The sequence below is a fragment of the Pipistrellus hanaki genome, assembly GCF_964339955.1.
Source record: "Pipistrellus hanaki genome assembly, chromosome: X".
In the NCBI taxonomy this organism is placed as follows: domain Eukaryota; kingdom Metazoa; phylum Chordata; class Mammalia; order Chiroptera; family Vespertilionidae; genus Pipistrellus; species Pipistrellus hanaki.
Genome location: NC_140524.1, coordinates 73,182,804 through 73,326,982, shown reverse-complemented (window position 1 = coordinate 73,326,982; position 144,179 = coordinate 73,182,804). Strand labels below are relative to the sequence as shown.

The 144,179-nt window shown below is 39.5% G+C and overlaps 2 protein-coding genes across 2 annotated transcripts; both read left to right on the top strand.

The window, feature by feature from the left end:
* The first annotated feature begins 31,241 nt into the window (after positions 1 to 31,241).
* Positions 31,242 to 123,518, top strand: HEPH (hephaestin). The gene is made up of 21 exons (XM_084869810.1): positions 31,242 to 31,332; positions 37,403 to 37,605; positions 39,440 to 39,684; positions 40,968 to 41,180; positions 42,081 to 42,263; positions 43,590 to 43,844; positions 46,122 to 46,290; positions 47,472 to 47,608; positions 67,961 to 68,092; positions 80,161 to 80,372; positions 81,264 to 81,414; positions 83,925 to 84,137; positions 95,308 to 95,518; positions 97,042 to 97,181; positions 97,951 to 98,082; positions 103,578 to 103,684; positions 104,790 to 105,015; positions 107,693 to 107,832; positions 108,655 to 108,817; positions 117,407 to 117,451; positions 119,293 to 123,518. The coding sequence occupies exons 1-21, from the start codon at positions 31,318 to 31,320 to the stop codon at positions 119,523 to 119,525; spliced, it is 3,525 nt and encodes a 1,174-aa protein (XP_084725936.1). The 5' UTR covers positions 31,242 to 31,317; the 3' UTR covers positions 119,526 to 123,518.
* A 5,949-nt stretch (positions 123,519 to 129,467) lies between these two features.
* On the top strand, positions 129,468 to 138,142 carry LOC311615100 (G-protein coupled receptor 83-like). Its single transcript, XM_084870325.1, has 4 exons — positions 129,468 to 130,394; positions 131,012 to 131,137; positions 132,372 to 132,505; positions 132,817 to 138,142. The coding sequence occupies exons 1-4, from the start codon at positions 129,969 to 129,971 to the stop codon at positions 133,466 to 133,468; spliced, it is 1,338 nt and encodes a 445-aa protein (XP_084726451.1). The 5' UTR covers positions 129,468 to 129,968; the 3' UTR covers positions 133,469 to 138,142.
* Positions 138,143 to 144,179: the final 6,037 nt, after the last annotated feature.

Sequence of the window (144,179 nt, the reverse complement as noted above, 5' to 3'; positions counted from 1 at the left end):
ACATCAGGATCAGTGCTGTTTTGACTATCTTTTTTTTTTAATTGTTGAAGTATTACTGATGTTCCCCACTTTCCCCCACTTTTCCCCTTTCCAACCAGTCCCCACCCCACTGAAAATTAAATTTTCCATAAGAAATAAAAACTGTATATATAATAAAACTATGTTTAATTATAAAAACTAAAATAAATGTACTAATAATTTTAGAAAAAACTTTAGTCTTATCTTTTAAATATTAAAAAAACATATTCTTTTCAAAAACAGATCTAACTGTCCCAGAAAAACCTGGAATGATATAACTCATTTGCTATGAGTAGAATCAAGCTTCATGCTTTGGGATATTTAGCACAAATTTCTGTTCTAGATATTAATGAGGTATTAGAAGAATATTCAGAACTTTAAAAAAAAAACTTTTTATCCCCTCCCCCAACTGTGATGTATTCCCCATCTTTTCTGTGTGGTCTGAATTTCATCCTAGATATTAAATCTTGCTTAGGTAATAACAACTTTAACTACATTTTTTAATTATAGCATTTAAGAAACACTGTACACTGGAAATACATTGAATAGCCAAAGGTAATTTGATTCCTCTGTATTTTCCATCAGGAAGAAAGATTTGAGAGAAGGCGCTCAAAATATCTTCAAGTAGGAAGCTCAATTTTAGTGTACTCTTCAATAAAATAGGTAACAGGGTTGAGAAACATCTAAAGAAATAGCATGAGCCCACCACTGTTTTTTTGCTTATATCTAGGGTTTAAGTATTTCAAATGGATTTACAACATATTCGAGGGAGAAGACACATTCAGGAATATATAACCATGGTCGTGTAAATTTGGTAAGACATTACATAGATTGAACAGATTATCCAAAAGGAGGCAACTAAAATTTTGAAATCTTTCTCCAAAGTCACCAATGGCATCTCATCAAACAGGGAAAGCAGGGGATTTTTCATATTATATTGTGCCACCTGCTTGTCTGTAGAAAGACAACGCTTTGTTATACATAATGTAGTAGAAATGGCATTAAAACAAAATATAATTCACAAGTCTTATACTGCCAAGTGCATCACAGCACAAGATTTGGGTTATTCTTTCACTCTTCTGAGTCATACTTTCTAAACTGGCTATTGGAGTAACATATTAACCACCAATAATGTACTTTCATCTCCGATCTTAGAAGCTAACATGAGCTTTCTCTAGTGTATGCATTATTTCAATCCTGTTGATATTTCTACAGGAGAAGAATGAAGATCTTTCATGTAGTTTTTTCAATATCCAGTGGTTTCAGAATAGCACTAACCACTGAAATGTAGATCTCTGCAGGATCTACATTTCCCATAAAATCTAAGGCAGGCAGTAGAGGATTAGATTTAGTAAAGAACAAAAGAGGTACTTTCTAAGAAAGAACTTCTTTGGATGGCATGCGCAAAACTGAAACTCATTACAGAATATTCCTTTGGTAATTTTTTTCGTGATTTGCCTTAAATTCAGAAACACCATAATATATTTTTCTTAAGTTTACATAGTAGTTTTAAGGAACATTTAATATATATTCTCTCATTTGATATTCACACAAACTTACTAAGCAAAAGAAAAAGCAGTTATTATTGTACTTAACACAAGAATAAACTCAGATTCAAAGAGGTTAAATGACTCACCCAAAGTCATTTAGGTAGTAAGTGGTAGGGCTAGGACTAGGACATACATTTTTTGATCCCTCTTTCAAGTATTCTTTCATACCTTTTTTCCTCATTGACTTCAAGGGCACTTACCTCTCCAACAATTTTCATTAAACTTAGATTCTAAATAGAAAGAGAAAGTACTGGTATCTTTGTAAGTCAATAACTTTTAGAGATAAAGCTGAATAAAAGTACTTGGGTAAAAGTATTTAATCTATTGAGAGATTAAAAAACTGAAGAAAGAATATTTCCATTAGTTTTCTGTACTAACTGTTCTTTAGAATCAATTGATTATTTGCAGATTATATGATATTGTACATAGAAAACCTTAAAGACTCCATCAGAAACCTACTAGACTTAATAAATATAGCAGGATACAAAGTTAAAACTCAGAAGAGTATGGCTTTTTTATACACCAATAATCAAATCACAGAAAGAGAATCTAAAAAGTAATCCCATTTACCATTGAAACAAATAAATTAAGATACATAGGAACAAATTTAACAAAGGAGGTAAAGGACCTGTACTCAGAAAATTACAGGACACTGAAAAAAAGAGATAGGGGAAGACAGAGACAAATGGAAGAATATATCATATTAATGAATTGGTAGAATCAACATCATTAAAATGTCCATACTATCTAAAGCAATCTATAAATTAAATTCAATCCCCATTAAAATACCAGCAGCATACTTCAAAGACCTGGAACAAAGTCTCCAAAAATTCATCTGGAATAATAATTTTTTAAAAACACCCTGAATAACTGCAGCAATCTTGAGAAAGAAGAACAAAACTGGAGGGATCACAATACAAGATATCAAGCTATACTACAAAGCCACTGTTTTCCAAAACTACCGGGTACTGGCAGAAGAACAGATATATAAACCAATTGAACAGAATAGAGACCCCAGAGATTGAAACAAGCCATTATGCTCAATTAATATTTGACAAAGGAGGCAAAAGCATACAATGGAGTGAAGACAGTCTCTTCAATTAATGGTGTTGGGCCGAAACTGGTTTGGCTCAATGGATAAAGCGTCGGCTTGGGGACTGAAAGGTCCCAGGTTCGATTCCGGTCAAGGGCATGTACCTTGGTTGCAAGCATATTCCCAGTAGGGGGTGTGCAAGAGGCAGCTGATCGATGACTCTCTCTCATCGATGCTTCTAACTCTCTATCTCTCTCCCTTCCTCTCTGTACAAAATCAATAAAATATATTAAAAAATAATAATAAAATAAATGGTGTTGGGAAAATTGGACAGATACTTGCAAAAAAAAAAAAAAAAAAAAAAAAAACTAGACCATGATCTTACACCATACACAAAAACAAACTCTAAATGGATAAAGAATTTAAACATATGACAGGAAACCATAAAAATCTTAGAATAAGCCATAGGCAGCAAAATTTCAGACATTTGTCATAGAAATATCTTTACCAACACAACTCTTGGGGCAATGAAAAACAAGGAGAAAATAAACAAATGGGACTACATCAAAATAAAAAGCTTCTGCACAGCAGAAGATACTATCAACAAAACAAAAAGAAAGCCCATTGCATGGAAGACATGTTTGCCAATATTATCTCTGATATGGGTTTAATCTCCAATGTTTATAGGGAACTCATACAATTTAACAAAAAAAAAGATAAACAATCTAATAAAAAATGGGCAAAGGACCTAAATGAACACTTTTCAAAAGAGGACATAAGGAAGGCCAAGAGACATATGAAAACATGCTCAAAATCACTATTCATCTGAGACATGCAAATCAAATCAAAGCAAGATAGCATCTCACACCTGCCAGAATGGCTACCATCAACAAATCAGCAAATGACAAGTGCTGGATAGGATGAAGATAAAAAGGAACCTTCTTGCACTGCTAGTGTGAATGCAGACTGGTGCAGCCACTATATAAAACAGTATGATGTCTCCTCAAAAAATTTAAAATGAAACTGCCATTTGACCCAGTAATACCACTTCTAGGTATATACCCCAAGAAATCAGAAACACCAATCAGAAAGGGTATATATACCCCTATGCCCATAGCAGCACAATTTACAACAGCTAAAATTTGGAAATAGCCTACTACCATAATAAATGCCCATCAGCAGATGAGTGGATTAGAAAACTGTGGTACAACTACACAATGGAATACTACACTGCTGTAAAAAAGGAGTTCTTACCATTTGCAGCAGCATGGATGGAACTGGAGAGTATTATGGTAAGCGAAATAAGCCAGTCAGAGAAAGATAAATATCACATGATCTCACTCATTTGTGGTATATAATGAACAAAATAAACTGATGAATAAAAGTGATTCAGAGATAAAGAAGCATCCCTGTTTCCCCCAAAATAAGACAGTGTCTTATAATAATTTTTGATCCCAAGGATGCGCTAGGTCATATTTTCAGGGGATGTCTTATTTTTCCATGAAGAAGAATACGGTACACATTTATTGTTAAATGAAAATAAAGAAAACTTATTACCTGTATACGGTACGGTAGTACGGTTGTTGTCAACACAAACCAGACAAACTGTGAATCCTACAGTATCAAGAATTTACTCATTTATTCAATGACAATCATGCCATCATCTTCTGGAACATCATCATAACAATCCAATTCCTGAATTTCCTGGTGAATTTCTTGTGACTCCATTTCTTTCAGAATCAGTGGACCAAATCTCTCATGTTTAGCAATAGCACTGTCTTTAAAAGAGTACTTCTTGTCAAGGTAGCCTGCTCGCAGTGCATTTGCAATGCAACTGTCAGTGATTTTCTCCATGAATTCTTCACCCAAGTCACAACTTCTTGCAGTTTAGGTTTCACAAAGTTTCCACGCTGATCTCTCTCCATTCTATTTTCAATGTAGTCATTAATTTCCATGCGTAAATTATCTTTGAATGTCTTGTTTATTGCAATATCAAGAGTCTGGAGATAGGCCGTCATTCCTGCGGGAATTATTATCTGATCTATTTTTCTTTCGTGAAGAAATGTCTTCATGTCTTTAGCGCGGTGAGTGCTGGCTGCATCCCAGACTAGCATACCTCTTTGGCTCCCTCGCATAACAAGTGGCAGCATTAAATCAACCCACTTCCTTATAACTGCTTGTGTGGCCCAGGCTTTTTCAGTTTCAAGAATAAAAACACCCAAAACATGTTCAATCTTTTCCTTCTTGCCCTTAGAAATGATTAAAGGTGGGATTTTAGTGCCATCCAGACGAATTGCCAAAATACAGGAAACGTGTGCACTTTCGTAAGCAGTGGAGGGAATGTACACTGAGGAAGCACCCCGCTGTTCAATTGTTGTTTGAGATGATTGGCCCATAAACACTGCAGTTTCATCCATAGCAATCATGTTGGAAAGACTGTATTTAGAGAAGTCAGCATCATAAATAAAAGACTTGAATGCAAGTGCTCGCTTAATAACTTGAGTATCTTCCAACCTAAACAATGTTGTAGATCTTCTTAAAGACAGTTCACTTCTCTGAAGGAAATTATCCAGCCAGTGTTGTGATGCTTTGAAGTCTTCGGGGGCTATGTCAAACTGTGGTGCCATTGCAAGGGCAAATTCTTGAATCTGAGCCCTATTCACAACCAAAGACTTTGCTCTCCTGTCAACAACCCATTCACAGATCAGGTCTTCCAGCTCAGAAAATAATGGTTGCCGACCTGATCCACACTTGCGCTTTTTAGCATTTCCCTTGTCCACTTGTTCAATGAGGTTACCATACTCTGCTTGCCATTTTCGGACCAATTGGATACTCAACATCTTCTCTGCAGAAAGCAGTAAGATTTTGGCCCCAAGAGTCTTCCACGGTTCCTTTCTTGTACTCCATGGAGTAGCTTTTTCTTTTTGCGCTCATTTCTAGGGGTAAAAAAAAGAAATTGGGGTGTCAAGGTGGGGGGAGAGGGATCACTTAAAATGACACAGGGGGGATCCGAGGGGGAAATCAAAATGGCACAGGAGAATCAGAGGGGGATTACCATTTTAGTAACCCCCTTTGATCCTCCTGTGTCATTTTGATTGCCCCCTCTGATCCTCCTGTGTCATTTTAAGTGATCCCCCTCCCCCCACCCTTGTGCCACTGAACACCTTCACCAGACATCCCCCCTACCCCTTTATCAGACATTTACCCCCTGGGGCCTGCCTGGGGACTGTCACTGGGATTGCTGGGGCCTGGATCTGGGCTGGAGCAGGGTCTGCCACTGACTGAGAACCTTCAGTCATCATGAGGGTGGCCGCGAGCATCAGGTAGTGTCACCAGAGACAGACCAGCACTCACCACCTTGACTGCGTCCCATCCGCTCTAATCCTCCTGTTCTTCTACACGCATCTGCGAAAGTCTCCTCTTCTCCCCTGCCCACGCTCACTTCGACCTTCGCTTTGCCTCCACACAGCAGTGACATCAGGACTCTGTGTAACGTCACTGGTTGCTAGACGCCACTCGGGGTGGCCCTACTGACCAGTTTACGGTCAATTAATTTTCATTCTGAGACAGAGCCTGGGGGCCTTATTTTCGGAGGGATGCCTTATATTTCACTCAGAAGGAAACCTGTAAGTAGGTCTTATTTTCGGAGGATGTTTTATTTTCGGGGAAACACGGTAACTGTCAAACTACAGCGGGAAGGCAGGGAACAGTTAGGGTGGTAAGAGATCATCCAAAGGTCTTATATGCATGCTTATAAGGATAACAAATCGACACAGACACTGGGGATGGGGGTGTGGGCATGTGATGGGGGGATTAGGGGTGTCCTGGGGAAGTCAATGGTGGAAAAAGGAGACATATGTACTACTATTTGTAATACTTTAAAGAAAATAAATAATGCACACACACAAAATTCAATTACTTATATGCTAAACTTTTAGTTGCCATGGAGAAAAACTGACACAACAGTTTTGTGTAAAATAAAATAATGTGGAAAGAAGAGGAATTTTGGAAACACAGAAAACTGTTATTAAAGCATCACAATTATACACAGTAGCTGCTGTAATGGAGACTAATTTTAAGTTGTTAGAGCAATTAAAAACAACACACCACATAATAACAAATAAGTCATGGTGTTACTATGGGGCAGGGAAACTATAACAGCTTCCTCAATTTCAGTTCCTAAACCCAAGACAAAAACAACATTTACACTAAATTGATTTTTTTTAAAAAAAGTAAATATAATAATTAAAATATTTTTGAATTCCCAGGCCTAATATTATACTCAGTGTCAGTTGTCATATATCATTGTCTTTTTTGTTGTTGAACAACCCCCATAAATTCAGTAAAATCTCAAAAATAAATTAATAGACTTACTTACTGACATCACTGTAATAATTCACTTTATTCCTACACTAGAGGTATGGTGCATGAGATTTGTGCATGGAGGGAGGGGAGATGTGTCCTTCAGCCTAGCTTGTACCCTCTTCATCTGGGACTCCTTAAGGGATGTCCAACTTCCCATTTAGGCCTGAAACGGGAAGACAGACATCCCTCTCACAATCCAGGACTGCTAGCTCCCAATCGCTCACCTACCTACCTGCCTGAATGCTCCTAACCACTCCTGCCTGCCAGCCTGATCACCACCTAACCACTCCCCTGCCATCCTGCCATCCTGATTGATGCCTAACTGTTCCCCTGCCAATCCGATTGCTCCTAACTGCCCACCCCTGCCAGCTTAGTCACCCCTAACTGTCCTCTCCTCGGGCCTGGTTGCCCTCAACTGCCTTTCTCTGCTGGCCCAGTAACCCCTAACTTTCCCCCATTGCCAGGCTGGTCAACCCCAATTGCCATCCCTTGCAGACCTGGTCACTCCTAACTGTCCTCCCCTGCAGGCCTGGTCCCCCTCAACTGCCCTCCACTGAAGGCCTGGTCACCCCAAACTGTCTTACCCTGCAGGCCTGGTCACCCCTAATTTCCCTCCCCTGCTGGCCTGATCACCCCTAACTTCCCTCCCCTGCAGGCCTGGTTGCCCCTAATTGCCCTCCCTGCAGGCCTGGTTCCCCCAATTCCCTCCCCTACAGGCCTGGTCCACCCCAACTGTCCTCCCCTGCAGGCCTGGTCCCTCCCCCCCAAATGACCTTCCCTGTAGACCTGGTCTCCCCCAACTGTCCTCCTCTGCCTGCCTGGTCACCCCCAACTGCCCTCTTCTGGCCTGATTGCCCACAACTACCCTCCCCTGCTGGCCATCTTGTGATGGCCATCTTGTGTCCACATGGGGGCAGCCATCTTTGACTGCCGGAAACCAATCATTGTCTCACTAATAGAAAGAGGCTGGTCAACCTTGAAGCTCTGAAAGGTCAGAGCCAACCACTCCCTATCTAATTGAGACAATGGTAACTGAAGCAACTTTCCTATCTTGTAATCATGTAAATCCTTAACGATATGATAATCTGCTTATTACCTGCCTAAGGGCTATGGGTGTTTCCCAAAGCTGCTTAAGGGTAATGGGTGTATTCCATAGCCTCAATAAAAGGGATAGCAAGGCCAGAGCCTAGTGGTAGTCTTCCCGCTAGAGGTGGACTCCCGCCTGGCCCCCCCCATTGTCCCAAATTAACTCTTTTCCAGTCTCTCTCTTCATTTTAGTGTGCGGCCTTCTCCAGAAACCGGACCCTGAGTGGGCCCTGAACCATGCTTGTCGTGTTAAGGGATCCCATATTTGACCACATGGTGGCAGCCACATTTGTGTTGGAGTGGTGGTCAATTTCATATTACTCTTTTATTAGATAGGATAGCAATAATTTTTGCTCCACCAGCTTTGATTTCAAACATTGTATATGAAGCTCATCTCTAAAATGACAAATGAATGGGTGGGAAATTAATAAATTCTCCTTCCAAGAAGGATGGAAAAAATGGCAATGTCATTGCCAAGAGACACACAACCATGAGACTAATACCAGAGTCAATTTTTAAGAAAAAGATCCAAACATAATAACGTTCACAAATTGTGGCAGGTCTTAGACTAAGAAACCACAAACTATATGGTATTTCCAGTTACAGAGATTTCACTTCCAGACAATACTGTTATTTATAAGATTTCAGTTCATTATTCACTGGCTATAATTCAGCCAGAGTAGACATCTTCCAAGTAACATGCCAGAATTTGTAACCTGAAGAGGCCCAGAAAGGAAAGAGGGAACAAAATAAGTAGTCATATTTATAATTTATATTATATTAGATCCTAGAAATCCAGAGAATGAAGTACTCTTCAACTGAGGAAAGTGCTTAACCCAAGGAATGCATTTTTGTTCATGTGGTGCCAGGTAAAGATAATTAGTTACTTCACGGTCTCCAATCAGAACAGAGAGAGGTACAAGGTACTGCAACAATGTAGCTGCCTAATTCAAATACCTCACTGTCTATGATTCTCTATACATGCAATTTAGGCTTTGAGATGATTGTATTCCTACCAGTGAAGAGCATTCAATCTGAATACCATCAATAGATGAGATCCTCAGACTTGGGGTAGAGGGAAACATATCAATTGCCAGTGCATTAAAAAAGTTGCATATTTTTACTTTACCATATGGCACAATTATGGTGACATTCACTAGAAAAAGCAGGTATGCTTAAGACTATTAGTGGTATTACTATCAAACATTATAATTTAACTAGAGGCCTGGTGCGTGAAATTCGTGCATGTGGGGGGGGGCGGTCCCTCAGCCCAGCCTATACCCTCTCCAATCTGGGACCCTTCAAGGGATGTCTACTGGAATTGGGCCTAAACAGGTAGTTGGACTTCCCTCTCACAATTCAGGACTGCTCCCAACCACTCACCTGCCTGCCTGCCTTCCTGATTGCCCCTAACTGTTTCTGCCTGCCAGGCTGATCACTCCCTAACCACTCCCTTGCCAGGCTGATCAACTCCTAAATGCTCCCTGTCAGCTTAATTGCCCCCAACTGCCCTCCCCTGCTGGTCCAGTCACCCCTGTCCTCCCTTGCCAGCCTGCTTACCCCCAACTGCCCTCCCCTACCACCCTGGTTGCCCCTAACTACCCTCTCCTGCTGGCCTGACCAAATACAACTGTCCTCCCCTGCCAGCCATCTTGTGATGATCATCTTGTGTTCACATGGGGGTAGCCATCTTGTGTGTTGGAGTGATGGTCAATTTTCATATTATATCGTTATTATATAGGATTTGGTTTCAGAAGGCCCAGATGCCACTAGATGTTTATATCCTACTAAAACAGGGAGTGTTTGATCTTTTTCATAACATTCTCAATCTAGCAAAACTTGAACTCAGCTTTGGAGGACAACTCAGGCAGTAAGTGTTAAAGCTATTAGGATTAATCAACAACTGACAGAGCTGCTATAATCAGTTAAGGTTCTGATGAGCTCCAGTGCCCTGAAGGATGAAGAGCATTTCATTGTCTAGAGTTCCATTTATTACAAGTCTAAATTGTATGGTCTACAGTGAAGTTTGGAATAATGATGAAAAATATCACAGGATCAGTTTTTGGGTGTGTGTCTCAGCAAACTATTTTTGTGAAAAGAACTATCAAGGCCCACATTTGACCTTTTTCTTTTTGGGGTTGGACAGTAGCATGCAAAAGCATTAATATAAAGTGGTAAAGCATGCAAACAGAGAAATGTAAGTAAGCACTGCTGATGAAGGTGAAACTTAGGCAGACCACTCCTCCTCCGCATACCACTCAGGGTTTTCATGGGGAGAGATTTGCTGATGATAGTGTCTTTGTGGCTCCAACTTAGTAGTATTTCTGCTGAAGTACACACAACCTCCTAATTTCAGGAAATGAAGACATTTTTTCCACTGCAGTTCTGTGCCAAACAGGAAGTTTCACCATACTTAAAACAGCTAATTTCGGATATAAAATGTAGGGTGGAATTCGCACTATCAATATTTGGCTTCCATTTTAAGAAGAAAACAAAGGGTGAGGGAAGCAAAGAGTGAATATGTGGTATTATGGGAAACATGGATGATATTTGGGAGTGGAGATGCAAGGCAAATGTTTTCTTAATCATGTCTCACTATCCTAACCATAATGTTACCTTTTGGGCTAACAGGTAATTTTCTAATTTTAGAATAATGTGTGTCTAAAAATCAATATCCAGATTTCCTCAGAAGCATAAACCATCCATTAGTCCTGATGTGCATTGACCATAATTCAGTACCCTCCCCCCCAAAAAAGTCTTATTGGTAAAGGTTTCAAAGTTAGTATAGATTTAGTGTACAATCAGAAGTATAGCATAAAATTTGCTACATTTCAGATAGATTCAGGAGGTCATTAGCTATATACTTGGATTACCAAGTCTCCTTCACTATTCTAAATGACGTTCCTGGGCTTCTCAGAAAGAAAAGGAGGAAATAAAAGACAGAGTTAATCCTTAATGACTCTAGAAGCTATTGTTGAAATATCATTTTTTTTCTTCAATCCTATCCAAAGTACTTTTGGAACTATAAAAAATGAAAAAATATAATTAAAGCCGAAACCGGTTTGGCTCAACGGATAGAGCGTCAGCTTGGGGACTGAATGGGTCCCGGGTTAGATTCCGGTCAAGGGCATGTACCTTGGTTGTGGGCACATCTCCAGTAGGAGGTGTGCAAGAGGCAGCTGATCGATGACTCTCTCTCGTCGATGTTTCTAACTCGCTATCTCTCTCCCTTCCTCTCTGTACAAAATCAATAAAATATATTTTAAAATTATATATGTATATATATATATATATATATAATTAAAAACAAGTGGAGGGCCCCCTATGTTTGCATGTCCATCATAGTGTTGCATTGAGTGTCTGATTTGTCTTTAATGAAAATTGGATCACTGTAATGAGAAGAACATAATACTAGAGAAAGAGATCCAAGATGGCAGCAGAGAAGGTAGAAGTCACATTCACATCCTCCCAGGACCAAACCAGAATTAAAACTAAATTAAAGAACAACCAATCTGAATAACCAGTTGGAGACTAACTGAACACAGTGTTATAACCAAGAATTTATAGAAGTAGCCACATTGACACTGGAAGGAAGAGTGGAGACAAAAAAGGGACTGACCTTATGAAAAGGGTCAGCCTGTACTCACGTGTGGCAGCTGACAACCTGCAAGGATATCTCAGCTGCAAAGAACCAGAGCTGGAAAGAAGAGCTCACATAACATTTGGATATAAAAATTACTAGGGATTCTATCTGCCAGGGAGAGGTGGGAGTCTGCTAGAAACACAGGTTCTCCCTTAAAGGGCCAATGCACAAAGTCTCATTTGTGGCCACTCACCCTGGATTCTGGCAGAGGAATAGTGGCTCTCAGTTGACTGTAGTCATATAGGTAGATATTATATAGTGTGGCTCTAGAGAGAGGAACAGCCACCTAAGTCCTTGAACCATGTCCCTCTCCCATACTTTCTACAAGCCCCATCTTTCCTGGGCCCAGCATGCCTTTCCAAAATGCATCAACCTGGGAAATGCACCAGCCCCACCTTACCCCATCTTTGGCCCCACTCTACTTAATATGAGGAGTCAGCTAGCTGTGGCCATCTTGGGTCCACCATGGAGATTTTCTGGAAGGGTCTCAAACTCATGGGTAGCAGAAAAAAATGTGGAGAGAATGAGTTGTGTGACTGTAGGTTGGAGACCATTTTTTTTCCATCATACATCCAATAGGTGCCACCATTCTATGCAAAGCCCTCCCTCCACAAGGCCTAATCTTAGTTTGCTTTGGCCTGATGAACTCCACTGGCCTTAAACTGATGACTCCTTGTGACCATGATCCAACACAAATGTCCATAGGTCCCTAGCAGGAGGCAGCTGACTTGGTGTATCCTAAAAGTTTTACTGAATGGCCTCAAAACTAACATTGGTGCTGAGTTTCAATTGGTATCAACCTGGTGAACATCATTCACCACTACCTGGTTACTCACTGAAAACCTACCTCATGAAACTTGCATATAGCTAGGGGCTCTTTCAATGAATTAGCCTAACAGGCAGCCAGTAAGCAGAAGCAGATCTTGGGGTATCTTGGGCCTTTGCTGATCTTCCCCAAGGCTTTGTGCTGATAGAATATGGCCTTGGTATACAGCTGGTGCTCTCATACATGCACCCAGGGCCAGCAGAGGCAGTCACAAACTGTTGATCACTTTGTAGCTATATACCAGTAGTTCAGGGACAATCCTTGGCAACACCAGACATTGACCTGGACCAGAGTCCCTCCTAAGAGGCCCCAGAACTAACATACACAATGACAAGTTTCATACCATTTCAGAAAACAACCTGATAAATTCCATAAATATCACCCAAAAAGATATATTGGCAGGCACTAGACTCTGCTAGAGAAAATTCTGCTTCATGTGGTCAGCCCTCACAGAGAAGTTTATATACAGTGCTCAAGGTTTATTGTCATAGCCAGCCAGCCTGAAGGTCAACCACATCTATGGGTGGCCCAAGAGCAATCATAACTCAACTACAACAGGAAGGATCACATAACCCACACAAGAGACATTCTGAAGTACCTAGCTCAGGTAGACAGACTGTGCCACTGTGCCACTAAGACACACCTAATACATAAAGCCACCACACCAATAGTGGGAGACATAGTAGATCTACTTAATACACAGAAACAAATACGGATAAGCAGCTAAAATGGTGAGACAAAGAAACATGCTGCAAATGAAAGGATAGGAGAAATGCCCAGTGAAAGAATTAAATAAAATGGAGACAAGCAATCTACCAGAAACAGAGTTCAAAACAATGGTTATAATAATGTTCAAATAACTTAGTGAGAACTTAAAGAAATAGATAGTAAGCATAAAAAGACATAGAAACCATTAAAAAAAAAAGTCAGATGAAGAATACACTTTAAAAAATCAATAGCAGATTAGATGAAGCAAAGGATTGAATCAGTGATTTGGAGAAAAGGTAGACAAAAACATCCAACTAGAATAGCAAAAAAGAAAAACAGAAATTTTTAAAAATGAGAATAGTTTAAGGTACCTCTGGGACAACATGAAGCATAAAATCATGCTCATCATAGGCACACCATATGTATGAGATAGACCAAGATATTGAAAATTTACTTAAAGAAAAAATGATTGAAAACTTTCTTGACCTGATGAAGAGAAAACTCCAAATCTAGGAAGCTGAGAGTATCAAACAAGATGAACCCAAAGAGGCCCACAAAAAAAACACATCACAATTAAAAGTCAAAAGTTAAAGAGAAAGAGAAAATTATAAAAGCAGCAAAAGAAAAACAATTAGTTACATACAAAAAGCTCCCATGAAACTGTCAGATGACTTCTCAACAGAAACATTTACTAGTAAAGCCAGATGGAACACACAACAGTGTACAGGTGTTGTGTTGTAGAATCATGCATCTGATTAATTTCCTTAACCAGTGTTTCTTAATCTGTATAATTTTCTTAACCAGTGTCACCTGAATAAATTCAATAAAAAAGAATAAAAAATTAAGGCCAAAAGGGATTGACATTAAATATCCAAAGGGATAAAAACAAGAACGTACAATTAAGACTACTCTACTTGCAAAGATATCACTTAAAATAGAAGAAATAAAGAACTTCCCCAGACAATAGAAAGCTAAAGGAGTTCATTATCACCAACCTAGTATTACAAGCAATGTTAATGGGTCTTCTTTATGAAGAACAAAAAGAAAAAAGAACATACTTATAAAGAATAAAATGGCAATAAATATGTACCTATCAATAACCACTTTATGTATAAATTGATTAAATGCTCTAATCAAAAGTTTTAGGCTACCTAAGTAGATAATGAATCAAGTCCAATATATATTCTGTATATAAGAGCTCCACCTCATAAGGAAAGACACACTGAAAGTAAAGGGATGGATAAAGTCATTTTATGGAAATGTAAATGAACAAAAGCTGGCATAGCACAATACTTAAATCAGACAAAATAGACTTTAAAACAAACACTATAATTGGAGATAAAGAAGGGTACTACATAATGATAAAGGCAAAATCCAGCAAGAGGATACAAACTTTGTAAATATCAATGGCATATTTCACAGATCTAGAACAAACTCTCCAAAAATTCTTTTGGAATAAAAAAAGACCCTGAATAGCCACAGCAAGCCTGAGACCTTTCAGTGAGTGAAAGCCAGGGGGAACCCTGTGCCCCATCCACCCCAGACACCCTAGCCTGACCTGGAGCTACCTGGCACCTTCTCCACCCTGAGCCCTAGGAATGCTGATGGGGTGACTCAGAGCAACCCAGAGCATGCCCCCACTCTGGTCCAGAGGGGAGCTCTGACTGTGTGACCCAGAGCAACCCAAGCCACTCCACCCCAGTCCCTGGGGCAGTCCTGATAGGGCCATCTAGAGAAACCCAACATGCACCTCACTCAGGACTACAAGAGACCTTGGACTGAGTGACCCAGGGAAACACACTCTTGCTCCACACTGAGTAACCCAGTGCACAACCCAAACTGGGGTACAAGAAAGTGAGAATTATGCATCCCAGACCAACCTGTGCCCACTCCACCTGAAACCAGGGTCTTGCTGCCAGGGCAACCTGGAGTAACCCAGTGCACACTCCACTCTGGACACAGGAAAGCTCTGATTGTGCAAACCAGAGCAACCTTCACCTGCTTCACCCTGGCCCCTGGGACAGACCTTCAGAGGCTACCTGAAGTAACCCAGCACATGCCCCACTCTGGGCCACAGCAGAGTTCAATCGAGGTGACCTGGAGCAAGCCAGTGTGCCCATCCAGGGGCCACAGGACTGTATTGCAAGTGCGCTGTCAGAGGCACCTAGGGTACCACCCTGCCGTGGATACTGGGCCTGCACAGCAAATTGCATGGCAGAGGACTCTAGGTCCTCACAGGGAGTCCCACACCAGAGGAACTGTTCATGCTCTCCCACCACCCCGAGAATCTGAAGTAGACAACTGAAGGACCATATCCATGGGACAAGGGGATAAAACTCAGAAAAGAGACAACAAAGGTGTGAGACTCAAGGCAGATTCAGCCTCTGGGTTAACAATTTCTGGACTATTGCCCTGATAGGGTCTTCAACTTCTCAAACCCCAAACAGTGCCCAGGGCCAGAAAGAGAGAGTAAAATAGAGAGACAAAGAAACAGACCTTCAAATTACAGCGGGAAGGTTAGGGAGAGGTGGGGGAGATAAGAGATCAACTGAAGGACTTCTATGCATGTATATAAGCATAACCAATGGATACAAGAGATTGGGGGGTGATGGCATGTATGGGAGTGGGGTTGAGGGGGTAATGGGAAGATATGCACACATGTAATATTTTAATAAAAATGGGAAAATAAGAAATTTCAAAAAATAAAAAAGAAACACATCAGGCCAGAAGGAAATGGAATGAAGTATACAAAGTAATGCAAAGCAAGTTACTGAATCCAAGAATAATCTATCCAGCAAGGCTGTCATTAAAAACTGAAGGGGAAATTAGTAGTGACACAGACAAAAACAAAAACAAAAATTAACAAACAAACAAACAAAAAAACTAAGGTAGTTTTTCACTACCACACCAGCAATGCACAAAATGCTAAAGGGACTGTTGTAAAAAGAAGGGGAAAGGAAGAAGGAACACAGGCACAAAAAAAATAAAAATGACTACAAACAAGTGCCTATCAATAATAGCTTTATTTTGATGCCCCATTTGTTTATTTTCTCCTTAGCTTTCTTTGTCCTAGGAGCTGTATCAGTAAAGATATTGCCAGGATATATGCCTGTTATTTTGCTGCCTATGGAATATTCCAAGATTTTTATGGTTTCCCATCTTACAGTTAAGTCCTTTATTCATTTTGAGTTTATTTTTTTGTATGCTGTAAGTTGATGGTCTAATTTCATTTTTTTGCATGTATCTGCCAAATTTTCCAAGCGCCATTTATTGAAGACACTGTCTTGACTCCACTGTGTGCTCTTGCCTTCTTTGACAAATATTAATTGAGCATAATGGCTTGGGTGGATTTCAGCGTTCTCTGTTCTGTTCCATTGCTTTATATGTCTGTTCTTGTGCCAATACCAGGCAGTTTTGAGAACACTGGCTTTGTAATTTAGCTTGATATCTTGTACTGTGATCCCTAGAATTTTGTTCTTTCTCAGGCGTGCTGTGGCTATTCAGGGTCTTTTTTTATTCCAAAAGAATTTTTGGAGAGTTTGTTCTAGATCTGTGAAATATGCCATTGATATTTTAATGGAGATTACATTGAATCTATAAATTTCTTTGAGTAGTATGGACATTTTTATTATGTTGATTTTACCAATCCTTGAACGTGGTATGTTCTTCCATTTGTTTATGTCTTCCTCTCTCTTTTTTCAATGTCTTGTAGTTTTCTAAGTACAGGTCTTTTACCTCCTTAGTTAAATTTATTCCTGGGTATCTTAATTTTTTGGTGCAATGATAAATGGGATTGTTTGTTTGTTTTTACTTATTCTTTCTGTGAGTTCATTATTGGTATATTTAATAGAAAAAGCCATAGATTTCTGGGTATTAATTTTGTATCATGCTACATTGCCAAGTCAATTTATTAAGTCTAGTAGTTTTTTGATGGAGTCTTTAGGCTTTTCCATATACAAAAGAAACCATCAATAAAACAACAATAAAGGTCACTGCATGGGAGTTCATATTTCCCAATGCTATTTGAGATAAGGCTTTAATCTTCAAAATTTACAGGGAACTCATACAACCTAACAAAAGAATATGAACAATACAATAAAAAAATGGATAAAGAGCCTAAATAGACACCTTTTGAAAGAGGTCAAGAGACATATGAAAACATGCTTAAAGTCCCTAATCATCTGAGAGATGCAAATCAAAACAACAATGAGGTACCATCTCACAACTGTCAGAATGGCTGTCATCAACGTATCAACAAATGTAAAGTGCTGGAGAGGATGTGGAGAAAAAGGAACCCTCTTCACTGCTGATGGGAATGCAGACTGGTGCAGCCACTGTGGAAAACAGTATGTAGATTCCTCAAAAAATTAAAAATGGAACTCCCATTAGACCAAGTAATCCCACTTCTTGGAATATATCTCAAGAAGCTAGAAACACCAATCAAAAAGAACATGTGCACCCCTATGTTCATAGCAGCACAATAGCTAAGATTTGGAAACAGCCTAAGTGCCAGTCAGCAGATGAGTGGGTTACAAAACAGTGGTATATCTACACAATGGAATTCTATGCTGCTATGAAAAAGAAGGAACTTCTACCATTTGCAACAGCATGAATGGCCCTGGAGAACATTATGCTAAGTGAAATAAGCCAGTCAGAGAGAGATAAATATCAAATGATCTCACTCATTTGTAGGATAAAATGAAAAGCATAAACTGATTAACAAAAATAGATCCAGAAACAAAGAAACACTGAACAGACAGTCCAACCTCAGAGAGAAGGCAGGGGAGGGCAGGGTAAAAGATCAACCAAAGGTCTTGTATGCATGCATGTTAACATAACCAATGGATACAGACACTGGGACAATGGGGGCAGGAGTGGGGGGTCAATTGGCCAATAAAGAGACCTATGTAATATTTTAAACAATAAAAAAATTTAAAAAATTTAAATGTAACTCCCGTTTGACCAGTGACTCTTCCTATTTTAGACCACAGAACAGTTTCCTCCTTTCCAGAAAATTTCCTCTGTAGATCAAATTATCACATAACAAGGGCTTAGCTTTATTTTCAGAAATATCCTCCTATTGATATAAAATTTTTTTTTTTATTTTACAGATGGTCTTTATAACATTTTTATTAATATGCCATGGCCGATGTGGCTAAGTTGGTTGAGCATTGACTCATGCACGGAGAGGTCACTGGTTGATTCCCTATCAGGGCACATGACCTGGTTGGGAGCTCAATCCCCAGTAGGTGGCATGCAGGAGGCAGATGATTGATGGTTCTATCTCTTTGATTTTTCTCTCTCCATGTCACTTCCTCTCTCTCTAAAATCAATAAAAACATATTTTAAAAAGATAAACATTTTTATAAATAATGGACAAATATAATTATGTATATTTAAAGTTTATAAGGTGATTATTTGATATACATTGCAGAACTTCAACATTACCAATATCAAAATAATTGAACCATCCATCCATTTCCTTATGTAATTAACATAGTTAAATCCATTTTTTAGTGGTAAGAATGCTTAAGATCTGTCCTCAGCAACTTTCAAGTATACAATACCATATATTAACTATAGTCACCATGTTGTACAATAGATTTCTTCCTGCAGGTCCTGGCAACCACCATCTATTCACTGTTTCTACAAAATCAGCTTTAAAAAATGTACATATAAGTGATATATATATTTTTTTTATTTCTCTGTATGGCTTTTTCACTTCGTGGAAGGAAAAAAATTATAAAGATTAGAGCATAAATAAATGAATTAGAGACTAGAAAGATAATAGAGAATATTGACAAGTTTAAGAGTTTGTTTTATGAAAAGATATACAAAATTGGCAAACCTTAGATATACTAAGGATATAAAAGAGATTATTTAAATTAATAAAATTATAAATGAAAAAGGAGACATTACAACTACTAATACCACAGAAATACAAAGAATTAATTAGAAGACTACTACTATGAGCAAAAAATTAAATAATTTAGAGAAATTGATAAATTTGTACCAGAATATAATAAATTATGAAATATTGAAAATGTGACTCAATCAATAACAAGCAAGGTGATTGAATCTGTATCCCAAAATCCCCAAAGAGAAGTGTAGGACAAGGTAGCTTCTTTTTGGTAGTAAATTCATTTTTGGTAGTGAATTCTACCAAAAATCTCTCTTTCTCAAAATATTTCCAGTAGAAATTTTTGTTTCTAAAAAAATTGAAGTATTCCCCTTTAAACTATGCCTTTTGCCAGGATAGCCATTCTAATCTCAGTATTCATTAGATTAACATATTACAGTGTCTCCACTTTATACTTTTTGTAGTGTGTGCCATCATTATTGTTCCATGATGCAGCCATTCAACAGATATTTCTTATGTGAGGAAAATTAAGGCAGACTTTAAGAGATCCCAGTAATAACTCTAGAAATCTTATTTTAAACAGAACTCCCACAGTTTCATTTACATATGACTTGGCAATCAGACCACTATGTGTCTGCAATACTCACTGCATTTCTTTCCATGGCCAGGATTAGTTAGAAAGGAAAGGTGATCATATGGTTCAGTCCTGATTATAAGGGAGGTGATACATATCTTACTCTCACACCTATGGCAAAACTTCCATATTAAATTATTAGAGAGTAATCCAAAACATTATTGGGCTAAAAGCTATGCTGCTTGGTACCAACTAAAAGTGCTGTAGGAATTTGGAGGAGGAAGAAATTCATGAAAGCTACAGACAGAGAAGGCTTTCTGGGCAAGTGGGATTTCGACTTGTCCTTAAAGGATAGGAATGATTTGAATCAGTAGTGAGAAAAAGAGCATTTTGGGTGAGGTGTGAGGGGTAAAAAATGTTTATACTCCTAAACTAGGCTCTAGTTATAAACTGGCATTGCCTTTTGCCATCTATAACATGGTTAGCTATACTACTTTTATATGTAATCATTGCCTAAGGAAAAAAGGTCTCTTTAAATTTCTTATAAATTCAGATGACTCAGAGGAGCAGGAATGGTGACTTTCTTTGACTAAAATATAACAACCATGATTATTAGTCAAATTATGCAGATTTCACAGGTAATACTAGTAAAATTTTACTGAGAATCTTTTATGTGCTAGGACTATTCTGCATAATTACTACATTTTTATTTATGTAATCCTCACAACAATCCTGTGAGGTATTGTTATCTCCATTTTACTATTGATAGTATACATGATAGAACTGAAGCATAGTGAGTTTTAACTAATCTACCTAAAGTCCATACCTAGGAAGTGGCTGAGAATTGAAGTGAAATTGAAAGATCCAATCCCAGTTTGGCTCTCTCCCAAGTATTCACACTTAATCACTTCATAGGTTTGGCAAGGGTTAAATGAAGAGAGGTCTTTAGTTTTCTGAGGGTTAGAGACACAGTGTTAAACCCCAAGAAGAGAAGGGACTCTCTGGAGAAGGCTCTTTGGTAAAAAGCAATAAGTAAAGTTTATGCCAGCCACAGATAGCTTATGCCTTAAATGGGAAAAATGAGAAATATAAAATTTATTTATATTAAAATATTGGTTTTAGTTTTAAAAGTTACTTTTGATAACATAAATTTTGCAAAATATTAAAGCATTACAGATTAAGTAAATATCTCCTTGACTATCACCTCTATTATGTATACTTACACTGTCTTCTAAGTTATTGCTAGATTTTATGTGTGTGTGTGTGTGTGTGTGTGTGTTCTACATAAATGGAATATTTTATATGACAGTATATGTCATTTATATAGTTGTATGTAATGTTTTATAGCTGTGCAAATACATACATGTTTTACCTAAAGAAAATGCATATAGTTAAATTAGCATATTTTTAAACAGAAGTGGTATTATATTATTCTACATCTCCCTTAATCTGTTGTAAATATACATTTATGTTTGTAACACAAATGTGACTCATTACTTTCTGTTATTGGTGTTTTATTCATCTAATCAGCATGTTTTCCCCACTATTTTATTATGAACAAATAAAACATACAGCAAATTGAATGAATTTTACAGATAATATCCATATCCTCACAAATTAGATTCTACCATTAACATTTTATTATATTTGCTTCATTACATGTCTTTTTCTATCCTTCAATGAAATTGTCTTAATTTTTGCTTCATTTTAAACTGCTGCATAATAATCTATAGTAATAATACAGTTTTTTGTCTAAGGCAGTGGTCGGCAAACCACGGCTCATGAGCCACATAAGGTTCTTTGGCCCCCTGAGTGTGGCTCTTCCACAAAATACCACATGTGGGCGCTCATGTACAGTGAGCGATTGAAACTTCGTGGCCTATGTGCAGAAGTCGGTTTTCAGACTGGGCAAGTCTATTTTGAAGAAGTGGTTCTAACACAGAGCCACACTAAAGGGCCAAAGAGCCGGATGTGGCTCTCGAGCAGCGGTTTGCAGACCACTAGTCTAAGGTAATTGCTGTAATAGATGATGCTGCAATGAACACCCTTGTCCATCTGTGTTAATTTTGGTGAATATTGAAGAGCAAGAATTGCTGTGGCATAAGGTTTTGAAATATTAGTAGATATCAAATTATTCTCCATGGTGGTTCCACCAATAATTAAAAGGCTTGTTTCCTCACACATTTGCATGCACTTTTATCAATTTTTGAAATATTTTAAGAATGTGAACCAATATACATACAGCTGGTGAAAATGGTATCATTTGTTGCTTTGATTTTCAATTTGTATTTCTGTGATTACTGGTGAGTTTTAACATCTCTTCTTATGATTATTTTACATCTAGGATTCCTTTTTATGCATGTACTTTGAATGTATATATATATTCAAAGTGGCCAGATTATTATGACCACCTGACATTGTAGGCAAATTAGCCATACACTATAGCATATGGGATACAAAAGCCGAAGGCCTGTTTGGACACCTGTGCTGTCTGCAATTACCAAGATAAAATGTCTCCAATTTGCACAGGAACACAAGGATTGGACAGTCGAGCATTGGAAAAAAGTCATGTGGTCTGATGAATCATCTTTCCAGTTGCATCATGCAAATGGCAGAGTAAGAATTTGGTGGAAACAGCATGAAAGCATGCACCCATATGCATGAATACAACCCTTCAAGCTGGTAGGGGCAGTGTTATGGTTTGGGGCATGTTTTCCTGGCATGATTTAATTCATGTGGAACAACATCTGAATAGCACAACATACCTAGGTATCATTGCTGATCAAGTTCATCTTATCATGTTGATGGTGTATCCCAACGGAAATGGCTTCTTCCATACCACGGTGCTCGTATTGTGCAGGAGTGGTTTCAAGAACACGAGGGAGACTTTACCTTGCTTAAGTGGTCCCCACAATCACCAGATCTCCATCCAATTGAGCATTTGTAGAACGAAGTTAAAAGAGAACCATCAGCCAGCTGGTTCCACAACCATCAAATCTCACAGAACTGGACAGTGCTATTCATCAGGCATGGTGTCAGATTCCTCGCATCACCTTTCAACATCTTGTGGAGTCAATATCAAGAAGAATCGCTGCAGTATTGAAGGTGAAAGGTGGCCCAACGAAGTACTGACAGGGTGGTCATAATAATCTGGCTACTAAGTGTCTATTCTGAATAGTAATTCATTATCTCACATATGTGGCAGCTATTATTCTATTGCTCATCTTTCCACTTTTCTTTTTTTGAATATATTTTATTGATTTTTTACAGAGAGGAAGGGAGAGGGAGAGAAAGTTAGAAACATCAATGAGAGAGAAACATCAATCAGCTGCCTCCTGCACAACCCCTACTGGGGATATGCCCACAACCAAGGTACATGCCCTTGACCAGAATTGAACCGGGGACCCTTTAGTCCACAGGATGATGCTCTATCCACTGAGCCCAACTGGTTAGGGCTCTTTCCATTTTTCTTATGATGTTTTTGTTGAACATAACTATTTTACCTTACATTTAATCTTCAGGGCTACTTGTGATGTTATCAACAAAGGTGGCTTTCCTCATTTTACAGATGTGGACTCTAATTCTTAGAAAGTTAAAGAACTCTGCTCAATACCACATAGCTAGTATGTAGCAATAGCAGGACTCAAAGTTAAGTCTATTGTCCACTGTATTAGTTTCCTATTGCTGTTGCAACAAATTAGCAAAAACATGGTACCTTACACTTATACATCTTTATTATCTTACAATTATAATAGGTGATAAATATAAAATGTGTTTAACTGGGATGAAATCAAGGTGTCAAAAGGGCTGCATTTCTTCTGGAGACTGTATAAGACAATCCATTTACTTGTCTTAGTCAATTTCTAGAGACTTGAATTCCATGGCTCATTGGCTCCCTTCCTTCATCTTTAAAACTAGTAGGACTCTTCTCATACTTCATCACTTTGACCTTCTCTGCTTTCAAACTCCTCCAATTGAAACGATTATGATAACATTGGGCCCCCTGAATGATTCACAATAATATTATTTTAAAATCAGCTGATTAGCAACTTTGATTTTATCTGTAATCTTAATTCTTTTTTGTCATGTAATGTAACATCATAACAGGTGATGAGAAATAAAACATGAACATCTTTGGGGGAAGCATTACTCTACCTACCTCAGCCCCCCTCCCAATCTACTGTCTTTCCACTGTAACAGAATAACAAGTAGTCAAAGGAATAGATGAACTAGTTTAGAAAATAAGGCTGATAAGAGACCTATCTACTATAGCTGGATTATACCCTGGGCTTTAATTATATTTTCATTTACTGGAAGATTCATTGTATTGTAAAAATGCCTATGTTTTCTGCATGTTAATAGAGGTCCAGGGTTTGAAACTGCACACAACCCATTTTCCCAAATGGTGAACTTGTCATACAAATATGTGATACCTTAGTCAATAAAGAAATTTTTTAAAAAGAAAAAAAAAGTCATTCATGCAAACACAGAGGATGCTGATGTGATCTAATCCAAAAGCCTGAATCACAGAAATATATGATGTAAAAGTTGAAAAGGACATCAAAGACCTGCTAATACAAAGCTCTCATTTCACAAGTGAGACGACTGAGGCCAAAGAAATAAAATAGCCCATTCCAGGTCACATATGGGAAGAATTGTAGTATAGTACTCACTGCTGGATCTAATTTCACCAAAGTAAGCTGTCATTTCTGGATGCAGGGTAGGGTTTTGTTTTTTTAATCCCTTAAATCATATCATGTAGATGACCACTTCTTCCAGTCAGTGATTAATCCAGGAACCACTGTGGCATTTTTCTACCACAGTTCCTTGAGAATGAAAAAAAAGTATTGGTATAAGAACAAAAAGATCTGTATATCTATATCTATCTCTATATCTAGATATATATCTAGATATATATCTAGATATATATCTCTATATCTAGATAGATATATCTATCTCTATATCTAGATAGATATAGAGATAGCTGGATAGATAGATATTATATATAGATCATAGGAGATGATGATAGATGATAGATAGATAGATAGATAGATAGATAGATAGATAGATCTTGGGAACAAGCTTAGGAGGAATAAGCACTCTGTACAAAAGAGTTGGTTCTTTTCCTGTTAAAATGGGTGACTAAAATTTTTGCTCAGGAGTCCTGAATTCAGTAGCAGAAGGAATCACTGAACATTAGATAAGAGAAAGCTGATGTTTGGTTGTTTAATATAAAACAGTGTTACCCAAAGTTGCCTTGGGAGATTGTGAGCTCTCAGTTATTGGAGGCATCAAAGCATAGTTTGTATAGTCATTAGTAAAGAAATCTGTATTGGGAGTTTTCACTTTTATTTTGCCAAGAACTTTTTCTTCTAATGAAAGTATACATGGTTGCTAACCCATAATATAAAGCAGGTAAATGCAACTCTTTAGAGCCCTGTGAGGCAACTTAATCTGGAAGTAAACATATTCCATGCCTTCTGAAGATCTGAAGGTCAGATGCTTAGAGTAAAAGGGCTGGGCCAGTTATAATGGGTATATTAGAATAGCAGAGGGTTGGCAGTTACATATACACAGGCCTTTTGGAACACACTTATTGATTAAACAGTGAAATTATCAGGTATAACTAAGTCAATTTTAAAACTGGAAAAGTCTCACCAAAGTAATCTTCCTAAACATGAAGATTATAAATGTTCTTATAAGTGTATTTCTAGTAGCACATGATCTCACTCATCTAGGGGAAATGGTGAACAACATGGACTGATGAACAAGAACAGACACAGAGATAAGGAGCCATGGGTCAGACTGTTGGACCTCAAAGGGAGGGTGGGGATAAAAGAGAGAGATCAGCTGAAACCGTTTTGGCTCAGTGGATAGAGCGTCAGCCTGAGGACTGAAAGGTCCTAGGTTCGATTCCGGTCAAGGACATATACCTTGGTTGCGGGCACATCCCCAGTTGGGGGTGTGCAAGAGGCAGCTGATCAATGTTTCTCTCTCATTGATGTTTCTAACTCTCTATCCCTCTCTCTTCTTCTCTGAAAAATATCAATAAAATCTATTTTTTTTTTAAAGGGAGAGATCAACCAAAGGACTTATGTGCATACATATGAGCCTAACCAGTGGTCAAGGACAATAGGGGGTGGGGGCATGAGTGGGGAAGATTGGAATGGGAGGTTGAGGACAAATTTGTGATACCTTAATCAATAAAGAAATTTTAAATATATATATATATGTGTGTGTGTGTGTGTGTGTGTGTGTGTGTGTTGTTGTTGTTGTTGAAGAAAAAAATTTTTTCTCATATAAAAGTATACATTGGTTTGATTACTGGTAAGGGCACGTGCCTGGATTGTGGGCTCATTATTCTCTCATATAAGTGTGTACATGTGTGTAGCAAATATAAAATGCTCATTATTCTGTACTTTGCCTTTAACATGATGATATATCTTGGAGATATTTCTATATGTGCATCGCACACACAAACACAAAACACAAGGAACATTTGACCAGTTTGAATGTCATTCCTCCACAGGGGCCCTGCTAATCTCTGTATTACTCCAATTTCAGTCAATAAAACTCCACATCTGGAGAGTTTTAAGTAAGGGGGAGATATAATCACCTTTGTGTTTTATTTATTTTTTAAATATTTTTAATTCATTTTTTACAGACAGGAAGGGAGAGAGACAGAGAGTTAGAAACATCGATGAGAGACAGACATCGACCAGCTCCCTCCTGCACACCCCCCACCGGGAACGTGCTCGCAACCAAGGCACATGCCCTTGACCAGAATCGAACCTGGAACCCTTCAGTCCATAGGCCAACGCTCTATCCACTGAGCCAAACCGGTTTTGGCAATCACCTTTGTGATTTAGAAAAAAATAGCTTAGGCTGTTATTTGAAGAGCAGATTTTTGGGGTCAAGCATAAGGGCAAAAGAACAGTGAGGAAGTTATTACAGTGATCCTTGGTCAAGAGACCAAGGCTATGTCAGTGAAGATGGAGAAAAGTGGGTGAATTAAAAAGATTTATAGAATATAAATATGTCATAATTTGGGAGTGAGAGAGAAGGCAAGGATCTTGGAGGACATTAAAGTTTGTGGCTCTCCTTTCTCTTAATTGTTACATCACTTTCTCTCACTTACCATGCCCTTTCATAGTAGAGCAAAACTTTATTTCTGCATTGTGATATCATTCTTATTTGCTGCCAGCTCATTAATAGTAAATGTGAAGGTAGGTAGGTGTGAAGAAAGTAGAGGAAGTAAGGTAAAAGTAGAGGAAGTAAGGTAGCATTTACTGATCACTTACCATGTAACAGGTGCTGCACAAGCCTTTTTACAGATACTCTTCCATTTTATTTTCACAGTCTGCTTTTACAGATGAAAAACTGAGTCTTGGAGAACTCAAGTGACTTTCTCAAGATTCAAACCAGAATTGTGTTGTGCCCAGAGCCCACAATCAGGAAGCTACATAAGAATATAGAGGAGAGATGGCAGGAGGAGCTGATGCCTGTGATAGAGTTGTTCAGGGAAGGGCACCAGAAAACAAGACATGTTAACTGAGCATGAGAGGGAAATGGGGTGCGTGTGTTCATACAGGAAGGCAGGAAGGGTCTGGGGCCAAAGCAGTGGGCAAGTAGGTGTTGGGAAGATACTCAGGGAGACTCCACATGAATGATGTACCAGGAGGCTGAAATAAATAAATATACTTTTGACCTGGGGCCACAGACTGAATACTTGAAGACCAGGGATAGTGAAAGCTCAAGGACCAGTCTGAAGAAACTAGTGAGTCCCTTAGGCTTGAGCAGTGGTTTTCAAAGTGTGACTCTCAGACCAGTGCCATCAGTATCACCTGGGAACTTGTTATAAATGTGAATTACAAGGCCTCACCCCAGATTTACTGAAGCAGAAACTCTATGCCTTAACAAACCCTCCAAGGGATTCTGGTGCATGCATAATTTATGAAACCTACTGCCTTGGAGGACTGAAGAAAGCAGCAAGTAGAATTAAGAACCAAAGTTCAAGCCCAGGACAATCACACATCACAGCAGTGTATATCAATCTTTTCAAAGCCTTCTGAAGCTTGTTGGTCAGAGGTGGTGGGGAATGAAAAGGGAGGCCAGTAGCTTCAGAGGTGTGGTCTATGGGTAACAATCTCTTGTTCCCTGCACTACCTCAACCATTTCCCAGAGGCCTTCTTCTTCTTTTCTTCTTTTCTTTTTTATTTTTTAAATTTTTTTTAAATTTCTATATTGATTAAGGTATCACATATTTGTCCTCAGCCCCCCATTCCAATCCCCTATTCCAATCACCCCCAATCATGCCTCCACCTCCCTATTGTCCTTGATCACTGGTTAGGCTCATATGTATGCACATAAGTCCTTTGGTTGATCTCTCCCTTTTATCCCCACCCTCCCTTTGAGGTCCAACAGTCTGACCCATGGCTCCTTATCTCTGGGTCTGTTCCTGTTCATCAGTCTATGTTGTTCACCATTTCTCCTAGATGAGTGAGATCATGTCCTACTGGAAATATAAGAATAAAAAATGAGATAAGCAATAATCATTATGCTGAAAGGCATATGAATCAGTCTGTAGTGAGTTTCTTTCTGGGCCACCAGTTCTTTTGAGACCTAATTTTAATGTCAAACAGTGTACATGTCAGCAATGATATTTCAGCCAGAGGCCTTCTTTGTAAGAATAGCTAAGGCAAGCTCATTAGAGGGTCTTGAGATAAAGCAAGTAAACTAGTTATGCTAGGGCCCTGCTGTGGATTTTTATTTTCACCAGGTACTTGACAGTGTCACTAAATTTTACTGTGAGAAATATGAGAAGGAAAGAAAGGTTAATAGAAGGTGCCCTAGGTGTTCATGGAAGTGGCAGCTTATTTAATTCTCACAGTTATTGAACTCATGAAATTAATATTGCTGCAATTTTAAAGATGAGAAACCAGAGGTTCAGAAAGCTTAGGTGAATTGCCCAAGGTCATACAGTTGAGAAGGAGCCAGCCAGGATCCAAACCTGGTCTTTCTGAGTCCAAACCCCACACTTCTCCTACTAGATAATGTTGCCCCCTAATATGAAGATCCCAGTCGTTTTCTCATCTTTGTAGCCATTCCAAAGCCATGTCCTTGTGATTGTCCATACACAGTTAAACTTCAAAATATTGAGTAAATGAATAAGAGATGGGTTAGTGACAGAACTGATCTTGACTCTTAAGCCCATTCTATTTCTGTGCTTCTCAAATGAATGTGCTTTCAGGGCCATTGAAGTTTCTTACTGGTGCACCAGGGTTAACCATACAATTGAACAGGTCCCTGGATCCCCTAAGCCCTGCTCATTTCCTTTCTCTCTTAGCCTTATCAGGAAAGCTCCACTTTCATTTTCCAAACACAGTGTGTGTGTACTGAAAGATTTTACTTGGGAAAGTAGTTTTGCTGCCAAAAATTTGGGGGGGGCGGGAGGGGGAGTGAGAGAGAAATCTAAAACATTTTCTCCATTTTATGGGGAGAGAATAAAGTCACATAAAGGCAACCTTACTTGTCCAGGATTACTTTGTTTGCTTTTTTAAAAAAATGTTTTTAATTGATTTCTAGAGAGAGGACAAAGGAGAGGGAGAGAGGGGAAACATCGATGAGAGAACCATCTGTTGGCTGCCTCCTTCACTCCCCCTAATGGAGATTGAGCCCACAATGTAGGCATGTGCCCCTACCAGTAATCAAACCAGTGACCTCTCAGTGCATGGAATAATGTTCAACCAACTGAGCAACACCAGCTAGGGCAGTCTGTTTTCTTTAGCAGCATAATTACAACTTAAAACCAGGATTCTACAAACATTCTTCTGTTTCATCATGAATTAGTATAACTTATTTTCTAACCTGCAGAAAGAAGAACTTATATTTCTTTCTTTCTATTGAAAATTTAAAAAATGATAACTCAGTTTAGGGCATTTACTATGTGCCAGTCACTGTAATAAACTGTTCATATGAATACTTTTATTTCATTTCTCAAATCTGCCCTATGAAATAGGTACTATTGTTATCCCCATTTTACAGAGGCAAAACTGATATGTTTAGAAGGATTGAATGAATTTTCCAATATCACAGAAACAGAAAATGACAGAGTTGGTATTTCAATCTACGATGTCTAATTGTAGTTTTCATGCTCTTAATAATGTTTCATATTATAAATGTCTATATTGCAAAACAGTCTATACTGGTGGTTTTCAAATTACAGCTTATGGATTAAATCTGATCTGCTGCTTGTTTTTGTAAATTAACTCTTATTGATACAGAGATATGTACAACATGCTACACTGGCCTATTATAGTAATTATGGCATAGACTCTTCTGCAAATAAAATATTTACTAATTGGCCCTTTACTAAAATAGTTTACCAATCCCTGATCTATAGGTATCAAATTAAACCCTCTTTAGGTGACACTCAATGAAAGGCACCAAAAATATATCCAGGATTTGCAAAAGAGGAAGGCACAAAAAGAGGAAGGCACACAATTCACTGTGAGCCCATTCAGTGAATTGCTGAATGAATAATACAAACTCTGAGACCTGGTCAAGCTGGCTTCCTGCAGCTTTTACTGTGTTGACTCAAGTGTGTCTATATGACCTGCTTCTTGTTGTCTTTCATGAGTCAGAGCAGAGGCCTTATCATTTCCCCTCCCTATCATAAATTCTTTAGAGCCTGGACTTGGATCCCAACTTAATGGGTTTGGTCCCCTCCTACCCCTTCTAGCTTCAAGGTCCACATCTGTGCCAAGTGGGGAAAGAGGCAAATAACCCCAGCAACTGCTGTGTCCTGATCCACCTTCTCTCAATCATTGAACATTTCTGAGAGATCCGAGGCTGGTGGCTTCTCCCTTCTCTCTATCAATGCTTCTACTTGGTTTAACCTGGGCTGCAGTTTGTGGGGCAGTTCCTGTGTCTAAGAACCTTTAAACACCGCTAATGGTTTATGACTCAGACTTTGCCCCACCAGCTCATTCTTTGAAAGTCCTCCTCCCTGGACCCTGCCCTTGACATTTTAAATCCAGAAAACAAAATGTGTTGAGCCTGCCTAGAGGACAGTATCTGCTCTGAGCCAAGATCTCCTCATCATAAAGTAAGAATACTAGGCGATAGAACCGCCATTATGCCTATCTCCTTTCTATATGTGGGTCTGGTGGGTAGATGCAGCTCTTGCAAAAGGGACATGTAGTTCATATTTTCTTTGTTTACTTTGTACTCATTATTTCCTTATACTTTGTAACTTTAAAACCTCTTTCTTTTCTACTTTTAATATCAAGAATGTGCCTTCTTGATGGAATGCTGGATATATAGATTTATAGAGCTTTGAGGGTCTGTAGCTAGCTCAAGGCCCTCGTACAAATTGAATGACTGGGGCCCAGAGAAGAATCTGGGTCAAACCAACATAGCTGATTACTGCCAGAGCAAGCGGTGCTTGAGCCTAAATCACTTGATATAAGAAACAAGGAAATTTTAGGGCCCATTTTGCTATTTTTTAAATTTTAATATTTCCAATTCTTCTGGATCTTGTTTTTAGGATGCTGACATATATTAATTCAGTGTATCTTCTAGTTGTATCCAGTCTCCTCTATGGAACCTATTTTTAATACAGTCCTGGGGTTTCACTCTAGGAGCTGCTAGAAATGGCAGAAGCAGAGGTAATACTCATAAATATATATATAGCAGTGGAAGGAACTCAATAATTATGAAGTCATCTCAAAAAGACTTTCTGTTTCCCCCCTAAGCAGCAGTGTTGTAGTGTGGTGGCTAAGAATCTAGACGGACCCAGTAAAATTCTCTCTTTTACTTCCTAATTGTGTGACTTTGAACAAGTTACCTTCTCTCTTAGAGCCTATATTTTTTAGTTGTAAAGTAAATATAATTAGTGTCCATTTCACAGGGTATCAGGATATTTAAATTAGAAGATGCATGTAAAGTGGTTAACATAGGGCCTGGTATGTAGAAAGTTCTTTTTTTTATTTCCAGTTTTATATTTCTTTCTTACTAAGCAACCATGGCCTCAGGGTAACAGGCAGGGCTAATAACTGTTTCATAGCAAGAAGAAAACAATTGGTGGTGGAAGAGGGCTCTTCCTAAACCAATAACAGTTACAAAGGACCCCGTTTAATAAATGGAGTTGTTGGAATCTGTGAGCTTTGGCTACACTGGCAGTGCATTCTCCTCCCTCTCTCAGCAAAGGCCAATTAGTAATTTGTGATAACAGAAATGCAGCCCACACCTTTGTAATTCCTCCTGAGATCCTCACCAGGATTAAAAAAACACCCGAATATGGTTAAAGAACCATCCTGGGTTTTGTACCAAACCAGACTGGTATAAGACATTCCAGTAGTTTAGTTTCTGGAAAGGACAATACCCAGCTCTACCCCCGCCTCCATTCACCCCACTCCAGTAATGCTAGCCAGATTGAGCCCTGGACTTAATTTATGAGAAAGGCCCTGTAACCCAGGATACTGGCTGAGCAGAGCTGGCAGATTCATGCTGGGGCTGCGGTGCAGCATCACTAGGCTGCTGACATGAATACAGAAGGGTTTTCTCTAACAAAGGTAAGCTTTCTTTCCTCTCTTCAAGCCCTATCTCACCTTTCTTTCTTTGTTAAAACATTTATTCATCTGAGTTTAGGGGAGTCCTGGGCCACTGGGAGAGAAATTCAATTGCTGAAAAGTTAGAGAAAGCTTGGCTGAGTGTGCATGGAAGTTAAAGTGAACAATAGGCTTCTTTTGTTCCTCCCTCCAAAATGTACATACAGGATCACACTGGTTTTACTGCTTCAGAAACAATCCTGGGGTTGTAGAAAGCAGCTACTAGTAATTTTTCTATTGAAATGATGTGCTGATCTCCCATTTTACAGGCTGAGTGGTTTGTTGAAGTGATGTATCTGAGGACTACATAAATAAGAGGTTCAAACACTTAAAACCATCAATTTAGTTTCATATTTTTAGATCCAAATTCACATAGATTAAGCAAATAAATGATAGGTGAACTAAGCTGTTAGCTTAAAATCTAAATTGTTTCACACACTTAGGGTCTAATTAGCAGAAATATTTTTTAAAACATGGGTTCAAATTCTGGCTTTGTCAGTAACTGGCTGGTTGACTTTGAGTAAACCCCTTTACCACTCTCACCACAGTTTTTTCTGTATGTCACATCAAGGGGTTGAAAAATATAGTTTCTAGAGTTCTTTATGGGTATATGAATCTATGATGCTTTCAATTTTTTAGTGAACATCTATCACATTCAACTCCTTGCTTGGGTTTCAAATATCTAATTTTTGAGCCTCAAAATATTGCGAGATAAATATTATCCCATTTTTTATTTTTTTAAAAAGTGACACTTCAAATAGATGAAAGTGACTTTTTCAGAAGTCACCATTACAGACAAGAGACAGAATTTGAATTCAGGTCTTCTGATTTCAAATTAGTATGCTTTCTATGATACCACAACCAAAGTCTATAGAAATAAAGCAGTCTCATTGATACAAGTGGAAAATAGTGGTGAAATCATATTGTCCCAGGAATTATATGGTTATAATATGCTGAACATGATTCCTAGGATAGAGGGTCAGAAGTGTTAGGTTCCAGCACTAGCTTCCAGAATTTCAGGTGAGTCCTTTCCTCTCTAGGTCTCAATTTCATCACCTCTTACATACTAGGATGCAGTGATACTGATTAAAGAATAACATACTTGTCTTGTCTGGAACCATGTGAGGCTTTTAACATTCTAATTTTCCTCCTAGTAAAGAAAGGCCTATAACCAACAAAGGTTAGAAACTCCCCACTTGGAATGTATTTTGAGTCACAAGGTGAAGAAAGAGCCATAAAGCACTAAGAAAGCAGAGGACCAAAGTAGATGGAGATTAGAGACAGGACCCAAAAGACACTTCAGCATTCCAGTGTTCAGTTGAGTGACTCTTTGTTTAGTATAAGCCTGTCCATTTCAGTCAAACCCAACTCAAAAAGGGAGATGAAAGGAGAGAAAAGAGCATTATCACACTAAAGGGATAACAATTATAGGGAAAACAGTGCTGCAAATTGTCATGGATGATGCTGACCAGGCCCAGGTGATATTTGGATGACAGGAAGGTAAGGTAAATGTAGGGGAGACTTGAATTGTTGTTAGTTTACCTTTTCCAGGGCTAATCTCCTAATCTCAGTTTATATTAACTATACTATGTCTAATTCCAAGTAAAGCAGAAATTCATTCATATTCTCTCTCTCTCTCTCTCTCTCTCTCTCTCTCTCTCTCTCTCTCTCTCTCTCTATCTCTCTCTCTCTCTTTCTCTGTCTTCTTACCTCCCTCCCTTCCTCCCATCCTCTCTCTCTTTCTTCTGCCTTCTCTGTTTTTACTTTGTCACAGGATTATCACTCATTTTACCTATTTCATTTGTCCTTTTACCTTTTCTTTTTATTTTTTTTCCTCAGTCTGGCCTTTCTCTAACACTTTCTCTTGTGGGCTCATCTGAGAGAAAGTAGCCTGCCCAAGTGAAAAATTTACATAGGACTTTCTCATCCTTCATTTCATTTGATGTTCATAGTAAACTAATGAGGAGATCAAAGCAGAGATTATCTTTATTAACTAAATGAGGAAACTAAGGCTCAGAAAATTAGGTGATTTGCTCAATGCCATACAACAAATAAATGATGCATCCAAAAGTAGAATATATTTTTCTAGGATCTGAAATCTTTCAATTTATCGTGAAATATATAAATGATTACAAAATAATTTTATGTTTTTTTCTTTCTTCTGTTTTAATAATATATGATAAAATCAAAATTTAAAAACAGCAACAATAAATACAGTTTGGGAATAAAAAAGCCAGTGACTAGAAAGAAAGAAAGCTAATATTTACCAGGTGTCTACTTACATTTATCAGGTGCCTATTAAATCTCCCTTTCAAACACAACTGAAAACAATACTCCAAATTAAGTTAATATGACTCAAAAATTCTGTTTCCTTTCATTAGATTATATTTCTTCCAAAGAGACTGATCTCAGCCATATACATGTGCCTCTATACTTAGTATGTATTAATGCACATGAGAATTTTTGAGTGTGTATGTGTTGTGGCTATCTATAAAATGTTAAAGCTTTGACATGCTGGTAAATTTAATTTCTAAACCTATTTCCTTATCTGTAATAATAATAACCTCTAGTATTTTTTTGGTCAATTACTTGTACACTTGAATATACATTTATGTTCTATGTACCTACAGATCTTAATATACTTAATCCTCACACTACTTGAGGTGTAACTACTAGTATTAATTCCATTTCAAAAATTAAAATACTATAGCTAGAGAAGTTAATCAGTTTATCAAGTCACACAGCTAGGGAAAGTGGAGTCAGGATTTGATTAAAGTCTGATCCCAAAGCCTATAATCTGGATTCCAAATGGGGAAGACAATCCTTATCTCTCAAAAGTTTAGGGATTAAATAAGGTGGCAGATATAAAAAAAAAAAATAAAAAAAAAAAAAATAAAGCATACTGTAAAGTGGAATGCAGTAGACAAATGCTAGGTAGCACTTTTTTTCCAGTTTCTATTGTCTAGCTCTTTTGGTCATTAGTCACTACCTTTGAATGCTTATTCATTGTATGCTAAAGATAATGTACCAGTCTCTTCTGGGAATATTTCCAAGTTTACCATATGTATCTTCAATTGTGAAATTCTTACCTGGGATAGTGTTTTACTTAGGTAAGCAAGTTTAAGGTACAACAGCCTTACTGACACTTCCCTGAGAAATAAGTTTGAAGGAGGTCCATGTTGCAAGTGTTAAATATTTCATTGAACCCAATGAATGGTAACTACCATCATTATTATCATCATCATTGTAAATGATATTGATTAAATATATGTATTTGCCTATGTGAGTATGTGTCTGTTTCTAGAAGTGATCACAATTACATGTTATTGCATGTTTTAGGGTAAATGGGCTTTTCCCCGATATCTTTATAGTTATGGACAAATACATGTTCTCTGTGTATACTCATGTGATTTTACAAGTATGTTTTGTGGAAGGTAGTATGGTATGGTGATTAAGAACATAGATACTTGCCGAGACCGGTTTGGCTCAATGGATAGAGCGTCGGCTTGGGGACTGAAGGGTCCCGGGTTTGATTCCGGTCAAGGGCATGTATCTTGGTTGCGGGCATATCCCCAGTAGGGGGTGTGCAAGAGGCAGCTGATCTATGACTCTCTCTCATCGATGTTTCTAACTCTGTATCTCTCTCCCTTCCTCTGTACAAAATCAATAAAATATATTTAAAAAAAAAAAAAAGAACATAGATACTAGAGCCAGACTTCTTGGACTCAGAACCCAAATCTACTGATAACTAGGTGACCTTGGGAAAATTACTTTACACTTCTGTTCTGCAGTTTTTCCTTCCGCAATATGTGGAGTATAATTACATCTTTTTCATAGTGTGGTTGTGAAGATTAAATTATTTAATCTATGTAAAATATTTATAAAAGCATCTGGCATGCTATGCATGTACAATAAATATTGATTTATTATTATTGTTATTCTGAAAATAACAAAGGCTCTGTGTGACAGTGTATTTCTATATGTGGATGTAAGTGTGTATAGCTCTGCTTTTACATAAGGTTGAATGTGCCTATGTGTATGCAAGTATATATATGTGTGTAGTTATGTTATGTTGTCTGTGTTTCTAAGTTTGACTGCAGACCCAAGAAGTATAACCTCCTGGCTGATGTACTGGAATGAGAGGCTGGAGGCTTAATTCTGACTCTGATTCATGATTGGACCCATGAAATGAGTTTATGCATAGCAAAGAACCAGCAAAGAACATTTTGATAAATTAATATTTCCCTTACATATTCTCATTTGTTTTATTTTTTACTTTTTCTCATTCACAAAGCATGTGAATGCTAAGTTTATAGCTCTATATATTTTCACAAGCTGGACACACTCATGTAACCAGTATATAGATCAAGGAACAGAACATTACTTAATCACTGATCCCTACCTCAAGGGCAAACGCTATGTTGGTTTCTAGCAGCATACATTAATTTTGCTTGATTTTGTACTTTATATAAATGAAATAATAGAGTAAGTATTCTTTGTCTGATTTAGTTCTGCAACATTATGCTCATGAGAGGCATCTTCATTTTCAAGTGTAATTGTAGTTTGTTCATTATCATTGTTATGTAAAATTCCAAAATCTAAATAAAATTCAATTTACTCATCCATTCTAGTGTTCATATACATTTTGGTTGTTTCCATCTTGGGTATATTAATTTTCTAGTAAATGTCTTTTGATGGATTCTCATTTGTTTTTAAATACAATTCATAGGGGATGGAAGGTGGCAGCAATGAAAACAAAGACATAGGGAGAATTAGTGACTTGATTCAGGTACTGAGTGAGTCAGTGGCACAATCAGGCTTTTAGTGCCTGGATCCTGATTCTTGTGCCAGAATAATCCTTACTTCTGCACGGCTCAAAGAACTCAATCCAGATTTCTCTTCTAAAGGAAGTGATGCATAATTATCCATATAAGTGACTATTTAACTTTGTCCTCCAAAGTTCAATGTGTAGAGATCATTGAACACTTGTTGAACTGAAAGTAATCAGATAAGGTATAGATTCTGGGGAACTCATTCTTGCTTTCTCAGTTGCTCCATCTGACTCTTGCCTCTTTAGTTTTCCTGACACATGCAAAGCCCCTTTGTTCTCTTTCTTTCATACCAGCAGCTATTCACTTGCCTGTTTCCCAGAGTAATGTGGGCCACGGAGCCAGGCCATCTCCTCTGGGCTCTGCTGTTCATCCAACCCTTGTGGCCCCAACTGACTGATGGGGCTACTCGAGTCTATTACCTGGGCATCCGGGACGTGCAGTGGAACTATGCTCCCAAGGGAAGGAACGTCATCATGAACCAGCCTCTGGACAATGACACGTAGGTTTAATCTCTTGTGAAATTAGAGCTGGAGTGGGGGGAACACCCTTGAGATCAGAAGGTAACCTCTTGAGGACCTTTTCCCAGGTGTGGTAGCAGCAGTTCCTGATATCTTTGAACCATATTCCTGGTGGCATGTTTGCTGAGAATAGGCTAGTTGACTCAAGACCCAGCATTCTGTATGGAGTCTTCTTTTTCACACTGAGGTGCCTCAGCATTTTTAGGTCCTGATAGTAATTCCATATTCCCTTGATGTTAGTTAAGATGATATCCACAATGCTGTTTTAATAATAGTTGTTTAGCTTTTAAAAAAATAGAAAGAAAGATGAAATATACATAGTGTTTCTAAGATGTGTATGTGGAACTAGTCCCCCATATTTCAATAGAACTGTACTAATTTCAGATATGTAAAAATGACAAAAATAAGGTATCAGAATCAAGGAAAGAACAATAATAGCTATCACTTATGTAAGATCATACTAGAAATTTAAATACTTAGTCTCACCTAATTCTTATAAAAGCTCTAGGAGGTGAGTCTGAACATCCTCATCTTTTAGACAAGAAAGCTGAGGGTCAGGGATACCAAGTAAGTTGTTCAAAGTCTCACAGCTAGTAAATGGAAGAGCTAGGATTTTAATCTGGATAATGTGGGTGCAAAAAAAAAATTATATTCTCCTCACCATTTTGCCTCTCACAGTTAGCACAGGATTAACCTTTTTTGATTTTAGAGCCTTGCAAATGCTTCACAAATATATATTTTTAAAAGCGAATGAGTGTATCAAAGAATCTTTTCTGATAATGAATCATTTTGTCCCCCCAAAGCCTCAGAGTTTTCCGAAGTTAGCTGTAACACCTCAGAGCTCTCAAAGAAGAATTAGAGTAAGAAAAACAGCTGTCTTTTATGACAAACCATCTTTCTATCAACCTAGTTTTGAACTCACAGTCTTTGTTTTAAAATTATCCTTGAGGTATAACTTTGTTATCGCCCATCTCCAATAGTTTGAAGTAATAGTTAATATCTATTAAGCTTTTACTATTTTCCAAGTACTTTCCTAAGCTCTTTATGTATTTTAATTATTTTAGTCACCAATAACACCTGTCCAAGATTGGTACTGTGATTATCTCCATTTTACAGATGGAAAAATTGTACACAGAGAAGTTAAGTAACTTGACCAAAGTCCACAGATTTGGAAGTGGCAATATCAGCATTTAATTGAACCATTCCAGCTCCAGAGTTTAAGCAGTTGACCACTACTTTATAAAACCTCTCATACATAGCAGGTCAATACTAAATTAGACAACAGAGGTAGGGAGTTGATTAGTTAAAAATAACCAGTTCTTGATTGCTTCCTTATTACTATGCTAGAGGCCTGGGGCTGATGAGGCCGGGCCAGCCAGGGGGAGGGGCTGTGGGCAGTTGGCCAGCCAGTCCTGCCCCTAATCAGGGTGGAGGGGGCAATCGGGGGCAGGACTGGCTTGGGGGAGGGGCTGTGGGCAGTTGGCCACCAGCCCTGTCCCTTGTCGAACTCCTGATTGAATGAACAATTTGCATATTAGCCTTTTATTATATAGTATATTAGATTGAAACATGTGAAATTGCCTTTTTTGGCATGTTAAAAGTGTTCAAATATCAGAAATTTCATATGCTTTCACTTAATACTTCCCATTGTCAAACAATTAAACTAACTTAAAGCTTTCATGTTTTGATTAGTACTTCTCATTTTCTCTTGTTTTTCCCTAAACAAAGATGGACACTTCTTTGTCAGCCTCATCTGGAAAATAATCCTCCAGAGGTTTGAAAATTGTGGCAAAATTGTGACTTTTTTCCCCCCAGAGTAGCTTCCAGTTTCCTAAAGTCTGACAAGAACCGGATAGGGAGCAGCTACAAGAAGACCATCTACAAAAGATACAGTGACAGCTCATACATGCATGAAATGGCCCAGCCTACTTGGATGGGTTTCCTGGGGCCAGTGCTGCAGGCTGAGGTGGGAGATGTCATCGTTGTTCACCTGAAGAATTTTGCCACTCGTCCCTATACCATCCACCCCCATGGCGTTTTCTATGAGAAGGACTCAGAAGGTAACCAAGCCCACCCTTCCTTTCTCCTGCCCATAACAACTATCACTTTTCCTTCTTTGCCATATGAAAGAGAGGAGTTGGAAACAAGGACAGTCTTTTCTCCCTTATTATTCTGAGGAAGCAGGGACTCTTCTCAGAGTAAGCATGAGTGGGTACTGTTATCAGTTCTGCTATTCATATGTGTGACTTTGGGCAAGTCATTTTCCCTCTCTTGGCCTTGGATTCTTCATTAGAAATGTGGAGATTCAATCTTCCCTTTATCAATTAGTTTTTTTCTTTTCTTTCTTTCTTTTTTTTTTTTTTTTTTTGATAGATATAGAGAACAAACTTATGGTTGCCAGATGGGAGGGTGTTTGGGGGAACTGAGTGAAAAGATTGAAGGGATTAAGATGTATAAATTTGAAATTACAAAATAATCACAAGGATGTAAAGTACAGTATAGGGAATATAGTCAATAATCTATCCAATCTAATAAAAGAGTAATATGCAAATTAACCATCACTCCACTACACCCACCAGTCATGCCTACCAGCCACGCCCACCAGCCAATCAGAGCAAGTATACAAATAAACTCAACCAAGATGGCTAGGGCCACAGAGAGCAGGAGGGAGGCTTGGGTTTCCCAGGCAAAGGAGGAAGCCAAGCTTTATGCCTGCCCTTGCCCACCTAAGCCTCCATTCAAGGATACAAAGTTTCAATTATAGAAGGTAAACAAATCCAAACAGAAATGGCGGCAGCCATGGAGCTGAAAAGAGTGGGAGGCTAGGGTTACCCTTGGCAATGGAGGAAGCAAAGCTTTCCGCACACCCTGATTGTCCCTGGCTTGCACTCCAGGGTACAAAGTTTTAATTATAGAAGACACATAAATTCCAACAGAAATGGCTGCCGGTCATGAAGCGAGCAGGAGGCTTGGCTCTGCTCCAGGCTACAAAGTATCAATTGTAGAAGGTAAATAAATTCCAGTTACCAGGGCCTCCGCTTGGGTCACCAGGGGACGTGGCAGGCCTGCAAACCACCACAGGCCCCTCACTCAGGCTGCCCCACATTCCAAGGGAACCCCCACCCTGATTCAGGACACACTTCATAACCCTTTGGCTAGTTATCACCTGAATCTGTGCCCTTCTCAGTTTTTGAGGAACACTGTGCTGGACCTTAGAACTTTACCTTTTCCACAAGTTCTAAGGAACTTAGATGTCTCATATGTCAGCCTTCTCTTCACTCGTAAATCTTCCAGGCTCTGTCTCACTCAACCTGGAACTGAGATGTGCAATTTCATTTTCTAGGCTCCCTATATCCAGATGGCTCCTCTGGTCACTTGAAAGCTGATGACTCTGTTCCCCCGGGAGGCAACCATATCTACAACTGGACCATTCCAGAAAGCCATGCACCCACTGATGCTGACCCAGCATGCCTCACCTGGATTTACCATTCTCATGTAGATGCTCCACGAGATATTGCAACTGGCCTCATTGGACCCCTTATCACCTGTAAAAGAGGTACAGGCCCCAAGAGTGAGCTATGAGATGCAATTTGGGATATCTATAGAAAACAGTGATATTGTTGAACTACCTATATATTAAGCAGCAGCCTGAGGAGTGATAATTCAGAACCAATGTTTATCAGCAGGAATAAATAATAGCAAACTTCCCTTTCACTATTCATTACCTTATTTTTCTTTTTTTAAATAAATATTTGTTATTCAGATTATTACAAGTGTTTCTCTTTCCCCTCCTCCCCCGTAGCTCCCCTCCACCTGATTCCCAACCCCAACACATGCCCTTACCCCGCACCACTGTCTTCATCCATAGGTATAAGATTTTTGTCCAATCTCTTCCCGCACCCCTTAGACCCCTTCCCCCTGAGAATTGTCAGTCCACTCCCTTTCTATGTCTCCGATCTTATTATATTCACCAGTCCATTCTGTTCTTCAGATTTTTTATTCACTTGATTTTTAGATTCACTTGTTGGTAGGTATATATTTGATGTCATTTTGTTGTTCATAATTTTTATCTTTACCTTTTTTTTTTCTTCTCATTTCTACTTTAAATTTTTTTTTCTAATCACTTAAAAAACTTTAATTAGTAACTATGGGACTCAGGTCATGTGGTAAGAGTTTAAGTTTGGATAGGATTGGAAGTGTATCTATCAAGATTTGGGAAGGATTGTGAAAGTGGTTGGAAGCAGTATGTTTAAGGTATAGTCAGGCCTGAAGACCTAGGTGTTGCAAGAGTGTGGTCATTTTAAGGCCATGGTTGAAGAAGTCTCCATCTGCTTTTCTGTCGCTGACAGGCACTTAAGACTTCCTCTCTTCTTATTTCTTTCTTATGAGTACTCTTTGCAGTTTACTGTTGCTAAGGATAGGAGGTTCTCAATGATACCTTTCTTACTTGTTCTAGGAACCCTGGATAGGAACTCCCCTCCTCGGCGGCAAGACGTGGACAATTCTTTCTTCCTGCTCTTCAGTGTGGTAGATGAGAATCTTAGCTGGCATATCAATGAGAACATTGCCACTTACTGCTCAGACCCTGCCTCAGTGGACAAAGAAGATGAGGCTTTTCAAGAAAGTAATAGGATGCATGGTGAGCTGGGAAGCAGTGGGCCACACTGTGACAGTAGACTGTGATGAAAGGTTATTTCAAATATCTGGTCATTTTTAAGCATTAGAAGGACCAGGAGCGGGAGGTAGCTTTACCTTGCTTTTACCTATGAGAAAACTGAGGATTACACAACAGATAAATGGCACAGCTAATATTCCAACCCTAATCTCTCTGACTGTATAATGTGCTCTTACCATTACGTACCTTGCCTCCTCAATGTGGAATAGCCCATGGTGTCGATTCCAAACTCATATGCTATATGTTCAGTCACTTTCATGAGGGTTGTTTACTGATATAATTATTTAACATTTCTTTGTTCTAAAAAGGATGCAAGCTATAATAATTAACCACTTTGTGAAGAAAAATGGTTACCTATTGGGAATCCATCATCTTAATTAAATATAAAATTAACTAAAGACACAAAAGCCCTGAGGTATGGGCATAGAAATGATTTTTATGAAGAGAAACAAGTTACTTTTGCTTTTGGTTAATAAAGGGACTGGCTTACTTACCAAAGCCAGGCTGTTCCAAGGGGAAGTGAAAACTCAGATGAAAGATGTAAGAAATGTCTTAGCTCAAATTTCTCTTGTTTTTGTACCAATTGCTTATAATAACCATGGTAATAAGTTAGCTATCTTAACAATTGTCCTATGGAATTTTTAGAAGAAAATTCGTCTAGAAGGAAAGAATAGCATACGAAATAAACCACATTCCTTGAGTTTCTGGGTTGGAGCCTTGGAGAGAGCAACTTTACCTCTCTGAGCCTTGGTTTTTTTCATATTTTTTTTTCATGAGATCATTGATACTTGCCTATTTCCTATGATTGTTTGTAAGATTTAAATGATATAATGCATATTATCAGCACAGTGTGCTCTTTAAAACCTCATCTATATGTACAATATATACTATGGAATACTACTCAGCCATAAGAAGAGATGAAATACTGCCATTTGTGACAACATGGATGGACCTTGAGAATATTACACTAAGCAAAATAAGTCAATCATAAAAAGCTAAGAACCATATGATTTAATTCATATGTGAAATACAAAAATGAAACTAAGATACCCAGACAGACAGAAGATGATTTGACTTTGGGTAGTGGGCACATGATGCAATATGCATATCATGTATCCTAGAAATGTACACTTGGAACCTATTTGAAACCAATGTCACTCTAATAAATTTAATTAAAAAAAATAAAACCTCATCTAAATGTTACTTTATATTATTGTCAGATGGTAAGGCTTTTCCTATTGGGCTGTTCTTTCCTAACTCTGATATTTTTCTTTGGATTTTCTTTTTTAGCAATCAATGGTTTTGTATTTGGGAACTTACCAGAGATGAATATGTGTGTACAGAAGCGTGTGGCCTGGCACTTGTTTGGCATGGGCAATGAAGTAGATGTCCACACAGCTTACTTCCATGGACAGATGCTAACCATCCGGGGCCACCGCACTGATGTGGCTCACATCTTTCCAGCTACCTTTGTGACTGCTGAGATGGTGCCTCAGAAACTTGGCACCTGGTTAATTAGCTGTCAAGTAAATAGTCACTTGCAAGGTGAGATCCAGCATCTCTGACCCTTGAAGTATGGGATGAACAGGGCAGTATGGTCATCAAAAGCCTGGGCTTCTAGTCTGGAGCCATAAGAGATATTTTTAAGGTGAGAGTCAGGAATAAAGGAAGAAACACTAGACTAGAATTCTGGGACCCACATTCTTTCCTGGCTCAGACATTAACTTGCAGAGTGACCTCAGGCACATCTCTCTGGGTTTCATCTTTTTAATCTGTTAAGGAATTGTTAAGGGTCATTCCACCACCCCCTCCCCTCAAAGTCCTAATAAATTAATATCTGGAGGTCTTGCAGATGATTTAACAGAGAGTAAAAGGAAGATTAGTTTTAAATGTACAAGGTTTCTGCAGGAAACCATGGAGTATTGTGGGCAGGTGATGACACCCTAGTTGAGACCCAACAGAAATAGGAATAGAAGGTTTGGTTTTCAGAGGGAGGATGGTAGAAGTAACGGCACAGTGCATTGAGGATCATCAGATAGGAGGAATATATGATGCAATGGAAAGAGCAGTAGATAAGTGATTAGATGATTTCAGTGGTTGTCTCAGCTCTATGAAAAACTCACTGTAATAACTTTGGGAAAGTCCCTTTCCATTTCTAAGTCTTATTTGCAACATTTAAAAAATGGGTGATTTGGTCTAAATAGTCTCTAAATGCCTCTTCAGCTCTCACTTTCTAGAATTATTTGATATATGGTAAATTAGATGGATGTCAGGTAAGTGATATGTGAGTATGTGAAAAAATGGATTTGAATAAGGGAAGAGTTATACACTGGTAAGATAATGAGTCCGGGGTAGTATTTTTTTTTTTCCTAATAGGGACCAGTTACCCATGCTCTGTCATCCAGGGTTTGGCTTGGTTCCAAAGGTGCCTAAGTGAGTATGAATCCAGATTGAAGTTAAGAATGTAGCACAATAGTAGGGGCCTTAGATCCAGACAGGCCTGGATTCAAAACCTGTTCCACCGGTTGCTTAGTTAGCTTTGGTAAATAATGTCACTTCTCTAAGACTCTGTTTCCTTATATGATTATTGCAGTAATGATTTCTACCTTATGAAGTTGTAATGGGATATTAGAGAGATAATATAATTTTGAATCTTAAAGACTAGGAGAATGTTGAGACCAAGCTAGTGGATATAAGAAAAAAATGAGCACTTAAATTTGCAGTTAAAAAATAAGAGCTTAAGTCTCAGCTCTATCACTGACTAGCTGTATTATCTTACGCAAGTTACTTAACCTGTTTGATCCTTAGATTTTTTTCAAGTGCAAAAGGGGATATTAAAAGTTTGTTTAGCCTGACCAGTGTTACTCAGTGTTTCTTTCTCTCTCTCTCTCTCTCTCTCTCTCTCTCTCTCTCTCTCTCTCTCTCTCTCTCTCTCTCTCTCTCTCTCCCCCCACCATCTTCCCTCTGAAATCAATTTTAAAAACATATTTTAAAAAGTCTGTTTCACAGGATGGTTATGAGGATTGAAGGAAATAACATATCTAAAGAACCTAGCACATGTCCTGGCCTATGTACTGGACACATATATAAGACCTTAATCAATAAAGAAAAATTAAAAATGAATATATTTCTGCATCCTCTTTTATATCTCAGATTTCTGATTTATAATTTCAGATCTCCTTGGGATGTTATGAGACTCAAATGAGATAATGATCTGAATGACCTCTATAAGATGCCAAACAAATATAAGGCAATATCATCAATTATCACTATACCTCAATGTAACATTTTTCATGTTTTGGAGACACTACTTAGAATCTACATTTTCATGACAGTCCTAAATCTGAAGCTTAATCTCCACTAGATTTCCCATTGTTTTGGGAGATCCCCTCTTTACAAATTACTTACTCCTCTTTTTTTATGCTCCCACCAGCCCAGTGTGGCAGATTTCTTATTCTCCCCATTTACAAAACAGGGTTTAATTTTCCATCTAGGAATTGACTTGCCTGAGTCCTACAGAGAGTAATAAGGCTTGGACTCATTCTCAGGTATTTGAACAATGTAAACCTTTTTCAAAGGAATGAACATCTGGTAAATGAGGTAGTGGTGGTGAGCAGGTGGAGATACTTGAATTTCTATTTGGGCTCACTCTCTTCCAGCAGGCTCTTAAGGAGTGATAGAAAATTGCTTATATGGAGGTAGGGGTAAAGAGCCTATTGGAAGGTGGGAGGGGAGGTTTTAGGAGAAGGAGAAAAGTAGATTGTGTGGGTAGACTTGTCAGTTGAAATGGAACCAGACATGATGTTCTTCCTCTTCTTCCAGATGGCATGCAAGCACTTTACAATGTCAAGTCTTGCTCCATGGCCCCTCCTGTGAACCTACTAACAGGAAATGTCCGGCAGTACTTCATTCAGGCTCATGAGATTCGATGGGACTATGGCCCAACGGGTTATGATGGGAGTACTGGGAAGAATTTGATGGAGCCAGGCAGGTAAGAGGTAGTGGGCTTCTTCTCCCTACTCCTGGTTTTAGCCCCAAACACTACTACTCACTGTCAGAAATTTCTCTTTCACTTGGGGGTCATAATCATTGTCTGACTGGAGTTGATGATACAACTGTTAACCAAATTATTTTGACCCTTGGAAAGCTTGCTTTTGGGGAACTTGCAGTGTTTGAGGTTGTTCCTACTCTAATACCAAGCCACATTCAGAAAATGAGGCCCAGTGGGACCAGATCAGTTGAAATGTCATTTCTCCAGCTCTTCTTTATTCTATTCATTATTTACCTCCTTTTCTTTTTCATAGTCTTAAGGAGGCATTTAATTAAACAGGAGTGTAAAAAGCACTCAAATGTAGGAAGAAGGGGAAGCAACCTACCTTATAGCCATTTCATAACCATCATTTTGGAGGAATTTACTCAAATTCTCTTTTTTCATCCATGACTCAGATTGAGCAAGATAGAGCAGGTTAGTTCCCTATTCAGTTGTAAGGCCTTAAATTATGCATATTCACTGGCCTATCAGTGATTCCAAGTCTTTTACAAAAGAGCCACTTGGTAGATGATTTGGAGAGTTTGGGGGAATAATATCTTGAGGCTTAATTTTTTGCTGAAAAAAAATGTTTATTTTCTACAAAAAAAAATAAATATTTTTTCAGCAGAAAAACTAATGGAATGAATGCTCAGAAAACATAGGAAAGTAGGCACTTGGTTCTCAGCATAACTTCTAGAATCTCTAACTGGGTTTGCTGAGTTAGTGGGTTATCATTTTGGAATTAAGGATATTCTTTATTAAGGAGAGAAACAATCTTGAATACCTAAAGATAATTAAGGATAGATGTATGTCTATGGAATTCATGAACTCAGGATTAGTACTAGTGTCGGGAACTTACAAGCAAGATTTCAGACTATTTTAAAAATAACTATAATCATTAAAGCTATTCAAAAGTAAGAATTGTTTTCTCTGAAAATGAGCTCCCTAACCTTGGAAATACTGAAGCAGAAGCTGCATATTATTTATTAGTGGTTTCATCTTCACTGGGTAGAAGCTAACATGGATGATCTCTGAGGTCTTTCCTAATTATAAAGATCCATAACTTGATGAGACCAAGGGTGATATAGGAGTCTATTTGATAGATAATTTAATCATGTGACATTTGTCTTCTTATATGCCAGTGGCTCAGATATATTCTTCCAGAAGGGATCCAGCAGAATTGGGGGCACTTACTGGAAAGTCCGATATGAAGCCTTCCAAGATGAAACGTTCCAGAAAAAGGTACAGCTGGAGGAAGATGAGCATCTTGGAATCCTGGGTGAGGAATCCTTAACTTATGAAATTAATTGACTAGATCCATGAGACTGGGGAGGATTTAGAAACTGGAGCCTGGGGGAAATTCAGAGACCTCTCTAGAACAGCATTTCCCAAAGTGAGTACCAACAGATGAGTGTTTTCTGCAAGAGTGTTTTGTGACTGTGCTTGCAAAATACTAAGTTAAACATCTACCTATATAATAGAGGAATATGTAAATTAGCAGGGACACCATAACATCACAACTGAACAGCAGGGACCTGAGGCTACATGGTGCCTGGCCAGGGTGAAGGACCTCAGGCCATGTCTCCCACCCCACGGGGCTTGACTGGGGACTTCAGGCCATGCCCCTGCCTGCAGCCTGGCAAGACTTCATGGGAGACCTCAGACCATGCCCCTGCCCTGGTGCTGGTCCTGGAGACCGCAGGCCATGCCCCCCTGCCTTGGTGCCGGGCTGGAAGACCTCAGGCTGCACACCTTGCTTGGCAGGACTTGGTGGAGAACCTCAGGCTGTGCCCTCCACCCTGGTACCAGGCTGAGGAACCTCAGGACACGCCCTCATACATATCCATAACATATTGCTATGAGAGATGTCTGAGATATTGCTGCCTATGGTTTCTTCTAGGATTATTATGGTTTCCCGACTTATATTTAAATCTTTTATCCATTTTGAGTTTATTCTTGTGTATGGTGTAATTTGGTGGTCTAGCTTCATTTTTTTAATGTATCTTTCCAATTTTCCCAATACCATTTATTGAAGAGGCTGTCTTGACTCCATTGTATGCTCATGCCTTCTTTGTAAAATATTGATGTGTCTTGGTGTTGGTCTTTTGGGGTTCAATTTGTTTGGGACTCTCTGTACTTCTTGGACTTGGATATATTTTTCTTGCCAATATCAGGGAAGTTTTCTGTCATTATTTCTTCCAAGAGGTTTTCTTGCTTTTCTTCTTCTCCTTCTTGTATCCCTATTATTCTAATGTTTCATTTTTTAGGCTTTCCTCTTGCTTTTTAAGTCTTCTTTCCAGTTGCTGCTGTGTTTGTGTGTTTTTTCCTACCTTGTCTTCTACTTCACTAATGCAGTCCTCGGTCTCTTCTAACTTACTTTTTAAGCCTTCCACTGTGCTTTTTATTGCAGCTATGTCATTCTTCATCTCCTCTTGGTATTTTTTCATGTTGGTGACATTCTCATTCAGCTCCTTGTACAATAATTGTCATTGAGTTGTGTGCATTTATCCTATAGCCATTTAAACATCCTTATAACCATTACACTGAATTCTGTCTCTGATAAGCTGCTAACTTCTAAATCATTTAACTCCCTTTCTGGTGAGACCTCTTTCCCTTTCCCTTGTGGATTGCTTTTTTATCTTCCCATGTTTTCCTATAGTGTTTTTTGTTTTGTTTTTAATAAATCTTTATTGTTCAGATTATTACAAATGTTCCACTTTCCCTCCCCCTGCCATGGCTCCCCTCAACCAGGTTCCCACCCCACCCTCTGACCTTTCCCCACCCTCCATTGTCCTGATCCATAGGTGCACAGTTTTTGTTCAGGCTCTACCCATACCCCCCTACTCCCTTTTCCCCGAGAATCATCAGTCCACTCCCCTTCCATACCTCTGATTCTATTATAATCACCAGTTAATATTGTTCATCATGCCTAAACCAGTTTGGCTCAGTGGATAGAGTGTCAGCCTGCGGACTGAAAGGTCCCGGGTTCGATTCTGGTCAAGGGCATGTACCTTGGTTGCTGTCACATCCCCAGTGGGGGGTGTGCAAGAGGCAGCTGATGGATGATTCTCTCTCATCAATGTTTCTAACTCTCTATCCCTCTCTCTTCCTTTCTGTAAAATATCAATAAAATATATATTTTTAAAATATATTGTTCATCAGGTTTTTTAATTGCCTTGGCTTTTAGTTTCACTTGTTGATAGTTACGTATTTGTTGATCATAATTTTTATCTTCATCTTCTTCCTCTTCCTAAGGAACCCCCTTCAGCAATTCATATAATTCTGGTTTGGCGGTGATGAACTCCTTTAGCTTTTTTTATTTGTGAAGCTCTTTATCTGGCCTTCGATTCTGAGTGATACCTTTGCTGGGTATATTATTTTTGGCTGTAGGTTCTTGCTATTCATCACCTTGAATATTTCTTGCCATTCCCGTCTGGCCTGCATGGTTTCTGTTGAGAAATCAGCTGACAATCGTATGGGTGCTCCTTTATAGGTAACTACCTGCTTTTCTCTTGCTGCTTTTAATATTCTCTTTGTCTTTTGCTCTTGGAATTTTAATTATGATGTGTCTTGGTGTGGTTCTCTTTGGATTCCTTTTGTTTGGGGTTCTGTGCGCATCCTGGACTTGTAAGTCTATTTCTTTCCCCAAGTGGGGGAAGTTTTCTGTCACTATTTCTTCCAGTATTCTTTTGGTATCTTGCTCTCTCTCTTCTTCTGGGACCCCCATAATTCTGATGTTGGTTCGTTTGAAATTGTCCCAGAGGTTTCTTACACTATCTTCAACTTTCTGGATTCTCTTGTCTTCTTGCTTCTGTGGAGGAGTGTCCTCTAGCTCTTTTTGTTCCAAATCTTTGACTTGATTCTTGAGATCTTCCATTCTGTTTTTAGGACTCTGTATAATATTTTTTATTTCAGACAATGTATTCATTTTTCTAGTTGATCCCTTATTATTTCTAGTTGATCCCTTTTCATATCCTCATAGGTCTCATTTATTTTATCGGCCTTTTCTAGGAAATTCTTGAAAAACCTTATAAGCGTGGTTTTGAACTCTATATCCAGTCGCTTCTTGTCCTCCATGTCTTTTGTTTGTGATCTGTTTCCTTGTCTCGGCATTTTCACAGCTTCCCTGACTTGGTAGTGTGGCTTTGTGTGCTAAGGTGTCCTATATGGTTCAGTGGGTCAGCCTCCCAGTTACCTGAGGTGGACAGTCTTGGTGTAGCCCTTTGTGGGCTGTGTGTGCAGTCTTGTTGTTAAGCCTTGCTTGTTGTTGGTATTACTGGGAAGCGTTGATCTCCAAGCCAATTGGCTATGAGGATCAGAAGTGTCTCAGCTAGGAAGGTTTCTGTATTCCGCTTGGATGGGGTGGAGTCTCAGGGTGGCACACACAAGCTTGGTAAATCCCACAAGATAGGTTACAGGTGCACACCTCTTTGATATAGGCACAGACAAGCTTTGGATTCCTGTCTGTCCCTTCCTATGACAGTCCTATTCATGGCAAACAAGAAAGCTAGCCACTGGAAGGGCTTCTGTGCTCCACTTGGATGGGGTGGAGTCTGGGAGTGGTGCAGACAAACTTTGGTCAGCCCCTCCCTACAAGGGTCTGGTTTCTGAGTCCCGCAGTAGTGGCCGCTGGCTTCACCCACCTCCGAGAGATCTCTGCCCACTGCCTGACAGTCTGGCCTTTCCCTGTCTGGGGCTGTCTATCAGCGCAATAGGGTGGTTCTGTTTTCCTCCCAAACAAGAAAGCTAGCAGCGCATAAGCTGTTCACCCTCTCCGGGCGCAGGGAGTAAGCCAGTAACGAACTTGGCCCGCCCTCTCCGCACTCCGCAAGCAAGCCAGCAGCGAAATCGGGCGGCCTCCTTTTTGCGCACACAGTTCTCTGCACCTTCACAGTTCCTAAGGTGCAGAGTGCCTTCTCTCTCCTTCCCAGATGGTAGAGCCTCCTCTCAGCCAGCTCAGTGCTTCAGGGCGATGATTCCCCTGTTTTCCAGTTCTAAATTCAAATTTGTTGTGGTAGGCTGCATTCAGGTGTCTACCCTATGCCGCCATCTTGGTTTCTCCTCCTGTAGTGTTTTAATTGTAGATCTAATTGCCTTGCTTCCCAGGTTCCCCTGGGCTTGTTAATCTAATGTAGCTCCCTTCTAAAGCTATTTGGGTTCTCTTGGTGTAGGTCTGTAAACTTGGAAGGTACAACTGTGGTGTCTACAAGTCAGCTGATGTGGAGGGGAGTTTCTTAATTTTTGCTGTCTTGCACCCTTAATTATAATCACACGTGCCCTGCAGGGACTCACAGTGGTCCCCAGGAACCATCTGTTGGGGTGTTGTGGTGCAGGGGACCTGTTAATTGGAAAGGTATGGCTGAGGTGCCCAGAGATATGCAGTCATGGTATGGGCGGACCCAGCTTTTGCTGTTGCACCTGTGGTGAATAGGTGCTTACTTCCAGTGGTGGTTCACTGGAAAACCCACTTTAGATTGCCAGTGAGGTGCATTAAATGACTCTGAAGGGCCCTAGCAGTGGAGTCGCGCAGTTGAGGTGCCTGTGTGTCAGTATCTATGCAAAGTGAATTCAAAGCTTCTACTGCTGGATGGGTGTGCGCCTCCTACTTGTTCAAGATCGCATCCAAGGCAAGCTCACTGTGGCTCCCACTAGTGGCTTACAGAGGTCTGCCGGAACCTCACCTCTGCAGTGGCGTATCCTCGGATACGCACTCTCAGGACTCTGAGCTCAGATGTACACCTAGGGGTCCTGGCACTTGGTTGAGCAGCTGGGCTAGCCTCCAAGAATAGGGAGTTCAGAATTTCTACTGCAGGGCCTCGAGCCTTCGTCTGTACAGAATCCACTCTCGGGTGCTCTTGGTGTCTCCCGCACACTGCCCCAGGAGAGACATGCAGCCCTGGATTGGGATGTCCTATTGTCTATGCCAAGTAAGGAGTGCGCCAGGATAGACGGGCAACCCTGGGGTGGGGGGTTCTTGCTTGTCTATGGAGTTGGGTTGCAATTGGGCAGAGCCTGCGCAAACTGCAAACTTGCTAACGGGTGGATCCAGGGTTTTGCTTTCCAGTGCGAGAAGGGACACAAGGGGGCACGAATGGGCGGATCAGGCACGAACCCACAAACGCACAAATCTGGGCGAGCGGAGGCGAGGGGGAGGGTGTTAAAGGGGGGGACAGGCACAAGCCCACAGACAGCGCTCCAACCAGGGTCTTGCTGCCTGGGGAGATCAAACGCAAGGGGCGGGGAATGCGCGAATCTGAGCGTGAGCGGAGGAGAGGGGGGCGGTGAAGGGAGGGGCAGGCGGGAGCTCACAAATGCGCATGAACCGGGGTCTGGATCAGACTCCAACCCGCAAATGCCGGCAATCCAGGGTTTTGCTATCCAACGCTATTGGAGGTGAGGAGGGGGGCAATGGGTTGGGGGGTGGGCAGACACGTGAACCCAGGTTTTGTGGTTGGGGAGGGGGAGTGCACTTACAGCTGCCACAATCAGCTTATCTTTGGATGTGGAGGTCCACGAGTCTGCAGCTCGGGTAGCAGGATAATGGATGGAATTGGTGCTGGGTCGCGGGGCAGTTCCAAGGCCTGTCTTGCTGGTGGTGTTGATGGGTGTCTAAAAAAGGCCCTTCTCCCCTTCAAGATGGCTTAGGCTCCGTGCTGGAATCCCACCATCTGGGGACAGCCCACAGCAGTGGATAGTCTCTCCTTGTCAAGGAGATGCTTTCTCTGTTTCTGATTTTATTAATTTGGGTTCATCCTCTTTGTTTCTTGATAAGTTTGGCTAATGATTCATCAATCTTATTTATTCTTTCAAAGAACCAGTGCTTGGTTTCATTAATTTTTGTTTTTTGTTTTTGTTTTTGTTTTAGTCTCTCTGTCATTTATTTCTGCTCTAATCTTTATTATTTCCTTCCTTCTCCTTACTCTGGGATTTGATTATTGTTCTCTTTCTAGTTCTTTAAGTTGCATGGTTAAATAATTTGTTAATTTTTCTTGTGTGTGTGTTTTTTGTGGGTTGTTTGTTTGTTTTAAAGAAAGGCCTGTTGTGCTATGAACTTCCATCTCAGGACTTCTTTTGCTGTGTCCCCAGAAATTTTGGGTTGTTGTGTGCTCATTTTCATGAAGTTTTTTTTTTTCTTGATCTCATTGGTAACCCATTCATTGTTTAGTAACATACTATTTAGCCTACAAGTGTTTTAATATTTTGGGTGGTTTTACTGTGGATGATTTGTAATTTCATTCTACTGTGATCTGAGAAAATGCTTGATATGATTTAAATTTTGAACTTGTAGAGAATTGTTTTATGTCCTAACATGTAGGCTAATCTTTGTGAATGATCGATGTGCACTTGAAGAATGTGTACTCTTTGGCTTTGGGGTAAAATATTTTCTAAATGTCAATTAAATCCATCTAATTCAATGTGTGCTTTAGAAACACTATTTCCTTTTTGTCTGGAAGATCTATCTAATGAAATCAGTGGGGTATGAATGCCCCCCTACTATGACTGTATTGTGATTGATATCTCTGTTCCATTGATCTTTTGTAATTTTTTTTGTCTCAATGTCATTTATTTCTGCTCTGATCTTTATTATTTACTTCCTTCTGGTTACTGTGGGCTTTTCTTGTTTCTCCCTTTCTAATTCTTTAAGTTGCTATGTTAGCTAATTTATTTCTTTTTTAAAATACATTTTATTGATTTTTTACAGAGAGGAAGAGAGAGTGATGGAGAGTTAGACACATCAATGAGAGAGAATCATCAATCAGCTGCCTCTCGCACATCCCCTACTGGGGATGTGCCTGCAACCAGAGTACATGCCCTTGACCAGAATCAAACCTGGGACCTTTCAGTCCACAGGCCCATACTCTATCCAATGAGCCAAACCAGTTTTGGCACTAATTTCTTATTTATTCCCATTTTCTTTCTTTCTCTTTCTTTCATTTCATTCTTAGGTAGGCCTCTAGAGATATGAAGTTCCCTTTTAGGACTGCTTTCATTGTGTTCCATACATATTTAATTGTGTTTTCATTGTCATTTGTTTTCAGGATGCTTTTAATTCTTCTTTGATCTCTTTTATAACCCAATCATTATTTAATAGCATATGATTTAGCCTCCAAGTGTTTGATTTTTTTCATTACATTTATTATAGTTGATTTCTAATTTTATAATATGGTGGCCTGAGAAGATTCTTGATATGATTTCTATCTTCTTGAATTTGAAGTGACTTTTCCTGTGTCCTAATATGTGCTCTATCTTTGAAAATGTCCCATGTGTACTTGAGAAGAATGTATATTCTGTATCTTTTGGGTGAAATGTTATGAAGATATCAATTAAGTCCCTTTTAGGAGTCATTTAGGATTGCTGTTTCTTTCCTTATTTTTTGTTTAGAGGATTTATCCAGTGATGTTGGTGGGGCATTAAAGTCCCCTATTATGATTGTATTGCTGTCAATCTTTCCCTTAATATCTTCCAGAAGTTGTTTTATGTATTTGGGTGCTCTGTATTGGGTGTATATATGTTTACCAGAGTCATAAACTTGTGTTGAATTGTTCCCTTCAGTGTTATGAAGTGGTCCTCCTCATCTCTTGTTATGGCTTTTACCTTTAGGTCTATTTTGTCAGATGTAAGTATTGCAACCCTAGCTTTTTTCTAATTTCCATTTGTGTGAAAAAAATTTCCATCCCTATACTATCACTCTGTGTGAATCTTTTGTTCTGAGCTGCGTCTTATGCAGACAACAAATGTATGGACCATGTTTTCTTATCCATTCAGGTACTTTTATGTCTTTTGATTGGAACATTTAATCCGTTTGCATTTAATGTTATTATTGATAAGTACTTGTCACCATTTTTATTCTTTATGTTTGTTTTCCTTATTTCATTTCTATTTCTTCTTTTTACAACATTCCCTTTAGCATTTCTTGCATTGCTGACTTGGTGGTAATAAACTCCCTTAGCCCTTTTTTGTCTGTGAAGTTCCTGATTCCACCTTCAATTTTGAATTATAACCTTGCTGAGTATAATATTGTTGGATTCAGTCCCTTGTTTTGCATCTCTTTGTATATTGCATTCCAGTCCCTTTTGGCCTGGTGTGTTTCTGCTGAGAAACCAGTTGATATTCTAATGGGAGATCCATTATAGGTAACTTTCTGTCTCTCTCTGGCAGCCTTTGAGATTCTTACTTTGTCATCGAGGTTTGCCAATTTATGATGTGTCTTAATGTTAGCCTTTTAGGGTTCATCTTGTTTGGGACTCTCTTGAACCTGTGTGCTATTATTCTTATCAGCATCAGGGAAGTTTTCTGCCTTTATTTCTTCAAACTGCTTTTCTATTCCTTGCTCTGCTTCCTCTCATCCTGGTACCCTTATTATATAGATGTTGTTTCATTTTGTGTTGTTCCAAAGCTCCCTTAGGCTCTCCTCTGGCTTTTTCAGTTGTTTTTTTTCCATTTACTGCTGTAGTTGTGTGTTTTTCCTACCTTGTCTTCTAATTTGCTCATGTGGTCCTCAGGCTCTTCTAGTCTACTGTTTAAGCATTCCATTGTGTTATTTATTGCAGATCAGTCATTCTTCATTTCCTCTTGGTTCCTTTTCATATTGGTGACATTCTTATTCAGCTCCTTACAATTCTCATTGAGTTGTGTTTATTTTTCATCCAGCTGTTTGAGCATCCTTATAACCATTACTCTGAATTTTTTCTCTGACATGTTACTTGCCTCCATTTTATTTAATTCTTTTTCTGGTGATTCCTCCTTTTTCTTTGCAGATTGATTTCTGGTTTTTGTTGTTGTTGTTGTTGTTGTTGTTGTTGTTGTTGTTGTTGTCGTCTCCCCATTTTTGCTGTTACGTTTTAATTGTTTCTGTGACTTAGATCCAACTACTTTGCTACCCAGGTTCTTTTGATTGAGGTGCTAGTGGTGTGATCTCTCAGGTCTCCTGAGCATGGTGATCTAGTGGCACTTCCTACTTGAGCTATTTGGGTTCTCTTGATGTAGCTGGATCTTGAATGCTATTTTCTTATTAGTGGATGAAGTCTCATCACAAATTGGCAATGTGACTCACCCTCGGCTTCATTGTGTAAGCAGTTTTGGATGTGATTGTGGTTCAGGCTCTTGTGGGAAAGGTTGTCTGAGATATCACTGGTATGTGCTCACTGTGGGTTCCCAGAGACCATGGCCTTGGAGGAAGGAGTCTCAGGGCCTGAGGCTCAGGTACTGTGTCTTTGGCCAGTGTGGTGTGACTCTTGCTGGATTAGCATCACTCTGTACCTCACTATGAGGGGCCTAGAGCCTCTGATAGTGGGGGCCCAGTGTCTCATAGTCTGTGGTTGAGGCAGAGGGACTCTGGCCAAAGTGATTTCCCTCTCTGAATCACAAGGGGGTTCAGAATCCAGCAACTGGGGATATGGGAACCTCAGAGTCTGTGGCTGAAACAATGTGACCTTGTCCATGGAGGCAAGCCCTCAGCAACTCATCCAGCTGTCCAGGGGTAGGTAATAGGGAGGGGGGTGTTGTGGATCCTGCTAAGGGAGCCGTATGCCCTTGGTTTAAGAGGCACATATCAAGTGGAAGCTCACAGAGGGGCCCAGGAGCCCTCTGCAAGGAGTGTGTGCTCGTGGGTCCCACAGGCTGGATCAGAGTGATTGTGATGTGCCACTGGCTCCATGGAGGGAGACATCCCAATGTCTGCTTCAGAGGATGTGTGACCTTGTTTGGATACACACATTCAGTGACTTCTTATAGAGGAGCCCAGGAGCTGTCTGCTGGGGCAGTGAGCTCAGAGGGCTCATGTGCTGGAGTGGCACTACTGTGGGGACTGGATGCCAGCAGTGGGTTTTTGCCTTGCAGTGACTCAGAAAAACACCCATGGGCCTCCTGCTGGGACAGTGAACTCAGGTGTCTTGCACACTGGTGCAACTGCAGTGACTGGAGTTCAGCATCTGAGGAGGGGGAATTCTGTTTCTGATGCCGGAGCCTTGCACCCTTGGTTGGATAAGAGTGCACCTAATGGCAGCTCACAGAGGCACCTGGGAGTCACCTGCTGGGGCAGTGGCCTCAGGGGGCCTGCGTACCAAAACCACGCAATCACAGTGTCTGTAGGTAGGCAGCCAGGAAGGGGGAAATTCGAATTTCTACTGCTGGGGGCCGTGCACCTTTGTTTGGATATAAGCACACCCATTGGGGGCTCAAGGAGACACCTAAGAGCTGCCTATAAGGGCAGATGGCTCAGTAGGCCTGCATCCTGGAAAGGCGCAACTATGGAGTCTGGAGGTCAGCAACCGGTGGGGGGTGGGTAGTGCCAATTTTTGCTGCCTTGTACCCTTGGTTGAAATTGTGCATGCCCAGTGGGGACTCACAGAGGTACCCAGGAGCTGCCTGTCTGGGTGGTGGGTCTCAGAACGCCTGTGAACTGGAAAGGCATAACTGCAGTGTCTGGCAGTTGGCAGCTCTGGAAGAGCAAGACTCAGTATTTTGGCTGGAGTGGCTGAAGTGTCATGGGCAGTGTCCAAGACCAGTCTGGTTGGTTGTGCTGATGAGTTCCTTGAAAAGGTCGCTCTCTCCTTCAAGATGTCTTGGGCTCCGTACTCGAACCCCACAGCCTGGGGAGTGCCTGCAGCAGTGCTAGATGCTCCCTGTCCAGGTGCTACTCCTGTCAGATTTAACTTTCCTCACTCACTCATACATACACCACAAACATCCACACACTCTCCTTTCACCCCCTCATACATTCACACCCTCTCCCTCACCTCAATCCTGCCAACCACCATCTTCCAGTACTTAATTACCATTTTAGTTCTGTACGCTTAGGTTTCTCGTTCTCTTTCTTCTTCTCATTACAGCATCCCCTTTAGCATTTCTTGTAATGGGACTTGGTGGTATTGTACTCCCTTAGGCTTTGTTTGTTTGTTTGTTTGTTTGTTTGTTTTGGTCCAGAAAGCTCTTTATTTCACCGTCTATTTTGAATGATAGCCTTGTTGGATATAGTAATCTTGGTTTCAGATCCTTACTTCCCATTATCTTGAGTACTTCTGGCCTGTAGAGATTCTGATGAGAAATCAGTTGTCAGCCTTACAGAAGCTCCTATGCAGAAACAGTATGCTTTTCTCTCCCTGCCTTTAATATTCTCTCTTTGTCTTTAATTTTTGGCATTTTAATTATGATGTGTCTGGAAGTGGAGCTGTTTGGTTTCATATTGCTTGGGGTTCTCTGTGCCTCTTCAATTGTGTGACATTTTGAATTCTATATTAGATAAATTTCTATCTCTATTTTATTTATCTCTTCTTCTGGAGAAATCTCTTGTTCTTTCATTTGTGGGGTTTTTTCCTTGTCTCCTCATTTTGATTGCCTGTTTATGTATATGATGATGTACTAGGTAAATCTGTTCTGCCTCTCCATCTCTGGTGCAGTACAGAATCAAACCCTATTTCTGACTAATTAGATCAGGCAGAAACTCAAATCCTCCAGAGATCACCTCTGCCTATAGATAGTATTCCATCTTGAATTGTCCTCAGGCAAATGTCTACAGTATAGGAAGCATTTTTTTGTTGTTTGTTTGTTTGTTTGTTTGTTTGTTTTCTAACAGGGTGAGGCAATTGCTTCTTCCTAGTGGCTAATTGTTAGTCTCAGTCTCTTAATGGATCTCAGAAACTCTTCACCGTGGGGCAAGGTGTTTTCTAGTAGGGTGGGTCAGCTGTCTTCCCTCAAAGCAAATCCATCTGTATAGCAATTGTCTGCATGAGGAAGATGACTTCCACCGCATGAGGGAATGACTCAGTACAGGAAACTGGGGTGTCTTCTGGAGCACAAGGTGAGTGGCTCCACAGAGAATTTTGTGTGTTCGCCCTTTAAGAGGGTGCCTGAATTTCCAGCCTTGTCTCCCTGGCAGACAGTAACCCCATTGCTTTTCACAACCAGATGTTATGTGGGTACCCTTCTCATTTCTGGTGCTCTCTTCTGGGTGTCCCTGCTTGGGTATTAGACCCCAGAGTTCTCATTGGCAATCCCCCACAGCTGAGATATCTCTCTGGAACTTCAGTCTCTGTCTGTGGAAGCCTGTCCAGCCCTTTTGTGCCTCCGCCCCTCCTACCAGTTTCTATGTAGTTTCCATTTTCCATCCTCAGGTATCAGGGTTCTCTCCAGTGAGTCTTCCATTGATTATTTGGGAAGTTTTTCTGTATTTCAATTGTAATTCCAGTTTTGACCTGGGAGCATGTCTATGTAGCATCCACTTACTCTACCACCATTTTTAATCTCAGATATCCCTAACTTTAGATATAGTCTCTATTCCTAATCAGGCATTTAAATTTGAGGTCAATTTGAGCTGCATTTTCCTCATCTGTAAAATTAAGATATCCCTTGCCCTGTATAACTTAGAATGGTATTTGAAGATAGATGGGAGATGCAGGTGTGGCCTACCTTGCCAGTAGTTCTCAGATGTGAAAAATAGCAACACAGGCGATTAAACTGATCTAAGCTCTTTTCATCTTACAAAGTTAAATAGCTAAAAGAAGTAAAATAAGAAGGCAATGCTTGTGGAATTTACAGTGCATATTGGTGGTGCATGTCTCATTATGATTCGCCTGCTTGCTTCTCCAATTCAATCATTTCTTTTGAAGGTAGTGGATTTTTTTTTTTTTTTTTGTATTTCTGTCCTCTTCATTTTGACTAGATCGGCCTCCTTTTATTTGCACACCTTGTTCAGCTTCCTCTGCAACCATGTCTGATAAACCCAATATGACTGACATTTAAAAATCAAGCCAAAACCGGTTTGGCTCAGTGGTAGAGCGTAGGTCTGTGGACTGAAAGGTCCCAGGTTCGATTCCAGTCAAGGGCATGTACATTGGTTGCGGGCACATCCCCGGTAGGGGGTGTGCAAAGACAGCTGGTCGATGTTACTCTCTATCTCTCTCCCTTCCTCTCTGTAAAAAAATCAATAAAATATATTTTTTTAAAAAGAAATCAAAAAGTCAAAATTGATGTGCTTTTTGGTTTTTTTTGTTTTTTTTTTCAAAAAGGTAATTTTTATTTATTTATTTATTTATTTATTTATTTATTACATATTTTCTTGATTTTTTTTTATTGCCCCCTTCCCTCCCTCCCACACATCCCCTCCCTCCCCATAGTTTTATGTCCATTGGTTGTACTTATATGCATTTATACAAGTCCTTCGGTTGATCTATTATCTCCCCCTGATATCCCTACCCTCCCCACTGTAATTTGACAGTCTGCCTGTTGCTTTACTTTCTCTATATCTGTCTCTTGGTTCATCAGTTTATAAAGATCTTTATCATCCACCGATGTGTGAGGTCATGTGGTGTTTCTCTTTCGTTGATTGGCTTATTTCACTCAGCATGATGTTCTCCAATTCCATCCAGGTTGCTGCAAATGATGAGAATTCCTTCTTCTTTATGGCAGCATAGTATTCCATTGTGTAGATGTACCATAGTTTTTGGATCCAATCATCTGCTGACGGGCACCTAGGCTGTTTCCAAATTCTGGCTATTGTAGATTGTGCTGCTATGAACATAGGGGTGCATATATCCTTTCTGATTGGTGTTTCTAGTTTCTTGGGATATATTCCTAGAAGTGGGATTACTGGGTCAAATGGGAGTTCCATTTTCAGTTTTTTGAGGAAACTCCACACTGTTCTCCACAGTGGTTGCACCAGTCTGCATTCCCACCAGCAGTGCACGAGGGTTCCTTTTTCTCCGCAACCTCGCCAACACTTGTCGTTTGTTGATTTGTTGATGTTGGCCATTCTGACAGGTGTGAGATGGTACCGCATTGTTGTTTTGATTTGCACCTCTCGGATAATTAGTGACTTTGAGCATGTTTTCATGTGCCTTTTGGCCTTCCTTCTGTCTTCTTTTGAAAATATTCTGTTTAGGTCCATTGCCCATTTTTTAATTGGATCATTCATCTTCCTTTTATTTAGTTGTATAAGCTGTCTGTAAATGTTGGAGATTAAACCTTTATCAGTGGTAATATTTGCAAATATGATCTCCCACACCGTGGGCTTTCTTGTTGTTTTATTGATGGTTTCTTTTGCTGTAAAAAAGCTTTTTATTTTGAAGTAGTCCCATTTGTTTATTTTCTCTTTAGCTTCCATTGCCCTAGGGGCAGTATCAGTGAAGAAGTTATTTTGGCATACGTCTGAGATTTTGCTACCTGTGGATGCTTCTAGTATTTTTAATGGTTTCCCGTCTGATGTTTAAGTCCTGTATCCATTTTGAGTTTATCCTTGTGAATGGTGTAAGTTGGTGATCTAGTTTCATTCTTTTGCATGTGTCTGTCCAATTTTCCCAACACCATTTATTGAAGAGACTGTCTTGACTCCATTGTATATTCGTGCCTCCTTTGTCAAATATTAATTGAGCATAGTGATTTGGGTTGATATCTGGGTTCTCAATTCTATTCCATTGATCTATTTGTCTGTTCTTGTGCCAGTACCAGGCTGTTTTGAGAACAGTGGCTTTGTAATATAGTTTGAAGTCTGGTATTGAGATCCCTCCTACTTTACTCTTCTTTCTCAGAATTGCTGTGGCTATTCGGGGTCTTTTATTGTTCCAAATGAACTTTTGGAGAGTTCTTTCTAGGTCAGTGAAATATGTCGTTGGTATTTTAATGGGGAGTGCATTGAACCTATAGATTGCTTTAGGAAGTATGGACATTTTGATGATGTTGATTCTACCAATCCATGAACATGGTATGTTCTTCCATCTCCTTACATCTTCCTCTATCTCTTTTTTCAGTGTCGTGTAGTTTTCCGCAAATAGGTCCTTTATTTCTTTAGTTAAATTTATTCCTAGGTATCTTAATTTTTTTGGTGCGATGGTGAATGGAATTGCTTTTTTAGCCTCTGTTTCTGTAGTTTCACTGTTGGTGTATAGAAATGCCATGGATTTCTTGGCATTAATTTTATATCCTGCTACGTTGCCAAATTCATTTAAGTCAATTAGTTTTTTAATGGAGTCTTTTGGGTTTTTTATGTACAATATCATGTCATCTGCAAATAAGGATAACTTTACTTCTTCTTTTCCAATTTGGATGCCTTTTATTTCCTCCTCTTGTCTAATTGCAATGGCTAGTACTTCCAGAACTATGTCAAACAGGAGTGGCGAGAGTGGGCATCCCTGTCTTGTTCCTGTTCTTAGAGGGAATGGTTTTAGTTTTTGCCCATTGAGTATAATGTTGGCTGTGGGTTTATCATATATAGCTTTTATTATGTTGAGGTATGATCCTTGTACTCCCACCTTTTTAAGAGTTTTTAACAGGAAAGGGTGTTGGATTTTGTCAAATGCTTTTTCTGCGTCAATTGATATGACTATATGATTTTTATCTTTCAATTTGTTTATGTGATGTATCACGTTTATTGATTTGCGGATATTGTACCATCCTTGCATTCCTGGAATAAATCCTACTTGGTCATGGTGTATGATCTTTGTGATGTTCTTCTGGAGTCGATTTGCTAGAATTTTGTTGAGGATTTTGGCATCTATGTTCATGAGGGATATTGGCCTGTAATTCTCTTTCATTGAGTTGTCTTTATCTGGTTTTGGTATTAGGGTGATGTTGGCTTCATAGAAGGAGTTCGGAAGTGTTCCTTCCTCTTGGATTTTTTGGAATAGTCTGAGGAGGATAGGTTTTAGTTCTTCCTTGAATGTTTGGTAAAACTCTCCTGTGAAGCCATCTGGCCCTGGGCTTTTGTTTGCTGGAAGCTTTTTGATGACAGTTTCAATTTCTTCCCACGTCACTGGTCTATTGAGATTTTTAGATTCTTCCTGATTGAGTTTTGGCAGTTTGTATTTTTCTAGGAATATGTCCATTTCCTCCAGGTTGTTTAGTTTGTTGAAATAGAGTTGTTCGTAGTATTTTGTAACAATCTGTTGTATTTCGGTGGGGTCTGTTGTTATTTCACCTCTTTCATTTCTGATTTTGTTTATTTGGGTCCTCTCTCTTTGTTTCTTGGTTAGCCTGGCTAGAGGTCCATCAATCTTGTTTATCCTTTCGAAGAACCAGCTCTTGGTTTTGTTGATCTTATGTATTGTTTCTTTGGTCTCTATGTCATTTATCTGTGCTCTGATTTTTGTTATTTCCTTCCTTCTGCTTACACTGGGCTTTTCTTGTTGCTCTTTTTCTAACTCTTTGAGTTGTAGAGTTAGTTCATCTGTTACCATTTTTTCTAGTTTTTTGCAATAGGCTTGTAAGGATATGAACTTCCCTCTCAAAACTGCTTTTGCTGTGTCCCATAGATTTTGGATTGTTGTGTTTTCATTGTCATTTGTTGCCAGGATGTTTTTAATTTCTTCCTTGATTTCTCTGGTAACCCAGTCCTTGTTTAATAGCATGTTGTTTAGTCTCCATGTATTTGATTTCTTTGGATTATTTTTATTGTAATTAATTTCCAGTTTTATGCCACTATGGTCTGAGAAGATGCTTGATATGATTTCTATCTTCTTGAATTTGAAGAGACTTTGCCTATGTCCCAAAATGTGGTCTATCTTTGAGAATGTCCCATGTGCACTTGAGAAGAATGTATATTCTGTGGCTTTGGGGTGGAATGTTCTAAAGATGTCAATTAATTCCATCTGGTCTAGTGAGTCGTTTAGGATTGATATTTCTTTGCTGATTTTTTGTTTAGATGATTTGTCGAAGGGTGACAGTGGGGTATTAAAATCTCCTACTATGATTGTATTGCTATTAATCTCTCCCTTAATGTCCTCCAGCAGTTTTTTTATGTATTTGGGTGCTCCTGTATTGGGTGCATATATATTTACCAGGGTTATTTCTTCTTGTTGGATTGTACCCTTTAGTATTATGAAGTGGCCTTCATTATCTCTTGTTATGTCCTTCACTCTGAGATCTAATTTGTCAGATATAAGTATTGCTACCCCAGCTTTTCTTTCCTTTCCATTTGCCTGGAAAACTTTTTTCCATCCCTTCACCCTCAGTCTGTGTGCATCTTTTTTTCTGAGGTGGGTTTCTTGTAGGCAACAGATGTAAGGGTCTTGTTTTCTTATCCAATCTGACACCCTATGTCTTTTGATTGGAGCATTTAATCCATTTACATTTAAGGTTATTATTGATAGGTACTCATTTGATGGCATTTTTATTCTATACCCATGTTCCTTCTTCAATTCCTATTTCTTTATTTTTACAGTAGACCCTTTAGCATTTCTTGCATTGCTGGTTTGGTGGAGATAAATTCCTTCAGTCTTTTTTTGTCTGTGAAGCTCCTGATTTCCCCTTCAATTTTGATTGATAGTCTTGCTGGGTACAGTATTCTTGGATTCAAACCCTTCCTTTGCATGACTTTGTATATTTCATCCCATTCCCTTCTGGCCTGATATGTTTCTGTTGAGAAATCAGTTGCTAGTCTGATGGGGGTTCCTTTGTAAGTAACTTTCTGTCTCTCTCTGGCTGCTTTTAAGATTCTTACTTTGTCGTTGTTGTTTGCCACTTTAATTATAATGTGCCTTGGCGTCTGTCTTCTGGGATTCATTTTGCTTGGGACTCTGCGAGCATCTTGGATTTGTGTGGGTTTTTTCTTCTCTATCTCAGAAAAGTTTTCTGTCATTATTTCTTGAAATACTTTTCCCATGTCTACCTCAGTTTCCTTTCCTTCTGGAACCCCTATTATTCGAATATTATTTTGTTTTGTAATGTCCCAAAGCTCCCGTAGGCTCTCCTCCTGCTTTTTAATCTTTTTTTCTAGAAGCTGCTCTAATTGGGTATTTTTTTCCATCTTGTCTTCTAGCTCACTGATGCGGTCTTCCGCTTCATCTAGTCTACTCTTGATGCTTTCTATTGAGTTCTTCATGGTAGCGATGTCATTTTTCATTTCTTCTTGGTTCTTCCTCAATTCCTGATGGTTCTTCCTCATTTCTTCTTGGTTATTGTCAAATTTCTCTTCCATTCTTTTTAGCCAACCAATAATCATTATTCTGAACTCTTGCTCTGGTAGGCTGCTTGCCTCTGGCTCGTTTACTTCCTTTTCTGGTGATGCCTGCTTTTCTTTCATTTGTGGGGTGTTTCTTTGTCTTCCCATGGTATCTGTTTTCAGGATGTCTGGTTATGTGGTGTTCTTTCTCTTGCGTTAATTTATAGGTGCAAAATACAACACTACCAGGTACAACATGAGAGGCACTTAACAGGAATGTATTTACAATATTAATAACCTCTAATAAAGGTAACCCCTAGCGATAGGCAAATTAGGGTATAGGAGAGAAGGAAGGAAGGAAGGTAAAAATAAAATAAAGAAAAATTAAAAAAAAAAGTCAAAGAAGAAATAAAGTAATGACAAAATGAAGTTAGAAAACAGGGAGAAAAAGAAGAGAGAGTAAGAGAGAGAGAGAGAAGAGAGAGAGAGAGAGAGAGAGAGAGAGAGAGAGAGAGAGAGAGAGAGAGAGAAGAAGCAAACTAAAAAAATGGGAAACAAACTATATATATGTGGAGAAAATTGCCATAGATCAACCACTGAGCCCAGCCAATGCCGGTAACAATACTTGGAGATTAATACAAACTACAATACAATATCCACTATTATTAAGTAAGGTTATGATATACAGAAGTCAAAGAAACAAACAAAAACAGAGGATTTAAAAAAAAATACAAAGCAACAATAACAACACTGGAATAAGCATAACAATTTCACTGAAAAGCACAAATATTCACAATAATCAACCTTCACTCAAACAATGAGAAAAGGATAGAAAGTAGAACCGTTTTTTTGTGTTTTTTTTTTTTTTTTTTAACTAGTTAATATAGTGCAGAGAGTGATATTTATACACTTGTATCAGGGGTTGGAACTTAGGTCTATGAGTATAGTGAGAGCTTTAGCAGGGGGTATACAGAAAAAATAGAGGAAAAACTAAAGCCGGAAAGGGATAGGATAAACTGGAGACTAAAAGGTTAAAGTTTAGTAAGAGAGTGATGGGGTAAAGGTCGAATTGAGATAGGGTTGAATGATGCTATAGTAGAGATTAAAATAGAATGAAGGTTACTCCCAATGTAAAATAAAGATGAAGTAAAATGGTACTGGGGAGGAAAAGAAAAAGAAAAAAAAATTGCAAAATAGCAGTAGTAATAGTGAAGATAGAGATTGAAAAATGTAATAATTGAAAAGGTAAAATCAAGTAAGGAAAAAAGAAAAAAAATCGTTTCTGAAGTAAAAGATGTAAAAAATGAAAATTAAATAAAAAATGTAAAAAATGAAAATAAAATAAAGAATAGTATAATTAGCATAAAATTGTCCAGTAGAGTTCAATCACTTCCTCTGTTATTGTATTTGGTATGCCTGGTTCTTGGATCAGAGAGTCTTGCAGTTCCCAGCTTTCCACTGCACCTCAGTTTTGTAAGGTAGTCCTTAATTTTAGGTAGGCTATATCTTAGTTATTTGTGTCCATTTATTTTTGATTAATTAAAAGAAAAAGAAAAAAAAAAGAAAAAAAAAAAAGAAAAAAAAAAAAAGGCAGTTTGTAGTTCAGCCCTTAGGTGTCAGTGTTACTGGTTTGACCTCCCAGACTTTGGTTGCTCTGGCTTTCTTTCTCTCTGGGGGCGGGCCCTCGCAGCTCTCCTGGGCTACAATATAGGCGGGGCCGCGGCCGCACTGGGGGCGGGGCCTCGCGGCGCTCCGGGGCGCAGCGCTCAGGGCCGCACTGGGGGCGGGGCCTCGTGGGAGCAATGGGGCTATCGCAGCCTGAACTCTCAGCCTAGCCACGCAAACTCTGACCTTTCTGTGGGTGGTTGAAGAGCTTCCTTGAATCCACGCGCTTGCTCCGATCGGGGCGCCACAGGTGCTCGATGGACTCCTCGGCTGTGGGTTTTCCAGGCCTCAGAGAAGCTGCTCCCTTCCTGGTAGGGTGGCGCCGCCTTTGCGCCGAGCCCGGAGCTCCGGGAGAAGTCGGGAGTGCTGGCCGCTTGGTCAGGAAAAATTGTCCAGCGGACACTTCCTTACCTTCCTAGAGTGATCCGCTGCCCCTTAGCTGCTAATCAACATTCCCTGAGCGACTCAGATGTTGCTTCTATCTGTTTTGGGACCGGGGTCAGAACAAGTCCATCTGTTCGGTCGCCATCTTCAAGCTCCGCCCCTCTCATCGATGTTTCTAGCTCTCTGTCCCTCTCTGTTCCTCTCTCTGTTTCAACGAAACAAAAATGAACAAACGTTTCCGAGTGTTGGATGACGGCGATGTGTGGTTTCAGTTCCTGAATATTCCCGTCACTTCTGATCCCGCCGCGGCCTCTGCCTGCTGAGCCTGCCTGCCCTTGGGTCGCTCTGAGGCTCTTGGTGCTGGTGGACCGGATGCACGCAGGTCTCGGGTCTCCTCGTGCTGTGTCTTAGGGACCTGTGTGGCCAGGCCGGTCGCCAGCCTTCAGGAGGTGGGTGAGTCCGGGTGTGCTGAGCTCCAAGCCAGCAGCAGGAGGCCCAGGGCCCTTCCTCACGGCGGACCGGGCCTTGATGTGCTTTTTGTAGGTATAAATTTCAATATACCTGGAAGCATTCATTCTTATTATTGCAGAGAGGAGCTCTCTATATTTTTATATTCTTTTTCTTTCCCTATAATTTTTTCTTGTTGTTTACTTTCATCCTCCTTTGTCATGCCTGTTTTCATTTCCATTGTCTCTCCTTTCTATTTAACAGGGCCAGTGATCCGGGCTGAGGTAGGTGACACCATCCAGGTGATCTTCTACAACCGTGCCTCCAAGCCATTCAGCATACAGCCTCATGGGGTCTTTTATGAGAAAGACTACGAGGGAACTGTGTACAATGATGGTAAGCTGGCAGGGTCTCCAACTAATGTGGGTTGCAGGTAATAGCAGGTAGGTCTGAAAGGAAAGTAAATGGGGATTGAAGGAGGAAGAAATAGCCAAAATTAATAACCATGTGTGGATATTGTTGAATGAATGTATTATATTATAGTAAGGCAGAGCTGGAATTAATAGGAGACATGTTTTCAATTTTTTCTGATTACAAAAAAAACATATGTATTATATAATTTTGAAAACTGTAAAAAAAATTTTAAATAAATCAAATCATTCATAGATAAATTGCCATTGCATTTTGATATACTTTTAAATATACTTTTGTGCTTATAAAATACGTATATATTTATTTATTTGTGATCATATGGTTTGAACAGTTTTGTATCATATTATTTTCACTGACCATTATACTTTGTCCATCTTCTCATTCCATAATAATGTTATATCTTAATGGCTATATAATTATCACATGGATTTGCCTCTATTACATTATCCTCCATTGTTTGTACATGTAATTTTTTTATTATTTTAAAATATTGTAAATCATTTAATGCATTAAATGAATACATATATATATGGTTTGGTTTACTATTTCAGGAGGGAATCCAAGTGAGATTATTTGGTAATTAATTTCTTGTTTTCTCTGAAAATAATATTAACACATTCTAATTCCTGGCCAAAACTAATCTACACTAATAAAAGAGTAACATACTAATTGACCATGCCTTTGAAACAACCACCAGCCAATCAGGAGTGGGTATACAAATTAACCCAACAAAGATGATGAGTTAATTTGCATACACAGGCATCATGGCAATGATGCAGGCATTAGGCACCATCCCAGCCGCTCTAGGCCTCTGGGCAGCCTGGGGAGGTGAAAAGGCGGCTCCGGGCCAGAGTGGAAAGGTCACTTCAGCCAGAGTGAAGGCAGTGCTGGCAGCCAGGGGAAGGAAGGCCCATTCTTGCATGAATCTTCATGCATCAGGACCCTAGTAAATCATAAAGGGCAAAGTTTATACCATCCTGTTATGGGTTATTCTACAAATACCCTTGTGTATGCTTCTTTGCACACTCATATTATTATTTTAAAGATACTAGTGTATTTATATGATGTGGTATTCCTGAGTCTGATGATGCACACATTAAAATTTTTGGTACCTATATCAAATTGCTTTCTGAAAAATTTTTTAGTCAATTTTGACTCCCATAACAGTAACTGACAGAAAGAACACATTTTCTTAAAAATCTAGATTGAAAGAACATCCTACAGGGCAACTGGTATAGTCCATTTAGGAAGTCAATTTCATAGGGAAAAAAATTAGAGACCACACCAAGGGCACCATGCAACTTCTCTGATCCTATTTATTAAAAAAAGTATCTTAAGGGATATTTTGGAGAAAATTATAAAATTTTTGTTGTAGATTGGATATTAGATGATATTTATGATATTATGGTATTTTTAGATGTGGTAATGTTATTGTGGTAATACAGGATATGTTTACTGATTATTTAGAAATAAAATGACATCTTGTTTGCATTTTACTTCTAAATAATTTAATAAAAGCAAACAAAAACTATGTGCATGTATGTCTCTCTGTGTAGATATATATACACATAAATGTAGATAAATTAAAGAATGTAAAATGTTAACAACAATCAACTCCAGATGGTAGGGTGATTATTGTACTAACCTTTACATTTTTCTATACATTTGAAAATTTAAAGTGTTGGGAACAATGAGTGAATAAGAAAAGATAAGTTGCCGAAACCGGTTTGGCTCAGTGGTAGAGCGTCGGTCTGCCGACTGAAAGGTCCCAGGTTTGATTCCAGTCAAGGGCATGTACCTTGGTTGCAGGCACATCACTGGTAGGGGGTGTGCAAGTGGCAACTGGTCGATGTTTCTCTCTCATCGATGTTTCTAGCTCTCTATCCCTCTCTCCTCCTCTCTGTAAAAAAATCAATGAAATATATTTTTAAAATAAAAATAATAAATAAATAAATAAATAAATAAATAAAAGATAAGTTGCCGAAGCCGGTTTGGCTCAATGGATAGAGCGTCGGACTGCAGACTGAAAGGTCCCGGGTTCGATTCTGGTCAAGGGCATGTACCTTGGCTGCGGGCAGATCCCCCGGTGGTGGGTGTGTGGGAGGCAGCTGCTCAATGTTTCTCTCTCATGGCCTTGAATCTTTTTTTTTTTATTCATTTATTATCTGTGTACATAATTTAACATTGCCCCCCCTTCCCATACATACCCCCCTCCCCAGAGTTTTGTGTCCATTGGTTGTACTTATATGCATGTATACAAGTCCTTCAGTTGATCTATTATCTCCCCAAGATCTCCCTACCCTACCAGCTGTAATTTGACAGTCTACTTGTTGCTTTACTGTCTCTATATCTATCTTTTGGTTCATCAGTTTATAATGTTCTTTATTATCCATAAATGAGTGAGGTCATGTGGTGTTTCTCTTTCACTGACTGGCTTATTTCACTCAGCATGACGTTCTCCAATTCCATCCAGGTTGCTGCAAATGATGAGAATTCCTTCTTTGTTATGGCAGCATAGTATTCCATTGTGTAGATGTACAATAGTTTTTTGCTCCAATCATCTGCTGATGGGCACCTAGGCTGTTTCCAAATTCTGGCTATTGTAGATTGTGCTGCTATGAACATAGGGGTGCAAATATCCTTTCTAATTGGTGTTTCTAGTTTCTTGGGATATATTTCTAGGAGTAGGATTACTGGGTCAAATGGGAGTTCCATTTCAGTTTTTTTGAGGAAACTCCACACTGTTCTCCACAGTGGTTGCACCAGTCTGCATTGCCACCAGCAGTGCACGAGGGTTCCTTTTTCTCCAAAACCTCGCCAACACTTGTCGTTTGTTGATTTGTTGATGTTGGCCATTCTCACAGGTGTGAGATGGTATCGCATTGTTGTTTTGATTTATATCTCTCGGATAATTAGTGATTTTGAGCATGTTTTCATGTGCCTCTTGGCATTCCTTCTGTCTTCTTTTGAAAATATTCTATTTAGGTCCATTGCCCATTTTTTAATTGGATCATTCATTTTCCTTTTATTTAGTTGTTTGTAGATGTTGGAGATTAAACCTTTATCAGTGGTAACATTTGCAAATATGTTCTCCCACACAGTGGGCTTTCTTGTTGTGTTGTTGATGGTTTCTTTTGCTGTAAAAAAGCTTTTTATTTTGATGTAGTCCCATTTGTTTATTTTCTCTTTAGCTTCCATTGCCCTCCGGGCAGTATCAGTGAAGTTCTTTTGGCATATGTCTGAGATTTTGCTGCTTGTGGATGCTTCTAGTATTTTTATGGTTTCCCATCTGATGTTTAAGTCCTGTATCCATTTTGAGTTTATTTTTGTGTATGGTGTAAGTTGGTGATCTAGTTTCATTCTTTTGCATGTAACTGCCCAATTTTCCCAACACCATTTATTGAAGAGACTGTCTTGACTCCATTGTATATTTGTGCCTCCTTTGTCAAATATTAATTGAGCATAGGGATTTGGGTTGATATCTGGATTCTCGATTCGATTCCATTGATCTATATGTCTGTTCTTGTGCCAGTACCAAGCTGTTTTGAGAACAGTGGCTTTGTAATACAGCTTGAAGTCTGCTATTGAGATCCCTCCTACTTTACTCTTCTTTTGCAGGATTGCTGTGGCTATTCAGGATCTTTTATTGTTCCAAATGAACTTTTGGAGAGTTCTTTCTAGGTTGGAGAAATATGTCATTGGTATTTTAATGGGGAGTGCATTGAACCTATAGATTTCTTTAGGAAGTATGGACATTTTGATGATGTTGATTCTACCAATCCATGAACATGGTATGTTCTTCCATCTCTTTACATCTTCCTCTATCTCTTTTTTCAGTGTCGTGTAGTTTTCCACAAATAGGTCCTTTACTTCCTTAGTTAAATTTATTCCTAGGTATCTTAATTTTTTTGGTGCGATGGTAAATGGAATTGCTTTTTTAGTCTCTGTTTCTGTAATTTCAATGTTGGTGTATAGAAATACTATGGATTTCTTAGCATTAATTTTGTATCCTGCTACATTGCCAAATTCATCTATTAAGTCAAGTAGTTTGTTAATGGAATCTTTTGGATTTTTTATGTACAATATCATGTCATCTGAAAATACGGATAACTTTACTTTTTCTTTTCCAATTTGGATGCCTTTTATTTCCTCTTCTTGTCTAATTGCAATGGCTAGTACTTCCAGTACTACGTCAAACAGGAGTGGCGAAAGTGGGCATCCCTGTCTTGTTCCTGTTCTTAGAGGGAATGGTTTTAGTTTTTGCCCATTGAGTATAATGTTGGCTGTGGGTTTATCATATATAGCTTTTATTATGTTGAGGTATGATCCTTGTACTCCCACCTTGTTGAGAGTTTTTATCAGGAAAGGGTGTTGGATTTTATCAAATGCTTTTTCTGCATCAATTGATATGACTATATGATTTTTATCTTTCAATTTGTTTATGTGATGTATCATGTTTATTGATTTGCGGATATTGTACCATCCTTGCATTCCTGGAATAAATCCTACTTGGTAATGGTATATGATCTTTGTGATGTTCTGCTGGAGCCGATTTGCTAGAATTTTGTTGAGGATTTTGGCATCTATGTTCATGGGGGATATTGGCCTATAATTCTCTTTCATTGAGTTGTCTTTATCTGGTTTTGGTATTAGGGTGATGCTGGCTTCATAGAAGGAGTTTGGAAGTGTTCCTTCCTCTTGAATTTTTTGGAATAGTCTGAGGAGGATAGGTTTTAGTTCTTCCTTGAATGTTTGGTAAAAGTCTCCTGTGAAGCCATCTGGCCCTGGGCTTTTGTTTGCTGGAAGCTTTTTGATGACTGTTTCAATTTCTTCCCAAGTCACTGGTCTATTGAGATTTTTAGATTATTCCTGATTGAGTTTTGGAAGTTTGTATTTTTCTAGGAATATGTCCATTTCCTCCAGGTTGTTCAGTTTGTTGGAATAGAGTTGTTCGTACTATTTTGTAACAATCCGTTGTATTTCGGTGGGGTCTGTTGTTATTTCACCTCTTTCATTTCTCATTTTGTTTATTTGAGTCCTCTCTCTTTGTTTCTTGGTTAGCCTGGCTAGAGGTTCATCTATCTTGTTTATCCTTTCAAAGAACCAGCTCTTGGTTTTATTGATCTTATGTGTTGTTTCTTTGGTCTCTATGGCGTTTATCTCCGCTCTGATTTTTGTTATTTCCTTCCTTCTGCTTACACTGGGCTTTTCTTGATGCTCTTTTTCTAACGCTTTGAGTTGTAGAGTTAGATAATTTGTTACCATTTTTTCATGTTTTTTGCAATAGGCTTGTAGAGATATGAACTTCCCTCTCAAAACTGCTTTTGCTGTGTCCCATAGATTTTGGATTGTTGTGTTTTCATTGTCATTTGTTTCCAGGATGTTTTTAATTTCTTCCTTGATTTCTCTGGTAACTCAGTCTTTGTTTAATAACATGTTGTTTAGTCTCCATGTGTTTGATTTCTTAGGTTTATTTTTATTGTAGTTAATTTCCAGTTTTATGCCACTATGATCTGAGAAGATGCTTGAAATGATTTCTATCTTCTTGAATTTGAAGAGACTTTGCCTATGTCCCAAAATGTGGTCTATCTTTGAGAATGTCCCAAAGATTTGAGAATATACATACTTGAGAAGAATGTATATTCTGTGGCTTTGGGGTGAAATATTCTAAGATGTCAATTAATTCCATCTGGTCTAATGAGTCATTTAGGATTGATATTTCTTTGCTGATTTTCTGTTTAGATGATTTGTCCAAGGGTGACAGTGGGGTATTAAAATCTCCTACTATGATTGTATTGCTATTAATCTCTCCCTTAATGTCCTCCAATAGTTTTGGGTTTTTTTTATGTATTTGGGTGCTCCCATATTGGGTGCATACATATTAACCAGGGTTATTTCTTCTTGTTGGATTGCTTTCTTTAGTATTATGAAGTGGCCTTCATTGTCTCTTGTTATGTCCTTCACTCTGAGATCTAATTTGTCAGATATAAGTATTGCTACCCCAGCTTTTTTTTTTCATTTCTATTCGCCTGGAAAACCTTTTTCCATCCCTTCACCCTCAGTCTGAGTGCGTCTTTTTTTCTGAAGTGGGTTTCTTGTAGACAACAGATATATGGGTCTTGTTTTCTTATCCAATCTGTTACCCTATGTCTTTTGATTGGAGCATTTAAACCATTTACATTTACAGTTATTATTTATAGGTATTTGTTTGACGACATTTTTATTCTATACCCCTGTGTTCCTTCTTTGCTTCCTATTTCTTTATTTTTACAGTAGACCCTTTAGCATTTATTGCATTGCTGGTTTGGTGGAAATAAATTCCTTTAGTCTTTTTTTTTTTTTTTTGTCTGTGAAGCTCCTGATTACACCTTCAATTTTGATTAATAGCCTTGCTGGGTACAGTATTCTTGGATTCAGACCCTTCCTTTGCATGACTTTGTATATTTCATCCCATTCCCTTCTGGCCTGATGAGTTTCTATTATATTGAGAAATCAGTTGCTAGTCTGATGGGGGTTCCTTTATATCTAACTTTCTGTCTCTCTCTGGCTGCTTTTAAGATTCTTACTTTGTCGTTGGTGTTTGCCAGTTTCATTAAATATGCCTTGGCGTCGGTCTTCTGTGATTCCTTTTGCTTGGGACTCTGCGAGCATCTTGGATTTGTGTGGGTTTTTTCTTCTCTATCTCAGGAAAGTTCTCTGTCATTATTTCTTAAAATACTTTTTCCATGTCTTCCTCAGTTTCCTTTCCTTCTGGAACTCCTATTATTCTAATATTGTTTTGTTTTGCATTGTCCCAGAGTTCCCTTAAGCTCCCCCCCTTCCTTTGAATTTTTTTTTTTCAAGAAGCTGCTCTAATTGGGTATTTTTTTCCATCTTGTCTTCTAGCTCACTGATGTGGTCCTCTGCTTCCTCTAGTCTACTCTTGATGCTTTCTATTGACTTCTTCATAGTAGCAATGTCATTTTTCATTTCTTCTTGGTTCATCTTCATTTCCTCTTGGTTCTTCTTCAATTCTTCTTGGTTCTTCTTCATTTCCTCTTGTTTCTTATTCATATCATCAAATTTCTCTTCCATGCTTTTTAGCCATCCTATGATCATTACTCTGAATTCTTGCTCTGGTAGGTTACTTGCCTCTAACTCGTTTACTTCCTTTTCTGGTGATGCCTGCTTTTCTTTCATGTGTGGGCTATTTCTTTGTCTCCCCATGGTCTGTCTTTTCAGGATGTCTGGTTATGTGGTGTTCCTTCTCCTACGTTGATTTAAAGCAGGGGTTTTCAAACTACGGCCCGCGGGCCACATGCGGCCCCCAGGGGAGTCTGATCCGGCCTGCCAGGTTTTTTGGGCAGTGAGCACAGCCGAGGTGTTACAGTAGGAATTAGTAGTTCATATAGTCCGGCCCTCCAGCTCTCTGAGGGACCGTGATCTGGCCCCCACTTTAAAAAGTTTGAGGACCCCTAATTTAAAGGCACAAAATACAACACTACCAGGTACAACACAAAAGGCACTTAACAGGGATATATTTGCAATATTAATAACCTCTACTAAAGGTGACCACTTGAGAAAGGCAAATTATGGGATAGGAGAGAAGGAAGAAAGGTAAAAATAAAATAGAAAATAAAAAAATAAAAAAGAGGGATATATTAAGAGATAGAAAAAGAAGACAAAAAAGTAATGATGAAATGACATTGGAAAACAGGGGGGGAAAGGGAAAGAGAGAGAGAGAGAGAGAGAGAGAGAGAGAGAGAGAGAGAGAGAGAAGAAGAAGAAGAAGAAGAAGAAGAAGAAGAAGAAGAAGAAGAAGACTAAGAGAGAAAGGGGAAACAAACTATATATATGTGGAGAAAATTCCCATAGAACAACCATTAATCCCAGCCAATGCCAGCAACAATACTTGGAGATTAATACAAACTATAATATCCACTATTATTAAGTAAGGCTATGATGTACATAAGTAAAATACAAACAAAAACAAAGGATTTTTAAAAAATGCAAAACAGCAATAACAGCACAAGAATAAGCGTAACAATTTTACTAAAAAGCATAAAAATTCACTATAATCAACATTCACGCAAACAATGACAAAAGGATAGAGAGAACAGGTTTTTTTGTTTTGTTTTGTTTTGTTTTTAACTAGTTAATATAGTGAAGAGAGTGGTATTTATACTCTTGGATCAGGGGTTGGAAATTAGATCTATAGGTATGGTGGGAGCTTTAGCAGGGGGTATACAGAAAGAATAGAGGAAAAACTGAAGCTGGAAAGGGATAGGATAAACAGGAGACAATAAGGGTAAAGATTAGTAAGAGAATGATGGTGTAAAAGTCGAGTTGAGATAGGGTTGAGCCGAAACCAATTTGGCTCAGTGGTAGAGTGTCGGTCTGCGGACTGAAAGGTCCCGAGTTCGAATCCGGTCAAGGGCATGTACGTTGGCTGTGCAGGAGGGCATGTACGTAGGGGATGTGCAGGAGGCGGCTGGTCGATGTTTCTCTCTCATCGATGTTCCTGGCTCTCTATCTCTCTCACTTCTTCTCTGTAAAAAATCAATAAAATATAAAAAAAGAGAGAGAAAGATAGGGTTGAACGATGCTATAGTAGAGATTAAAATAGAATGAAGACTAATCCCAATGTAAAATAAAGAGAAAATAAAATGGTACTGGAGGGGAAAAAAAGAAGAAAAAGGGAACAAAAAATGCAAAATAGCAGTAGTAATAGTGATGATTGAGATTGAAAGATGTAATAATTGAAAAGGTAAAATCAAGTAAGGAAAAAAGAAAAAAATTCATTTCTTGAGTAAAAGAAGTAAAAAATGAAAATAGAATAAAAGATGTAAAAAATGGAAATAAAATAAAGAATAGTAAAATTAGCATAAAAATGTCCAGTAGTGGTCATTCACTTCCTGTGTTATTGTATTTTGCACGCCTGATTCTCGGACCAGACAGTCTTGCAGTTCCCAGCATTCCACTGCACCTCAATTATTTGTGTCCATTTATTTTTGATTAGTTAAAAGTTAAAAAAAAAAAAAAAAAAAGAGGCAGTTTGTAATTCAGCCCCTAGGTGGCAATGTTTCTGGTTTGACCTCCCAGTCTTTTTGGTTGCTCTGGCCTTCTTTCTCTATGGCTCTAGCTGGCAGAGTGCCTACTGGCTCCCAGACTATCTCTTCTGGCTCCGTTTCCTTGTTTCCAGAAAGGCAATTTCTCCATGCAACTTCCCCGGATATGCCCAACTGGGCAGTCTTTCCCTAGTATTCAGAAGCAAAGGGGTGAAGGGGATCAGGCACCAAGGTGTCCAGATGTTCCGCCCTTGGCGGGACAGCCCCAATTCTTAACAATAACAATCTGTCCCGTGTCCCTTGGCGTTTTTAAAAAGTCCCGCATCTGGGGAAGATTACGCCAAACCCAGCACTGGGTGTCGCTGGGCAGGATTCTCGCTGCAGCCTTCTTTGGGTGCAGCTCGGCGCCGGCAGCCGCTCGGGCTCTCCACGGCTACAGTGGAGGCAGGGCCTCTCGGGAGCTCCATGGCTACAGTCGCTGCTGGTGCAGCGGGGACCCAGAACCCTCACGCTATCCCCACAAACTGACCTGTCCGTGGGTGATTGAAGAACTCCCTTGAATCCACGTGTTTGCGCCGATTGGGGCGTCACAGCTGCTCAATGGACTCCTCTGCTGTGGGTTTTCCAGGCTTCAGAGAAGATCCTCCTTTCCTTGTAAGATGGCACAGCCTTCCGTCTGAGCCCATAGCTCCGGGAGAGGTCGCCGCCGCCGCAGTGCTGGCTGCTTGGTCAGGAAATCCTGTCCAGCGGACCCTTCCTTACCTTCCTTTAGAGTTCCGCTGCCCCTTAGCTGCCAATCAATATTCCCTGAGCGACTCAGATGCTGCTTTTATCTGTTCTGGGGCCAAGGTCAGAACAAGTCCATCTGTTCAGTCACCATCTTGTCCCTCCTCCCTCTAATCTCCGAATTGAATCTTTTTTAATTCTTTTGATATTTTACTAACTTTTATCCCCCAAAGGGCAATTATCATTTACCCTTTATATAAGTGAGAGAGAGGGGTAAGAGCTATCTAAACTTTCTCATCATCATCATCATCATCATCATCATCATTCCTCACCCAAGGATATGTTTTAATTGAAGGGAGAGACAGAGACAGAGAGAGGAAGAGAGAGAGAAGCATCAGTGTGAGAGAGAAACATTATTCATTCAGTTGCCTTCCTACACACCCCAAAAGGGGATCAAACCCATAATCTAGGTATGTCCCCTGACTGGGAATCAAACTAGCAACCTTTTGGTGCATGGGATGACGTGCCAACCACCTAAGCCATCGACCAGGGATGAACTGATTATTTTAATTTGTAAAAACCTTGCTAATACGACAGGCAAAAATTTATCTAGCTATTTTTTGTACTTCCTTGATTACTAATAGTTTCAAATTTTTAAAATAAAATTTCTGCTCATTGCTTGTCATTACACATGTCCATATAAGAAATTACAGTCTTAGGGTAGCCTTTCAATTACAGTTGACCTTAAGTACTATTTGATATTAGTTTCAGGTGTACAGAATAATGATTAGACGTTTCGATAAATTTATTATGTAATCCCCCAATACATCAAGTACCCACCTGGCACCATACATAGTTATTAAATACTAGAAGCCCAGTGCACTGGAGGGGGGAGGGGTCCTTCAGCCCAGCCTGCTCCCTCTCACAGTCCAGGAACCCTCAGGGGTGGGAGGCAATCTGGCGATTAGGGGAAGATGGCCCTGGTTACCTGAGTGGCCCTGGGCGGCTGAGGGGCTGAGAGGACTGGGGGACTCCGGAGGCAGGCACCTGCCACCCTGGTGGGGCTGAGGGGTACCACCATCTTGTGGCTGTGAGCATCACCATTTTTGAGGACATGACAGTAAATTCGCATATTTCCTCCTTATTGGCTGTGGGCACCGCCATCTTTGAGGGCATGGCAGTCAATTAGATAGGATTATTGGTTATATTCCCTATGCTCTACTTACCATTCTCAGGACTATTTTGTAACTACCAATTTGTATTTCTTAATCCCTTCACGTTTTTTACTCAGTCCCCCAACCCCTTCCCATCTTAATCCCTTCTCTTTTTTCATTCAGTCCCCCAACCCTTTCCCTTGCAACCAATAGTCTGTTCTCTGTATCTATGAGTATATTACAGTTTTGTTTACTTTTTTTCTTCATATTCTTCATATAAGTGCAATCATATGGTATTTGTTTTTCTCTGTCTGACTCATTTCACTTATCATAGGTCCATCCATCTTGTCACAAATGGTAAGATTTCATTTTTTTATGGCTAAGTAATATTCCATTGTATATCTGTACCACAGCTTCTTTATTTAATCATCTATTGATGGGCACTTAGGTTGCTTCCATAGCTTGCTTATTTTAAATAATGCTGCAATGAACATAGTGGTTCACATATCTTTTCAAATTATCTTTTCAGATTTCTTGTATAAATGTAAAAAAGTAGAATTGCTAAGTCATAAGATAGTTCTAATTTTTATTTCATGAGGAATTTCCATACTGTGTGTGTGTGTAGACATACATAACACATATACATCCACATGTTGATATATACATATAGAAAGGAAAAAGTGTTAAACAATCAGAACCGTTCAAAGATGAAACAGGCTATGATGGCAGGTAGTGAATCTCCTAACTCTTGATATTTTTAAGCAGAGATAGGAATATCAGAGCAGATAAATATGTTTTATAGGTGGTGGGTATTCCATATAAGTTTTAAATGCCCTTTTATTTCTTAGGTCTAATGAGGTTGGGAAAGATTAGGGAAGTTTAAATTTCTCCTGTTCGTATAACAAGGTGTGGCAGAACTAGGAACCAAACTCTAGTGTCTTGACTCCTACCCAGGATTCTTTTAAATATTCAAAATTCCATGTTCCTATTGTTCCTGCTGCTGCTCCAAAATGCTTTTGCAGTTCATTATATTTACCCCACTGTTTGGAGTTGATCATCTTTACTCTACCCAATGTGACTAATGGGTCCCATGTTTTCCCTGCAGGCTCATCCCACTCTGGCTTGGTGGCCAAGCCCTTTGAGAAAGTAACATATCGCTGGACAGTACCCCCCCACGCAGGCCCCACTGCTCAGGATCCTGCCTGCCTCACTTGGATGTACTTTTCTGCTGTGGATCCTATAAGAGATACAAATTCTGGTCTGGTGGGCCCCCTGCTGGTATGCAAGGCTGGTGCCTTGAGTGCAGATAGCAAACAGGTATTGCCAGTGTTTCTGACCTGAAAATCTGCTGGCAGGAGGATGAGGCTGGGTGGCTGAACAGAAATTAAACATGGAACTGGGTTCTATAGGAGAGAAAATAGAAAAAAAATATCCAAGCTATTGAATCAGACATTAATATTTGGTGACTTCATGCTCTCTTTCATGTTATTTTTTCACTCATAAACACACATCATTCTTAGTCTTTGACCATAATTTATTTTTTAGTCTCAGTAGCCCCTAATCTTTACTTGTCTTCTTTCATATCCAGCCCTCCATTTCTAGCTATGTGATCTTGGATAAGTTACTTAACCTTTCTTCGATTCAGTTTCCTCATCTATAGTAAAGGGTTAGCAATGAAAGAAGGTAGCTTGGGTTTCTGTAAGAATTAATTAAAGTAATCCATCTAAAGCACTTAACAGTGTCTAATACATAATAAACCTTTAGTAAATGTAAGCATTAATAATAATAATTGATGACATGTTACTAATTATTATAATTATTTTTATTATTTTCTACCTCCCACCCCCAGTTTCCTTCCCTGATCTTGTAGCCACCTTTTCCCATTCTTCCCCAGGTGACTCTAGACTCTCTTCTATCACACTTTGTATCTTTTATCCATAATCTATATCTTGTGCTCTTTCCTGCTCCCTTTCCTACAATCCTTTCCTTCAGTTTTGTCACTTTATTCTGACCTCCTTCACCTATCTATGATTTGAAGTTACCTGAGAAAAGTTGTCTGACAACAACTGTAGTTCTAGGAAAACAATATGATTTTGGCTGTGTGTCTGGAAAAGAAAATAGGAAAGAATCAGGGATTATTGGGTCTGGAGTATCATAGTCTATAACTGTTGTCATTTCTCCCTCTCTTCTCTCCCACTGGGCCCACAGAAAGGAGTGGATAAAGAATTCTTTCTCCTTTTTACTGTGCTGGATGAAAACAAGAGCTGGTACAGCGATTCCAATCAAGCAGCTGCTATGTTGGATTCCCGACTTCTCTCACAGGATGTCATAGGTTTCCAAGACTCCAATCGGATGCATGGTATGGGAGTGAGTGCTTTTATCTTGAGCTACAACTGAGAGGTTATAAGTAAAATCTATAACTTAATTATGACACCTCCCTGAAAATACTGATTCCACTGGTCAGCTATGCCCAAGAGATGAGCTAGATTGAGGGACTAAACTTGACAATAGATCTTCTACTGAACACCTTCTTGTGCTGTTTCCTACGTTAAACAGTATCAGGAGCACTGGATAAAGGTATGGTGAAATTAGGATTGCACACAAGGAATCCACTATAGACTGAAAAGAGTAATCACTTTCCAGGCTTATTTCCTCTTGGTTATCACCCACTACCCTTGTCCCACAGCAGGGAAATTTTTCTCTATGTGGACATAACCTTGCGATTTTCTAACTTCATGTTTTTGCAATGCTTTGCCATACACTTAAAATCTCCCTCCTTACATCTTTGTCTTTCTCCTGGGGAATTTTTTTCTTATTCTTTAAGGCCCTACTCAAAATTTAATTCCTGCATATAACATTTTTAATCACCCAAGCCCAAGATTATAACACCCTCTTCTGGACTACTACTATTGCATTTTATTAGACTGTTTTAATAAGAAGTTTCATACACTCCCGGATATTTTAATTGTTATCTTGCTTTTGACTTCTGCTAAAGTGCAATCTCCTTAACTGTGAGTATTTTTGTCATTAAATATATTTCATAAAGTATTTATTATACGATGGCTACATATACTTGTGTAATTGATTTATTTATTTAATTTTTTTATTGTTGACACTATTGCAGATGTCCTCCTTCCCCCACTTTTCTCACCTCCACCCAGCTCCCATACCTACTCCCTTAGCCACATTATTGTATGTATCTTTAATGAATCCCATCAACTTTCCTTATCAGTCCCCCCACATCCTTTCCCACTGACATTTGTCAGTCTGTTCCATGTATCCATGTGTCTGTTTCTATTTTCTTCTTCGGTTTATTTTGTTCATTAAATTTCATATAATAGTGAGATCATATGATATTTGTATTTCTTGAACTGGCTTGTTTCACTTAGCATAATAATCTCCAGGTCAATTCAGGCTGTCCCAAAATGGTGAGTATTTATTTGTTGCGTATCTCTGTATCCCACCAATACACAGTAAATGTTTACAAACCAGTAAATAATCAATTAATGAGTAGGTGGGAAGGTGAGTGATTGAATGGAAAGACATGGTCCCAGTTTGTAAGAAGCTCCCAGCATTTTGCAATGAGATGAGACTAATAACACTCATTAAGCAATTATAGAACAATCCAAGACATATTATAATCCAATGCTAAATTGTGTGAAACAGATTTTAAGTGACACAGAGTTCAAAGGAGGAGAATATTAGTGAGGAACAATCCAATTAAAATATTTCTGAAAGAAAGGAGTACTTGAGCTAGTTCCAGTGAATATGGGGACATTAGAAAGGGTTGGCTTCAAGTAAGCCTCCTAGTATTTTTTCAGAGGAGTGTAGAGAGTGCAAGAGAGTCAAGAACAAGTGTATTGTCTTTTGGCTCCATTTCTTGGTTCTCATTACTGGTTAGTTATCAGCTGGAAAAAATAAGACAGTCCTGAAAACAAAGTTGATTTTAGTTTGAACTTATGGAGCACCTGATTAGTATTATAGTGATAATCATGTGCTTAGGCAGCCACAAAGATGCAGAAAAAATAATGTGTTTCCTCTTAGCTCACTCTAGTGTTGGAGATAGATCTATAAGCAAATAACTGGATTCTGTGGTAAGTAATATGGCAGAATTTTGTGGGGATAGTTTCATGGAAACCAGAGATAGAGTAATAATTCTGCTTCACTGGAAAGGTGACATTTGAGATGGAGCATGGTGGGTGGATGAGTAGCAGTTTGCTGTAGAGAAAGACCAGAGGGAAAGTATATTACAGGCAGAGGTGACAGCATATAAATTCAACAAGTGTATTATAAGCTCCTACCATGTTTAATGCTTTGGACATGAAGAGGCAAATGGAATAATGGGGGAATAGACTGCGGATAGGGATATCAGGAAGGAGGCTTTTGCAGAAGTTCAGGCCAGAGGTGGCAGTAAATATGAAGAGGATGAGACAGTTTGAAAACTGAGTATGGAACTGCACAACTTTACAGAAGAATGGAGAATGAGGAAAAGATGGAGGACGAACAATAAAAGAGGTTGTAAGAGAATGTGGTGCTACTAAAGACAAGGGAGAACAGTTTCAGGAGTGTGAGAGTAGGAGAGGTTGGTACTTTGGTGTATATGTGAAAAGTTGTTTTGCAAGGATGTGAAATATGGTAGAGGAGAGGCAGTAGGTGAGGCTAGAAAGGCTGGTTGAGTCCTCATCTTAAAGGGACAGATCTTAATAATTAAAATTAAATTGGCTTAGGGAAGAAGGTAGAGGAGTTGAGGATGACTCAGAAGTTTTAAGTTATAGAAGACCATAGTACAGAGCTGATGCTTTGCCGCTGGCCAGTGCTTGCACAATCTGGTTTCATCTCCCCATCCTGTCTTGTGTTTCTGTTTTCCAGCCATTAATGGGTTTCTATTCTCTAACCTGCCCAAACTGGACATGTGCAAGGGTGACACAGTGGCCTGGCACCTGCTTGGCCTGGGCACAGAGACTGATGTGCATGGGGTCATGTTCCAGGGAAACACTGTGGAGCTTCATGGCATGAGAAAGGGTGCAGCCATGCTCTTTCCTCACACCTTTGCCATGGCCATCATGCAGCCCGACAACCCTGGTAAGTGCCTTAGCATCTAGTCCTAGGTTCAGAGGCTTTGTTGGGCAAGAGGCTGAGGGGTAAAGGGTAGGGGGGGGGCTGATGAAGAGAAAAAAAGTCATGTGGAGGGTACTTGGGAAATTTTCAACACACATTTGTCTTCTCCTTCAATGTGCATTCCATTTTGTGGTTATTTGAATTTTTGTCTCAGCTAAAGGCAAATTAGAGCAAAAAGCCGAGGAAGTTCTTTATGGAACAACAGGAGAGAAGTAAGGATGCTGCCAAGGTACAGCACAATTTTTATATCGGCAGAGGGTGGATTTGGCCATGTAGCCCCTTGGACACATAGAGAGTCTATAGATATGGTCCTTGCTTTGGGGTTGGAGAGTGTGAGAGATCCATGAAATGTACAATTAAGCACTTTCCACCTCTGATAATTTGTGAGGATTCCTGCAAACTCCAGTGGTAGTAAGGTATGTGTGTGGAGGGGGTGGGGTGGGGGGAAGGTGCTGTAACAGTTTTAGCCCAAGAAATTGGAACACAGGAACTTCTAGTCCAGGCTCTTTCAGAAACTTGCTGTTTAAATTTGGTCTAATCACTCCCTCTCTCTGAAACTGGATTCCTTATTTTCATTCTCTATCTGTCCCTCTCCCTCCCTCCTTCCTTTTTCTTTTCCCCTTTTCTCCCTGACTTCTTTTTCTTCATCTCCCTCTCCTTCTCTCTGTCTTTCTTTCATTAAGAAACTAGAGGCCTGGTGCACAAAATGCCTGCATTGGGGGGGGGGGGTAGTGTCCCTAAGCCCAGCCTGCACCCTCTTCAATCTGGGGCCCCTGGGGGTATGTCTGATTGCTGGTTTAGGCCCAATCCCTCTCAAAATCTGGGACTACTGGCTCCTAACCACTCATCTGCCTGCCTGCCTGATAGGCCCTAACCACTCTGCCTGCCAGCCTGATTGCCCGCTAACCACTCCCATGCTGGCATGATTGACACCTAACTGCTCACCTGCTGGCCCATCACCCCCAACTACTCTCCCCTGCAGGCCTGGTCACCCCCAACTGTCCTCCCCTTCAGACCTGGTTGCCCCCATCTGCCCTCCTCTGCCAGCCATCTTATGACAATGTGGTAGTGGCCATCTTGTAATGATGTAGGGTGGCCATCTTGTGGCAGCCATCTTGTGACAACCTGGGGACAGCCATCTTGTGCTGACATGGGATGGCCATCTTGTGATGATCTGCAGGCAGCCATCTGGTGATGACATGGGGGCAGCCATCTTGTGATGCAAGGGTGTGAGGGTAAATTTGCATATTGCCTCATTATTATATAGGATTTGACTAGAATGTTTCTTCTGGTTCCATATATGTCTAATAGTTCATATACAGCAGCAATTTCTCTGTGCAATTTCCAGGGTGCATACTTTTTCTAGGCAGTAGATGGCAATAGTGTTTGTAAGGAAAATCTGTCAATTCCATTCATTTACCATTAAACTTTAATTTAGTTCTGTGAATTCCATTCATATTTGGAAAATAAATCTGTAAGCAAAACAAGTATCCTTGACAATTTAGTAATTTCATTCTGGCACTGGTTTTAACAAGCATTTGATATAAAGCCGGTCTCCAAGAAGTCTGGATCCTCATTTTTGTCCATCTATCTAAAATACTTTTTTGGTCCAGGAGAACTGTTAGCAAATTAGAAACAATAGTTAATAGAACTGATAGGAACAACAGAAACAAGTGCTTTTAGTGAGGACTAAAGTGGGGAACTTCTGAATAAGGAACACCTTTTTCTCTATCCTTGGTTCCAAAGCCAGATCCTAGGCTTAATCTCCTTCCTGCAAAATTAGTCAGGCTCTCTAGTCATGTCTATGTGCTACCCCAGGACTTATGCTTACCTTGGACGAATTAAATTATTTTTGTGCCACACTGAGGCCCAAGGATGATGGAATTATATGGCTCAAAAGCATTCTGATCTATTATGGGATAGAGAAGATGTGAATGGATTTATAAGAGTAAAGGCTTTAAAGGTTACTCTTTTACAAGATTCCTGAGTTTCCTTACCAGCAAAAAAACAAAATTCATCTTTGCATTTTCTAGACCTTTCAAACTTTTTAATATTTTTTAAAATATATTTTTATTGATTTTTTACAGAGAGGAAGGGAGAGGGGTAGAGATTTAGAAACATTGATGAGAGAGAAACATCGATCAGCTGCCTCCTGCATACCTCCTACTTGGGATGCTCATGCACCAAGATACATGCCCTTGATTGGAATGGAACCTGGGACCTAGTCCACAGACCAACGCTCTATCCACTGAGCCAAACCAGTTAGGGCCAAACTTTTTATTCTTTCTGAAGAGTTCTTAAATCATAGAATGTTGGAAATTATAGAGCTCCTTTGAGATAATCTCAATCCACTTATCTTACTAACTAGTGACCTATTGCAGAAATATTCCTGCAAGACTTCCAGCTGGCTTCCCTCCTGCCACCGCCACCTCTCCCGCCACCCCCACTGCCCGACCACAGCCACCTCCACCACCACTGCTGCATGCTTGCCTGCTGCTGCCTCTGCCCCCACTGCCTCTCACCACTGCTGCCTCCTCGGCTGTGTGCCTCACCCTGCCCCACCCCGCATGTGCTAAAATGTGCTTTCTCTCCAACAGCCGCAGCGCCTTGCTTTCCACTTTCTCTCCCTCTTCCTTCTATGGTGTCTTCAGTCTTCACTCCTCCCTACCTCCGTGTATGCAAATTAACCACTATCTTTGTTGGGTTAATTTGCATACCTGCTCTGATTGGCTGCTGGTGGGCATGGGTGGTGGGTATAGCGGAGTGATGGTTGATTTGTATATTACTCTATTATTAGATAGGATAGGAGGAAGAGACAGACACTTGAAAGAGGAAAATGCTTTGTTCAAGTTAGACATGTTGGTTCTATCTTTCTTCTCTTTCCTCTTGCCTATTTTCCATCAACTCCTATTAATTCCTCCTCCTAGATGAAATATTGAACCTGAAGTCTCCTTTATTCTGCCCCCTAGGGGCTTTATCTCTGATTAAAACTGAGAGAGATCATCGTCAGTAGCTCTCCACAGACAGGTCAAAAGCATCAAGGTAATGGAAAAGCTAGGACCAGAAACTGGCATGGGGATTCTAGAGAAAGGAGTAGTGATGGAGATTGGTAAATATACATATGTAATTGAGCAGTTTTGCAGATGTTTTAAGTCTTAAAACATCACAAGGGGGGTTCACAATTATATTTAACAAAATAGAGAAACAAATATCCAGGGGGAAAAAATAAGCAAAAATATGTTTTATTAATTTTCAAATATGAGTGAAATCATATGGTACTTGTCTTTCTCTAATTGGCTTATTTTGCTTAGCATGATGTTCTAAAAAAAAAGTGTTTCAGTTGTGTGGGTCTGTTGGTAGTTTTGTATACTCATCTTGCTGTGCTTTAAATTTTAATAAGCCAATATTTTATTTAATAGAAATGACATGTATTTAAAAATATCATACTACATAATATTTAGCAACTCTTCCAATAAACTACTGATAATAAAGCTTTAATATCCAGGAAATTTGGCAAATAAAAAGGGTAGAGTAATGTGTTTTCTCTTTTTTCCTCTGGTCTCTCATTTTTCTTTTTCCTCTTTTATCCGTTCTTTTTTTTTTTATGTCTTTGTTCTTTTTACTCATCTATGCTTTCGCCCTTTCATTTTCTTTCATCCATTTTATCCCATCTTGATATTTGTCTTTTCTTCTTTTTTCATTTTCTTTCTTTATTTTTAAAATTTTTTTAAGTATATTTTTATTTATTTCAGAGAGAGGGGAAGGGAGAGGGACAGAGGGACAGAAAAATCAATGATGAGAGAGAATCATTGATCAGCTACCTCATGCACATCCCCTACTAGGGATTGAAACCACAACCCGGGCATCTGCCCTGATCAGGCATGTGACCTCTCTGTGCATGGGTTGATGCTCAACCACTGAGCAACACCAGCCAAGATTTTTTTTTATCTTTATTTCTTTCTCTTTCCCTTCCTCCTGTTTCCTTTTGTTTGTTTGTTTTTTCCTTTTTCTTCAATCTGTCTTTTCTCTCTCTTTGTCTTTTCATTTTTCTGCCTAACTTATTTAAATTTTCCTTTTTTATTACAATTGCATTTCCCCAAAACATGTATTGGTCTGGGTGCTAGAGATGTGAGAATGAATAAGGCAGCTAACAGTTAGTGTAAAAGGGAGATAGGTATGTAAGCAATATTCATAAGGCTATGATTATGGTATATGTCAAGAGCTATGGTAACACACAGGAAGCTATAACAAATTCTGTGTGACTTTTGAAATAAAGCTTTCCTGGGAAAGCAGACATTCAAACTGACCTTTTAAGAATGAGTAAACTATCACCAGGCAAATAAAGGGGATGGGCATTATAGGAAGTATGAATCATATAGGCAGCGGCTTAGAAACAGCATCTACCTGGAAAATATTGTATAGCCTGGTTTGATTCTCTCTCTTTCTCCCTCTCTCTCTCTCTCTCTCTCTCTCTCTCTCTCTCTCTCTCTCTCTCTCTTTCTCAATATATTTTATTGATTTTTTACAGAGAGGTAGGGAGAAGGATAGAGAGTTAGAAACACTGATGCAAAAGAAATATCAATCAACTGCCTCCTGCACACTCCCTGCTGCGTTTGTGCCCACAACCAAGGTGCATGCCCTTGACCGGAATCAAACCTGAGACCCTTCAGTCCGCAGACCAATGTTCTATCCACTGAGCCAAACCGGTTAGGGCTGATTCAATGTTTCTCAACTCAAGGAAGTATGCTAAAAGTTGTTTGGAATTGTATGGAGGTACTTTCCATTGTTACATAACAGGGAATATGGAAATGGTTATACTGTCATTTAGAGGGCAGGAGTCAGAGATAAGATAGCTTTAAGCAATGAAAAATAATCTCATGCAAAATTGTAACGGCTGCTCTGTTGAGGAATACCAAGAAGTAAGGTTTAAAGGGATGCAGAACAGGAAGTTCTTACAAGAGGAGATGAGAACCCTGCTGATGGGTGGAAGCAATAGGGATAATAAGCAGAGGCAGCGTTAAGGGATGTTTGAGAGAGGTGACAGGATTTACTGAGGTGCTGCACAGAAAGGATGTCTGAGGTTTCTAGCTTGTGCACTAGATGTAATGTCATTAGCCAAGTGAACAAATACAGAAAAGTGTGAGCAGGGTAGTAATATTTTGGTGAAAAATACTCACTAGGGGTATGCTGAGTTTTAAGTTTCTGGTGAAATTCAGGTGGTGTAGGTTTCAGAGTAAAGCTTGAAGGACAAGTCCAGGCTACAAAGAGCAATGTAGGTATTCTCATAGTTCAATTACACACATATTTAAAGTGATAAGAATGAAAACTTAAGACATAATATACATTTAAGAAGTAGGAGGAAAAGAGAAGCCAGGGTAAGGAGACATAAAATAATAGGTCAAAGGGGTAGGAGACTCAGACACCAAGGCAGAAGGGTGTTAAAAAAAAAAGTGGCTTGGACAACAATGTTCATATGAAAAAAAAACAACTCAGATGATGTGTTAGTCCAAGGTCACATGTGTCTTTCCCAAAATGCCTTCTATTTGCTCCCATCTTCTCCATTGATAATCAGAGTTTCTTCTCCACACCAACCCCTGAGGTATGACTTTTGGACAGTGTATACAGACACATTCTTTTGCAAAACATTTATTCACTCAACATATTTATTTCATACCATTCATGTGTTAAGTATAGGGCAGAGGTGTGAAAAATAGACATAATCTTTACTATGAGGGGATATCTGAAATAAACACATAAAATCCATGCATAAAATAATAAGACAATTTCATATCATGATCTATGTCATGAAGGAAATAAAATATAATAATATGATAATATGATTACCTTAGAGAGTATGTTCAGGGAAGACCTCTTTGAAAATGTAACATTTACCCTGAGACCTAAATTATGAGGAAATGGAGCTATATGAAGATATCTGAGCAGAACATTCCAGAGAGATCAGCAAATACAAATGTTCAAAAGTGGGGAAAAGCATGGCTTGTTAAAGGGTCAGAAAGAAGGCCAGTATGTTTGGAATGTAGTGATCTGGGAGAAGACTGCTATGACATGAGGTCATAGAGATTGGCAAGAGATTTTACAAAGTGTTGTAGGGCCTTGTAGACTATTTTAAGGAGTTTGGATTATATTCTGAGTATGAATGGAACATTTAAAGCAAGGGAGCAATGTGCTCTGGATTACATTAGTTAAAGATGATACTGAATCCTATGTGGAGAATTATTAAAGAGGGAAGGAAAAGAAGCAGAGCAGACAATTGGGAGACTATTCATGTTTCAGGTGAGAGGTGATGGTGGCTTTGACTAGGGAAGTGAGATTGAACGTGAAAAGATTATTGTGAAGAGCTGATAAGGTTTACTGATTGACTAGATGTGTAGATTTGGAAGTAAAGGAAATAGAAGAGTTGGGTGTATATATGGAAAGAAAAATAGTATTTTAAATAAACTAGTGGAAATAACTGTTTATGTGGAATCTAAAACAATAATGACAAAAGGGACTTGCAGAAATAGAAACCAAAGGTATGGATGCCTGATGGCAGAGGATGGGTGAAGAAAATGAAAGGAAATATAGTCAATCCTATATAATAAAGAGATAATATGCTAATTAGATTGAACAGCCAAACGACCTTCTGGACAACCTTCTGGATGAAGCTGGGGCTGTAAGGGCTGGCTGAGGCTGGGAGGGACTTCAAGGGCCAGTTGAGGCAGCCGGGGCTGTGAAGGCCAAGCCCTTTGCACGAATTTTGTGAATTGGGCCTCTAGTCTATATATATAAAAAAGCCTAAGTGACTGAACGGCTGAATAATAGTTTGACCGGTTGCTATGACATGCACTGACCACCAGGGGGCAGACAGTCAACACAGGAGCTGCCCCCTGGTGGTCAGTGCATTTCCACAAAGGGTGCACTGCTCAACTGACTGACAGGTGCCAGATGCTGGCGAGAGCAGACTGGTGGTGGTGGTGGCAGGTGCAGCAGAGCTGGGATGAGCAGGAGCAGTGCCCAGCCCAGGCTCCTTTCTGGATGCCTGCCTCTTCGTGCACTACTACATCCCTTGGGAATGTTGGACTACTGGCTTTTGCCCGATCCCCGCAGGCCAGGCTGAGGGACCCCACCTGTTGGAGGGACCCCACTCACTCCACAGACACCCTTTGAGCCTGAGCACCACCCCAGATGTGGCCGGCCAGGGAAGTTGGCTCCAAGGTGTGTCCATCCCATCTCTTCCAGTCCTGCCCAACCTGCCACCTACTAATTAATTTCCTTTCAATGTGCACTGGGCCTCTAGTCCTATCTAATAAAAGAGTAATATGCAAATTGACTGTATCTCTGCTGCACCCACAAGCCACACCCACCAGCAAATCAGGAGCGCGTAGTCAAATTAACCCAACCAAGATGGCTGTGGCCATGGAGTGAGCAGGAGGCTTGGGTTTCCCCAAAAAAGAAGCCAGGTTTCCTGAACACCCTGGCTGGCCCTGGACTCCATTCAAGGCTACAAAGTTTCAATTATAGAAGATAAATCTCAACAAAAATGGGGGCAGCCGTGGAGCTGGAGAGAGCAGGAGGCTTGAGTTACCCCTGGAGATGGAGGAAGCCAAGCTTCTGCAGCCCTGGCCTGCCTTGGCCTCCGCTCAAGGATACAAAGTTTCAATTCTAGAAGATAAATAAATCCCAACAAAAATGGCTGCGGCCCTGGAGCGAGCTGAAGACTTGGCTCTACTTAAGGCTACAAAGTTTCAATTATAGAAGATAAATAAACCCCAGATACCAGGACCTCCACTTGGATTGCCAGGGGGTGTGGCCAGCCTGCAAACCAACACAGGCCCCTTGCCCAGGCTGCCCCTCAGGAGAACCCCTACCGTGATCTGGGACACCCTTCAGGGCAAACCAGCTGGCTCCCACCCATACACCAGGCCTCTATCCTATCTAATAAAAGAGTAATATGCAAGTTGATCATCCCTCCAACACACAAGATGGCTGCCCCCATGTGGACACAAGATGGCCATCAGGGGAGGGAAGTTGGGAGGGACCAGGCCTGAAAGGGAGGGCAGTTGGGGGCAATCAAGCCTGGAGGGAAGGTCAATTTGGGGGAACAGTTGGGGGGTAGAGCAGTTGGGGGGGGGGGACCAAGCTGCAGGGGAGGGCAGTTAGGGGTTACCAGGCCTGCAGGTGAGCAGTTAGGCATCAGCCAGGCTGGCAGGGGAATGGTTAGGGGGTGATCAAGCTGGCAAGCAGAAGCAGTTAGGGGCAAACAGGAAGGCAGGCAGGCGAGCAGTTGGGAGCCAGCAGTCCTGAATTGTGAGAGGGATGTCCCATATTGGAGAGGGTGCAAGCTGGGCTGAGGGACACCCCCCATGCACGTATTTCATGCACTGAGCCTCTAGTAATATTATAAATCTTTATGGTGATAGATTAATAAATATAATAGATTAATAGAATTATAAAGTAAAAAAATGGCAAATCACTGTTGTACACCTAAAACTAATATAATTATTATATTATATATAAACTACACTTAAAGAAAAAATATAAAGCAGCACTCAGTGCTCAATCATGTGGTTTAGATGAAAAAAATGTCAGGAGTAGAAAGGCCAGTGATACCAAGGTCAATGTGGGCCAGAATAGCCATGGAGGGCTTCCTTGGAAGAGATGAATGATGAATTTAGTTTTAGAGAACGAGTGAGCTCTCAGAGATATTTATTAGTAGTTTAGGAAGTAAATTCTAGAAAGGGAGTAACAACATAAGTGAAAATTCCAACAAAGTAACAAGATATGTGAGAGGGGAAGTCAGGAAAGATTTAGTTGGAGTCCTGGTTGAATTTGGAATAAAATGGGAAGTAGGATTGGGTTTATAGTTTGAAGCCAGCTCATAGAGGCCTTTACAAGTCAAGAAGAAGAGTTTGTAGTGATAAGATAGGCAATGGGCAACAAGGAAATAATGAAAAAACATTATAAGAAAGTTAGCTTCTTTTTTTAAATATATTTTATTGATTTTTACAGAGAGGAAGAGAGAGGTATAGAGAGTTAGAAACATCGATGAGAGAGAATCATCGATCAGCTGCCTCCTGCACACCACCTACTGGGGATGTGCCCGCAACCAAGGTACATGCCCCTGATCGGAATTGAACCCGGGACCTTTCAGTCCGCAGGTAGACGCTCTATCCACTGAGCCAAACCAGTTTTAGCAGAAAGTTAGCTTTTTCTGCTTAACATTCTGTGTCCTTGACATAGAAACCTGGAACTTGAAATCAGGTTCAGGCATCTCCACAACTTAGACACATAAGACTTACATCCGGGGGGGGGGGGGGGGGGGCGGGGTGGAGACGCACGCAATGGTAAGATATGTACACAGATAATAATTTAATTTTTAAAAATTAAATTAAAAAAAAAAGACTTACATCAAATATTTCATTGTAAATACCTAGGTAAGGCCATTTCAAATCTCTGGTGTAAATATCCTTGTGATTAAGAAGTTCTTTTTATTTTAATTATATTTATGGGTGTAAGTAACATGGTTAATTACATTACATAAGTTTCAGGTGTACTGCCTTATAATACATCTGCATACTCCATTGTGTGCTCATCACCCATAGTCTAGTCTCCCTCTGTCACCATATATTTGACCCCCTTTACCCTCTTCATCTTATATCTCCTTTTCCCTCTAATAACCACCATAATGTTGTCTGTGCCTGTGAGTTTGTTAGTTGCTTTTTGTTTTTATATCTAACATATAATAAAATAGTTCTTGTCATTTCCATCTGATTTATTTCACTAAGCAAGAAGTTCATTTTTATATATCAATTCAAGCTCATCTTTATTTATTTGCTACTTTGTAGAAAAGGTATACGAGTAATTGGTCAATGCCTTCCTTGGAATAATAATTATTACAGCTTTATTTACTTATTTATAGCTTCGCTGATTGAATGTTTACTATATTCCGTGCTAAGCAATGTATAAATACTATTGTGTTTAATTCTATAACAACCCAATGAAGTCACTAAAATTATACCCATTTTACCATAAGGGAACTTAAACATACTTACAGAAGCTTAAAAATTGCTGAAACTGGTTTGGCTCAGTGGTAGAGCATCGGTCTGCGGACTGAAAGGTCCCGGGTTCGATTCCGGTCAAGGGCATGTACCTTGGTTGCGGGCATATCCCCAGGAGGGTGTGTGCAAGAGGCAGCTGATTGATGACTCTCTCTCATCGATGTTTCTAACTCTCCCTTCCTCTCTGTAAAAAATCAATAGAATATATTTTTTTTAAAGAAGCTTAAAAAATGCTTCAAGGTTATATAGCTAATGTGTCAGATAAGGTGACCAAATATCCTAGTTTGCTAAGAACCGAGGAGTTTCCAGGGATATGAGACTTTTAGAACTAAAACTAGCAAAGCCCTGAATAAATGGGGCGGAGCTGGCTATTCTTGTGGCAGTTTAGTTTTTTTGTTGCTGTTGTTGTTGATGCTGTTATTATCCTCAATGGATGAGTGAGGATATTTTCCCATTGATTTTCAGAGAATGGGAGAGAGGGGAGAGGGAAGATGGGAGAGAAAGAGGACAGAAAGAGACACAATAATTGGTTGCCTCCCACACTCAACCAGTCTGAGTGCAGGGATCAAACCTTAAACCCAGGTATATGCCCTTGACCTGAATCAAACCCACAACCCTCCAGTGTGTAGGCCAATGCTCTAACCCACATGTGTCAAACACAAGGCCCGCGGGCCAAATCCAGCCCGCCAGGCCTTGCAATGTGGCCCGCACCGCGCTGTCATCACTGCACTCCGCTGTCAGTTTATGACATTGTCAGTTTATGACTGTTCAGTAAACCATTCGGCCCGCAATTTAGGCTGGATTTTAGATTTTGGCCCCTTCTCTGATTGAGTTCGACACCCCTACCAAGTAACACCAACCAGAGCTTTAAACCCAGGCAGTATAGATTTAGACCTAGAACTCTTAATCTCTATGCTCATTGCTCTCATTACACTTGTAATAATTTTTATGTAATGCATAAATTAATCTTATCTGAATCTACTCATTCTCTGCAGTATGCCTAGAGAGAGGCAGGGAATCCCCTGCACTTCACAAGGGTATTCTGATTCAAGATTTTCTCTTTCTTCCTTTCTCAGGGATATTTGAGATTTACTGCCAAGCAGGCAGCCATAGAGAAGCAGGGATGAGGGCAATCTATAATGTCTCCCAGTGTCCCGGCCAAGCCAGCTCTCGCCAACACTATGAAGCTGCAAGAATCTACTACATCATGGCAGAAGAGGTGGAGTGGGACTACTGCCCTGACAGGAGCTGGGAACTGGAATGGCACAACCAGACTGAGAAGGACAGGTAAGTCTTCAGAAAATAGAGATTCTAGACAATTTTACAGAGGAGGATACTGAAATTCTAAAAGAAGGAAACTTACCTAAAGCCACCTGATAAGATACTAGCAAATCTGGTGCAGGGACTAAAATGCAGGTAAAGTAGAACTCATTACTTTTTCTATATTGCTATACTTCAGGGCTGAAGTAAAAAATATTACCCACAGCCTCGTGTTCTTAATCTTTGCCTCCTTTCCTCTTGTTAGCACCCCTGCTGGGACTTAAATTTTATAGAAAATTTACTCAAGGAACTGAATATCTCAAGGTCAGCTGTTCCTTGACAAAATGTCATTATGGTACAGGCTCAGCTGTATAGCAAGAAAAAATAGAGTGGCTTAAATAAGTTAGAATTTTATTTCTTGCTCACATAATAGTATAATCATGAGCAGATCAGGGCCTATAGATGAATTAGTCACATATAAAACTTGCTTTCATCTCTGGAATTAAGATGCCTCTTCCCATTATAATAATTCCCATATATCAAGTAAGGGGATGGAAGTCCAAGGAAAGCAGTATTTTCTGTAAGGCAATGACCTGGAAGTTGTGTATATCACTTTCTCTCATACCCCATTATCCTAAACTTACTTATATGGCTATACCCAGCTGCAAGAAAGTTAGGGAAATGTGATCTCTGGTTTGACAGCCATGTGCTCAGCTAAAACCTAGGTGGAGAATAGAAACTGAGGTATAGTTTCACAATTTCCAATACAGTTTATTTTTTGTACTCTCACTACCCTTTGCCAAGTCTTGCTCTGTATGTTGATTATTAAAGGTTGAAGTTTATTTGCTACCTTGTTCTGCAGCCTAGAAAAAAGTGACTTCATTTTCTGAGCCTTGGTTTACTTATCTTTAAAGTGATGTGGTATACTTGAAATAACTTGACTGGAAGGAGGTAGGGAAGGAGCAACAGACTTGAATCCAAATTCTGGCTCCCTTTCTGGCTGACAGTATCAATTAAGATACATTCTGTCAAGTCTGGATCACGGAATCCACCTCTGGAACATACCTACCTCACCAGCCTATTGGTAACGCCAAATGATAAAATAATGATAAATATCTTTGTAAACATGAAAGCATTCTATAAGGAGAAATCTGTCAGATTCCTACTTCTTCCTATCCCTCTAGCAGCAGAAGCAGTTAGTATTTTCCTACCACATGTACCTTGTTCTTTTGTTAAATTAATTTCATCTAAGGCATCATCAAGACTAGAGCTGGAGACCAAGGCTTCTGATTGTTATCCCAGTGTTCTTGTCATATATATTTTACTACATATTCATATCTGGATGATGGCAAATAAGAGAACATAAATAGATATTGAAATCTACCATCTATAATTGCATGTATGCAGCCAATGTGGTGGGAATCTGATATTAGAAGAAATAGGCCCCCTCCTTCTACTATCTGTGACATGAACTTGGATCTGATCTCACTCCCCTATGGTCTTGAGGAACTGAAAACCAGGTACTGACACTATTCTTTGGAACCTTCTAGTTATGGTCACATCTTTCTGAGCAATGAGGATGGGCTACTGGGTTCCAGATACAAGAAAGCCATATTCAGGGAATATACTGATGGTACATTCAGGATCCCTCGGCCAAGGACTGGACCGGAGGAGCACTTGGGAATCCTAGGTAATGGAATTCCACTTTCCTCCTAGTGTCTACAATACTGTGCTATTCCTAGAGGGGTTAAGTCTCATTGGTAAGGACTCCCAATCCCCATTATCAGTTTTTCTTTATGATGTTCTACACCTATAGTCATATTTTATAAATCAACCATGAAAATAGGCAATCAAAGGGGGGAATTTATGAATTTCTGCTGCAACATGAACCAGGTTTTCTCAGGTATCTAATCTAGAGATCTTTTAAGGTGATAAATTTTTTTCCCCATGCTAAAGGAGGAGGAATGTAGGATATCAAATAGTAGGGGGGGGAAATGGTGTAGGAAACCAGTATTAGCCTTGTTCCCCAGTTTAATTATTGCCACAGTTTCTTCACTTTTGTGGGAGCCAATGAGTTTCCTCATTCTTGTCCTTTCACATAAGGGATCCACTGGCTTTTTAAGAGAGCCCAGCAAACTCTCACTCCTAATTAACAATTATACAGAGCCACGATTCTCTAGAAACTTGCAGTATTATTTAGAGAGAGCTGGGAAGGGAAAATTGGAGGCACAGCTCTGTTGATGAAGTACTTTCATCCTATGGGTAGCAGTATCAGTTTAAGGGCTTTTGAATTTAAAAATTAAGCTATTCATTACTTTCAATCTCAGAAAGACCCTTTTTTAGGGCAAACCCTTAATTCTAGGGAGCTCCTATTTACTATATATCCCTTTCTTTAAATGCCTTTAATGTCCCTGTTCCACTACTCCACTAATGAGACTTCCTTCTTTTACATATAATAGGTCCACTTCTCAGAGGAGAGATTGGTGATATCCTAACTGTGGTATTCAAGAATAATGCCAGCCGCCCCTATTCTATACATGCCCATGGAGTGCTAGAATCTAGTACGGACTGGCCCCTGGCTGCTGAGCCTGGTGAGTGGGAACATTACCTATTTACCGTGGATGATATGTGAAGGAAAAGAGAATGTGCAGCACTTCTTCAGCCCTCTGTCTTGCTCCTTTAAATTATGCTCCTAGAGAACTGAAACAGAAATATTATCCAGGACTAACTGCACCCTGAGGTTGTCTCTTTAAAATACTCATTCCCTAGTCTTAGAACAGACTACTTTGGGTTTTTTTATTTTTTTCATCAGTTACTCTCAACACTGGTTATACATGGAACCTTATACTAGCCTTAACTATGAATGCAGATGGAGCTTCTAATCCTCTCTAAATCTGAACTTAACCTTGGATATAGTATGAGCTTCTAATCATGGGTAGAGGGTTACCTGTCTCAGACCTCAAATTGATCCTTAACCCAAGCCATAAGATAAAGTTCTTGTCCCATTAATAAAGACTGAATCTTAACCCCAGTAACATATTAAGCTCCTGATATTAAATGTAGGGAAACCATAATCTTGACCACATTTTCTTCCTTCCATTCATTCATTGAATAAATACTTATTGGAAGCCTACTGGGCTACTGGGCACAGGAAGAATTCTAGAAGGGGTGACTGCGGTAGGAAATAGTACTTGTTCTTACTCTTAAAAAACTTGGGCTATTATCACAGAGAGGTAAGTAAACTGGTAATTATAATTCAGTGTTTTAAGTGTTAAGTAGGGATTTTTTAAGTGTTGTAGGGAAGTGTAAAATAGTTTACCTGATATAATGCTTGGATTGTCAAAGATGGCTTCCCAAATAGGTGAGATCTCAGCTGAGATCTAAATTATTAGTTCTCAAATTTTACCATGCATCAGAATCACCTGGAAGGCTTGTTAAACAATAGATTTCTAGAATCAATACCAGAGGCTCTTATTCAGTAGGTTTGGGATGGGGCTCAAGATTTTGCTATTTCAAATTTCAAAGTGATTTTGATGTATCTGAATTAGGAACTTATACTTTGAGAACCACTGATTGGAAGGTTAAGTAAGAAGCCTACAATTCAAGGAATTGTGTATGAGAAAAGCAGGCAAAATTGTAATAAGCTTCAGATGTAGGGAATAGCCAGTAGTAAGAAAGATGAAGGTTTGAGTTGAGGAAAGGGGATAGACTCTAAAAAGATCAATGAGGTAAAATAAGCAAGGTTTGGTGATTAATTGGATATTGAAGATGAGAAAGAGGATTCTTGAATAAAATTCATGGCTTTGGAAGAAAATTCTGAAGTGGTACCCAGGGTTTTGGCTTGGCAACCAGGTAAATATTGATACCGTTCACCAAGATAGAGTACATGGGGGTAGGTAGGGAATATGAGTGAAGATATAGGAGATTGGATGATCATGAGTTTACTTTGGCATTTGTTGAATTTGAGATGTCTGCAAAGCAACCGATATAGATATCTAAAAGACATAAAGCTCTGGAGCTCAAGAAAAAAGGTATGATCTGAAGTGATGAGGTGACAGGCATCAATATTTAAGTAGTAAATGAAGGCAAGGAAATGAACACAGTGACCCTGGAAGAGTATATTAAGAATCTTAGAGTAACACCCAGAGGAAGACTAATATTTAATGTACTAATTTTTTTAAAAACCACATGATCTCACTCATATGTGGAATATAATGAGCAAAATAAACCAATAAAGAAAATAGATCCAGAGACATAGAAGCATGGAACAGAATCTCAGAGGGAAGGCCAGGGGTGGGGTGAGGGATGGGAAGAGATCAATCAAAGAACTTGTATGCATATATAAGCATAACCCTTCCACATAAACAATAGGGTGGTGAAGGCCTGGGACTGGGGGTGAGTAGGTGGGATAGAAGAGGTTAATGAGGGGGAGGGGGAAAGGGAGACATTTGCAATGTTTTCAACAATAAATATTTAAAACAAACAAGCAAATAAATACTGTAAATAGGTAAGCCTGAGCCCTGACCAGTTGCTCAGTAATTAGAGCATTGGCCCACGCACCAAAGGGTCTCAGTTTAATTCCTGGTCAAGGGCACATATCTGGGTTGCAGATTCAATCCTGCTGGAGACAACCAATTAATGTTTCTCTCTCTGCCCCTCCCATCCTTCCACTCTCTCTAAAAATAAATGGAAGAAATAGCCTCAGGTGAGGATTAACAGCAACAGAAGTAATTGTGCAAGGCTGCAGTTAGGCCTTTACCTATGTTGCCATCTTGGTTTCTCCCTCTCCTGCTGGCCATCTTGTGTCCACATAGGGGCAGGATCTTTGACCACATGGGGGCAGCCATCTTGTGTGTTGGAATGATGGTCAATCTGCATATTATTCTTTTATTAGATAGGATAGTACTGGAAGTCCTAGCCACAGCAATCAGACAAAAAGAAAACATAAAAGGCATAATTATTCACAGATAACATGGTACTGTACATAGAAAATCCTAAAGACTTCACCAAAAAAACTACTAGATTTAATAAATGAATTCAGCAACATAGCAAGATATAAAATTAACACCCAGAAATTGATGGCATTTTTACACACCAATAATGAATTTTCAGAAAGAGAAACTTAAAAAGCAACCAAACAACAACAAAATCCCAGTTACCATTGCAACAAAAAAATTAAGATTCTTAGAAATAAACAACCAAGGTAAAAGATCTGTATGAGGTTTTTTTTCTTTCTTGTTTGTCCATGTGTTTCTTTCAGTTTTATATCTCACATATGAGCAAAATCACATGGTTCTGAATTCTTTCTGACTTATTATGCTTAGTATGATATTTTCAAGATTCATCCATGTTGTTGCAAATGACAATATTTAATATTTTCTTATGGCTGAGTTGTATCCATTTTATATAATTACCACATCTTCTTTATCCAATCATCTATGGAAGGATACTTAAGTTGTTTCCATGTTTTGGCCACTGTGAATAATGCTACAATGAACATAAGAGTGCATATATTTTGCAAATAAATGTTTTCAAATTTTTCATGTAGATACCCAGAAGATGGGTGGCTTTGTCATGTGGTACCTCTATTTTAAATTTTTTGAGGAACCTAACTACTGTTTTCCATAGTGGCTATACCAGTTTACGTTTCCACCAGCAGTAAGTAAATGAGTGTTCCTTTCATTCCACAACCTCTCCAACATTTGTTATTGTCTTATTGATAGTAGCCATTCTAACAGGTGTGAGGTGGTATCTCATTGTAGTTTTGATTTATATTCTCCTAATAGCTAATGAAGTTGATTATCATTTAATATATCTGTTGGCCATTTGTATGTCTTCTTGAGAGAAGTGACTTTTCAGGTACTCTGCCCAGTTTTTAATTGGGTTGTTTATTGATTTGTTTAGTGTTGAGTGGTATGTGTTCTTTATATATTTTGGATTTAAACTCCTTATGAGAGCCATTGTTTGCATATATCTCTTCCCATTTTATTAGTTGCCTTTTTGTTTTGTTGGCAGTTTCCTTTGCTGTACAGATCTTTTTAGTTTGATATAGTCTCATTCATTTATTTTTGCATTTATTTCTGCATTTATTTCCCTTGCCTTTGGAGTCAAATTCATAAAATCCACTATAAGACCGAGGTCCATAAGTTTAGTATCTATGTGTGTTTTTTTCTATGTAGCTTTTGTTTCAGGTCTTATATTTATTTAGTTGTTTCATATTTTAGTTAAGTTTTGTATATGGGGACAAAATGTAGTCTAGTTTCATTCTTTTCAGGTGGCTTTCCAATTTTCCCAACACCATTTACTGAAGAGTTTTTTTTTATACTTTGTAACTCTTTTACTCTTTTGTTGAAAAGTATTTGCCCATATACATGGGATCTAAATTCTGTTCCATTGGTGTTTAGTTAGGTCTTTTTTTCTGTCAATATCATGTTGTTTTTATTATTGTCGCTTTGTAGTATAATTTCAAGTCAGGAAGCACGATACATCTGGCTTTGTTCTTTTTTCTCAAGATTGCTTTGGATATTTGAGGTCTTTTGTGGTTCCATACAAATTGGTGATTTTTTTAAATCCTTACACAAGGATATGTTGTTATTTTTATTGACTTTAGAGAGAGGAAGAAAGCCAGAGTTGGCAGGGGGTTAGTGAGGGATGACCAAACGATGGAACAGCAGGCTGCATGGGGCAACCAGGCCAGCAGGGGTGTTAGTGAGGGATGACCAAATGACTGAACAGCAGGCTGTGTGGGGTGACCAAGCCAGCAGGGGAAGCAGTTAGGGGCAACCAGTCTGGCAGGAGGGGCAGTTGGAGGTGACCAGGCCAGCAGAGATGCAAATGGGCGTGACCAGGCTAGCAGGGGGGCAGTGAGTGATGACCAGACTGGTGCAGGGTAGTTAGGGGCAACCAGGCTAGCAGGAAGGGCAGTTAGGGGCAACCAGGCCAGCAGGCAGAGGAGTTATGGGTGATCAGGCTGGCGAGGGGGGGGCAGTTAGGGGCGATCAGGCAGACAGGCATGTGAGCAGTTAGGAGCCAGTGGTCCCAGATTGTGAGAAAGATGTCTGACTGTCAGTTTAGGCCCTATATCCAGGATCGTGGATTGGGCCTAAACCATTAGTCAGACATCTTCCAAGGGGTCCCAAATTAAAGAGGGTGCAGGCTGGGCTGAGGGGACCCTCCCCCATCCCCGTGCACAAATTTTGTGCACCAGGCCTCTAGCATCTTGATAAATCTGTTTTAAAAAGTACAATAATATTCCATCAGTCAGAGGGGAAGACTTGAACACAGAGAAACATATTGGGAGGTTTTCTAATAGTCCAATTGAGAAAAACAAGGGCCTACATTAGAGTATGGATATTAAGAATTAGAAAGAGGAGGTTATGGCTATAAAATATATTGTAGAGGTATAATTGATAGGCTTTACCATTTGGTTGAATGATTCATGCATGAAGGTAGGGATACAAAGAAGACTGAAGTTTTGAATCTGGGTAGCTAGGATGCTTTTTGTATCTTTTCTAGACACTGGGAGCACAGAATTACTAACAGCATTTTTTCAAAAGAAGATGAGTTTATAACAATTTTAGCTTTTTGTGTACTGTCAGGATAATCTTCAAAAGATGCCCGGGAATCTAATTGAAAATGTCAGATCGAAGCTTAATGGCAAGAGAAGTCTAAGTATTTAAGAATTATGAATACATAGATAATAATTGATATCAGAAAGGCAGATAATAATTTCCATGGAGAAACTATGAAAAAATAGACGAAGACTGTAGACAGAGCCTTCGAGGAGGCAGCAAGAAAAGAACAAAGCAGAGCCAAAGAAGGGAGGACATTATAAGCAGAGAGAACAATAGCAGAGCTGCTTTACTAGATGATTGGACCTAGGCCCTTAAGGACAGGATTAGTAGAAGAGAGGCTGATGTTGTTCCATGAAGGAGAAGACCAAAGTCACACAAAATAAAATGGAGGCTGGTATAAAAATGACAGAGAATAATCTTAAAGGTTTTGCGACTTAGCCACTTAGGAAGACTAGGGAGTTGTGAGAAATTTATGACCTGGTCCAACTAAAGGTCCATATTACCTTTCCTAGGTGAGGTTCTCACTTACAAATGGAACATACCAGAAAGATCAGGCCCAGGACCCAATGATTCTGCTTGTGTTTCCTGGATTTATTATTCTGCAGTAGATCCTATCAAGGTAAATACAATGTTGGCTTCCTAAAGGTGAGTCTCACAAATGGGCAAACTGACTGACAAAAAGAAGCTATTAATGGGTATAATAAAAAAGCCCATCACTGAAATACTAAGGTCTGGGGTTTTGGGAAAAGTTCCTTAAATACTTGGCTTATTTTAATAGACAGGGGAAGGAATTAAGGAAATAGATAACATCACATGTTTGCCATGAACATTTTCTTTCTTGATTCTTCTTCTTGGATTTTATAAGCTCTCATTTAAAAAGCCTAGGATTTCTTGTTAAAAAAAAAAAAAAAGTGGGGCTATAGCCTCAAATTTTGTTTAATCCTTCCTTTGGAGTGACTTTAGAAAAGTCATTCTGCTTTTGTGTCCTCATCTGGAAAATGGGTTAATGAATCTAGCCACCAATCTACAACCAGATCTCATCAATCATTTATTGAGAGACTATTACATTTTTAACATTTTACTTGGTGCTTTAAATGATATAAATGTAAGATAGAGTTCCCATATTCAAAGAGTATTATCTATTTTGGGAGACAGATTAATATAAGCTATAATGCTAGCTATATATATATATATATATATATATATATATATATATATATATATATATAGGCCGCTCTTTAAAACCATATAATAGTTATATGTGGGTTCACCAGACAGTGATTACTTCTGCTTGGAGGTGGGGATGAATGAGAGGAAAGCTGGAGAAGGCTACACAATTAATGGAAGTTGCATGTACTTTGAGTCTTGAAAGATACATAATAATATGCCATATGATAGGTGATATGGCAGAGGGGAGGACATTTCAGAAAAAAGAGACAGTATGAGAAAAAGCACTGGGTTTTGAAAGTTCTGGTGGGCTTACAGATCATTGAGTAGTCTAGCCTAGCTAAAACAAAGCTTATGTACAATAGCACACCTTACCTGTGTCCCAAGATATTTATGAGGCTAAATTCAGATAACATACTGAAGATGATTATAAATGTAAGGCATTATGAAGAAGTTCTGAGGACAGAGTGGGCTTGAATGTCAGCTTGGCTTTCTGTACAGCACTGCCACTCAGGAACAACCTCATATTTCCTACTCTCTCTTCCTCCCATTTTCAGGACATGTACAGTGGTTTGGTGGGGCCCTTGGTCATCTGCAGAAAGGGCATCCTGGAACCCAATGGATTAAGAAATGACATGGACCGAGAATTTGCCTTATTATTCTTGATTTTTGATGAGAACAAGTCTTGGTATCTGGATGAGAACGTGGCAACCCATGGGGCCCAAAAGCCAGACCGTATTAACCTACAGGATAAAAATTTCTTGGAGAGTAATAAAATGCATGGTTTGTAGAAGCCCCCATTCTTTATATAGGAGTATCTTATACACCCATTACTATCCAAGGGTACATAATTCCTGAAAAAAGATGGGAAGGTAGGAAGGTGGAATAGAAACAAATGGAAGAAATGTCTCCTACTATTTTATTTATATACACAAAGTAGATATATAGTCTATATTAGATCAGGTGCCAAAAAAGCAGGAGTGCTGACTCTGTAAAGTTTCTGTGGTGACATCAGCATATTTGAACATATTACAGAGGCAATATGGACATTTATGACCTTCAATATATTTGGTGAGCTGGCTGCTGAGAGTTTCTCTGCTTCAAAATCCTGAATTTAGTTTTTCAGTATAATCTTATTTCTTTACTACTCTGGATCTGATATATGGTTTTACAATATACACAGATGGACAGCTTATTTTTTTAGTCTATTTTTAAAAACAAACTTCAATTTACAGATTGAAGAACTGGTGAAGAGAGCCTAAGATAGTAACATACTTGGATTATATTACATACAAGAAAGAGATGGCAGGTTTTTTATGCTTGAGTGGATTTTTTAGGGACATTGTGCATTCAAGCCCTCCATTGTTCTAGAAATATGTGTATCTCTTCAAAAACAATAGGAAATATCAGACAAGAGGGAGAATTTAAGAGCAATGAAATATATTAAGTCATTTCTTACTATCCCTTCTAATGTAATATTCCTTTGACCTGAGCATAATGTTTAGCCTTGTTGGTGACTCTAATGAAATTCAAAAGTAGTATTTCATTGTCACATGAATTCTATTTATTTCTCCTTTATGGATATATGAACAATTCACATTGGAACAGATGTTTCACAAACTATAAAGTGAACTTTATCTCCTGTCAAATCAAAAAAAATAAATTGCTGAGGACAAAAAGGAAGTAATCACAGTTAGATCATATTAGTGCAGGAATTGGGCTAATGCCCATTTCCATCTGCTTGTTTAAATGTTCATTCATCCAAAGTCTTCATATATCAATCAATCTACCTATCTGTCCATCAGGTATTGGTTGAGAACTTTTTGAGTGCTGGCATTGGAGATAAAGTAAAATAATGTAGAGGTCTGAGGGAAAATAGATAATATTATTCCCTTCCCTTTCAGATTCATGAACCAATTCAAAAAGAGAAAGAGATGTTTGAGGTCAAATGTGAACTTATTGAAAAGGTTAATTGGAAAACCGAATTTGGTTCTTCAATTAAGTGGGCTTCCTAATATATAGGTTTGTAATATATAGGTTTTCTATCCTGTCATTAACATATATGGCAAACATTAGCCATCTTTTTTTTTCAGGGACAGAATCTTTTCCACAATGTAATAGTCAATATGTTTGCATCCCTTTGTATGATCAGATAGATTCAAGAGAGAGATTCAGAAAAGGCTGAATTGAGTACATTTAGTGTCGTTGTTGTTGTTTTTCTCAAATTCAATTTGGTGGGGATAAAAGCAGAGGTGGCTGTAAACGTCCCTTTCATTCTTTTCCATCTTGAGATGTAGAATGGAAATTACCTTCCTTCTCTGAGAACATAAGAAGTTGAGGAATGTCTTGGGCATAATCCTGGCAATGTTCATTAACATGACACTGAGTAGTTCATTGTCTTTAGAGCATAGGATGTAGTCTAGGAAGAGGCAGATGATGAAGCCCATGAATTGATATCATTATTAATTTTTTTTAAATGTGACATCTTTTAAAAATATTTATTGTAAGCTAATACGTCTGCTGAGTGTTCTGGGGAGTATAAAGGAACAATAGTACTATATTATTATCATTTCCTGCTTACTAGGAACCTAGAGTCTAGTCGGGGATACAATCTTTCACAAATTAAAGATAAGTAAATAAGACACAATTTCTGATGAGTTCCAAAAAGCAAAACAGACAGTACTAGAGAAGTTCAGAGGTTGAGAGGGTGCAGAAAGTGAGAGGTACCGAAAGGAGCTAATCAAAGAAGTGTTGTGGAGAAGGTGAAGGTTTGATTGGGCTTTGAACAGATGGATAGAAAGAGACAGGGTTTGGGGGAGGGAAGTTCCAAAACATGAGAAGGGACACAAAGAATATGCAAATTGGGACATATGGGGGATGGTGAATAAATTACCTTACTTGAAATACGTTTGTTGGATAATGGGAGATGAATCTGGAAAAATATTTTGAGGCCATACTTTTTTTTTAATAGATTTTATTGATTTTTTTACAGAGAGGAAGGGAGAGGGATAGAAAGTCAGAAACATCCATGAGGAAGAAACATTGATCAGCTGCCTCTTGCACATGCCCTACCAGGATGTGCCCGCAACCAAGGTAGAGATCGAACCCGGGACCCTTGAGTCCGCAGGCCGATGCTCTATCCACTGAGTCAAACCGGTTTTGACTGAAGCCATACTTTAAATGACCATGTTGGCTGAGTTAAGAAGCCATGGGCTTGATCTTTTGGGAAGGAGGGAGGTATTAAAGTATTTTAAACAACAGAAAAGCATTGTCATATTAGTTATTTAGAAGCCCACTCTTATAACACCAATGTGGAAGATAAACTAGAGGGGAACAAATGGAATAGAGATGAGAGCAGTTAGGAGGCTATTGCTATCATCAGAGATAATAGGGACTAGCCCTAGGGCAGTGGCAATGGAAAGTCAAAATGAGAGATATAAGACTTTGTATTCTTTTACAGCCATTAATGGAAAGCTCTATGCCAACCTCAAGGGTCTTACCATGTACAAAGGAGAACGAGTGGCCTGGTACATGCTAGCCATGGGCCAAGATATTGACCTGCACACTGTCCACTTCCATGCAGAGAGCTTCCTCTATCGGGTGAGCTAGAAAGAGGGCTGAGTCCCTCAAGGGTGATTAGTGGAGTGCCTTAAGAGCCACTGAGGAAGAAGGGAATAGCAAAGAACAAAATAATCAGTTAAAAGAGGAGAAATCTTGTACATGGAACATTGGGCTGGAAATTCTACTTTGACTTGTATATCCCAGCATCCCTTCTATCTGAAATAAGTTGCTCATTTATGGAGTAGTGGGATTGAAAGAATAAATATAATTGGTTCTCAGTCAAGGACTCAAGACACAATGAGCTGTTATTGCAAGATCTATGAATTTCAGCCTTGTCTTAGAATCTGAAAATACTTCATGTAAGAATTTCAATTGAGGAGTTTATAACAAAACATGTAGGTTTTGAAGAAGATTTAGTCTTAAGAAAAGGGACAGAGTTGGAGGCATTGATATAAATGTAAAGATCTAGAAGTGCTGAGAAAAGTGATGATATGAAGAATAAACTATTTTGATTTTCATTGCTAAAGAAAATATGTGACTCCTTCCCAGAGTTCAAGACTTAAGCCAGATTCCCCAGATTTCATTCCCAGTTTAGTTCCTCAGAGATAGCTTCACTATCTTTTATTTTGGAATACTTGAAGGATAAGTAGGAGGAGGAAAAAGTCCCTTCTATTGATTTAGTTTGTGTGGGCAGGTTCATTGGGAAGATAAATAAGGTAAACTATTTAAGCTACTCTCTGGTCTATAAATTGGAGTCCCATTTACCTAATGTGTACTTCCAAGCCTACTGATTTTTATAAACTGTGAGGTGATCTCTATACTATCTACCCACTTCCTCTTCACCTCCAATATCTCTTGCAGAATGGAAAGAGCTACCGGGCAGATGTGGTGGATTTATTCCCAGGGACCTTTGAGGTTGTGGAGATGGTGGCCAGCAACCCTGGGACATGGCTTATTCACTGCCATGTTACTGACCATGTCCATGCTGGCATGGAAACTCTCTTTACTGTTTTATCCCAAAGAGGTAAGAACTAACTACCCAAGTTGTGCCATCTTATGGCACTTGTCTAGCCTGTTGAAAACAGATAATGTTAAAAAGTTTTACCTGTTCTTCTAATCCCAGGAGATCCAGAAGTTAAGGCAGCATAAATGTTTTCTCTTCCAATATTTTTTATTCTCCGTTGCCCCCTTGCTCTTGCCTCTAATTTATTTGATACATATTGAGCTCAAATCAATTGAAACTACTTGGGTTTTAGTCATTTATGCTTAATGCAGACTTTCTTACTTTGAAATATATTTATTTTATATATAAATTTATTACTTAAAATTCATTAAAGACAATATTTCAATAAATTTTGTTAAAGACTCCAAATTATAAAAATAAGAAGAAAAATAATTCTAATAATCATCTCTTAGTTGATTTTTCTTGTGTGGATTATGAAAGGCAGTTCTTTATGTCTTATAACAACTCTGTCTAAGGCTGGAAAGAAATAATAGCCTTTGATTACAGTTTATCTCAGACAGAGTTCCTACCAAGAGGAAAAAAGTTTTCTTATGATTTTTTAATGTGGAAAGAGAATAATTGGGGTAGTTTCTTTACCAATAAATCTTTGTTAGTTACCAAGAATGTAGAAAGGTAGGCTGTGTTGGATTATATGCCTTTGAGTCATTAAAGGGTCAAGTCTCTTACTTCTTAAGCCTTTCAATTTGAGTTCAGTTCTTAGCATTATGCCCTTTATAAGAGGCCATATAAAATCTCCTGGGGCCCACATGAATCCAGGAAATTTTTTCTCATGTGCTTTGTTTTAATTTTTTTTCATTTTTTATTAAAATATTATATGTGTACATATCTTACCATTGCCCCACCCCACTCACATACATGTCCTCACCCCCCAGAGTTTTGTGTGAATTGATTATGCTTACATGCATGCACACAAGTCTTTCGGTTGATCTCTTATCTCCCCCATATCGCCCTAACTTTCCCGCTGTAATTTGACATTCTATTTGATATTTTACTATCTCTGTACCTATCATTTTGTTCAAGTTTATAATTTTTTTATTATCCATAAATGATTGAGATCATTTGGTATTTTTATTTCATTGACTGGCTTATTTCACTTAGCATGATGTTCTCCAATTCCATCCAGGTTATTGCAAATGGTGAGAATTCCTTCTTTTTTATGGCAGCATAGTATTCCATTGTGAAGATGTACCATAGTACATCTTTTTAGTCTCTCTTTCTGTAAGTTCACAATTTGTGTATAGAAAGGCCATAGATTACTTGGTGTTAATTTTGTATCCTGCTACATTGCCGAATTCATTTATTAAGTATATTAGTTTTTTGATGGAGTCTTTTGGGTTTTCTTATGTACAATATCATGTCATCTGCCAATAAGGACAACTTTACTTCTTCTTTTCCAATTTGGATGCCTTTTTTTTTCTTCTTGTCTAATTGCAAGGGCTAATATTTCCAGTACTATGTCAAACAGGAGTGGTGTGAGTGGACATCCCTGTCTTGTTACTGTTTTTAGGGGAAATGGTTTTAGTTTTTGCCCATTGAGTATGATGTTGGCTGTGGGTTGATCATATACAGCTTTTATTATGTTGAGGTATGCTCCTTCTATTCCCACCTTGTTGAGAGTTTTTATCAAGAAGGGGTGTTGGATTTCATCAAATGCTTTTTCTGCATCAATTGATATGACTGTAATTTTTAATCTCTCAGTTTGTTTATGTGATGTATCATGTTTATTGATTTGCAGATATTGTACAATCCTTGCATTCCTGGGATGAATCCTACTTGGTCATGATTTATGATCTTTCTGATATACTGCTGGATCTGATTTGCTAGAGTTTTGTTGAGGATTTTGGCATCTATGTTCATGAGGGATATTGGCCTGTAATTCTCTTTCATGGAGTTGTCTTTATCTGGTTTTGGTATTACGGTGATGCTGGCTTCATAGAAGGAGCTTGGAAGTGTTCCTTCTTCTTGAATTTTTAGGAATAGTCTGAGGAGGATAGGTTTTAGTTCTTCCTTGAATGTTTGTTAAAACTCTCCTTTGAAGCCATCTGGCCCCAGGCTTTTGTTTGCTGGAGTCTTTTTGATGACTGCTTCAATTTCTTCCATAGTTACTGGCCAATTGAGCTGTTTGGATTCTTCCTGATTGAGTACTGGAAGGTTATGTTTTTCCAGGAATCTGTCTATTTCCTCCAGGTTGTCTAGTTTGTTGGAATAGAGTTGTTTGTAGTATTTTTTAACAATCCTTTGTATTTTGGCGGGGTCTGTTGTTATTTCACCTCTTTCATTTCTGATTTTGTTTAATTGGGTCCTCTCACTTTGCTTTTTGGTGAGCCTGGCTAGAGGTTCATCAATCTTATTTATCCTTTCAAAGAACCAGCTCTTGGTTTTGTTGATCTTTTGTATTGTTTCTTTGGTCTCTGTCATTCATCTCTGTTCTGATCTTAATTATTTCCTTTCTTCTTTTTACACTGGGCTTTTCTTATTGCTCTCTTTCTAACTCTTTGAGTTGTAGGGTTAGGTAATTTATTGGCATTGTTTCTTGTTTTTTGAAGTAGGCTTGTAGAGCTATGAAATTCCCTCTCACGACTGCTTTCACTGTGTCCCATAGATTTTGGATTGTTTTGTTTTCATTGTCATTTGTTTCCAGGATGTTTGTTATTTCTTCCTTGATCTCTCTGGTAAACCAGTTATTGTTTAATAGCATGCTATTTAGTCTCAATGTGTTTGATTTCTTTGGATTGTTTTTATTGTAGTTGATTTCAAGTTTTATGCCACTGTGATCTGAAAAGATGCTTGATATGATTTCTATCTTCTTGAATTTGGAGAAACTTTGCCTATGTCCCAACATATGGTCTATCTTTGAAAATGACCCATGTGCACTTGAGAAGAATGTATATTCTGTTGCTTTGGGGTGAAATATTCTGAAGATGTCAATTAATTCAATATGATCTAGTGAGTCATTTAATATTGATGTTTCTTTGCTGATTAGAGTATTTGTCCAATGATGATAGTGGGGTATTAAAGTCCCTTACTATGATTGTATTGCTGTCAATCTCTCCCTTGAAATCCCCCAGAAGTACTTTTATGTATTTGGATTCTCCTGTATTGGATGTGTATATGTTTACCAGAGATATTTCTTCTTGTTGGATTGCTCCCTTCAGTATTATGAAGTGGCCTTTCCTATCTCTTGTTATGTCCTTCACTTTGAGATATAATTTGTCAGATGTAAGTATTGCTACCCCAGTTTTTGTTTTTGTTTTTGTTTTTGTATTTGTTTTTCTTTTTGTTTTTGTTTTTCATTTCCATTCGCCTGGAAAACCTTTTCCCATCCCTTCACCCTCAGTCTGTGTGCATCTTTTTTTCTGAGGTGGGTTTCTTGTAGACAGCAGATATAAGGCTCTTGTTTTCTTATCCAATCCATTACCCTTTTTGATTGGGGCATTTAATCCATTTACATTTAAAGTTATTATTGATAGGTATTTATTTGTCACCATTTTTACTCTATACCCTTGTGTTTCTTCCTCACTTCCTATTTCTTTTTCTTTTTTTTTCCTGAAAGATTTTATTGATATGGCATACATTTTTTAAAATAAATTTTTATTGTTCATATTATTACAAATGTTCCTTTCCCCTCCCCCCTCATTGCTCTCCTCCACCAGGTTCCCACCCCACCTCCTGCCCTTTCCCCACCTTCCATTGTCCTCATCTGTAGGTGCACAGTTTATGTTCAGTCTCTTCCCAAATCCCTCTCTCTCCTTCTCCCCAAGAATCGTCAGTTCACTCCCCTTCCATACCTCTGATTCTATTATATTCAACAGTTAATATTGTTCATCAGATTTTTTTTTAATTTCCTTGGTTTTTAGATTCACTTGTTGATAGTTACATATTTGTTGTTCATAATTTTTATCTTTATTTACTTTCTCTTCTGAAAGAACGCCCTTCAGCAATTCATATAATCCTGGTTTGGTGGTGATGAACTCCTTTAGCTTTTTTTTTTTTTAGTGAAGCTCTTTATCTGGCCTTCGATTCTGAGTGATAGCTTTGCTGGGTAGATTATCTTTGGCTGTAGGTTCTTACTATTCATCACCTTGAATATTTCTTGCCATTCCCTTCTGGCCTGCATGGTTTCTGTTGAGAAGTCAGCTGACAATCGTATAGGTGCTCCTTTATAGGTAACTACCTGCTTTGCTCTTGCTGCTTTTAATATTCTCTCTTTGTCTTTTGCTCTTGGAATTTTAATTATGATGTGTCTTGGTGTGGTCCTCTTTGGATTCCTTTTGTTTGGAGTTCTGTGCGCTTCCTGGACTTGTAAGTCTAATTCTTTTACCAGGTGGGGGAAGTTTTCTGTCACTATTTCTTTCTGTGTGTTTTTAATATTTTGCTCTCTCTCATCTTTTGGGACCCCCATAATTCTGATGTTGGTTCGCTTGAAGTTGTCCCAGAGTTTTCTTACATTATCTTCAATTTTCTGGATTCTCTTGCCTTCTTGCTTCTGTGGAGGAGTGTCTTCTGGCTCTTTATGTTCCAAATCTTTGACTTGATTCTTGCGATCTTCCATTCTGCTTTTAGGACTCTGTATACTATTTTTTATTTCAGACAATGTATTCTTTATTTCTTGTTGATCCCTTATCATTTCTTGTTGATTCCTTATTAATTCTAGTTGATCCCTTTTCATATCCTCATAGGTCTTATCGACCTTTTCTAGGAAATTCTTGAAAAACCTTATAAGCATAGATTTGAACTCTATATCCAGTCACTTTTTGTCCTCCATTTCTTTCGTTTGTAATCTATTTCGTTGTCTTGGCATTTTCGCAGCTTCCCTGTTGGGGTGGGGTTTCAGGGTGGAGCCTACAGCCTTGGCTTCCGTCAGCCCCACCCTATGCAGTTCCTGAGTCTCAGTGTTCCTTAGGGTCCTTCAGTAAGCACCTCTGAGAGAAAGGCGCCCTCGATTTTCGCCTGCTACCAAACAGTCTAGGCTCTCCCCCAATGAGCCCAGAACTGGGGTTCAGTTCAGTTGGAAGTGGAGTTGGAGGTGGCATTCAGAGCAGTCCGAAGCTTTTGTCTCCTTCCCACCAGGGCAATCCCGTGGCACAGCCAACTGTCCCTTCTCTGCGCTCAATGTGCGTGCCTCCGGGACCTCCTTTCGCCACTCCCCCGGGGTTCCGCCTTACAGCCCAGCTCCCTATGGATGATCCTGGGTCCCCGGGGTCTGGCCAAGTACTGGGGTTCAGAGCAGTCAGAACTGGGGCCCAGCACAGTCGGAGCTTTTATTTCCTTCTCGCTAGGGAATGCCAGCCAGGCATTCAGCCGCCCCTCCTCTCCGGCTCCGTCCTCTCCACGCATGCCGCGTGTCTCCGTACCTTAAGCTTTTACAGCTCCTCCGCTCTTACTTCTGGTTTTCTCCTTGTTTCTCGTTGTAGAATTTCCAGTCAGTCGACTTTCCTGTAGTTCTGGGTAATGTCCATTTTATATTTTAGTTGTATTTTATTGAAATTGTGTGCGGCTGCGGCTAGGTGTTTACCTGTGCAGCCATCTTGGATTCTCTCTTTTCTTTTCTTTTTATTTACAGCAGACCCTTTAGCATTTCTTTTATTGCTGGTTTGGTGGTGATAAATTCTCTTAGTCCCTTTTTGTCTGGGAAGCTCCTGATTTCACCTTCAATTTTGATTGATATACTTGCTGGGTACAGTATTCTTGGATTCAGACCCTTCCTTTGCATGACTTTGTATATTTCATTCCATTTCCTCTGGCCTGATGAGTTTCTATTGAGAAATCAGTAGCTAGTCTGATGGGGGTTCCTTTGTATGTAACTTTCTGTCTCTCTGGTTGCTTTTAAGAGTCTTAATTTTATAATGTACATTAGCATTGGTCTTTTGGGGTTCATTTTGCTTGGGACTGTGTGAGCTTCTTGGATTTGTGTGGGTTTTTTCTTCCCTATATCAAGAAAGTTTTCTGTCATTGTTTCTTGCAACAGGTTTACTATGCCTTCATCAGTTTCCTTTCCTTCTGGAACCCCTATTATGCAGATATTGTTTTGTTTTGTGTTGGCCCAAAGTTCACTTAGGCTCTCCTCCTGCTTTTTAATTTTTTTCTCTAGAAGCTTCTCTACTTGGGTATTTTTTTCCATTTTGTCTTCTAGCTCACTGATGCAGTCCTCTGCTTCTTCTAGTCTACTCTTGATTCTTTCTGTTGAGTTCTTTATAGCAGTGATGTCATTTTTCATTTCTTCTTGGTTCTTCCCCATTTCCTCTTGGTTCTTACTCATATTGTCAAATTTGTCTTCCATTCTTTTCAGCCACCTTATGACCATTTCTCTAAATTCTTTCTCTGATAGGTTGCTTGCCTCTAATTCATTTACTTCCTTTTCTGGCAATGCCTGCTTTTCTTTCATGTGTGTGCTGTTTCTTTGTCTCCCCTTGGTCTCTCTTCTCAGGATGTCTGCTTATGTAGTTCTCTCTCTCCTTTCCATAGTGCAGTGGAAAGCCCCTTTGAGTCCAAGCATTCGTGCCACCTAGGACTGGTGTTCTGGGGCTCACAGCTGCTCGGCAGTTGCCACAGCTATGGATATTCAGGCCTCTGACACGATCCACTTTTCCTTTCAAGATGGCGATATTTCCCCAACTGAGCCCGTAGCTCTTGGAGGGGACCCAGCTGCTGTGGGTGCTTCCCTGTCAGGGGAACCCCATCCAGCAGTCCGCCTCCTTCTCCTGGAGTTCACCTGTCCCTTAGCTTGCTAACAAACACTCCCAGTGCAACCCTCAGCTGTCCTTTCTTTCTGTTTTGGGACAAGGCTCAGAACACGTCTGTCTATTCTTCCACCATTTTCTCCCTCTGTTTTAATATTTTTTAATATATTTTATTGATTTTTTTATAGAGAGGAAGGAAGAAGGAGAGGGGTAGATGGTTAGAAACATCGCTGAGAGAGAAAAATCGATTCAGCTGCCTCCTGCACACCCCACACTGGGAATGTGCCCCCAACCAAGGTACATGCCCTTGACCAGAATCAAACCTGGGACCCTTCAGTCCACAGGCCAGGGCTCTAACCACTGAGCCAAACCAGTTAGGGCTCCTGTGCTTTGTTTTAAAGTGCCATATGGTTTTGAAAAATAGTAGTATTAAGGTAGATATTCTAGGACTGCCAACAATTGTCACTCTATCAAAAATAGAAAGTGGAAGAAAGCCTTCAGGCATTCAAAAAGACTAGCAAACCAGGGTAGGGATTACAATTCTGCTGCTTATCCTCTGGGGGTAGACAAATAATTGTACACTATGATTTCCCATGTGTTTGAAAAGTATTGTCCTCCGGTAAATCATACTCCTAGAATGTGGCTTTCACATACTACTCTAGTACTATTTCCTACCACCCAGATAAGCACACAATTCTTTGTTGTGCTGTCAGTCCTTAGAACCAAAGTCAAGTGCTGAATTGATGTGTCAAAAAATGTTGAGAGTAAAGGATAGGTGGTCAGGTAAGGGGCTTGAGGAGAGTGGCCAAATGTTTGAAATAACCACTGTGGGAAGTTTACTCTGAGTATTGGAAAATTAATTATTGCCTGGAAACTTTGAGGGCTTATTTAAAGTTGGACACAAAGAATAATGATCTTTATATTGTACTTGTGTGATTTTTTTTTCTCCACCAGCATTTAGTATACCAGACAAAATACAGGGAAATTATAATACTGCATTTTTTGTAGATTATTATAACACTCCTTGTGAGTTGACAGAACATGGATCAAGAAGGAAAGAAAAGACAGGATAAAGCTGGCATGTTAGGAAAAAGCCTGAAGGGTCCAGGAGCTAGAGGTCTTCATGAGAGGGAAATAACAGGTGAAATGAAATAGTGTTGGAGTACAAAAAGGATAGAACGCTGTTGCTAGATTTAGATTTTTTATATGGAGAAGTATCTTATTAAAAGCCCAATGTGATCACTGTAGTAGTTGTGGGAAAGTTATTGGAGTTAAGAAGTTCAGAAGTGGTGAGGCTCGAGTGTTGAATGATGGATCAATACCCATAGTGAGAACTGAAGAGAGGAAGACTGAGCCAAGTATTAAGATTTTCATGAATGAAAAGAACTGCTAGGAACATTGATAAGAAGTGGTATGATTATTCTAGATAAATAATATGAACTTCAAAAGAGATAGGTCTTTACAAAAAGGAGAGGAGCAATAATCTCAAAGCACTGAGAGGATGTATTATAAAGGAAGCATATCCCTTAGAGAAGAACTCAGTCTCATTAAAGCAAGAAGAGGATGAAGAAATTGAATATGTAGGGGATTCCTGAAGGGAGGGTGGAAAGGGTGACAAAAAGAGTAATAATGGTAATAGAGGAAGTGCCAATAAATATGTAAATAATGCATAGGGATAGCTTAACTTTCTCCTAAGTTTATGCACTTGCTCAAATTTTGTGTCACTACTCTAAATCAAATTTACATATCAACATTGACTTTGACCATAAGTTAGTTAAGCCCAGGTACCTTCATTTTTTATCTTACCCTAGAGATTTCCCCAACTAGTGCAAACCTCCCACAGTGAGCCTATATATTGATATGAAGAATAACAGGACTAACTTCTTGTCTTTTTTTTCTCTCTCTCTAGAACACTTAAGCATTTTCACCACCATTACCAATGACATTGGAAAAGGTAGGAAAAGTGATCCACAAACTGGGTAGTTATATCCAATGTGCATTTGTGGGAAGGTGTATATCTCTAATATATGGGATTCACATGACTGAAAGATGGATAGAAGTACTAGGAGAAAGCGTTCTAATATTTCTGCAAAACTTCAGAAGCCAGGAATTTCAGGTTCAGCTTCCCTCAGTAGGTTTATTCTCTCTGGTCTCTACCCCAACCTCCTGAGTTGAAGGCTGAAGAAAGTTTGAGGTCTTGCTTGGTTGGGCATGAATATACTGTAGCACAGTCATGAATTGCCCATAGAGACAGTGTGAAACTAGAACAAATACCATAGAGTATGTACCAGGTATTTTTATTCTTGCATCTATAGAATACCAAACAGTTTACTCTTTAAAACCAGTCATTTCTTTCCTATAAGAAAATACAGGTTCTTGTTCTATCTAGCATAGGTCCAAATAGTGATTTCATTTCCCACCCCATTTGTACCTGAACTAAGATTCAGAAACATTCAAAAGTTATGAGAACTAGAAAGAATATTAGGGATTATCAGTTTAGTTGGAATTTTTTTCAGCTGTGTTTGGAAATTTTCTAATGATCTGCCTATGTATCTTATAAACTGACAACCATGGAACTAGGATGTATCCTGGAGGGGTTGTGAAGAGGCAACATGAGGCTCAAAGTGGATCACCATACATACATATGCATGTATTTCATCTTATTTCACTTCTGTAAGAACTTCTGTAAGAACATACGTTCATTCAGTTAAATATTCATTGAACAGATTCTGAGAGTCAGGGACATCAAAGCAAATAAAACATACATACTATATTTCAAGAGATTTGTGTCTAAAAGTGGAATGAGACAGAAAAATAATCATTGCAATGTTAGATGCTATGTGTTGTTTTAAAAAGGCAAACAGTAATAACATCTATCAATTATTGTGCATATACTATCTTCCAGGTGCTATGCTAAATATTTATAAATACGAACTCATTTAAACTTCACAATAAACCTCTGAGTTAAGTACAGTTATTATCCCCTAAAAAAATAGGTTATTGAAGTGCAGAAATGCGGGAGGATTAGATAACTTATCCCAAGCAAGTATATTGTGAGAGTTTAAACAGTACAGATACTTTGAAAACACACAAAAAAGGAGCTTTAACTGTCCAGGTGAATTAATTAAAGCTTTACAGAGACCTGTAACATTTAAATTGGGGATAGAAAAGTGAAGAGGAAGAAAGGGTATTCAAGCAAAAATAGGAGTATGAAAATGTCTTGGAGGTCTAAGAGTGACTTGAATATGAGCTTTACTCCATGGGTTAATTAGAGATCATTAAAAGTTTGCATTCCAGGAACTCAGACAATAAAATATTTCACCTAAAAAGATCAATGTGACATCAGTGTTATCATGACTCAAAGAGGTGACAGCACAGTGGCATGACAGGCCCAATGATCTTATCAGTTAGATCATTGAGTCAAACTTCCCTCGAGTTTCTACTTATTATTTTTAATTGTTCCTTTTAGAACCATACAAACAAAATCCAATTGTTTTTACATCCTAAGCCTTGATATATTTCTATCAATGCTCTTCCTACTTTTGAGTCTTAGCTCTTTCCATAGGTGGATTAGAGCCTCAGTGATTCCTAAGAACTTTCTTAGCTATAGCATGTTGTTATAAGAAGTCACTGTAACCTCTGAGCCTGTTTTCACCAGCTGGTATTTTTAGGGATGGGGACAGCTCCTCTGTTTTATTTGGATAGAATTTTTTTTCTCTTTTAGTGGTAGATTGCAAGTGACCTTTAATGTATACTCCAGCCCAGGGTTCCCATTTTTCTCTTGTTCAATTTCAGCAGCAATCTCCAGAGACTTTAGAGAAGACAATGTGAGGATGCTGGGCATGAAGATCCCTATAAAGGATATTGAGATACTTGTTTCTGTCATGATTGCCATGGGTGTCATTCTTCTGCTCATTGCCCTGGCTCTTGGTGGTGTGGTCTGGCACCAACATCGTCAAAAAAAATTACGGCGCAACAGGAGGTCGATCCTAGATGATAATTTTCAGCTTCTGTCCCTCAAGAACTAACAGCTGAATCTTGGCACTGCACATCTGGAATGCTCCCTCTGGAATGCTCCCTCAGGAGTGCATGTACTAGAAGATGACCTCACTGTAAAAGGAGCATGGGTGGTAGACAGGCATAGGAGGGAATAAATCTTGTCTGGGGTTTTTCCCCACTTATTTATTTACCTAAAAATGCTATATTCACTTTTTTTATTTAAGTTTTTCTGCTCCACTTGGGAGCTGGGCTAGGTGAGTCATCTAAAATTATATATCACAAATTTTAATGGCAAATTCTATCACTCAATGACACTTGGAAGATCTGGAAATTCCTAAAAACTGATCCTTCTCACAAAGAACATACCAAGAATAAAACACATTGAATATGTTTTTACTTTTTTTGGACCTAGCCTAATTAACTTTGAACCAAGACTAAGGGAGTTGTGAATATAATCTACATCTAAACTAAGTACTAAGCAAATAGGCATGATGGGGAATTAGTGGGGTTAGATTTGGAGATCCAAATTGTGTTTTAATTATACGAAGGAAACTATTTTGGAAAAGTAGGTAGGTAGTGGTTGTCATGAGTACCTTTAACTTCTAAATCCAGAAGCTCCGCAGAAAGCCAGTCCTTCAATTTACTAGTACAATCATACAGAAGGGAATTTTAAGTGTCTTGTTCATATTTTAGACATAAATTCCTATACATTAAAGTACTTGTTAAGACACTGTAAGAATGAACTTGATGATTTTGATGTTTCCTCTTGGCTCTGGAAAGCTGTGACTACGATTGAAACACTCTATGGTCGGGGGGGCGGGGGCGGGAGGGGAGTGGTTATAGAATGCCTGCAAGCTTGTTTTTTGGACATGAAAACATTGTCCCAAAGGAAGCCTCAAAATTAGAATGGTGGCTACCATCTTTTTCCTCGTAGGTGTCAAAAGTAATCTTAATGCCAAGAAAAGTTGCCAAAGGAAAATAGAGGACTGCAGTCAGGATAAAACCTGTCCACTTGGCAAGGAAAGGATGACGCAGATCCCATGGGCTCTTCTGATAGTTGAGGATATAAGAGGTCTACTTGAAATTTTGGGGTCCTCTTTGAAACACAAAGTCCTTCCCTTTGGCACCTTAAAACAATATTCTTTTGTCACCTGCAAGTTCAAACCTATTCAAAACGTTGGTGAGAGACCACAGACAAGAGAGTAGGGATGGTTTAGGATGCCCCACCCTCACTACAATATCCATATTAACATTTTATATGGCAAGTAGAGAACAGAGGCGGCATCAGGGACAGTAAACATGATATGTATGAAATACATGGTGCTTTATACTTTAGGAAGCATCTAATACCTGATTGCATTTGACTTCCTTGAGTTTTATAAGAGTGCTGTTATGTTTTATACTTGAGTAAACTAAGGATTAGAGAGAATAGTAACTTTACCTAAGGACATTCAGCTAGAAGTTGAGCAGGGATACAAGCCTTCATCTATTGGACTCCAAATACCTGTTCCATCCTCCCATATCATGGAAACCTCTTCTATCTCCATCCTTTATGCACACATTGACTCCAATTTTTCTATATTCAGAGCCAACCCCCCTTGCACATCAAATGTAGAAACCCACACAAGGCTGGTGTTCAGTTGCTATATAATATTGAAGTTTTAAGAGAAAAATTAAGAACAGAGTTTATTTTTTTAATTAATTTCTTTGTTAATTAAGGCATCACATATTTGTCCTCAACCCCCCATGCCAATCCCCCACCCCAACCCCTATTGTCCTTGACCACTGGTTAGGCTTATATGTGTGCACATAAGTCCTTTGGTTGATTTCTCCCTTTTATCCCCACCCTCCCTTTGAGGTCCAACAGTCTGACCCATGGCTCCTTATCTCTGGGTCTGTTCTCGTTCATCAAAGTTGTTCACCATTTCCCCTAGATGAGTGAGACCATATCCTACTGGAAATATATAGTGGCTTCCTGGGGAGCTTTCCTGGAAATCAGGAATATAGCAGAAAGCGGTGAGGGAAGAGTTGGATTGCTAGTTATGAAATAAATTGTTAAACTTTTTAAGCCATTGCATAATCAATGCACTCAACACCAGAACTCTTTAGACTCACTATTGATATGGAGATTTTTGAAAATCCAGTACATTCTGAGGATTCCAGTCAATGATAATTATAATTTTCATTCATCTGGAAGGTTGTTAGCTTGATAATGAATCTGAGATAAGGACAGGCACGTGGGATAGGGATACACTTCTTCTGAGTATGTAATACTGCTCCAGATTGGGGAATGTAAGCTCAAGCCCATGCATGCATTTCAGAAAGAGAAGTATTTTTTTGTGGAGGGTTTGCTTCCAATGAGGATATAGGAGACATTTTTGACAATTAAGTGACACTTCTATCCATTTAATTGCTAAAGCCAGAAACCTCCAAAGTCAACACTTTAGTGATTCTTATTTGTTTTACTTAAAAATATATTAACTGATTCATTTGTTTCTATATTCATCGCTACAACCCCAGTCTAAAACAAAGCCATCTGTTACCTAGACCAGTGTTATAGCCTCCTGCTTACTTTACTCACATTCACTCTAGACCCATATCATGGATTCTCCATGAAGACAAGTGATGTTAAAATATAAATTAGGCTTCCAATTCAGATAAGATTCCATAGACTTATCTCTCCCTGAAGATAAAGACACTCCAGATTAAACAATGAAATAATGAAAGAGGAAACAATATTAGGACACAAAAAGATAAAAAGAGGTAAGCATCCTGGAGAAACACTAAGCAACAGAGCAATTAGGTATCTTTCCAACAATTATTCAAGCGGAATGCAGCCAAAGGTCAAACAGAAGTCCTAGATAACCCCAGAATGGTCTGGAAGCAATAGAAACAGGGATTGAGGAGGAACTCTTCTGACACCAAGTGGCCAGAAAAGGTGCTCTTTATCTCTACAGGCTACAGATTCCTCTACTTCATGGGATATTTCAACATAGTAAGCTGCTCAACCCAGAACACATTTTTCAGGCCTTCAAGCTATAACATATTTTTCTTACCCAGAAATAAGTGGCTCTGGCAGGGATCAACAGGAGTCCCAATGACACCAGAGATACCAAGCAAAACAAAAAAAGTACAATAAAATCACTGACAATTACATTATCATGCAAAATTATGCCAAAATCTGTGTGCTAAACTTAAGGTGACTGCCTCCTAAAATAAATTGTTTTGGATATTCCAAGATGGCAATAGAATAAGCGGAAGCTACACTCACCTGCTCTCAACCCAAAACTGGATATACAACTAAATTATAGAGCAATTAACCTGAATAACCAATTGAAGGCTAGCTGAATTGAAATCAAGGATTTAAAAAAAGAAGCCACATAGAAAGTGGTAAGAAGAGCACAGATGCAGAAAAGGGCTAGCCACAGGTGTGGTGGCTGAGAAACCAAAGGCAACTACAAAATTCCCTCCCCCTAGGAGCATGGGGTCTCAACCCCACACAGGGATCCCCAACGCAGATGAACAGAGATGGGAAGAGGATCCCATATTGCATATGGTGGTGAAAATTAGTAGTGATTCAGACTGCCTAGGAGACCCAGATGCACCTTTCCCAGGGACATGCACTACTATTTTTACAGCACCAGACTGGAGATTGCACTGCTGGATCCTCAACTATTGGTGAGACCACTCTGCCATACTTGGGTCTTGGGATGAGTGGAAAAGGTAAAGAGATTTAGAAGTACAAATTGTTTGTTAGAGAATAGTCATTGGATGTAATGTACAGCATAAGGAATATATTCAATAATATTATAATAACTTAATTCATTCTGGAAGGCTGTTTGAGAAGAGATTTGTTTAAAAAAATAAATCTTTATTTTTCATTATAAATAATGTAAATTGAATTACTATGTTCCAGACCCCCAAATGATTCCATTTAACCTTTCTCAATTGCCTGTGATCGTTGTTTCATGGACACTTTTATTTTATATTTTTTAAATAATAAATCTTCATTGTTCAGATTATTATAGGTGTTCCTCTTTACCTCCTCCTCCCCCTTATGGGCACTTTTACACCCTTAGCAACATCAGCACTCTTGATGGCCTCTTTATGTTTTAAAAGTATGCTAACCATCTATTTCACCATGCCATACTCAGGAGCAATATCAGGCACACAAACACCTCTATCATACTTTGCAATTATTTATTTTTAAAGATTTATTATTGTTCTCACAAGTTTCCTTTTCACTTTACTGCTATCGCTAACATTCTTAGGATCCATGATAATTTACTGTACACATTTAATAATAATAAGCAGCAACAAAAGCAAGCAAGCAAACAAACAAACAAAAACCACAAAAATACTGTACAATTTCCTGAGATGCTAAAAATGTGAGGTTTGGCCTGGCTGATGTGACTCGATGGTTGAGCATCAACCTATGAACCAGTAGGTCATGGTTAGATTTCCCTGCCTGGGTTGCACGCTCGATCCCCAGTAGGAGACAGGCAGGAGGCAACCAATCAATGTTTCTCTCTCATTATTGATTTTCCATCTCTCTTTCCCTCTCACTTCCTCCCTGAAAACAATAAAATATTGATTGAAAAGAAAAATGTGGGGTTTAGTGGTAAACTGACTCATACTCACGCATTCTTGCTGCTTGATGCCTGAGACACGTGACTGATTATACAGGTATCAGCATGAAAAGGCTGTCAGGTGGAAACAAGTTTTGTGCGACAACCTAGACATTTTTTCTGTGAACAACTTGGTTGAGAATCAAATTGTTCGAGATGGGAGACATATGAGAACCAAGGCTTGACTCTATATGGTGGCAGGTGGGTACCAGATTTCATTGGGTTGATCACTTCATAAATGATATACTAATAAATTTCTAATCATGGATTTGTAAACTTGAAACTAATATAATATTTTATGTCAACTGTAATTTTCAAATAGAAAATAAAATAAATGAGCTGATGTCTTTTATCTTTCTCCTTCCAACCTTTCTTATTGGAATTTTAGTGAAATTGCTATGAGGAAAAGGTAGTCTAGGAGGCCTCCAAATGATATTTCTTTTCCAAATAGACACTGTGATGCTGCTTAACTTGCTTTCTATCTACCTTGCTGTTTCCTTTTAGTTCTCAAGGACTGCTTTTTTTGTTTTGTTTTGTTTTTCATATTTTCCTCTAAGTTATAAGGCTCCATCCATCTCACAACTTCAACTAAAAGAGACTCAGGGGAAACATGAACATTGTCTTTAGATATCTGAAAAGTTGGCATAAGGAAGAGTGATTACACAAATAGTGTGTGGCCCTGGAGAACTGAAGTAAGGCCACAGGAATGAAGTCACTGGAAATCAAGTTTTAGCTCAATGAAGAGCTGAACTATCTCATGTTTGCAGTATAACAGGCAGGCTTAGTATACCAACTCCTCTCCTTGGACGGCTGAAAGCTGAGGCTTGGAAACTTCTTGGAAAATTGAACACTTTCACTGGGTTGGCAGATGTCATAGTTGAAAGCAAAGGTACTCCTAAATTCAGGAATTCACCTTTGATTGTCCCATTACGTCTGCGACCCACAGCCCCTAGCAGTTGGCAACAACAGGGTAATCTCTGTCCTCATTTAAAATTGTGTTACCAAAGGCTTTCCCTTCTATTGTTTACCTCTTCCTGGTACTGGGGTTTCTGTTCCTTCTCTGGAGCTGGAAGCTCCTGTCTAGAGAGGTTTTCCAGCCAGTCCTGGTATGTTACTTCATGCACTCTAACAGGGATAACCTTCTATAGCTGCCTGTAACCACAACAACATTGACTACAACTTGGCATAGTCATCTGTGACCTCCTGGACAGTAGAATATTTGGCTATTGTTTTCAATTAGGTAATTTTGTTGTGAAGACAGCCTTTGAACTTTGAAACTTGTGAAATTAGATGTGAAGCGTCATGGATTGCTTGTTGCTACAGGAGGGAGGATGGGATATTGGAATGAAATTAGTACCTGACTTGAGAATCCTGCCTGAGAGTGGGTCAAGCAGCTGAAAGTACTATATCCCCAAAAGAAGTTGCTATCTATGGTAGCACAGCCTGGTGAGCCTGGCACAATACCAAAGGCCATAGATGCTTCTTTGTCATAAGTCCATCACAATCTGTCAGCACCAGAGGGACAAATCTGGTGGAATTCATTTAATAGAAGTAAGAAGGGACTGACCATCACAAGCAACCCTATAGATAAGCAGCAAAAACTTAGACATTAAGTAAAGGCTCCAAGCAGGCACCAGGCCTGACTAGAAAATGAGGCAAAAACAGAGTAGCCCATATAAAACAAGGAGTTGAAATGAAGGTTATACTAATAGAGTAAAAACATGGTAAGGGGAAATAAAAGTATCAGAGATTATGCTTGCACCAGGGTTTACCTGAGTGAGGTTAAACAAATGTTGGGATTAAGGAGGACCACTGCAGTCTTTCCTGGATCCCTGGACCTTGAATTTTAAAGGAAAACTTTATTAAGTCTTCACTGAATGTTGAGACTGACTGAAGAAGCTGTGACATTTTTGTATCTTTGTCAGGATTTGAGCAGGGACTGAACATTGAGGGATTCACTGGTGACAACTGAGGACTATACTGAGAGCTAGGAAACCAAGGTTAGCTCTGTCACTGGAAGTCTTGTGAAAGATAGATACTTTATGCCTATTTGTTTGGTTTTTGTGTGATTAGATGCATGTTTTTGTATTTTTATAACTTGGAAGTTATAAGGGAAAAGTGGTGTTGATTTTAGAGAAGAGAGGGGACTCCATGTGAAATGTAACTGTATATTAAGTGAATGGTCTGCAGTGGCTAAGACTAACCAACTCCAGAGGGTACCATTGTATTGATAAAACCTGAGAGTTGTTTTGCCTGAGCAAAGCTAGAAGATAGATGGACAAATAATTTGAAAAGATTATATGAATTAATATGTCTGTTCTGGCACTTGCTATACCAGAGAGCTTGCCTTCTCCCAATGGTCACAGTAAAACTAGTTTCTTGACTCTCTATCTTATATAAAATACCTAGAAAAGCCTACAGTGCTAGAGAAATACATAAGAACTGCAGTTACTAAACTATCCACTCAAAACCATTTCTCTTCCTGTCCCTGGAATGAGACAGGAGCAATGTCCCCTCTTTCTGGCTTTGCTCCTGCTTTTTGAAGGCCCAAGTTTCACCACCCTCTCTTCCTTCTCTCTGCTCATTTCTGGTCAGCTGATAGTTCAAACCCAAGCTCAAATGCTAATTCTTCTGCAAAACTTTTTTTCAATCTCCATGCTTGCTCTTCTAACATTGACTGTCTGCATATTTTTCACCTGCCTGTAATTAGTTATTTCCCAAGGGTGGATTTTTTTTTCCTTAGTGTAATTATAAGGTGCTCAAGAAAAGAGACTATGCTGAGTTTTCTTCTTCTAATCCTCCATAGCACCTAGCCCAAAGGCAGGCTCCTCTACCACTGATGTAGTGGGTAGATGGATGGGCTATTAGCCTCAGTCATCCCTCTGTCTCCTAACTAAATAAAGATGCCATGCAAGGTTTCAGTTTGCTTGTGGGCTTTAGTTCACATGTGCATCAGTGCTTGGGATGCGGAAAGACAGCAGTACTGTCAAAAGTTTGAAGATGTATAATATAATCTGCATCATTTTTCTATTTGTTAAATCCAATCTAGGAATGTATTTGCATGGAACCCCCACTTCTTTGGGAGTTAAGTATTGCCTACCCCTTTTGAGAGATACAGGAACTCTGAGTCAAAGAGGCCAAAGATGGTAAGGACCATGACTAAGAGGCTGGTGGAGGCCAGACTGTCTTAGTATCTCAGCTATTGGGTTCTGCCTTTGCCTATGTGATCCTCCCATTCTGGTCCCTGCCACAGAACCTCTGCACTCCTCCAATATAGAAAAGTCTTATGTTTGACTACATGTCAACATGTCCCTCATTACTTACCAAATCTGGAGTCCTTTGGGGCCCTTGGGAACTCCTCCTAGGGCCAGATACAGAGAAAATGCCTCCTGAATGTGCAGCTCCTGTCTCTTGGTGGTCTTCCTTCAGCAACTGCTGCAGAGAGATCAAACTAGAGATCAATGATCCCCAGCTCTCCTGTGGATCTATGTGGTAGAGTCAACATTAATAAACTTCTTTAAATGTGTTTGTTTGTCTGTCTCTATTCTGAGGGCCATCCCAAATAAGAAAGCTTATTTTTTATCATTTCCTCTTTTTTTGGTCTTTTTCTTCCTTTATTTTGTTTTTTTAAGAAGTTGCCTGATAACCATATAATTTTTCCAATTCGAGGTCTATATTCAGAAGACTTAGCTCCCATTCATAAAACTTAGCTTTAGTTAGATTTTATGATTAGTCATTCTGTGTTAATCTGTCAACCACCCTCTCCCCACAAGTGGGGATACCCCAGAAAGATTGCAAAAACTCTCTAATCTCTTCCTTAACTGCGCTTTAACCCATAAATAGCCGGATGTGGCCAAGGCAGACACAGACGCTCACACACACACACACACACACACACACACACACACACGGCAGAAGTTTGCTAGCCTCCTTTGTGGCTGATTTATAATCTGACTCCTGGATGTTGATGATGATGATGATGATTATGATAGTGATCATGACTTTCTGCTTATGTCTTAATAAGTAGTTATTGATAACATGTGGTTTTCCCTTATGACTCCTTTAGGAAAAGAAGGGTACCTTTACTTGCTTTTTTCACAGCCCCTTCTAAATGGTGGGACAGGAAGATGGAAGTGATGGATAGGAAGCCTTGACACTATGGTTGAAGCACCAGGATTTCTCAGGGACAGCTTACTACAGAGCAAAATGTCCTGGACTGTCAGGTTCCACACTTCTGATTTCTAGTCCTGGTTCTTTAGATAATTATCTGTATGGACTTCCTTAAGCTCCTTCTATCCCAAGCCTCCATTTTTCTACTTGTAAATTAGTGGTGGAGGGAGGGGAGTTGAAAGATAAAAAATACTCTTGAACTCTGAAAGGCTCAGGGCACTGTTGTGTTCCCTACTTCTAGGGAAGCAGTTCAGCTACTCTAGTTGTTATTTAAATGTCTCTAGATTCCTTCTCCAGGAGGCAACTTGAAACTCTAAAGACAAAAAGCCGTTTTGAAACCCCCAACCCCAGTCTCTTTTCCACTGCAACTCTGAAGACTGAACTCCATCTCCCACTCCCTGCAGCATCAGACTCTGGGAAAATCAATCTATTTGCAAAAATTCCCCAAATCCTAAACCCTCTTTGCACACTGTTTCAGTCTCCCCACTAACATACCACATCCACTTCCCAAATTGCTATTTCCTGAGTGTTGGACAAAAATGCTGTGTCCCCCTAGGCAGCTAGACGCAAAACCCGGTGGACATTGCATGCAATCAATCTGAAGCTGGTGGCTTTACGTTAGAGAAAGCATAGCATCAGCATTATGCTGGGTTCACACGGTTCCAGAGACTCTACAATGTCCCCCTCCCAATTCTCTAACTGTCCCCTGCCTCATTCATCCTGCACGACCCCAAAATTTGTGCAGACACTTCCTGGTGACAGGTACCGATAAGGCCTCCAGCTTGTCAGTAGTCACCATGGACACCGCAGCCCCTCTCAGTTCCCCCCTGTGCCACAGCTCCTAGCTGGTATTTTGGGCACTGTTGTAGAAGATAAGAGAGTAAGGGCAAAGGAAGGTGAAGAAGGCTGATCATGGGGGTTGCCCAGAAACGATCCCCTAAGTCTGGGCTTCCAGCTGCAGCAAGAAGAGGGAGGGGGTGCCAGGGAAGAGCTGCGAAAGGAGGGAGCCTGAGACTGGAGCAGCAGCAAAGGCTTTGCCAATCCCTTTAGCTCCCCAGCGGGGATGGACAGGGCGGAGCTTCAACCGCGGCTTCCCATTGGCTCTCTCGCAAGTCCCTTAGACTTTCTATAAAATGCGTTGCAGAAGGCTCTGACTTCACTGGCTCAGAGCACAGCGACTGCAGGCCTAAGACAGACGGATTCAAGGGGACAGAAATTTAGTCTGAACGACCCCCAACTGCGGGAAGGAGGAAGGGCGCTCGGGGAAGCCTAGCGCTGCTGTCCGGAAGCCTGCACTGCCTGCGCATCCCAAGCTAAGGAACATTTGGAGCCAGCCGCATTCGCCAGCCCTGCGATCCACTGTCCAGCTCAGCTCAGCCCACTCCGAGTCAGGTCCAGCGGTTGTTTTTTTTTTTCCTTCTTTCGGGTCCCCTCAGTGCTATCCACCCACCCACCCCCTCCCACACCTTGGAGAGTGCATTTCCACTCAGAGCTTTCCGGGCCACGCTGAGCAGCGCTTGCCCAGCGCTCTGTGAAGACCCCCTACCCCTCCATCTCTCTTCCCTTGGCTCTCCCTGACCCAGTAGTTTAAGGATTTTGAGGTTTTCCAAAGGCGTCAAGCTGGACGCCCCGACCACAGAATCACCCCAAGGGGCTTTCCCAAACCCCAGCATTATGAGCTATGGGGACGAGCTCACCCCCGAAGCTCTGAGTGTGCCAAGTGGGTTTGATGATCTCATCACCTCCACCGCTTCCCAGGTGCTGCAGTCTATTTCTAATGCAGCATCCGCGGTTACTAGCTCAGGCCGGGATAGCGTGCTCTCCATGATCCATAAGTTACCTGGCCATATCTCAAACATTGGCATCCTGGATGACACAGCAGGTACTATAGCTTCAGAGATGGTGTCCCAGGATGAGCGGGTACAGTTCTGGCTAGTAATAGGGTACACCATAGTGGTATTTGCTGCCATACTAGGGAACTGGGTCTTAAACCATGTGATTATGAAGTACAAGAAGATGCACACTGCCACCGGCCTCTTTGTCGTCAATATCTCCGTGACCAACATGATGCTGGCTTTTCTCAGCTCTCCCTTCACCATGGTAAGCTGTGTGCTGAAGAGGGAACCCGGGGCTCAGGCCATGAGAGCAGAATCACAACTTTGCATTTGCAGCAGAGAGAGCTGCGTAATGGGAAGGAGCACTGAAGCGGGTACAGTTGATTAAGAAAGTGCGTAGAGACAGGAATGGCTGAGATGTTGTAAACGGTTTGGAACTTGAGGGGAGGGGAGCTACAGCCATGATTGTGATTGCGTTGCTGTATTAATCTCCTGCCTTGTCAGAGACTGAGTGACGTGTGTGGCTTAAGGGAGGGGTGCAGATCTGTTTTGGGTGAGCTTTGTCACAAAGACGTAGCTTCCGTTTCCACATTTTTTATTTATTTATTTGTTTGTTTGTTTGTTTGTTTGTTTTTATGCAGTGCTTGGAATGGAAAATGGCTAACAATTTTTGTTAATATGAGGTCTGTGTCTTCAAACTGGCTGTTTCTGTGGAAATAGATGAGGGTATGACAGATACAATGTGAAAATATTTCCTTCCTGAGACAATAATGCCAGCAATTTGTGAAGCAAGGAAGCTTTTTCTACTTCTATTTTGAGCTTGTAAGAGGGGAATTACGCAACGCTGAGTCCTGGTGCCTCACCATGTCCTTTCTCCCACAGGTGCGCTATCTGTGTAATTCCTTGGTGTTTGGGAAGATGACATGCCACCTCAGTCATTTTGCTCAGTACTCTTGTGCCTATGTAACAGTGATGACCATGGCTGCTATTTCCCTGGACCGACATCGGGTAGGTTTTCCCAGGGTTTTTCAGGTCTTATCAAAGAGTAGGTTTTTCTTCTAAATAGATGGAAGCAGCTAAGAACATAAATAATTTAAAATGTTTGAGTTCATTGAGACAATCTATGTGAATATATATATATATAGAAAGAGATAGAGAGAGAGAGAGAGAGAGAGAGAGAGAGAGAGAGAGAGAGAGAGAACACACACACACACACACATATTAGGAGGATTGCAATATGTGAATTAGACTTTTGCCATATCAAATCTTATGTAACAAAAATACCATCATCTTTTATTTGGTGCTATGGAAACAGCGATGGAGCAATAAAATGATTTTTTTTTAAGTGGCCTCCTTCTCCTTTGGTAAACATTTTTTTTTCTGTTGCTGTTAAGGAAAACATTTTTATTTGCTGCATTGCAGGACTGGCTAAGGGAAGAAAGAGGGGAAGAATGAGTCAGAGCAGGATGTGGCATCAGGGCTGGTGATGGGTTGAGTCTGAGAGGTGGGCTTGAAATCTTCCAGTGAGAGCTGAGCAAATGAAATAGAAATAAATTGAGAGATTGAGGAAGACATAGTTAAGAGGAGGGATTGAAGTGAATTAAAAGGAAGGAGGTAGGGCCAGGGATGAGATATTGTTCATCATTTGAGAGGGAGCCAGGAAACAAGTGCAGTGGGAAGAACACAGAGGAAAATTGAAGGTGTTGTGGCTGGAACCAGATGGAGGGGGCCATAGAGAAATCTAAGTCATAGGAGATTAAGGAAGATGGGAGAAGGCATGGAGGAAGAAAGGAGAGGGAAAAGGAGGAAGGAAAAATTGACCAATGAAGGATAAAGATGGGAGGGGAAGGGGAATAAGGGAAAGAGACATAAAGGGAACCAAGTGAGATAAAGAATAAAGGGATGTGAAGTACTCACCCATCGATATATGATAAAGAAAAAATACATTACACTTTTGGACATCCATCCCTCTTCTCCACTGAACTAACTGGGAGATAGAAACTTTGAAATCAGTCCACTTGGATTGCTGTCTTCCCATTGACATGTTTCTCTCTTACACTAACCAACTTTGTTCTTTCATAAAACAAAATACCACTCACTGCTCAACAGAACTAGTACCCAAAGAACATTACTCACCCACCTACCAAGTCTTTGCACTTTTGCAAAAGAAGGTCAGTTGAATAGTGACTAGTAAGTAACCTTAATATAGATTGTTTAATTGGGCTGGGGTCTTTTCTTCCAGGTCATGCTATATCCCCTGAAATCCAGAATTACTCCAATGCAAGGCAATGTTTGCATCATTATCATCTGGATTGTGAGCACCTGTGCTGCTTTGCCACATGCCATTCACCAAAAGCTTTACCAAGTGGAAATTGGGTAAGAGGAACACAGAATGGCCAGTGTCTGGATTTGAGCAACCTGTGACCTTGAAAGCCTCATGAAATAAGGGGAATGGGATAGGGGCTGGAATAGCACATTGCAAAACATGGATACAAAAATAAATTTCTCTAAACTGGAATTTACTAAGAGTACTCAAGAACTCTCATGACAATGGGTTGTTAGGCATACCACTTTCTGTTTGGGGTCCATTGTTTCTGTATATATCATATGAGATGTCTGGAATTGATGAACACTAAAACTCCCTGCTTTGTAAGTTAATGTTTCTCTTTCTCTGTCTTATAACCTAGAAACAAAACTGAAGAAACTGTATGCCTCCCCAGTTTCTCCTATACTTCAAAATCCACATGGAAATATCTTGACCTGAGTACCTTTTTGCTCTTCTTCCTCTTGCCATTGATGGTGCTGATGGTTGTCTATGGTCATGTGGCCAAGAAATTGTGGATCCATAATGCTGTTGATGACATCAATATCCACACCTACATTTGCCAGCGTGGGAAGAAGAAGCAAAGTCTGAAGATGCTAATGATGGTAGTGCTTGTCTACACTATCTGTTGGCTTCCCCTCAACATCTATCTGGTGCTGCTCTCTAGTGAATCCATCTCAAGCCACAATGGTCTCTACTTCTTCCTCCGCTGGCTTGCAGTTAGCAGCTCGTGCTACAACCCTTACATCTATTGCTGGCTCAGTGATAGCTTCCATATTGAAGTTCAGAAGGTCTTCATGGATATACAGAAGATGCTACTAAATGGAATCAGCCGCCTGAGAGGGGAGCACCGCCAACTGAGCTCCACCTCACCCACTCATCCCCCTGCTAGAATGGATCCCAATCCTGGGGTGCCCAAATTCCCACGATTCAAAGATTTTGATGAGCTACCCAGTCCTCCTTCATCCCCAGAGGTGGAAACCTCCTTTCTCCACCCCACAGTGCCTAGAGTTTAAGCTGCCCAGACCGCGATAGATTATCCATCCTCAAAAACTCAGATAGGGTGGGACCAAAATAATAAGTTTCATTCATTTTACATTTTGGGGGAATGGAGGGAGGGGTTGGAATTTGAGGGATGGGAGCTGTATGAGCCATCATATGTGTCTTACTTGCTTTTTCATTTTCTTCTGTCTTCTCTCCTGTTTCCTTTCCAACATTTTCTTTCCCCCAACAGTAAGTAAACTGAAGATATTAGATCTTCAGGCTCATCAGAGATGTTTTTACATAACTCAAAGTAAAGTTACACTATGACTTGGGTCTCCTATATTTCATCTCTGATTCTGGAGATTGTTCCCTTCTCCATTTTTGTGTGCCCACCTGGCCATGGCTCTTGTGTTCTGACATCTTAGACATTGTCTCAGAGCCCCCAAAGATTACTTACATTTATTTAGATGAACAAGAGGTCAATGTCCATATTGTGTCTAAAATTTTCCCAGAGAAGTAATGGAAGAGAAATCCAGTTTCTAAATTTTAATTGGGTTCTTTAAGATCTTAGAGCTCCCTATAAGTGCAAATAGTCTTATCTCCTCATGGAAGAATGAGAATGAGAAACTTTACAGGAAAAGATAAGGCAGTTAAATGGTTCACTCTACATCATCTGGGTTATTTCTCCAGAATGCAAATACAATAATTTGATGATAGCTTTCTTTTAAATCCATTGACTATTCAAGTGCTCAAGTTAGCACTGCAAAATCCAAAACTTCTCCCTGTTCCTTGACTCCACATTTAACATACCTTATCTAATGTAAATTTATACATCTCTTTTTCTGGAAAAAAAGAAAGTATATTGTGTTCACTGTTGATTTGTTTCCATCCCTCTAGCCTATGAGGATTTCAACTCAAGAGAGATGAGGAGGAAGTAACTATCTGCCATCGCCTTTCATGTGGAGACATTGTTATTAAGGCTCTTTGAAAGGTATAACTGTGTGTGTCAGGAAAATGCCATGATGGGGATGTGTTTTTTCTCCTCCTCCCCCCAATTCCCTCCCTACTCATATCCTTGTCTGCCCCTTTTCATTTTTCCCTCTCTATCTTCTCTCCCTGGCACCTTCTCCTCTTCTACTGTCTCTGTTCCACCCTTCTCCTTTTCCTTCTGTTCCTCCTCCACCTCCTACAAATTCCTTCCTTCCTCTCACCCTCTTTCCGTGTCTCCTTTGTTCCCCTCTCCTCCGCTTTCCCCTCTTCTCCCTACTTCTGCCCATCTTTTCCCCTCTTCTTCAGTTCTTTCCTCTTCCTTTAATTATCTTTCATTTTCTTCTCTCCTTACTCCTCTTATTGCCCCTCCTCCTCCATCACCAGCTTCCTCATTCCTCCTTAGTCTCTTCTTTCTTTGGTACCCCTTTTCTAATTTGTTCTTTCTTCATCCCTCCTCTATTATCTATCTATTCATCATTCACTTCTTTGAACTCTGATGCATAGTTTAAACTACTGCTTTCTCCTTGCATTTTAATTATTGTTCATCAATTCTCTCCAATATTTCTCTCTTCTCTTATCTTCAGAATTCAGACTTCTCTAACCCTTAATGGAAGTCTTGGGATCTGCACAGCATTTTAGCTTTGTTCACTTCCTCCTCTGCCTCCTTTTTATATTTCATCACCACCCGCAAAGAATCAAAATAACTTTTTAAAAATATAAAATAGCTACTAACAATAACAACAATAAGAATAGACTTTTATCACCACAAAATAACCCTGGAGATTGTTAGATGTTCCAGGCCCACCTGGCTGGCTTCAGAGTTTTATTGCTCCATTTGCTGTGAACTTCATAGTAACTGGCCAAACCCATTGGTTTTAGCAGTACTGAGAACAGGTTATCATCATCTCTTTAGAGTGTATGTGTGTTTCTGCTTCAATCTCATTATCCTCAATCATCTTCCCTTTCTTCTCATCTTAATCATTGTCTTTTTACCAAGGACATGTTACTCAAAGTCCTTTTAATTCTTCAGTTTCCTCTGGAAAGTGTCAAGCCAGAGGCACAAAACAGATTAACTGGAGTTTAGATTCTAGCTAGTCATCCTACCTGGTGAAAGCAGAAATTGGCTAATTTGAAGTCAGAACTCCAGGAATCTATGTAAATTTTCCATACTTGCTAAAGTATTGCATCCCTTTTTTAGATCAAGAATAATTTGAGGGGGGAAAGGGTAGTTTAATCTCTGCTTCTTTCTATTTTCATTTTCACGAATGAACCTTTTATCTCTTTTTCCTTCCTACTCTCACCACCAAAATAACAAAACACTATAAATATTAAAAAATAACTATATTTACTAAGTACAGGACTAAATATTTAGAGAAGTCCTGGACTAAATAGATAACCACATCTGCTAGTGGCATCATTGTAATTACACATTCACCTTTCAGCTTCAGCTATTTTTGAAATTGGTAGTCTTTGTGAGTGGTGAGCTCTGCTGATATTTTTTTTCTTTCTCATTATGTATATCCTCATTCTTCTAAGAACAGACTTGTCTTTCTCATTCTCCTTTTGGCAGGATGGATACATCCCAGGACAATCAGGCTGATTGTCTAAGACACTGCTTCCTCATGAGGAGAGAGCAGAGTGAAAATTTCCTGAGGTAGCCAGTGCTTCCTGAAGGAATTATACCTTGCTCTGATATAAAGTTCCTTTACCTACTTAGACTTAAGAGAAGTTCAGATGAAAGAGATGTCATTGTAATTTAAATGACTACTGTGCTATTGTATGTTCACTTAGTGTTCCTCTTTCTAGAAACACTCTTCCCTATTCCCACTTTCATCCTCCAAAGAATCAGACAGCCCCCACACACACCTCAGTAAAGCTGAATATCTGGGATGTTACATGCTTAACAGATGATCCAGTTTCAGTGTTTGCTGCAGCTTTGGTGATGGACAGGATGCTTGAAGAATTGAGCCCCTTGGTAGTTTGAATTTTTTGTGGGGTTTGCTTAGATTCTTTTCAGCAGCAACTAATCTGAACTCAACACCCAGCCAAGTCTGGGGGTGCTACCATTATAAGTAGTTTCTGACTGAAGACTTATTTAATTGGAATATGGTGCTAATGAGTGCTAGGTCGTAGGCTCTAACCCATGTGCAGCCATTTAGCTTTGTGGGTTTGAGCATGGTGCTAAAGAACTATGGGATTGTGGTTTCAAAACCCCATTTGTGTCTGTTTACAGACTGCACCACTCACCCTGGCCAGCCTTTTTCTGAACATGGGTTATCAGCCATCTGGAAGACCCAACAAAACTATTCTTTGAATAGCCCTGAAAAATTCATTTTCACTTCTGAGAAATAGTTTAAAGTATATTAAATACTGATAGTGTTTTAACAGTGTCACCTTCTTGTCAGAAGGATACCATTTTTTAAATGTATAGTTGAACAGAGAGAATTACAGCAATGGCGGATGGGAGAAGTTGCCAAATTATCCTTTTTCACACATCCAAATGCATATACAAGCCTTTGTCCAATGCCATGAAACTGTACATTGGTCTAATCCAGTACATTTAAAGAAATGCTTTGATGAAACTAAGAGCTATATGAAGCTGGTCCAATACCACACCTTACTGGATATGTTTGGACTAGAGGAATTTATCTCCTGACACATATATCTGAGATGCTGGTAGTCAATTTTAAATATTATTTATTTATATATGTATAACATAGATTCACTTTTAGGTGTTCTCAACTGAAGGCCTCTTTCATTGAAAATTCCCTCTCATCCTGTACTTACCTTTGTGTGCTATCACACATACACTCACTCACACATAAGCATGTATTCACACATATACATAAACACACACATACACCTATACATATCTACACAGATGCACATATGTAAATGTACATATACTCCCACATATATAAGAATACATACATGCTTATACATACAGAAAAATGTACACAAAGATTTATTATATTTTAAAATAAATATGACCAAGTCTTTTCATAATGCATATTCCAAATCTAAATTTTAATTTTTAGTCACTTAGTCAATTATCTGTTTGAATAAATGAACTCCGGAATCTTTTCAAAATCATCATCATTTTTCTAGGTGATCAGATTACTATTTTGTACATTGTTGTAGATGCTGATACTATGTTATTAAAATCTGTGTAGCATTCACACTTCTAGCCTTATTTCATGGTAAGTGTCCTACTAGCAAAAGCATATAATAATACCAATTGGATATTTATTATTCAAAAGAAAATATACTTAATTTTATTCTTAAACACACATAAAAGCAAAACTTTAAATTGGGAGTAGGAACTTGAATACACATGAGCATAAACAATTTATGCGCTAATAAAGAAAAAAATGGAAAAAATGTATACAGAACATACACTATACACAGACACAGAAAGATACACACAAAGCTTAAGAAACCATTATCATAAAAGAATCTTTCTGATTCATGCCAGGAAAGAAAATGTTAAATGTCTAAATTGTAATTTTCTAAAATAATGAGGAATTCATAAAGACATTGAAATCTGTGGACTCAGACCCTTGTTAGCATATATAACGTAGGAAGAACAGAAGGCTAAAATTCCTTTGCCTAATTTGTGAGAAACTTTTTAAGCTTGGGTGTTACCTATGCTTCAGGAAATTTACATGCCTTAATATCATCAAGTGACTACCAAGAATCATAATTACAAATTTGGACCACCTGCTTCCTTCTTTGTCATTGCTGAAGGCTGTCAACATCTCTAGATTATGAGACAAAGCCTCATTGAGGGACACTGTCGTCCTTCAGGCCATGTGAGGAAGGAAATGAGATGGAGCCAGTCTGGACAGTTTGAGAGTGTGGATGAAGTTGTTTATTCTGATATCTCTTGTTCAGAGTTTTCTGTGTCTAGTTCAACCTTCCTGCCAATAGAACTATTTTATATGTGATGATAACTTTGTAATTATCAAAGTAAGACCTTTTGGTGTTTTTCAATGTGTTTGTTGTCAATGTTCGTCCCCACATTGAAAAACTAGAAACTGTTAGGGGGTCTGGATAAGACTGCAGGTTTCATTTGTAAATATGCTGGTGAATGAGTAGATACTCTGAAAACAGAAAAACACTGGAAAGGAGCCCTTTTATATCATATGGAAAGCTTGATGCTGAAAGAAACAGCGTTATCTGGATGCCCAAGGTGGGTACTGAGGAAAAAGCATAGATTTTAGCTTGAAGTGCATTTCTTGGCATAATAGATGCAGATTCTGAAGGAAGTCCCCATATTTAGATTTATGTAAGTAGGTATATGTTAACTAAACAAGTTAAAATGTTATAGCAGAATTTAAAATTAAGAAATATATCTAGCTATTATTTTGGGATTCGATCCTACTAGAAATAAAGGTGTCATTGGTTTATTTTTATGGAATGATCTAAATGACATCCAGGAGAGATACACAGATCAAGCTGACCTACAAGGCCTTTGTTGTAGAGGATTTCCCCACTCAAAACACTGATCTCAAGGTAGTGTAAAGCCTTCATTAATATTTGGAAAACACTGAATACTCTTTTTGTTGCTTTAACCAAGAGGTTGTGTTTGTGAAGACCTTTGTACCTGTAACTTGGAACTCAAACAGGAAAGTTTAGTATTAAGAAATCCTTCAATAAAATAAAAATTTAAATACAAATAAAAATATTAAATAACCCATAGAGAAAGAAGGAAAGAAAATTATCTTTTAGATAGTGAAGTTTATTGTCTACTCCAGCACCTGCCTAAGCAGTGTTTACTGGACTTTCCGTGAAATGAAAATGAACTTGATACTTCTGACTTTCAGCATTTCAGCCTTTTGCACTGCTCTGTCCTTTCTCACAAGATCTATGGAATGATGGAAACATCCTATGTGCACAGTTATATCTCACACTAGATGCAGGGTGTGTATGTAGTTGTAGTGTGGGCTGCGGGACTGAAGACTCCCAGGGAAGAATACTGTGGATTTGCCACATTTTCTGTATGCAAGCTGCAATAGCAATGTTTAAATGGCACAGAAAATAATTCCCCTGAAGAGATATTGACAAATTGCAATGGGACATCATGACAAAGGAGAATGAGAGAAGTCTCACCTTGTTCAATAGAAGAATGGACATTATTTTGTGATTCCAACAGGGATATCTGTGTTACTAATTTTCTTGTTACTGTGCTTTAAATATGCTCTACTAATGTCCCTATTCCTCTGTACCCTCATTTAATGTTTAAATTTGGATTCTGGGTTGGGTTGGGGAGGGCACCTTGGGTAAGGGGTAGTGTAGTGGGTGGAAGCATGGGAAGTGGGAGTAGATTAGAATATATATGTATTCACACAGTAAATAAAAATATTTGTTTAAAATACTTCCAAGCTCTTCTTTTTATTTTTATTTTTTAGAGAGAGAGAGAGAGAGAGAGAGAGAGAGAGAGAGAGAGAGAGAAACATTGAATGTTTTGTTCCACTTATTTATGCATTCATTGGTTGACTCCTACATGTGCACTTACTGGGGATCAAATCCACAACCTTGGCATGTTAGGAGGATACTTTAACCAAGTGAACTATCCAGCAAGGGCCCCAAGCTCTTCTCATATGAGTAGATCTAGTTGGCACAGGTTGAGGTCTGCTTACATCAATGGGTATTTATGATTCACAATACAGTACCTACCATAAGTGTCAATTGATTATTGCTGGTGCCAATTCAACATCAACAGGAATCCCCAGTTTGGGATATGGTGAAGAAGAAAACTTTATTCAGTGCAAATATTGATAAAGAATGGCTGTGAAAACAGCACTACTATGGAACAGCTCAATAGTGCTACAGCACAGCTGTGAAAACAGGCTGTGTAGTGAACCTGGGGCCAGCTAAGCAGCTCTGCTCCACTATGTCTACTCCACACAGGTCTGCTCTACTCTGGTGAGCCATTTTCAATGTTTCAGTTTCAGCTGGGGAAATGCAGTCTTCGGTGGAAAGTGTGCTCTCAGAGCCAGAAGGGAGATGGCTTATATGAAGGGGAGTCCCTGTCCCTGGTTCCTGATTGGTTCATCCTCATGCAAATGAGGACACCAAATCCTCAAAGTTCGATAGATCCTAAAGGCACATCCTGATTGGACAGAGTACAGCCACTCAGATTGGCCGGAGCTGCACAGCTCTGATTGAATGGAAAATCCCAGTCCTATTGGTTGGACTAGGACTCCAGGAACTACATTATAAAGGCTGGCTCATAAGGCAGAAACACAGTGCAGGCAGAAAGTTCAGTTCACAGGCACACCGGTAGTGCAGGCTTCTCCCTGAAATATAGTTTGCATGAGTGGCTCCTGTGTGGAAATGACCTTTAGGCTCTGGGTTTGTTTTTTGTTGTTGTTCTTGTTCTTGTTGTTTTTTTGTGGGGGGTGTTTGTTTGTTTGTTTGTTTGTTTGTTTGTTTTAGCCACTAGGAGCCCTTCTCAGTCCTTAGGGTATAAGTTAGCATCTATTGAAAACTTTCTATGTGCTAGCCATATGGGTATTGACGTGGAAGTGGGTGGGAGTAGAGATATCATGTAGAAGCAAACCCTTTGGACTGTTCTTTGGGAAAGTTACATGGTTAGCAAAGGAAACAGTTTGCCCATGAAAACACTAAGGAGTCAAATCTCTACCTGCTGGACAGTAAACAGAAAAGCATGTTGGGACTTCAGTAGGAAAGTAACAGGCTCCAAAAATGGGTGGGGTCAAGTCAAGAATGCCTTAAGCAATGAAGATGCCTCATCAATAAAATCAAAACTCAGAATTCCAATATTTAAACACAGTAAGAGAATTTCTAGATGGGGATGAGTATTAAACAAGTGGATTGAGCTTGACATCCTGAATGTACCATTCCTTAAGCATCTTTTGCTTGAATTATCACTGCAATAATCATCCCTAAACTACAAACGTGCTCCATGCCCTTTGTATGTTCTGATTCTTTAAAACTAATGATACAGCTCCTAGGACAATGGAAACTAAGGAGAAAATAAACAAATGGGAATACATAAAAATAAAAAGCTTCTGCACGGCAAAAGAAACCATCAACTAAAAAACAAGAAAGCCCACTGCCTGGGAGGACATATTTGCCAATGTTATCTCCAATAGGGGTTTAATCTCCAACATTTACATGGAACTCATACAACTTAACGAAACCAGATTGGCTCAGTGGATAGAGTGTCAGCTTGCAGACAAAAGGAAGATAAACAACCTCCCAAAAAATGGGCAAATGAGCTAAATAGACAGTTTCTGAAAGAGGACATTCAGAAAGCCAACAGACATATGAAAACATGCTCCAAGTCGCTAATCATCTGAGAGAAGCAAATCAAAACAATAATGAGGTACCACCTTACACCTGTCAGAATGGCTATCATCAAAAAATCAACAAATGGCCAAAACCGGTTTGGCTCAGTGGTAGAGCATTGGTCTGCGGACTGAAAGGTCCCAGGTTCGATTCCAGTCAGGGGCATGTACGTTGGTCGTGGGGGGTGTGCAAGAGGCAGCTGGTCGGTGTTTCTCTCTCATCAACATTTCTAGCTCTCTATCTCTCTCCCTTCCTCTCTGTAAAAAATCAATTTAAAAATTTTTTTAAAAATCAACAAATGACAAGTGCTGTGGAGTATGCGAAGAAAAAGGAACTGTCCTTCATTGCTGATGGGAATGCAGACTGGTGCAGCCACTGTGAAAAACAGTATGGCATTTTCTCAGAAAAGTAAAAATAGTACTCCTATTTGACCCAGTGATCCCACTTCTAGGAATATATCAGAAGAAAACAGAAACACTAATCAGAAAGGATATGTGCACTCCTATGTTCATAACACCACAATTTACAATAGCTAAGATTTGGAAATAGCCTAAGTGCCCATCAGCCAATGAGTGGATTAGAAAACTGTTGTACATGTACTCAATGGAATACTATGATGCTATAAAAAAGAATGAATTCTTACCATTTGCAACAGCATGGACGGAACTGGAGAGCATTATGCTAAGTTAAATAAGCCAGTCAGTGAAAGAAAAATACCACATGATCTCACTCATTTATGAATAATAAAAAAAATTATAAATTGATGAACAAAAATAGATACAGAGGCAGAGATGCATCAAACAGACTTTCAAACTACAGTGGAAAGGCTGGGGAGGGTTGAGGGGGCAGGTAAGAGATCAACCAAAGGTCTTGTATGCATGCATATAAGCATAACCAATGGACACAAGACACTGGAAGGGGAGTGAGGGCATGTACTGGGAGGGTAGGGAAGGCTGAGGGAAGGTCAAATGAGGGGGAAAAAGAAGACATATGTACTACTATTTGTAATACTTTAAACAATAAAAAAAAACCTCAGTAGTCTTTTGGAAAACTGTAAGCTTCCATCGGATATGCTAAAGGAGAACAATTGGGAAATACAAATGAACTAAAAAAGCTTCCATCGGATATGCTAAAGGAGAACAATTGGGAAATACAAATGAACTATAAATACATGTTAACAAATTCCCAATCTCAGATCCCATAGTTTCCAGCTACTACCCTAACTTGTGTGTGTGTGTGTGTGTGTGTGTGTGTGTGTGTGTGTGCGAGAGAGAGAGAGAGAGAGAGAGAGAGAGAGAGAGAGAGAGAGAGAGAGAGAGGTCTAAAACAGATTCTCCTTACTTTACCTGAGTTCCCAATTTCCAAGCCTCTGACTTGTCTTTGCTTGAAGGTCATCATGGTAATACCTCCTATATAAGAGCACCCTCCTGAACAAACATATAAGCATTGCCCCACTATAAGTCCCCCCACAATGTCATATGCATCAAAAGTTACTTTACTATTTTACTATTCAAAGATACAGCCGAAACTGGTTTGGCTCAATGGATAGAGCATCGGCCTGCGGACTGAAAGGTCCCGGGTTCGATTCCGGTCAGGGGCATGTACCTGGGTTGCGGGCACATCCCCAGTAGGGGGTGTGCAAGAGGCAGCTGATCGATGATTCTCTCTCATCGATGTTTATAACTCTCTATCCCTCTCTCTTCCTCTCTGTAAAAAATCAATAAAATATATTTTTTTAAAAAAACAAAACAAAGATACATACATCCTATCTAATAAAATAGTAATATGCAAATTGACTGTCACTCCAAGACACAAGATGGCTGCCCCCATATGGTCAAAGATAGCTGCCCCCATGTGGACACAAGATGGACACCACAAGATGGCCAGCAGGGGAGGGCAGTTGAGAAGGATCAGGCCTGCAAGGGAGGGCGGTTGGGGGCCATCAATCCTGCAGGGGAGGGCAGTTAGGGATGACCAGGCTGGCAGAGAAAGGGCAACTGGGGGGGGGGGGGGAAGACCCAGGCCTGCAGGGGAGAGCAATTGGGGGGGACCAGGCCTATAAGGGAGGGAAGTTGGGGGTGATCAAACCTGCAGGGGAGGGCAGTTAGCGGTCACCAGGCTGGCAGAGGAGGGAAGTTGGGGGTGACATAGCCTGCCAGTAAGGGCAGTTGGGGGAAACCCAGGCCTGCAGGGGAGAGTAGTTTGTGGGGACCAGGCCTGTATCAGAAGGAAGTTGGGAGGTACCAGGCCTGTAGGGGAAGGCAGTTGAGGGAGAGACCAGACCAACATGGGAGAGCAGTTAGGGGTATTGAGGTTGGCAGAGGAGGACAGTTGAGGGGACCAGACCTGCAGGGGAGGGAAGTTTGGTGGGACCCAGGCCTGCAGGGGAGGTCAGTTGGGGGGTGAGATCACCAAGCCAGCAGGGGATAGCAGTTA

Bases quoted from the DNA above. Each gene is read 5' to 3' on its own strand.
- LOC311615100 (XM_084870325.1), top strand. From the start codon at position 129,969: ATGAGCTATGGGGACGAGCTCACCCCCGAAGCTCTGAGTGTGCCAAGT. The intron at 130,395-131,011 runs GTAAGCTGTGTG...TTTCTCCCACAG, and splicing joins TCAGCTCTCCCTTCACCATG to GTGCGCTATCTGTGTAATTC. The intron at 132,506-132,816 runs GTAAGAGGAACA...CTTATAACCTAG, and splicing joins CTTTACCAAGTGGAAATTGG to AAACAAAACTGAAGAAACTG.
- HEPH (XM_084869810.1), top strand. The intron at 39,685-40,967 runs GTAACCAAGCCC...TTCATTTTCTAG, and splicing joins CTATGAGAAGGACTCAGAAG to GCTCCCTATATCCAGATGGC. The intron at 98,083-103,577 runs GTGAGTGGGAAC...TACCTTTCCTAG, and splicing joins GCCCCTGGCTGCTGAGCCTG to GTGAGGTTCTCACTTACAAA.